At 49.6% G+C, this 143,356-nt stretch overlaps 2 protein-coding genes across 3 annotated transcripts; both read right to left on the bottom strand.

Moving 5' to 3' along the window:
- Positions 1–5,031: 5,031 nt before the first annotated feature.
- On the bottom strand, positions 5,032–83,009 carry REXO1 (RNA exonuclease 1 homolog). Of its 2 annotated transcripts, none has more exons than XM_077805397.1 (16): positions 82,746–83,009; positions 51,959–53,748; positions 47,481–47,582; positions 43,751–43,952; positions 39,242–39,405; positions 36,658–36,795; positions 35,459–35,582; positions 33,662–33,775; positions 30,816–30,953; positions 27,552–27,665; positions 25,285–25,358; positions 15,187–15,297; positions 14,194–14,309; positions 13,031–13,169; positions 10,233–10,353; positions 5,032–8,788 (listed from the first exon to the last, which is right to left on the bottom strand). In XM_077805397.1, exons 1-16 carry the CDS (start codon positions 82,912–82,914, stop codon positions 8,700–8,702), a joined length of 3,705 nt encoding a protein of 1,234 aa, XP_077661523.1. In that variant the 5' UTR covers positions 82,915–83,009; the 3' UTR covers positions 5,032–8,699. The 2 variants fall into 2 exon arrangements, with proteins under 2 accessions (XP_077661523.1, XP_077661525.1); XM_077805399.1 differs by lacking the exon at positions 82,746–83,009 and adding an exon at positions 72,538–72,811.
- A 16,284-nt stretch (positions 83,010–99,293) lies between these two features.
- On the bottom strand, positions 99,294–117,839 carry KLF16 (KLF transcription factor 16). The gene is made up of 2 exons (XM_077841941.1): positions 117,228–117,839; positions 99,294–104,571 (listed from the first exon to the last, which is right to left on the bottom strand). The coding sequence occupies exons 1-2, from the start codon at positions 117,637–117,639 to the stop codon at positions 104,273–104,275; spliced, it is 711 nt and encodes a 236-aa protein (XP_077698067.1). The 5' UTR covers positions 117,640–117,839; the 3' UTR covers positions 99,294–104,272.
- Between the last annotated feature and the right edge of the window lie 25,517 nt (positions 117,840–143,356).

Below are 143,356 nucleotides of genomic sequence, written 5' to 3' on the forward strand. Positions count from 1 at the left end.
GTCTGTTTGTGGTATTGATCTCCCCCCGTCACTGTAATATCCAGCACCTTGGAGCCTTTGATGTGTTTATCCTCACAGCCTCCCCAGGAGGTAGAGCAGGGATGTAACTGAGGCACCAAGAGGCAAAGTGACTTGGCCAAGGTTACCCAGAAATCTGTGGCAGAGCAGGGCCTCGAATCCAGCTCTCCCAAGTTCCTTGCTTTCCAGGGACACAAACAGCAGCTCGGCCACCACGGAAGTCAGTGGCCTGTGGGCTCCTGGCTTCATCCATGCTTTGGAAACTCTCCTCCCAGATGCACTTTAAAAAGATATTAATTCTCTATGCCCGGTGATTAACCAGGCAGTACATTGCAGTGAAAGCCCGGCAGACAGCACTCTGGCACCAGCGTTCCAAGGGAAAGGAGGGTTAATGACAACCCCAGATCAGATTTCCTTTGAGCAAGGGACATTGCCCCCTTGGATCATGTGCCAGCCCCCCCTCGCCCACCCGCACACACTTCACGCTGCAGAGACGAGCCCTGACAGCCCGATCAATCCCCCAGCAGGTCGCTGCATCCGTGACAACCCCGCAGACAGAGGGATCCCAGTGGCACGAATTGGCCAGTAAAGAGCTTACACTGAGAAATTAACTAAAGACAGGCTTTAAGACAGGCTCAGCCTCCCTGATCGATACTCTGCACACGGCGAGGCTCTGGGCCGCAGTGCCCCAGGGAGCACCAGCACGACAGGACAAAGGGGTGGGAGGTTAATGCCGGGGCTTCCTGATCGGCTGGATCGATCAGCTCCATCACCTCTGACCTCGAAGGGAGCCCGGATGCCACTATCAACGGGCACAGACACAGGGGACAAGTGGCATCGCCGCATCTAGGTTTGTTTCACCGCCTCTTGTCTGAAGAGGAGGACTTGTGGCACCTTAGAGACTAACCAATTTAAGGTGCTCTAATAAATTGGTTAGTCTCTAAGGTGCCACAAGTCCTCCTTTTCTTTTTGAGGATACAGACTAACACGGCTGCTACTCTGAAATCTTGTCTGAAGATGACACAAATTCTTTCTCCGAGACCCTGTGCTGTGTCTTCATCCTGGCAGGTGCTGTTTGGCCATGAGTTTAAAGCAAGGCAGGTTGCTCCTGTGGTTAAGCCGCAGAGCCAGGACTCAGGAGATGTGGGTCCAATTCCCAGCTCTGACACAAACTCACTGCGTGACCTTGTATACGTCTTTTAATCTCTGCAGCTCAGCTGCCCACCACCAAAATGGGAAGAAGACGCCTTCCTTTCTTTATTCAGACAGCCAGTTCTTTGGGGCAGGGCCTGGCTGCTGCTGCAAGACACGTAATAAATTATTATAAAGGAGACTTGGGAAAGGGTGGGTAAAGAACTGCAGGGTTTAGGTGTTTTTGTCGGTTCCTTATGAAGAATACAGAACCCTGAATATTTCTGCTCCTGCTTTTTGAACTTAAGAACAGCAGGGAGGTCAGGCCTTCCCTTCCCTGGATCTGCTGGAGGACTCAGAGATATGCATCTTGGGAGCTGTCTCTGTCCTTCGCTGAGCGAGGAGGTTCTGGATGTGTAACAGAGACCCTTGTTCCCAACCCTTACTCAGGTGTTTGAGTTAGAGGGGTTCGGGTAAAAACAAACGAAAAACGACACAGGGTTTTCGACAGCGTGAGTGAGCTTCCCTCCCCCGCCCACTTAACTGGGTCTCACTTTGCTAACAATCCAATGAGGTCTGCAGCTGATCCAGTGTTCAGTGCGAGACAGGGTGAACCAGGTGTGTGTTTCCAACCCATATCGAGAACAAGAGCCTACTGACCCTTTGTAAAGCAGGATAGGCTGTTTTTCTAGCAGATCCGCTCTAGGAGTTACGGTGGGGGCTGGGCAATGCAGGAGATCAAACTAGGTGATCCCAGGGGTCCCTTCTGGCCTTAGAATTTATCAACCTAGCAGCAAACGGAGCAACTCCAGAGGCCTGGGCAGAAGGTCCCAATCCCCGCTGATGAGCCCTGCTGACAGGACCAGGGACCTTCAGCATCTAAAGCACCAGCCTCTGCCTTTGAGCTAACAGCAATAGAAGGCTGTTATCCTCTATGTGGATCAGCCACAAGAGGGTGACCGGCCGCATTTGCCCAACGTCATATATAAAGCAGCAAAAAAGGGCAGAGACTGTAACCCTGACCTACCCACCCTCACCCCAGGGACATGTTTTTGGTCTCACACTTCCGTACAATCGGCTTCCTGAAGAGTCAGCCAAGAGCGACGTGCAGACCTGGCCTGGGGCTTGAAAAGCTTCTCCTTAGGGGCTAGGGGAGCTGGAGGGCTTAATGCCAGTCCATAAAGGCTAAGAAGAAGGGGTGAGATGCAGACACAGGGGAGGGCCGAGCTCGAGGTGAGCCATGGCTTTTATGGCCCCCTAAGTAACCAGTGGTATTACCAAAGCCTTAACGAGCGTGTTGAATAACCCGCATTGCCGTGAGGTCATCTAATGGCCTATCATTTTTAATTTGAACTTTTCGCCTTAACCTTTTCTCAGTGCTGAATCAGCCTCCCCCACCAGCACTTTAATTCCTCCCCCATTTGGGAGATTGATGGGGCAGGAGTAAGGGAGCGTGGTCGAGGGGCTGGAACAGAAGCAGGGGCTCTGGGGTGAAGACTCCTGGGCACTCAGCCCAGCTCTGGGGCTGGGTGGGAGCTCGTGGTGAGCACAGGGGAACTGGGAGGAGGGTGTGGACTGGCAGGCCGGACTCCTGGGTTCTATTCCCCGCACTGGGAAAGAGTGGGGCCCATAGTTTAGGGGAAGAGGCAGTGAGGCCGGACTCCTGGCTTCTGCCCCGAGATCCGGGAGAGAGACGCAGGGGGCTGGGAGGCAGAGCGCTGCATAGCGCCGCTGGCCTGGCAACCCACGCTGGTTTAATGGCCCAGCAAGTGCGTTGAGATCTTTGGCTGACGGAGGCAATTGCTTTGGCCTTGATGCTGCAGGGCCTGGTGCGGGGCACACGCTGGCTGTGTTACACAGGCGCCTGGTGGGTGAGTCTCAAGGCCCTGGCACGCCAGTCTCCCTATGGCCCAGAGTAAAATCAGGGCAGGGCCTAGGTGCAGGAACCTTAGGCTACGGCTGCACTGAGCTCCACTCTCCCTTTGTCCCTGCCGGAGGACAGCAGCACTCCCACTAATACCGGATTGGGGCCCCCAGCACAGCACCCCACCCCGTGCTGCCCAGGATGGCGCCCTGGTGCACAGCCCCGCCTTTCCCTAATGCTGGAGTGTGTCCTTAGGTCGTGGTCTCCCCTGAGGAAACAGGAGTTGGATGGTGAGGTCAAGGGCCCCCCACTGCCGAGCTCCACTGGGCCAATCACACCCTTGGTTTTCAGAGCATTGATCACCACCAATTGCAGCTCAGTCCCTCCCCTTCCCCCTTGCTCTCCTCCCCCCAACCCAAAAAATAGCAAATCCCTGCCCCTTACCGCAGAGCCAGGGCCCTTTCCAAACACTCGTCTTCCTACCAGCCCTCTGTCATCACCACCTCCATTGTACAGAGCAATGGAGAGTGAAGGGGCTACCCACGGGCACACAGCCAGGTTGGGGCAGGGCTGGGAGTGGAACCCAGGAGTCCTGACTGCCAGGGCGAGGCTGGGACCAAAAGGCCCAGCGTCTCTGCAGGTGTAAGAAAGCCGCCACACTCTTCGTAATGCAGCCATGGCTGCGGCGCAGGGAAGGCAGAAGTTCCTGTTGAAACCAGCCCCCTTGCCCGTTAGGCTGGCGGCTCCCCAGAGCCTGCTGCCGCATTTCCCCTCTCGCAGTCCCACCAGCTCCAGCTGGGCTCAGAAGGTAGCAGCACTGGCCCCGAGTCAGACTTTGATATGCGATGTAGCAGTAAAATCAAGCTGTTGGGAGAGTTAATGACTGAATGTAGCCCAGTGGCCTCAGTTACGAACTGACAGGGGTAGGGGGCGCCAGGCTGGATGGGACGAGACATGCTGACCATGCACCATGTTTAAACAGCCTACAGGGGGGTTAGGGGAATTGTCTGCTGTTCACTAAACGTCATGCCTGGAGTTTCGAATGGCCTTGGTGCTCTTCACTTCCTAGCCAAACCTGTTGTGTGCTGTGCTGAGAATGGAAGTTCCACCCCAGAGTTGGCTGCATTTCAGTCACGGGTGAAACAATCCTTCACTCCATACCATTTGCCTAGTGCATTGAGGGTGTTTGATGAAAGCGAATGTCACCTTTTATCCTCCAGGCAGTTTATGGGGTGGACAGTCTCTCTCAAAGGACCCTTGACAGCAAGTGCTCGGTACAGATACCGAGAGCCCTAGACGTACTTAGCCTCATGGTCTTGATCAAAATTTACCCTCTTGTCCACAACAATGCATTCTAGTTACCTGCCCTCCACCCACTGCTTTGCATGGGGCTGAAAGGACACTGTTTGCAATGTACTTTGCAACCACTGTAAGATGACAGGTGCCGGGCGTGGTGTGTAAAATGCTGCACTGGTGCACTATTACAGATGCAGTGCACAGGGATAGCAATAGGTGAGCCCTGGTCTAGCGGATAAAGCAGGGCACGGGTACAAGGAGATCCTTGTTCTCATCCAGCTGGTGACCTGGGGCAAGTCTCTCTGTACTTCTGCTTTAGCTCTAAGCTCTTTGGGGCAGAGGAAGTTGATGACTTGGGGGGAGGGATAGCTCGGTGGCTTGAGCATTAGCTTCCTAAACCCATGGTTGTGAGTTCAATCCTTGAGGGGGCCATGTAGGGACCTGGGCCACAAATTGGGGATTGGTCCTGCTTTGAGCAGGGGGTTGGACTAGATGACCTCCTGAGGTCCCTTCCAACCCTGATATTCTATGAATATACAGTGGTGCCAACCATCTGATCTGGATCGACTCCAGGGATGCTCCACAGGAAAAGCTCTGTGAGCAATGGGTTGGGCATCTCCCACCCATGGCACTGAACTGACACAAGAACACAGCAACGCCAGAGGAACAGTTCCGTTTCGGGAGCACATACCATCCATGAGCCCCAGAGCTAGCAGCCCACATGTTTATTCAACACCTTTTTATTAAAAATTATTACAAAAAAGGAACAGGTTACCATGTTTATATACAGTCCAAAAATCTACCCACTTTGCTGTTACAGTGTCCGATGCGCTTCAAAGAAAGCATTACTGAAAGGGGGCAGCCCCCCCATGCCAGCTGGTTACCTGCAGCAGCATCTAGAGTATGCCACGTTTCTGGGCTGGGGGGGGCGGGGGGGAAGAGTAGAAAAAACAGGTGGTGAGGAGGAGATAGAATTAGTAAGAATACAGTTAACAAGAGGCCTGATTTTAATCAGCACAGTGATGACTGGCACCCCATAGCTGCTTCCTGAAATGGGACAGAGTGGGAGGAAGGAAAGAGGGACTGCAAAATATATAAAGCAACGTGGAATATTCCAAGCCCCTTTAACTAACACAGCCAGAAACCTCATTTTAGACTGTTGTCCAGTATAGGCTACTTTACAACTGAAGCCCATCATGGTGGATTGAAAATTGAAGGGGGAATGGAAGGACAGCCATCATTTCCGCTGCTGGAAACCTGGCATTAAATGCCTCTTGCAACAGACAAGAGGAATCCATCCTCTAGCCCTTAACGAGGGCAGCTCATCCAAGTAGATGTGCCTCCTACCCCTCCTCTCACCCCCCACCCCACCCCCCTTTGCTACATAGGCCCACACAAACATTGTGCAGCAGGCCCGCTGGAGCAGAATAGCTGGGGAATCACCCCTTGTGCCATTCGCCCTCACGGGATGGCATCCACTGAGGGGTGGTGATATCCTCTACCCAGGCCACTTCTGCTCTGGAACAACGGCACTTGGGCCTTTCTGGGGGAAAGCAGCCAGGGTGGGCGCGAACAAAAAGCAGAGGTGTGCCAGCCTAAAGGAAAAGCTGACTAGAAAGACGTCCTGAAGGCAAGAACCTGCCTTGAATACCGCACTGCTCTGAGCTTTATTGCTAAACAATGCGGTTCCTGGCAGTAACAGGGGGGCTGGGATGCTCGCCTCTTTCTATAGCCAGAGGAACAGAACCAGACTGGTAACAGTCCGCAGTGGCAATCCAGCAGAGACGCTCATTAGCAGTAAAGATGGTGTAACCTCTAAGCTGTAGCTCCTACCTCTGGTGGGGAGAGGGGAGGAGCAGAGAAACCCATTTCTCCCCAGTAAACTTCCTCCACATCCCCACTCACAGCGCAAAAGACAGTAATAATGGGGGATCTTAATTGAGTTTTCTATTTTTATAGCCACTCATTTCCTGGAGCATTTCCTGTGCTGAGGGAGGGGCTGGGACACAGCGTGTTAGACAGAGGGGAGATGGGCAAAGTGGACTGGCTGAGCCACTTGGGGATGGATCTTCAGAGAAAGTGGCTCAAGACCCATTAACCCTGCTTCCAACCACAAACAGCCAGGAAGGGCAGGAAAGTGATGGAGCCTCTGGCTGATGGCTTTGCTCGTGATTGCAGGTTTCTAAGGGCAATGCTGCAAATGAAGAACCATCGTCCCCGCAACCAACCCCCAAATCCAAGCAAGCACATGGGGAAGATATGGTGAATATGGTGGTGGAGGCTGTAGTTCCAGGGAAGCAGCAAGGTTATATAGTCTGTAGTGAGGTTATAATCTATGAACGGTAACTGAAGCTAAAATAGACAGAGAGAGACTTTACGTGGGGGGAAAATACATCTCCCAATGGAACACAATGTATTGGTGGCAAGTTACTCCTTCAGGCAGAGTTCATCTGTCGTATTCAGCCAGCCACTTTATAAAGGGAACAATGCAGCAGGATGTACTGTAGTAATGCCAGTCCCACACATCAGCCTGAGCACCCTCCCGCCCCATGCACAAGGTGCTACGGACTCCAGGGAGCAGACAATCTGCCGGGGAAGGCCCAGTATGGTCAGCACTAGGGGAAGAGGGTGTGAATTATTCACTTTAGAACATAGCGCCTGGCGCCGCAGAGGCCTGAAACAAATGGACAGCAGCTAGTGGAAGCAATTTTCATTTCTGGTCGCTGTGTGTTTGCCGATGGAGGCGGCGTTAGCAAGGCAGCGTTCTGCCCTTCTAAAGGCCAGAGACGGCTGGGCTCAGCTGCTGCGCCGATCTCAGCTCAGACAAGATTCTGAGCCAATGACCACTTCTCTCTCTCGGAGCCCTGAATGCAAAGGGACTAGGAAAAGGGGTGCCATGAATATGGTACATTTCATGTCAAGTCATCAAAGCCCTTGCTATTCCTGTGCACTACTGGTTTAGAGTTACTATTCATAAATAAACATTTATACTGAGAGAGTATAGAAACAGATGGGATGGGGGAGTTCTGTAAAGGAGGAGAGAGAGGAAGAGAGTGAACTGGGGGATTTTTTTTTTTTTAAAAAAAAACCCAATTTCCATGAAAACCAGTTTAAAAAGTCCTATTTTCACCTATTGCTTTGATCTTGCTAAGTCAGTCCCCCACTAAAGGGATCAGTCTGCAGGGACCCCTGAACATTTTCCTGTGCAGTAACAGCCAGTGCTACCACCACCCAGCTCCTGTTGACAATCCTTGAGCCTTGCTTCTGACAAACACAATGGAGATGCTCTGGCAGCTGAAGGCGTGACCCTAGAGGGAGCCAGCTCCTGCCACCCTGCTGTCACCCAGAGGATGCAATGAGGAGCACTTGCTGGATGCCACAACCTAGCCAGCCAGAGTGTAAATCAGGCCCTTTAACACCACCTGTCCCCTCAACAAGTTAGTAAATCTAAGTTCCTCCTGTCCTTGACAGCTGTAAGTTGCTCTATGGCTTCAGAGCCTTCCTCACAGTCCTGGCTACCTTCCTGCCCTATCACTGAAACTGACTGCAGCAGCAGGTGGTTATGGCTTCCTAGCTGTCCATGGAGCATAAGACACTTCTGGCTTCTTCACCTGTTGCCACCCAGGATCTACAGAGCCCTGCACTTGTTCAGAAGGATCTGGGCACAGCAACTGTGCGAGTCTGCTGAAAGTCATCATCATTCCTCCTCCTCCTCTTCTGCCCAGTGTGGCTGTTTCTATTCGCTGCCTTTCAGGGGCATGCCATACTCCCTTGCAGTGGGTTCTTGCTACAATCCCTTCTTGGCGACCCAATTCTCGACCCACCAGCCTTTCTGCAATTCACATGCCAGCTACCAAACGTTTCCCATTTCACACCCTTCTTACCCAACTTTTCTGTCTGTTTCTCACTGTCCAGCCACTGGGGACAGCTGTTTGCTTCAGAAGACAGAGGCAGATGCTGTGCAACCCTTCAAATCTAAATCAGAAATAAAAAAGAGTTGTCTACCTTTAGCTTCACAGAAAAGATCATTTCAGATGTATCCAATGTGCCTCTGAACACTTCTCCTAGAGAATAAAGAGCCTCTCTCTGGCTTTACTACTCAAAGCAGCCTTGCCATGCCTACAAGGCAACTACTGCATCCCAGAGCATCTCTCTGGTGGAGCCGAGAGGATCTCAGAGCCACGACCCGGCCACGTGACCATTGCCAGCTGAGAGCCTGTACCCTGTAGCTGCGCCAGCAGCAGACTCTACGTTCCATAGATACCAGCGAGTGCATAGGGGGATCTGGAATATGGCATGCTGCTGGGTACAGGTGAGCAGTGTTACTCGGAGTATTTATTACACTGCTTCAAAGAGGCGGAGGAGGAACAGGAGAGAGAACGAGCGCAAGTCATCGTTTCACTTTAGCATCTTCTTTGATCTTCCAGATCATCAGCTCCATGCAAGCGCTGGCGTCCTCGCTGGAGTCATGACCTTCCACTGGGGACAAGAGACACAAGTGCCACAGTTAGCCACAGCCTGACAGAAGGGACAGGCATCCTAGGCCCGGCTTCTGGGCACAGATTCTAGAGAACATGAGAGTTCCAGGTTCTGTTGGAAGGTGGGGGGACTAACTCAGACACTTAATTGGGAGCTAGTGGCCTCGAAAGCCCCTGCAGTAACATCAGGATCAGCGCTCTAGTTGCACAGGGGGTGGCCAGATTCCATGGTTCAAACAGAGAAACAATGTTGTCGAGTGACAGCTGTTCTGCACAGAGCAGAGAGGAGCGACTCTGCACTGCATGCCGTGCTGGGCACCTCATTTCAGAGGGAGACCTCAGAACAATCTCCTGGGGGAGTCTAGAGCAAAATGCAGCAGACACAGTTACGCTCTTCAGGGGAAACTCTGAGCTGACAGATGCCAGTGGGAGTTTCACATACCCGAGAGCAGGGCAGAAGTACTGGGGTATGTTATGTGGCTCACGCAGCTGAATTCCCCTTACATCTCAGCACCACCATCAGCTCACTAGACCCCTCTGCACAAGGAGAAGGCAACCGCTGACGCTTGCCTTACAGAAACAGACACCTCAGAGAAGGAGAGCGCCCTGGAGCCTGCGCCCTCCCCATTAGAATGACCTGACTTTGGCATCAGAACTAGGCTCAGATTAAGGCATTCTGAGCCTGACAAAAATGGAGGAGTGGGAAGGGTAGTTTAGGACCACATCTCACTCCTGGCTCCTCAATTCTCCCCTGCCTGAAAGATCAAAAGAGAACTCTGAAAAACTTCCTGCTGCTCCGCCCTGCAAGGTTATTTATGTAGAGCTGAAAATATACAGAGTGCTTAACAACAGCCAGGCCAGAGAGCAAGATCCCTGCCCAAAGGAATTTGCAGTCTAGAGGCCCAGGTGGTTCCCGTGCAGTTAGACAGAGACACGTGAACATGACTCACTAGCAGGCTTGCAACGTGGGTTTTCAGAAGCGGTTTGGAGGAGAGGCGCTGCTGTGCTTTAGTCAGTAGGCTGTCTCAGTGTGAATGGGGACATGACTTGCAGCTTCGAGACACAGGGAACAAAGAGGAAGGGTGGCTCAGGAGACGTGGGATTGAGTCCCAGCCCTGCTATAGACTGCCACGGGCCGTGGGCAGGTCACTTACTCTCTCTCTGCCTTGGTTCCCATCTGTAATGAGGGGACAATAACGCTTCCTTTCTCCCACCCTTTATATTACCTTGTAAGAGTGAAAGGTGGCTGGGGCAAGGGCTGTCTGACTAGGAGTTTGCACAGCACCTAGTACAGTGAGGCCCCAATCTGAGCTATGCAGAGGCAGCTTGGTGGTGCACACGTGGTGGTACGGGCAGACGGTGAGACAGGAGTGGAGGACCTCACACTGTAGGTGGAATTAGATGGGAAAGCAGCGTTCCCGTTTTCCCCGTCTCTGAAGTCTCACCGTTGTCCTGGATGATGCGCTTGAGGTAGTCGGCCATCAGCGTCCGGAGTGCTCGTTTGTAAGGCAAACCCAGCCGGTGGGGAAAAACGACTGCAGTATCCACCACGGTGCCATGGATAAGCTGCGGAGGGGGGGGGGGGGGAAAAAGAGGGTGGTTTCTTTTCCCCTCCTCAGAACAGTCAGTGCATTAACTGAGATTAACCGCACACCCCAGGTAAGACCTTGATCACCCTCCGATGCCACCTCCACAGCGCTCCCACCAAACCGGTTCCGTGGGCGGCTCTGGCTGAGCTGAACCGAAGCGTCCTGAGCAGCACCTTCTGCCAGCCAGAACGCCTGCCGGCCAACGCACCAGCTCCCCTCCGCAGGCAAAGCTGCTTATATCCACCTCTCAACTCCGCCACTAAAACGCCTCCAAGCCTTTTCACAGCTCGTTACACAGTCAGAGCAGCTCCTTGAGATGGGCCCCTTTAAACAGAATGAGCTGTGCTTTGGAACATACTTGGATTTAAGCCATTACCCGCCACACCTCTGCACAAGCAGACTCTTGCCTCTTTTAGAGACAGGTCCATTGGTTTCTAAGCTCTGGCTGGGGCTTTGGAAGGGAATCACTTATGAGAGTTTCAAATTAGCCTGAATGGTTCTGTTCCTGCTCTATCTGCAGATGGATTTAAAGAGGGCTGGATAATCTGATCGCGTGTGTTGTTTGTAGTTAATGTAGGATGAGACAGGGCGAGCAGATCTTATGGGCAGGGCACAAGCAAATCACTGCAAAGGCCAGGAAGGAACTTCCTGCCACTCACATACATAACAGGGGCAAAGAGTTCACTTGTCTCTAGTATCAAGCATTGATCAGAGCTGGAGTCAGGATAATGGCTAGACAGTGGGTGAGTGGTTCAATCCAGCATGACAGAGCCCATGTGCTTTTGAAACAGTACGTGCTCAAGTTTGCTCTGCACTAGAGAGCTCATACATTAATTCTCTGTGCTGGCCAGAGGAGTGTTTAACAGGGGCTATGAAGAAGCCAGGGTGAGAGAGAGGTTAAGTATCATAAGGACTGGATTTAAGAATGGGGTGCTTGAAGTACAGCCCTGAGACAGAGGTAAATTTGTACATCTGGCCAGCGAGGGCAATTCCGGGAGGGCTCTCTTCTTTAGGTTTATGATTCATGACACAGGATGACTTGAACAGCACTTTGACTCTTCAGCCGCCCATCTGCCCCTTACTTTGTCTAGGCACTTGCTAATGTTGCGTGACAACTTGCAACTTACTCGTTAATCGTTTCATAGCTGAGCTATGGAAATGCTTTAGAACAGCTGCAGTTTAATGGAAACAACCTGCCGCGCTCTTTGAAGTGTAAAACTGCCAAACATTATGGATAATCTCCTCCATAGCACAGTCAAGTTTGGCATCAGCCCAAGCAGAATAATTACTTATGTAGATCAGAGAGACTGAGGAAACGGGATAAGACAGCTTTAAATATAAAACTGAAATGCTATTGCTATTTGAAGCTTGCTGTGGCCATTATTGGGATGTCTTCTTTACTGCCAGAGCCTTTAGAGATTATGACTTTGCACTGCACTGCCTGTAAAGCTTTGCTAGATTGCTTTTGGGTTCATTCTCTTGGCAGTTTCTGTGATGCTAAGAGAAAATAATGACTTTAAGAAGCCAACACAGTCATCTTGTGCTGATGAGACTGTAAATGATTTTTTATTGTGATTACTGATACTTTGAGATCCTGGAAAGGAGGGTGCTATAGAAAGGCATGAGTGCAGGAAACTTCCCAACACCCCCATGAGTTAGTGACTATTACCCCTTTATCAAATAGGGCTACATGGATAAAGGATGGTCTTGTGATTTGTGGGCTTGAACCAAGAGTCGATCTGCCAGACTTCCCTTGACCTTGGGGGAGTCACTTAGTTTCTCTGTGTTTCCATTTCTGTACAGTGGGGCAATGGCCCTGCCCTGCCCCACAAGAGAGTGGTGAGGATAAAAGACTGAGGAGCTCAGATGCTATGGTGATGAAGACCAGAGAAGCACCTCAGGGTTTGTCTATACACGAAATGCTACAGCAGCACTGCCTATCCGTCAGCATAGGTAACCCACCTCCCCGAGAGGCAGCAGCTCGGTCAACAGGAGAATTCTTCCGTCGACCTAGCCCTGTCTACACTGAGGGTTAGGGCAGTTTAACTACACCGCTCAGGATGTGGATTTTTCACACCCCTGAGCGACACAGTTAAGACAACTTAATTTGCTAGCACAGACCTGGCCCCAGATAGACAGAACGGTTAAAATGATTTGATCAAGGTTACACATCAAGTCAGTGGCAAACCTGGGGCTAGAATCCAGGAGTCCTAGTAGCCATCCTCTCCCTCCCACCCAAAACTCTTAAAAAATTCATGTGAACACAGTCTTGGTTTCAGGAGACAGTTTGACAGGCCAGCCCATCTCTGGGGTAGGGTCCTTTACAGGCCTCCAGGGGTAAGAGAGGGGTTCTCTTTCCACAGCTCACTCAATCCCTGACCGCACTGCTGAGCGCATCAACAAGGGAACCGTCTAGGCCGCTGGGGATGGTGTTTCTCCTAGGTACAGATCACTAGTGACTTGAAACATGGCTTGTGCCCCTGCGCAACCGATTGAGCGGCAGCCTCCAACGGCTCAGGGAAGGATCTACAGTGATCTTTCGCTCTCACGAAGGCGAACTCTTACTGCATTACAAAAGGAACAGACCAGGCATGTAACAGGGACGCAGTAAACACAGATTAAAGAACAGGAAGGGAGGAGACAGGGTTTGTTACCTTTAGTGCAAATAAATCACTTTCCAAGCTGTGTCCTATCAAAATCGTGTCTGTGCTGAACATGTTTAATAGAACAGCTTGCACGTCTCGCAGGGTGATGCTCGCGTTCGCCAGGTCCTCCTCCGTCACACCTGAAAACCTGCAGTGCAACAGCAACAGGGGACTTCTTAGTGGGGCTGAACCATCCACGTCCTAGCAACCCCCACACATCTGGGGCAACAAAAACTTCCCAATCTCAAAGTTCTCAAGAATAAGCTTTCAGCCAAGTGATCCAGACCATTGAGACTTGGCGCACGACATGGTGACAGAGGCACGTTTTGGCACCCGCCCCCATTACTGTTTAAGGCTGCAGTTCTGGTGCGGAGGTCCTGGTCTTCGTGGTAATTGTGAATCACATCTGTGAAGCTCACAGTGGCAGCTCCTTTGCCCTCGGGGCCTTGCGACTTGGCCCACGTGATCACTGGGCCACTTGGGTTTGGTGTATCCACCCCTCCATAAAAGGAGATGGGCAGGCGGATGCACCAAACCTGAGTGACGTTGCGACCTCATGGGTCAGGTGCTGCTCCACAGGAGAGCAGCCACTGCAGCAGGGTGAGCCCACTCTCCACACCCTTTCAGGACCCCTGCTCCTCCGCTTTCCATGACACACCCTTGGTTTTCCCACACCTCTGCCATGAAATGCAGTAAAAATTTTGTGGATAAAATCACAGCTTTACTCATGTTTTCTGGGCCATTTCAGCACAGCTGCTGGTCTGTTACAACAACGTGATCCACTGAAATCAGGGCTTCACCTGAGTGGCAGCCACAATACTCAGCATAGCAGGTAAGTGGCTGGGCTTGAGGGGAAGTCCCCATGCCCTCTGTACGAGAGGAAAAGCAGCCACGAATGAGCTTTGCAATTCCAAATTCTAATCATAAGCCACATGCTGCAGAAGCAGCAAACTCAGCTGCTGGGGAGGAACGGCTGGAGGGGACTTGAGAAATGCCTTGTCATCACTTCTCGAGCCAGCTAAAGAGTGGTGCTGCTGACAGGCTAAGGGAGGGGAGCTATGCCAAGATATCGGTGTTGGGCTGCTGAAGTCATTTATTATTAAAAACTCTCTCTCTCCAGAAAGCAGAGTTGGCTCTGGCCATACTCCAGCCAGGGGAGGGGCTGCTCTTACCTGGTGTTGTAGTCCACCACTTTGTTGTCAGGTTTGACAAAGGTGTCATAGACCACTTTCAGGTCAGAGTTGATCACCGTTACTCTTGTCAGCTCCAGTCCTTGCTTGGTGTAACACTGTCAACCGCAAACAAGCAAAGAGAGCTGGTCTTAGCATGGTGTTTGCAGTCCAGATCTCAGTATTTACGTGCCACCCCATTCACATTAGCACCAGCGTCTCCTGCATTACGATGCTGCGCGGCCGGCTAGCATACATTGGCTAACACTGCTATTTTTCAAGAGAAATTTATCGTCTTAAGTATGAACAGCAGCTGATCAATTAAAAAATACATCTCCCACTAACCCCCAGAATGTGCTATGACATCATATAGCCAGATAATCACGTGGTCTGCCAAAGGAAAAAAAGAAGAGTCTTATTTGATGCTAAATATGGCAGGTGAAGGAGAAGAATCTAGGAGTTGTATATGTACACCACAGCATGGCCTATAGACAGGCAGGTCTACAGTACATGGATCTCTGGAGCACAGCATGGGGGGGGAGAATCAGTTATTCAGACAGCAAGGTAACCTTCTGGTATAAATATTAATAAGAGTTCCACAAAGAGGCTATCTACAATTTATAATCCACTTTTTAAAATAACTTGATACGCAGTGATCCTGAACAGGCTTGCTCTTAATAAACCGTATCAAAAGGATGCTCATAAGCACTGGATTAGATCGTCCTGATCAGTTACATCCTGAGCCCTGGCTCCTCTTGCAAATGGATGAGAATGTACCGTTCCCATTGCTGACGGATAAGACTCCCACTCAGAGAGTAACTGTTGAAGAGCATGCTGCATCTCAAGTGCGGCTTTTCTTCTTCTGGGAGACTGACAGGAGGAAAGAGATCTCTACAGGAGAGCGCTGCAGAGAGCTGCCCTGTTCCACCCCAAGCACTAGCCCTATTTCATGTATATGTTCCCCTTTCAGTTAGGATTCTGGTCCCGGATACTCACCATTTCACAGTCTAAAGCATAGATTCCTGGATAGCCATCGGTAGTAGGCAGTTTCTCAAAAGTTTTCACAAAACCCTCAAGGTTCTCCTTCCGACCATCTTGGACATGTTGCTTTAAAAAGAAAACCACACGAACTTGTAAGAGAAGAGCAAGTCCCTGAAATCCCATCACAAGCCAGACAAGACTCAGAACTAACTTTCCAACAGATCAAATCTCAGACTGAAATAAGAACATTTCTTTACGTTTCCAACAATTACAAATGAAAAATACGATTGGCTGGCAAAAGGTTCCAACCGAGCAGGTACCTTGTAGAAAGGCAACAATTACACTGCAGCCAGCGATTATATAAGTGTACAGGAAAACATTTTATAAAGCAACAATTAGTGCTGTTATACTGCAATACACAAGGCTGAAGGCTTGTGGGCAGCAACAGATCGGAAAAATGCAGGTATTCTGCAGTCTCACGCCACATGGTGATCCACTGCTTCCGATAACTTTACCATGGATAGCAAACCTGGCCACATACAACCAGAATCTCACCTCCACATGTTTCAGAGTAACAGCCGTGTTAGTCTGTATTCGCAAAAAGAAAAGGAGTACTTGTGGCACCTTAGAGACTAACCAATTTATTTGAGCATAAGCTTTCGTGAGCTACAGCTCACTTCATCAGACGCATACTGTGGAAAGTGTAGAAGATCTTTTTATATACACACAAAGCATGAAAAAATACCTCCTCCCACCCCACTCTCCTGCTGGTAATAGCTTATCTAAAGTGACCACTCTCCTTACAATGTGTATGATAATCAAGGTGGGCCATTTCCAGCACAAATCCAGGGTTTAACAAGAACGTCGGGGGGGGGGGGGGGGGGGAGGAAAAAACAAGGGGAAATAGGTTACCTTGCATAATGACTTAGCCCAGTCTCTATTCAAGTCTAAGTTAATTGTATCCAATTTGCAAATGAATTCCAATTCAACAGTTTCTCGCTGGAGTCTGGATTTGAAGTTTTTTTGCTGTAATATAGCAACTTTCATGTCTGTAATCGTGTGACCAGAGAGATTGAAGTGTTCTCCAACTGGTTTATGAATGTTATAATTCTTGACATCTGATTTGTGTCCATTTATTCTTTTACGTAGAGACTGTCCAGTTTGACCAATGTACATGGCAGAGGGGCATTGCTGGCACATGATGGCATATATCACATTGGTGGATGTGCAGGTGAACGAGCCTCTGATAGTGTGGCTGATGTTATTAGGCCCTGTGATGGTGTCCCCTGAATAGATATGTGGGCACAGTTGGCAACGGGCTTTGTTGCAAGGATAGGTTCCTGGGTTAGTGGTTCTGTTGTGTGGTATGTGGTTGCTGGTGAGTATTTGCTTCAGGTTGGGGGGCTGTCTGTAGGCAAGGACTGGCCTGTCTCCCAAGATTTGTGAGAGTGTTGGGTCATCCTTCAGGATAGGTTGTAGGTCCTTAATAATGCGTTGGAGGGGTTTTAGTTGGGGCTGAAGGTGACGGCTAGTGGCGTTCTGTTATTTTCTTTGTTAGGCCTGTCCTGTAGTAGGTAACTTCTGGGAACTCTTCTGGCTCTATCAATCTGTTTCTTCACTTCCGCAGGTGGGTATTGTAGTTGTAAGAATGCTTGATAGAGATCTTGTAGGTGTTTGTCTCTGTCTGAGGGGTTGGAGCAAATGCGGTTGTATCGCAGAGCTTGGTGGTAGACGATGGATCGTGTGGTGTGGTCAGGGTGAAAGCTGGAGGCATGTAGGTAGGAATAGCGGTCAGTAGGTTTCCGGTATAGGGTGCTGTTTATGTGACCATCGTTTATTAGCACTGTAGTGTCCAGGAAGTGGATCTCTTGTGTGGACTGGTCCAGGCTGAGGTTGATGGTGGGATGGAAATTGTTGAAATCATGGTGGAATTCCTCAAGGGCTTCTTTTCCATGGGTCCAGATGTTGATGAAGATGTCATCAATATAGCGCAAGTAGAGTAGGGGTGTTAGGGGACGAGAGCTGAGGAAGCGTTGTTCTAAGTCAGCCATAAAAATGTTGGCATACTGTGGGGCCCATTAGGGTTATCCATAGCAGTGCTGCTGATCTGAAGGTATACATTGTCCCCAAATGTAAAACAGCTATGGGTAAGGACAAAGTCACAAAGTTCAGCCACCAGGTTAGCCGTGACATTATCGGGGATAGTGTTCCTGACGGCTTGTAGTCCATCTTTGTGTGGAATGTTGGTGTAGAGGGCTTCTACATCCATAGTGGCCAGGATGGTGTTATCAGGAATATGACCGATGGATTGTAGTTTCCTCAGGAAGTCAGTGGTGTCTCGAAGGTAGCTGGGAGCGCTGGGAGCGTAGGGCCTGAGGAGGGAGTCTACAAAGCCAGACAATCCTGCTGTCAGGGTGCCAATGCCTGAGATGATGGGGCACCCAGGGTTTCCAGGTTTATGGATCTTGGGTAGTAGATAGAATATCCAGGTCGGGGTTCCAGAGGTGTGTCTGTGCGGATTTGATCTTGTGCTTTTTCAGGGGAGTTTCTTGAGCAAATGCTGTAGTTTCTTTTGGTAACTCTCAGTGGGATCAGAGGGTAATGGCTTGTAGAAAGTGGTGTTGGAGAGCTGCCGAGCAGCCTCTTGTTCATATTGCGACCTATTCATGACAACAGCACCTCCTTTGTCAGCCTTTTTGATTATGATGTCAGAGTTGTTTCTGAGGCTGTGGATGGCATTGTGTTCTGCACAGCTGAGGTTATGGGGCAAGTGATGCTGCTTTTCCACAATTTCAGCCCGTGCATGTCGGCAGAAGCACTCTATGTAGAAGTCCAGTCTGCTGTTTCGACCTTCAGGAGGAGTCCACCTAGAATCCTTCTTTTTGGCAGTATTGGTAGGGAGGTCTCTGTGGATTAGTATGTTGTTCAGAGGTATGTTGGAAATATTCCTTGAGTCGGAGACGTCGAAAATGGGATTCTAGGTCACCACAGAACTGTATCATGTTCGTGGGGTGGAGGGGGCAGAAGGAGAGGCCACGAGATAGGACAGCTGCTTCTGCTGGGCTGAGAGTATAGTTGGATAGGTTAACAATATTGCTGGGTGGGCTGAGGGAACCATTGCTGTGGCCCCTTGTGGCATGTAGTAGTGCCTTGCATAATGACAGGTTTCAGAGTAACAGCCGTGTTAGTCTGTATCGCAAAAAGAAAAGGAGTACTTGGGGCACTTTAGAGACTAACCAATTTATTTGAGCATAAGCTTTCGTGAGCTACAGCTTGCTTCATCGGATGCATACTGTGGAAAGTGTAGAAGATCTTTTTATATACACACAAAGCATGAAAAAATACCTCCTCCCACCCCACTCTCCGGCTGATAATAGCTTATCTAAAGTGATCACTCTCCTTACAATGTGTATGATAATCAAGGTGGGCCATTTCCAGCACAAATCTAGGGTTTAACAAGAACGTCGGGGGGGGGGGGGGGGGGGGTTGAGAAAACCTGGATTTGTGCTGGAAATGGCCCAACTTGATTATCATACACATTGTAAGGAGAAAAGAAAAGGAGTACTTGTGGCACCTTAGAGACTACCAATTTATTTGAGCATGAGCTTTCGTGAGCTACAGCTCACTTCATCAGATGCATACCGTGGAAACTGCAGCAGACTTCTATATATACACAGAGAATATGAAACAGTACCTCCTCCCACCCCACTGTCCTGCTGGTAATAGCTTATCTAAAGTAATCGTCAGGTTAGGCCATTTCCAGCACAAATCCAGGTTTTCTCACCCTCCACCCCCCCCACACAAATTCACTCATAAGCTATTACCAGCAGGAGAGGTATTTTTTCATGTTTTGTGTGTATATAAAAAGATCTTCTACACTTTCCACAGTATGCATCCGATGAAGTGAGCTGTAGCTCACGAAAGCTTATGCTCAAATAAATTGGTTAGTCTCTAAGGTGCCGCAAGTACTCCTTTTCTTTTCACCTCCACATGGATCCAGAAGTTCTGGCATCACATCTGTAGCTCATGTTTGAGAGACAACTTACACATTCTGGAACAGGTATTAAATGAGGAGGAAATGCTAATAAATAACATTCGCTCTTTCTACTTAAAGAAAAAACGTTATGCCGGGAAATTCCATAGTGAGCTTCTCATACTGAACCACTCCAGCTTCAGGCTCTTAGATCATCCCTAGAATCTGTTCTATGGCATCATATCCCTATCTTGTATGGCTACCTATTCTCTATCTTCTCGATTTAAAGCTATACATAACATATAAAGAGCCAATGAGAGCAGCATTCCAGGTATAAGGGAGTGCAAAGAAATCAAGATATTGCACTCAGTCAGTGCAAAGAAGTTACCTTACTTCAAAACCAGGCCATTGCAGACAAACAGACAAAAACACTGACCACATGAAAAGCTAGGAGCTACTACCTTCCATTTATATTCTGGGCCTTATAAGTAAATTTCCAAAGTGTTAAATTATTGTCCCATTATGAAGCAATAACATTATTCTGAACTAAAGCTCTAAGATCAAGGAGTTTTAGCCCAGAATACAGTTATTACTGAGGCTAGCAGGAAACACCCTCAAATTATATTGACATGAACATAAGAATGGCCATACTGAGTCAGACCAACTGTCCATCTAGCCCAGTATCCTGTTCTTTACTATAGTTTCAGCTGGTTTGCCTGGTACTGAAGTCAAGCTTACTGGCCTGTAATTGCCGAGATCACCTCTGGAGCCCTTTTTAAAAACTGGCGTCACATTAGCTATCCTCCAGTCATTTGGTACGGAAGAGGATTTAAATGACAGGTTACACAAAGTTACACACTCTGCAATTTCACATTTGAGTTCCTTCAGAACTCTTGGGGGAATCCCATCTGGTCCTGGTGACTTCTTACTGTTTAGTTTATCAATTTGTTCCCAAACCTCCTCTCATCACACCTCAATCTGCAACAGTTCCTCTGATTTGTCACCTAAAAAGAATGACTCAGGTTTGGGAATCTCCCTCACATCCTCAGCCGTGAAGACTGATGCAAAGAATTCATTTAGTTTCTCCGCAACGGCCTTATCGTCCTTGAGCGCTCCTTTAGCATCTCGACCATCCAGTGACCCCGCGGGTTGTGTAGCAACTTCCTGCTTCCGATGGACTTACAAAAAATGTTGCTACTACTTTGAGTCTTTGGCCGGCCTCTCTTCAAATTCTTTTTTGGTCTCCTCATTACATTTTAACACTTTGTTTGCCAGAGTTTATGCTCCTTTCTATTTTCCTCACTGGGATTTAACTTCCACTTTTTAAAGGATGCCTTTTTGTCTCTCGCTGCTTCTTTTACTTTGTTGTTTAGCCACAGTGGCACTTTTTTAGTTCTCTTACCATGTGTTTTAATTTGGGGTCTACATTTAAGTTGAGCCTCTATTATGGCGTCTTTAAAAAGTTTCCATGCAGCTTACAGGGATTTCACTTTTGGCGCTGTACCTTTTAATTTCTGTTTAACTGACTTCCTCATTTTTGTACTGTCCCCCTTTCTAAAATTAAATGCTACAGTGTTGGGCTGCTGTGGTGTTTTCCCAGCCACAGAAATGTTAACTTTAATTATATTATGGTCACTATTACCAAGTCGTCCAGCTATATTCACCTCTTGGACCAGATCCTGTGCTGTACTTAGGACTAAATCAAGAATTGCCTTTCCTCGTATGCATTCCAGGACTAGCTGCTCCAAGAAGCAGTCATTTAAGGTGTCAAGAAACCATCTCTGCATCCTGTCCTGAGGTGATCAGAAATATCAGATATGTACCCAATCAATATGGGGACAGATGAAATCCCCCATTATTATGGAGTGTTTTATTTTTATAGCCTCTCTAATCTCCCTGAGCATTTCACAGTCACTATCACCATCCTGGTCAGGTGGTCTGTAATATACCCCTATTGCTATATTCTTATTATTAGAGCATGGAATTACTATCCATAGGGATTCAATGGTACCGTTTGGTTCATTTAAGATTTTCACTTCATTTGATTCTAAGCTTTCTTTCACATATAGTGCCACTCCCCCACCAGTACGACCTGTTCTGTCCTTCCGATATATTTTGTGCCCTGGTATTACTGTGTCCCATTGATTATCCTCTTTCCACCAAGTTTCTGTGATGCCTATCATATCAATATCCTCATTTAATATGAGGCACTCTAGTTTACTCATCTTATTTAGACTTCTAGCATTTGTATATAAGCACTTTAAAAACTTGTCACGTTTTAGCTGTCTGCCATTACATGATGCAATTGAATGGGCCTCTTTCATTTGACTGTTTCTCATCAGATCCTACCTATATTTTATCATCTTCCATCCTCTCCTCCTTACTAGGACATACACAATCACCAATAGATCCTCCCCTAAGGGATGTCTCTGTCCAAGCCATGTGCTTTTCCTGTTGGCTTTCCCCCAGCCCTTAGCTTAAAAACTGCTCTATGACCTTTTTCAATTTTAAGTGCCAGCAATCTGGTTCCATTTTGGGTTAGGTGGAGCCCAGCCTTCCTGTAGAGGCTCCCCCTTTCCCAAAAGTTTCCCCAGTTCCTAATCAATCTAAACCCCTCCTCCCTACACCGTTGTCTCATCCACACACTGAGACCCTGCAGTTCTGCCTGTCTAAGTGGCCCTGCGCGTGGAACTGGAAGCATTTCAGAAAATGCTACCATGGAAGTCCTGGACTTCAAACTCTGACCTAGCAGCCTAAATTTGGCCTCCAGGACCTCTCTCCTATCCTTCCCTATGTCATTAGTACCTACATGTACCCCGACCACTGGCTCCGCCCCAGCAGTACACACAAATCTAGATGTTTCGAAAGATCTGCAACCTTTGCCCCAGGCAGGCAAGTCACCGAGCAGTTCTCCCGATCATTGCAAACCCAGCTATTTATGTTTCTAATGATCAAATCCACATAACTATTACCTGTCTCTTCCTAATAACTGGAGTTCCCTCCCCAGGAGAGGTATACTCCGTGCGAAAGGATACCATGACATCATCTGGAAGCATGGTCCCAACTATGGGATCGTTTCCCTCTGCTCCAGTTGGATGTTCTCTTTCCCTTTCATCCTCTTCAACAGCACAGAGGCTGTCAGACTAGGGGTAGGACCTTTCTACTGCGTCCCGGAAAATCTAATCTATGTTCTTTCTATTCTCAGTTGGCTTCTATAGTTCACTAGGCTCTGCCTGGCTACCACCCTCAACTCTCCAGCTACATGCCCACAACCAACATGGCTGCCTCAGTACCTCATCTCCTCCATACACCAACACACCTCACTTGTCTCCAGCTCCTCGTTGTCCCATGAGGAATTAAATTACATCTGGCACTAGGTTTGGTGACTGTGCACAGAGAGATTAGAAGTCAAGGTGGCTGCATAGATGAAGAGATCCAAAGGCAGTAGGTTAATCAAAGCAGATGTTTAAGAGGTACCCAATAAAAGCAGAGAGAGTTACATGTTTGCATAAACAGGTGATTACTGCAAATCAGATGTGCTCACATGTAGGAAACTGCACAAATGGGAATGAACTATGCAGCTGTGCATCAGTGACTGTACAGCAGCCCCACATTGCCAAAATTTCTCCTCTATATCGGTTTCTTCAAAGCCAACACTATTCCTGTGTAGCTTGACCATTTCCATGCAGTCAACGGCCAGACCTGCCACCACTGCATCTGTGCACACATATCAGGTTTATTTTGCTAAGAAATGGGAGGATGCAGATAATTACAAAGACTAGTCATTGGATATCAAGTGGGTTTTCTCTCCCTCAACTATGGCTGTAATATAACTGGGGTCAGTAAAATAACCTAACAGATTTGCTGGGACCACTGATAGCTAATGGCTGTCTAACTGTCTTTTCCCCACACCATCTGGGAGTTTACTGACCCATGCTCTCTTACCTGCAGTTTTTAGATGGTGAGGAGAACCAGCCCTCAGCAGTTACTGTGAAGTACAGCAGTTCCAGATGCACATTTATAGGAAAGCTAAAGTCATCTGTGCAGCTACAATCTGCCATCTGCTGTTAGGTTTGCTAATTGCAATGCAGCTCAAGGCCTGTGCATCTCAAGTATGTTTGGCAGGAAAAGATGTAGAAATTTCACTGGGAGAAGAACAGCCAAATATCCCATTCACTTATATAGCGCCTTGGCCACAGCTATTTGTTGCTTACAATGCCTGCCTTCGGAGCTGCTGAGAAGAGCTCACTTCCCTCTCCTTCCAAACACGCACATTCTACTTTCCCTCATCACACACATGCTTGGGGTTACTGATATTGGCTCTGTCGTCAAGGGATGCTGTGAAAACTCACCCACTTTGATTGGAAAACAGAAAAGAGAGGATTGTTGTGTAGCAATAGAACAGCAGCAACCAGGAGATGGCGGTTGCAGGAGGATGCCTCAACCCCAGAAAGCCCTGCAGCAGGCTTCATGGAATAAGAGGCTACTAAGGTGATTGAATATTTCTTGAAAGGCTGTGAAGTTTTATGGCTTCAGGTGGCCTCAAACAGCAGTACAGAAGCCTTCAGAGAAGTCACGTTTCTATAACGTCTTCTATAATGTCTTCTGACTTCCCCCCACTGTATTTTTCCTTAGATCACTGTCAGATATAACTGACTATTAAAAACCATTGTTTCTTTTCTACTATTTGAGTAATAAAAAATGAGAGAGAACAAAAGCCTAGTAAATTTAGTCTGTGCCCTGAGGGCCGGGGCAGGATAATTCTGTACAGTACACACCCCTGAAGCCTTTTCTGTTTTGCAAAACCTTGAGTTTTACAGCTGCCCTCGTACTTCATGGCATCAACTATGGCTGCCTTTTGTTTGTTTCTCCTTTGCAAGCACTAGTATCAGGTTAACAGGATGCACAGAGCTCTCCAGTCACTACTTTATCATTGCTACAGGGCCAGCCAAGGGCCTCAAAAACAGGGTGGGAGAAAATGAGGTCTATTGCTACAGATTTTTAAAGACATGGGGCATATCAGACATTTTGAAGTTGATTAAATTTGGGGCCCAACAAAACCCGATAAGGCCCTTCTGTGTTCCCTCTTGCTTTGTTCTAGACCACGTTTCTTTGTCTGGAAAGAAAATATCTAGCAACAAGAGAGTACAGAGAAGCCAGTGAAGCATATGATTGAGAAACAGCTCAGCAGACCCAACAGGAGGAGCTGATGGGACAGGGGTGCTCGCTTTAGACAGTCATTCATTCCCAAGACTTGTCCTATGCCAGGGGTAGGATTCCAGTTGCACATAGAAAGAGAGGCACCTTTTACAAACTAAGCATTTGGGAACAATGCTCTGCTCTCTGGAGCAAGAGACCAGAGCTTGATTCCTGAGCTAGTTTCTTACCCACTTGGATTTCAGGTGCTAGAATCACTTTCAGTTATTGTGCCCCCAAGATTTGAGCAGCATTTATGGGTTCCAAAAGCACTCTCCCATCCAGTATTTTCCCAGAGAGGGGGAAAGTGTTGAGCACTGGTATAGAGGAGGACAGAACAAGCCAGGGTAACGAAGGTGCCCTGTAGAGGGCAGAAACCCCATACTCCCCACGCAGAAAACAAGAGTGGCTTTTATAAGCGTGGGAGGAAGGGAACGCCAAGCGAAAAGCTGTGTGAGAGACATTAGTTCTGTCTAGGCTGCTTTGTGCCACCTAGTTGTTTCCAAGCATCAGTAATAGCAGTGACTGTACTTGTAGTTCGAGGGCACCAACCTTCTCAGCCTCCCTTTCACTAGAGCTCTAACACACCCTAAAAGCAGACCAGGTCTGGACTCCCTGAGGATGTCATGCCTGGGGGTTTGCCTGGAATCATTCAGTCAAATTCCAGGCAGAAAGCCCTCCCTTGCCACATGATTCTCTTAAAGAACATTTCCAACCTCTTAATCGCGGAGAACGTGGAATACATAATCGCGGAGAACGTGGAATACATAATCGCGGAGAACGTGGAATACATAATCGCGGAGAACGTGGAATACATAATCGCGGAGAACGTGGAATACATAATCGCTTTCCACAAAGAAGCCGGTGAGTCTTTTGAAAGCACACATAAGACAGTAAGCGACAAATCATCAGGGTCATGGAGAGGAAAAAAAAGCACAACTTACTTTGGCCACCTGGCATCCCGGTGAACCCACAGCTCCTGAACAGCAGCTGTAGTGTGTTTCCCAGCCCCCCGGCACTGAAATGGCAAGAGACAAGGGTCAGACATCAGAGACAGCAAGGAACCTTGTCTGCTAAAGGGTACATCTACTTGGCAGACATGTGCTAGATCTGCTTGAGCTAGTGCCTAAAAAGAAAGGTGTGGCCACAGTGGCATGGACGGCAGTTAAGGGTAGCCACCTAAGTACAATCCCACCTAAGTCCCTGGCCATGTGCTGGGATGTCTACCGCGAGACGCTGCCGTGGCCACGCTGCTACTTTGAGGCATGACTGGAGCCGAACTAGAGTGTTCATGTCTACCTGAGCTGGGCATTAGGCCTCCCAGCTGCTGTGTAGACACAACGCAATGCTTTCAGGATCACTTGCTAAAATTTCTAGAGCAGTGAAAGGAAAAGATTGAGGAGTAAAGTCCCCAAACCTAGAGGGTTCAAATCTTCCCCTCCCAGTCAATCCGAACCAAGTTCAGCAGGAGGGTGCCAGCTTTGTTGTGGATCTGGTTAGAAAACAGGCTTGCGAAACAGAGGTATGAATGATGAAGATTCTGTGTGCAAAGGTATATTTTGAAAGCTACGGCAAAGATTCAAATTAGGAAGGCCTCTCTCTGGGAAAGAAGTCAATTGAAAACACTGTGCTCTTTGGGGCAGTGACCACTACTCTGTATTGTTCACATAGTGCCTTATAAACAAGGACCGTGACTGGGGCCTCAGGAAGCTACTGTAACAATAATAAGACTAAAAGAAAAGGAGTACTTGTGGCACCTTAGAGACTAACCAATTTATTTGAGTATAAGCTTTCGTGAGCTACAGCTCACTTCATCCGATGCAGCCGATGAAGTGAGCTGTAGCTCACGAAAGCTTATGTTCAAATAAATTGGTTAGTCTCTAAGGTGCCACAAGTACTCCTTTTCTTTTTGTAAATACAGACTAACACGGCTGTTACTCTGAAACCTAACAATAAGACTGGTTCAATAGATACAATTAATCCATCGGGGACCAGCATTATTTCTTAATAGGTCTTACTTCCACCCATCGGTTCTCCTTCCGACAGTTACTCATTCTGGAGATAGTTTTATCTCTAGACCTAGCTAGTGCATCTTTCTGCCATACACTGCCCCTCACCTGCCTTCTAGAAAGGAAACTAGTTTAAAGGCAGTACCCCATGCACAATAATGATCAGCTTGTTGATAGAGCGAGTCAGCTCTGCCCCCACCAGTAGAGTACATGCCTTTGCACTGACTCCAAATAAATTATAATCATGTTTAGAGTTGGCCTGACCTATTTTGAAAGCCCACAAGACATTATCCTAAAAGGACAATGGGTTTAATAAAGGAAGATATAAGATCTAGGGAGGTGGGGGAGGGGAGAGAATTATCATAGGGCAATACAAAATCATAGAAATGTAGGACTGGAAAGGACCTCGAGAGGTCATCAAGTCCAGTCCCCTGCACTGAGCCATGATTAAGTATTATCTACACCTTTCCGAACAGATGTTTGTCAAACTGGTTCTTAAAAACCTCCAATGATACCTCGGGAGTTTGTGGAAATTTGTTCTGGTGTTTAACTACCCTGACAGTTAAGAAGTTTTTCCTAATGTCCAACCTAAATCTTCCTTGCTGCAATTTAACCACATTGGTGGCGAAGAAAAATAATTCATCACCCTCCTCTTTATAACAACCTTTTACATACTTGAAGACTGTTAATCAAGTCCCTCCATAGGTTTCTCTTCTCCGGACTAATCAAACCCAATTTTTTCAATCTTTCCTCATAGGTCATGATTTCTAGACCTTTAATCACTGTTCTTGGTCTCCTCTGGACTTCCTCTAATTTGTTCACATCTTTGCCAAAGTGTGGTGCCCAGAACTGGACGCAGTACTCCAGCTGAAGCCCTATCAGTGCTGAGTGGAAGTAGTAGTTATTTAAATTAAATATTTGCTACAGCTGCAACGTTACATTTCATGGATCACACCACCACCTGCTAACATCGTGCTTTGCCAAGTCCACTCTTTTGTAAAGTGTCACGCCACCAAGTGGCAAAATTACATACTGACAATTTCCAGCTACAGTGCACAACTTTGGTGAAACCCACAGGAAACAAAAAAATGACAAAGCACAAAAACAAATTGGCTTTTGGATTCAAGTTTAACAACAGGTCAGATGTTAAATGGCAAAGTACAGCTAATGTTTTGCTGACACCTTCATCAAAGAGACCTTACCTCGCTGCTTGCGTAGCCTTCCCCAGTGATGGAGACACTCCTCTTTGCGAATGCAGTTTCCAGATGTGGAGACCATGTATTCAGTACCACAGCGGCAGCAAACCCTGCATGAAGCTTTAAAACAAGGGCAGTTAGCTCACTGGAAAGTCTACATTTCAGCCAGTTTAAACAGGGCAATCAGTAAGTTAAACTTGTTACTATTTCCAATGTCAAAAAGAAACAGGAGACAGTTTTGCCTAGTGTTTAGAGCAGGGACAACTGGGAATGAGGCTGCCAGAATTCATATGCCCCATCAAAGACTCAGGAGGTGACCTTGTGAAATTCAGTCTCTAGAGCTCAGTTTGCCCATTTATAAAATGGGTATAGTGCCACTTACGTACCAACTTAGAGATGTTAATGCGGCTTAATGTTTGTTAATTGTTTTGCACTCTCAGTTCTGGCCTAGTACACACACATCCTGTGTATTCGGAGATAGCTATACAACCACAATAACTTAGAAAATATCCTGAACACGGAAATACAGGGTTAGAGGGAAAATATATTTTATATATATATACACACACACACGTACAACATGGCTAAGCCAACTTTGCCATTGAAACGTTAGCTGATTTTCCTGAATCTTGCATGCTGGAATTTTCAACCTTAATGCTGCATTAATGTTTAGGTTTTGCATTTAATTTCCCTGATTTCACAAAAAAGAAAAAATGTAAACATGAAAAATGTCGTTTTAGTACCATGGCCTGTGTTCAGATGACCATAAGCATTTATGGGCACTCAAAACCAAAGCATGTGCCAAACACTCCAAGCCACTTTAGAAACTGCATAGCACAAAGATGGAGAAAGGTATTAACAGCACATGTGAACATCATGATTCTGAAGTTCCTAAAACTTTATAAATATTGAACCAATTTTCTTCAAACTCAGCTTGCATTCTTTCCTCATCGCAAACTGTAAAACAAGCCTTGTTTGAATCTTCTAAGTAACAGGTGTTTGAAAGCACAAAGTCTCCAATTAGAATATACAGGGAAAAATGAGTAATTCTCCCACCCTGGTCTCATCAGTCCAGAGGGGGTCAAACTTATAAAAAAAGAAATTAATCTTGGGCTGAGACTAAGTATTGTAAATTTCAGCTCAAGAGGAACTTGAAAAAGTTAACAACTAAAAAGGGTGCAGAGGAGAGAAAAGGTTTAGAATCGAAACTGGAACACAGTCTTAACTGTTGCATTTCCTACTAAAAATGCGGTAACACTTTTGCAGGCATAGGGAAATGCAGCTCCCTCTGGGGTCAAACATGACACTAACAGCACACCACAAACGAACACCAGAATAGAACTTTTCAAGGTATTTAGGATAAGTACAACGTGAATTTTACCATTTGGAACTCGGCCCAAATCCCTGGAATACTACCCCTGCTCGTTCCAAAAATGTACCATAGGATCGTTAATGACCACAAGTGATAAAAAAATCAGTTTTGTGCATCACCTGAAAGGAAGAAAGCCCCAAAACAAAGTGCTGGGTGATTTTCTGTTGTGCTTTCTACATTGTTCACTATTAAAAGACTACAAGGGAGATTCCAAAACCAAAAAGTTGATAGCAGGACCTCTAACCTCAATACAACAATTCCTTGCACTCTAGTCTGAACAATTTTCCCAAAAGCACCATATCATTTTAGCTAACAGGTCTGTACAGCCTTTGTGTCCTTCTTATCTACTTTATATTTTCACTCAATAGGTTGTAACAACATAATGATGTATGTTTCCAATGGCTTAAGTTACTGACAGCATCAAAACCAAAGTTCCCAATACACCTGCAAGAAGCTGCAGAGACACACTAGGTACTATGAACTCTGGACTATGTGAGGGTAGGTGATCGGTTAGCTCAGAAGATAAAGCATTTAACAAATACAGTTCCTGATAGCATTAAAGCCAGATAACTTCAATGCAGGATGCAACAGTATTCACAGCACAAAAGTGGATGCAAGGTGTTAAATGGATGAACACTTAACATGCTTTAGCCAGCTATCCCTCCATAACCAAATGACTGACTCCACTGAACAAGATTCCTCAAGTCCCTTTTTTGCACTTATAAATTCTGATAATGCATTTATATTTTTCACTTTGGCCTGACATTTTACTCAATCTATAGGACTCTGGTCTCCTCTTAGTTTAAAAAGAGGAAGTTTAATTCCTCTGAATGAACACCATTTTTCAGAAAATCAGATCCACTGCTTATTAAAGGGCCTTTAAAATTATGTGTAGTGGCACCCCCAAGTGGCAGAATTGGCACTATTCTCAATCATGCTGCAGTGTTACTGGGGACCCAATCAGGCACCTCCTGCTGTTTATTAAACCACCATAGCAGTTCATGGGAGCTTCAGTCCTAGGTCTCCCTCAATTCCCTTGGACATGAACTTAGTTTTTAGTGCCCGCATGGAAACCCGTAAGGCAGCTCCATGAAAGGCTCTTTGTGAAACAATTTTGTCATTTGCCTTCCTCAGGGACGGCCTGCTAGCCCTGGGATAGTCTGAATTCCAAGCAGAGATGCCCACTATTTCTGGAGAGCGTGAAGTAGATAGGCAGTTCAGGGGACTTGCGGGACGAGAGGAAGGACAAGTGGGAACTCAGTTACAATGTGCTCCACCCTAATGCGGAGGTCTAGATACTTGTTCCCAAAAGCACAGAGCCTTTGCTGCCCTGAGGATTGACAGAACACCAGCCAAAGCTGGATGTCGAATCAGACACCTACATACGCTCTCCTCTGAGGAGCTAACACTTTTTTTTTTTTTTTTTTGAGGTTTATAACCCAGTCGTGCTCCACGACGCAGCAGGGAACAAGTGACTGCAATCCTGGCCATTTCCTCTGCGTACGTGAGAGTCAGCTGGCTTAGGAAGGGATACCAAAAGATTCTCGCCGCTGACAGCAGCTAGAACCACCATACAAGGCATAGGAGGCTGCGATGAGGCCAAAAGACATATGCCCTGCAGTGAAAATAGTTCTCGAGGCCATGAAACCTTAGGAACCTCTGGTTCATCAGAAAGATTGTCATTTGCAGGCAGCCTCATCTTCAGTATGAAGGGGCAGCCTGCAAAAACACTGGGTCCCAGCATTCAAAACTCTATCCTGATGGAAGTGAATGACCACATGCTGGGATCTGCAGTGACCTCAGGCTGCACCTGCGAGGGTGGCTGCAGGCGGCATGGGGCGTACAGGCGGTACTTTGGCTAACAAGCCTTGCTGGCCACAATAGCTAGCGGAGCTTACAGTCAGTTGTTTTCTTCTCTTCCACAGTGAAAACGACAGCACGGCCGGCTTTCTCTGGATGTGGCATTGGGTAACCATTTTCCTTCAACTGCTCTTCCGTCAGGAGATACTCCTTCAGTCTTCTGTGCAAAGCAGCTCCTAGGTACCAAAGGAAATGCTGATGTCGCAACACGGAAGCAACAGGAATACCAATCGTCTTCTACGCAGCCACTGTGCTACTCACCACATCTCACACAGAGAGTCCCACTGTCTCAAACTTGCTTCTACATCTTCTGTTCAGTATTTAAGCAATTCTAAGTCAAGGAAAATAGACTCCAAGGCAACACTAGGCACATACATACAGGACCTGATTTGTAGAGTTGTTCAGCAACTAATTTTAGGCACCTATGTCTCAAAATTTTGACTCAGAACTGTTAAGGCATTCCAAAATGGAATTCCTCTGAAAGGTCAGACTTCAGAACATCTCAGTGGCTAGAGAAGAGGTGGGCAAACTACGGCCCGCGGGACCGTCCTGCCTGGCCCCGGAGCTCCTGGCTGGGGAGGCTAGCCCCCAGCCCCTCCCATGCTGTTCCCCCTCCCCAGCAGCCTCAGCGCACAGCGTCACCAGCGCAGAAGGGGGCTGCACTGCGGGGCCAGGGGAGAGCAGGAAAGGAGGCTCACCTGCAGGCTCAAGGAGCAGGCGGGCAGTGCAGGTGGCGGGAGCGCAGCGAATGCAGGCGGAGGACTCAGGAGGAGTACCAGTCAGCCGCACAGCCGGCCAGAGAGAAGCGGCGCTTTGAAGGGGAAACCGCCACTTCTCTCTGGCTGCCCCTGCTCCTCTTGAGTCCTCCACCCATGTTCCCAGGGCCGCATTCTGAAAAGGGCTTTAGAGAGGGGGATTGGATAGGGGGTGGGGTCCGGGGGGGCAGTCAGGAGCAGGGGGTCCCAGGAGGGGGCAGTCAGGGGACAAGGAGTAGAGGGGGTTGGATGGGTCGGGGGTTCTGAGTGGGGCAGTCAGGGGGTGGGAAGTGGGAGGGGGCGGATAGGGTTAGGGTTTGGGGAGGCACAGTCTTCCCTACTCAGCCCTCCATACAGTTTTGGAACCCCAATGTGGCCCTCAAGCCAAAAAGTTTGCCCACCCCTGGGCTAGACTGTACACTTGGGAGCTTGATACATTATTTCAATCTTTAAAATGTTTTCACCATTATATGGTTAAGTGTGCCAAGCAACATGCCTTCTACCACATCCCTTGGGAGACTACCCACAGCCATCTAAGATCTTGCTCTCAGGATTTTTTCCCTTATATTCAGCTTAGGTTTTCTTTTTGTTAATTTCATTCCATTTTGCCTAGTTATAATTCCTTGTACCACACTCAGTAACTCCTCTCTAGGCTTTGTGTTCATACTCTTCAAATACTTGAAGACTGGTGGGTTTCCTTTTGATGTTCATAGGATCATAGAAGATTATGGTTGGAAGAGACCTCAGGAGGTCATCTAGTCCAACCCCCTGCTCAGAGCAGGACCAACCACAATTAGTCACCCCAGCCAGGGCTTTGTGAAGCCAGGCCTTAAAAACCTCTAAGGATGGAGATTCTACCACCTCCCTAGGTAACCCATTCCAGTGCTTCACCACCCTCCTAGTGAAATAGTGTTTCCTAATAGCCAACCTAGACCTCCCCCACTGCAACTTGAGACCACCGCTCCTTGTTCTGTCATCTGCCACCACTGAGAACAGCCGAGCTCCAGTCTCTTTGGAACCCCCTTTCAGGTAGTTGAAGGCTGCTATCAAATCTCCCCTCACTCTTTTCTTCTGCAGACTAAATAATCCCAGTTCCCTCAGCCTCTCCTCATAAGTCATGTGCCCCAGCCCCCTGATCATTTTTGTTGCCCTCTGCTGGACTCTCTCCAATTTGTCCACGTCCCTTCTGTAGTGTGGGGCCCAAAACTGGACACAGTACTCCAGATGTGGCCTCACCAGTGCCAAACAGAGGGGAATAATCACTTCCCTCGATCTGCTGGCAATGCTCCTGCTAATGCAGCCCAGTATGCTGTTATCCTCCTTGGCAACAAGGAGACACTGTTGCTTACCTGAGCTACACAGATCCATTTAAGCTTTCCTCATATGTCAATCCCTCCAGCCCCTTAGTAGTTTTTGTGGCTCTTCTCTGATCTCCCCAACAGCCTGTCTACTGCACATCTCTGTGCACAGCCAATGCGACCCAACAATGATAATGCTGGTGGCACAATCCTTTGTATACAATTGAATCTTTTAGTACAATGTTGACAAACCATTGGAAAGAGAGTCCCTACAGAACATATGGAGACATATTAACACTGAACACAGACAATCTCCCCTTACGGTGATGGACCCAAAATAACCACACGCAAAGCACACCTTCTGGGGCAGGAAGGCAAAAGCAACCCCCAGTGCTGAAAATGGCAAGTCAGTGATATGGAGCATCCAAAAGGCATCTGCAAATCCAAACACATCAGGCAAGTTTTCTGACCGCCTGTTAATGTTAAAATCAAAGCCCTATGGGCAGGATCAATGAACTCGCCACAAAGGTACGGCCCAGAAGAGGGAGGGCAGCTTGAGTGCACATCAGCCAGAGGTCAACTCCTTTTTCCTCAAGGGCCAGGGTGGATGCCAAACAGGCCACTGGAGTGAATGAGCCTGCAGCTCTTATATAGACTTCAGCACCCAGTATAGGTTTTGCACCGTTCAGTGAGTGATAACATGCAAAGCTTTGACCCGACGATGATCACGTTGCCTCATGGATCAGCAAGATGCTGCTCTCCCCTATTCCAGCTCTGTGATACTCACACCTCTGACTTGCAAGATATGGAGCTAGACAAAAAGGGACTTACCTGTCAAGTCCTCCGCCCGCAAGTTCCCTGACTGGTTTAGCGTAAAGCTCGTCTTAGCTGCAAGTTTCCCTCCTAGCACAGCTTCGTGGGACACCACCTTCCTGTTACTGGTCTCTGCCGTGAGAGGGGAGAAGAGAAACAGGAACAATAAAGGATCAAATCCACAGCTGCCACCTTTCGACAGTAGAATCTTCATTCCGGGGGTTTGGGGCATGACACACAGTGGGAAGCTTGGGCACTGACAGGCTGGGTTGCTGGAAAAAGGATGGTTCGATTTACTCTCTTGGAATTTCTCTCTACTTCAGGAGCTAGAATTTGTTTGGTGCTTTCAGGGCTGGCCGGTTGGTTGGAGTGTCTGTCACAGGAAACCTGCTGCCTGTACTGTCAGCCTACTGTGGGTTTCCCAGGGGCAGCCAGGATGTCTGTACAATTCTATAGTATAATCCCAGCAGCCGCACGCTCGCCTCTCTATACCACTCAATCCTGTGCGATAGGAGAGCACAATCTTGTTCGCATTCCGGGGACATTGCGGCCATGCTGCAGGCTTTATTTCAGCCATGGGAACCATGGCCTCTTCTGCTGCACAGCAGTCCCATTTGGCGGAAACAAGCAGTGAGTAAAAGTGGGCAATGCGGAGAAGAGAACCCACTACAGCAGCTGTGTAACTAGGAAAGCAAGGCTGTTTACTGGAAAAGCTCCCGAGCAGGGAGGAGGGGAAAAATTCATCTCTGCAGCATTTCTGCCAAAGACACCCCGCACCTCCTTTACTGACAAACGGCATCGCCAAGCCCCATCAAGAGGCCCAAGACACATCCCATGCCACAGCTTGCAGCTCCAACACCAAGTTCCTGCTGACCAGGCTTCCACACTGAGGGCTTGTCTACACTTACCCAGGGATCCACGAGCAGTGATCGATAGATCGACCACAGATCACTCTCCTGTCGACTCCCGTACTCCACCAGACCGAGAAGAGTAGGGGGAGTTGATGGGAGAGTGTCTCCTGTCAACATTGCATAGTGTGGACCCCACGGTAAGTAGATCTAAATGACGTCGATCTGAGTTACGCTATTCATGCAACTCAAATTGCGTAGCTTAGATCGAATTTCCCCTGTAGCGTAGACAAGACCTGAACCTTTCACCCATCTTAAAAAAGAACTCGATCGCTTGGGAATATGTGCAACACATTAGATAATGGTTCACAGGTGCTTTTTACTAATCATTAACTGGCAGCTCTCCAAAAGGACAGCCTCCCAAAGTTCAGCCTGGCTGACTAATGGCTGTGAAAGGAATGTGTGTGGGGGAGGGGGCTGGGGGGGGGAGAAGAGAAGTGAAGGGAGGGGGCTGAGATCAGAAATTTTTTTCACAAGAAAAGCACAAATTGATTGTTTAATGTACCCTCTCGAGAGCCAATAATGAAATGTCTTAACCCTCTTCTTTTCTCTCTTGAAGCTTAATGTGTGTTACAGATTTCTGCAGTGATGGACAAGTCTCACACTTTGAAGGCACCATGTGAAAGTTACTCCATTAGCAGGATTTTTCATTTTAAGGAACTTGTGCTAAAAAACCCCATCCTTGCAGCATTATCTCCATTTAGGTATAGACAGCCAGCAAAGCATTGCAGGATTTTCCTCTTGAGGAGGTCTATTAAAGCTTGCAAGGCTATAAAGCTAACTCGAGTTGCTTGCCTTTCAAGCCTAATGTATCTGAGAAATGGCTCTGTCTTTTCAATGCGTTTCACTCCGCTGCCTCTAATCCCATCATGGTTTTGGATTTGAAAATCCACAGTGCAGTACGTACTGTTTACACAAGGCGGGGAATTGGGCACTAGACTTCTTAGCTTCTTTAACGTATTCACTGCCACGTTCAGGTAGATGTTCCGGCTGGTACTGCGTTCGTAAGCCACCTTCTCCTCTGACAGAGCCTGCAAATAATGTAGTTTGTTACCACCTGCTCCTTTATCACATTGGATTTTAGTTGTGTGAGAGAGCGTGATTCTTCTTGGACACAGCGCCCTCTTGTGATAATACAGTGATTGTCCATACAACTGGCACCAACAAAGGGTTTCAGAAGCAATGTGCCAAGATACAAGACAAGAGACACTAGTTCAGAAACGGTCTTGTGGGGTAACAGTGTTAACAGCAGGTCATGGAGTGGATTCATTTAAACTCTAGACATGGACAGCTAGATTCACAGCGCAGCCCTGGACGCTGTCTTAGTAAAAATTGATCACTAGTCCTCCTGCAGCAACATGAAAGCACAGAGGTCTGAAGCAGGCAAAAAAAAGGAAGGTTATCCAGAATGGCTGATAAGAACCCACTCACCCTCAGAACCATCCCTTGGTTGCAATAGGAACATATCCTACTGGGAGTGGGAAAGGGGAGATGTCACAGGAAAAACCCTCACAGAGTTTGTTGTGCACCAGACACGTGTGGCATATGTTATTCTGAATTTACCCAACTGACCTCAGTGGTCAGGGTTTCCGAAAGTAAAGCACATGCTTTTCTCAACTCTGCCTCAGGAAATACTAATGATCCGTTAGCAGGTTACTGTGAGGCTCCTTAAAATCAAGGCACCAAGACTCAATAGCGAGGTAACATGAATTATGAGCTTTACAGATCATGTCTGCACCATATGCATGTCTGTACAGACTGAATCGCCAGAAGGCCTTTACCAGCATACTCTGGGTTCAGAATAAAACTTGGGAAGGATTTTATAGAGTCTAACTCTGGTTGTTTCAAAGTCTCATTCAGGAACCTGGAAGAGATTTCCCTGGGACTGTGCACGGATCTCCCAGCGGGGAGCAAGGTGAAATTCCACTGGAATTGTAATCTTTGCCATTTTTCTAAGGATCACATGTATTTTTCACCTACTTCACTCCTGAATAAGTAGCATTGGCTGGAGCACAGCTAGAAAACAAAACCCAAAATGATCATGACAAACAGAAAAAAAATCCCCCACTCCAAACTTCATACTTAAAAGCGAATGCCAACACAGACCTTGTCAAACGCTTCCTGTGAGGAAGAGCAGAACTTCAGGCACTCGTCAATGAAGAGATTGAGATACCTTTGGCGAATGTTAGTTGGGACCTTGGCACCAAACTCAGTGGGAATAACGGGCCTCTTTAAGCTAGCGCTCTAAAGAGAAAAAGAAAGGAATGAAAGGCTGTGCAGGGCTTGAAAAAACAAATTGCTTTGGGTATCTCATGTTTCCCAGGTGTTATTAATAGTGCTGTGACTTCCTTTCTGAAAACCTTCTCAAACCCCGGTACAATGTGTGTCGTTTGCAGTCGCAAAAATAACATTTGCAACTGCTCAGGTCCCCCATGATATTTTTATTATAAAGAGGAATTGACATTTTTAGGGTGTTTTGTTACAGCCAAGTGGAATCGGGCCTTAAGATTCCACAAGGCAGCCAAGTAGCCTCAGTGGCGTTAGACACAAAGCTAGTACGTCTACATAGAAAAGCTTCCCAGACCATTAAAATTGTAGCACTTACATTAAAAGAGTCAAGGTTAGTGTGGTGACAAAGCATCACACTTCGTATCGGAGACATGACTGTATGAAACCAAACATAAAACCAATGGTCTGTGGTGCACATTTCCGATACTCCACCTGCAAAGAAGGGAAAATGGGAGGCTGGCAACACGCTAAGGGGCTGAGGTAAGATAGTTTGGCAACCTAACTGAATTTCCATACTCGCAATTTGGGGTTCTCATAAGTTTAATTACGCTACTGAATTTCCTGACTTCGTACACTTTTGTGTGTGCCAACTACAAAGTGCTTGTAAGGACTTTTACCCTGAAGTAACTGATATGCACTTTCTCTGCCCTAATGATTTTTGTCTTGGAATGCGGACTACAAATACTCTTTGTATTTGACTAGGATACAACCAACCACTGCCGTTTTCCTAAGAAGGTCTGTCTGCACTGCGGTCAGAGGTGTGACTGAAGCACCGGCAGACAGACCCAAGCCAGTTGTGATCTAGTTATCTTGAACAACAACAACAACAGAGAAGCCACAGCAGCATGAGTAGAGACACAGCCTAGCTGCCTGGGTACAACCCCCCCCAGGATCCTGCAAGCAGCTAGTCTGTGCGGCCATTGCTTCCCTGCTATTGTTGTTCAAGCTAGCTAGATCAAAGCTAGCTTGGGTATGCCTACCTGTGCTGCAATCACACCTAATGACTGCTGTGTAGACATATTCTAAATGCCAGCTTATATCACAAGGGATATGCTTTTAGTTTCTTCCTACAAACGGTATGCCCACATCATAAAGCCACCCAACAGAAACCCAGGAACATAATAGCCCACATGCGGCAAGTTAAGACCAAGGTGCACCAGGAGAGACTGGGGAGGTGAAAGGAACCTGCAGCAACAATTGCTCCAATGAGGATGAAAGTTTGTTTTATATAGTGCCATTGGCCCTGTCTTGACAGGCAGAAAGGGTGCTTCTGTCAGTCATGGTTGTTCAATGAAGTTAACTTAACACCACTGAAAATCACTCATATTGCTAGTTAAGTGACAGCCTTATCTACGTAGGAAAGTTTTTCCAACATAACCTAAGGTGTAACTTACAACGGATGTAGTTATACAGGTATAACTTCCTGTGTGGACACTTTTTCAACATGCCTTTTCCCAATTTAGTTTGTGTCACTTGGGAAGAGTCTGAGGGTATGTCTACACAGCGCTGTGACATGGGCAGTGGAATTACGCTTTATCGCCAGGAGAGAGCTCTCCCAACGATAAAAAAATAACCACCCTGAACGAGGAGCTCTCAGCAATAAAGCGCTGTCTATACCGGCACTTTTCAGCACTAAAACTTTAGTTGCTCGGGGGTGTGTTTTTTCACACCCCTGAATGTCTAAAATGTTAGCGCTGAAAGTGGCAGTGTAGACACAGCCTGAGCTAAACTGAAAAAAGCCACTTTTATTCTGGAATAAGAGTGTCCACAACGAGGGCTATACTGGTATAACTAGACCAGTTTAAACCCACACCTTATGTAAAACTAAAAAAAAAAAAACCAAACAAAAAAAACACCAAAGCATTTCTATGTAGACCTCACTCCAGTGAGTTAACGAGATGGAAATGCACCCTTTTTGCCCAACAACAGAGTAGCACTTTTCAAACACACAGGATGACAAGGTCCGTGCCCCAAACAGCTACAAATCTACACAGACAATAAAAACAGGGTACAGCCACAAGATCAGAATTGGTATAAGGTTACAGTATATTTAAACATTAGAATTCAGTTGCAGATACATCCAGGTGGCTTTCAAAGGGTTATTTTTAGGACAGAAACCACTTCTGCCCTCAATGTCACTCTGAGTCGAATGATCAGAGAAGCATTTGATCAAGGATTTGTATGTTTATATGTTGCAGCCCCACTAAATGTTACAGTTATGTAATCCTAGGTAGGGCAAACACAATAAGAGTGGGAAACTCAGAACATGGCAGCAGCTAGCTGAATCTCACTGCTCCCAGAGCCTGCTGCAGCACACAGTTACATACAATCAAACCAGTGTGGAATGAAGGGAAAAAACATACGATGGAGATGGGTTTGATATGCCAAGAGTTTGTTTTACCTGTAGACTGGGAGCATGTGCTATTCTTTTCTGTAAAGCAGTAGTAGTGGTCTTAGATGTCATGCCAGTTAGCGTACGGGCCTTCAGGGTAAGAGCAGGTGCCTCAGAGCCATTGGGGGCTGTAACGCTGCTGACTGGAATGGTTTTCTTAATGCCCACAGTGACTACAAGGTACAGAAAATAAGATTTTAGACCGAAATTCCATCCACATTTTCATTTGTCAGACTGGGTACACAGAGCTCAAGGACTGCACTGCACATTGGGATTCAGGAATGGTAGCAAGCTTAATTCCTTGTGCTTATCTGCCATGTCAATGGAGAAACAACTCAGTGGGTCTGTTAAATTAGGTGATGTGTCCAACCCGTGTAGTGATGACAGTAGAAGTTTCTGCTGCAATGTGCTACACAGTTAGTCTTTGACTTGAGTGTCAGAATTACAGACGTCTTGGTTCCAATGCAAAGAGCACTGGCAGAAGTTAAATCCTGCCACGCTCCTACTCACTGTGATCCATGTAAATGCTCTTGGATTTTTCTTCTTCCACACAACCTGATGTGATAAAATAGTCACTTTTATTGAATGCATGAATGTGATGTCCTCAAATGGTGTGGGAAGAGCAGTTACGAATATCACAGTGAATATGCCCTAACAGCATCAGAAGGTGTTCTGAAGAGTCTCAGGTGGACTCATTCATCACCTGATCAGAAGAGTTCTTGGTTGCTATTGGAAGTACCTGTCCCCCTCCTGAAATAATGGCTTCTATGATTCAGCAAGAGGGAAGGGCTCAGAGAGGCTAAGCTAAGGACTCAGTCACTACCATGGACACTCAGATACCAGAAAAGTCATTACAAAAAGATCTCAGTGATGCCACAAATGCAGGAGAGGAAGGAGACGGAATACCCTGACATCTGCAACATGAAAGCAAGGTAGCAGAAACCACCTCAGGATGAGTCAATATTATGATAACAGAAAAGCAAAAGGGTGAACACACTGGGGGTGAAATCCCTGCCCCCACTGAAATCAATGGCAAAACCCCCATTTACTTCAGTGGTGCCCGAATTTCACCTTCTGTAGTCTCTTAAATACAGTTAGCAACATTCAGTTGAATATATTTCATCTGATGTCTCACTTGTGCAGTGACTTGAGTCTTGAAAAAAATATATGCCAACATCCCTCTTAACCCAAAGTTTATTCATATCCTTAGTGGACTAAGGAGATTGTCTTGTAGATCCTCTTCCCCAAAAACAGCCTTTCTAAAACACATCTGCAAGAAGAGCGTCTTGCCACTAATATATTGGGGCAATTTTTCCCCCTTTAAAATTCTGTTAGAGGATGTTGCTTTCACACTACACATGGAGAAGTGGCTGGCTCTCTTTTCACACATGGCAGGGCAGATTTTGTAAGCAGAAGGAAATACAGATGTCAGAGTTTCTGTTTCCAAGAAACAACCCAATAATTTTTAAAACATCTTTTCTCATCCAAAAAATCCTAAATAGAGGATTCTAGATTATAATCTCCAGACCTTCTTTGCCGTCAGCATGGGCTAAGGGTATCTGTAGTGCTGACAGTACCCAGGATAGGAACGGAATGCTTATAGTGCTGTGAAAGCTTTTACCCAGAAAAAAAGTCAACCCAGATTTTTCTACTTTTTGAACTTGTGTCATTCTGAAGTATTTTTATGAACACGGAATGGACAAAGTCATTTGTGACTGGAGAGAGAAGAGTATCTAGCGGGAGGATTCAACGGTCACTGAATGTTGAAGAGAAGGTAGTAGGTGGAGTTATGAGTTGTTTGAAAGCTTGGTTTGCTAACTAGCTTTAGAAAGAGTCACAGTGACAGATGCCCTGTCTAGAGGAACTCTATACACCAGCATGCAATTAGAACTAGTATGTTGACATTTCCAACGAGCATGAAAACTTAACACCACATAACACACATTTTATGCAGACGAGGGACCCAAAAGAAAGGCACTACATTTTAAAAAGTAGACATTTCAGGGGGACTTGGGAGACTACATACCACTGTCAGAGCCTCAGTGAAAATCTGACTTGAAGAAATTAAAAAAAATGGAACTACATAGAAATAAAATCAAAAAGCCATTCAGAGAAGTTACAGAACCTTTTCATTATTTTGCCAACGTTACTGATCTCAAATACAAAGGTTATAGGTTGAACCACTGAAGCACTTAGAGGAGAGGAAAGTGATCAGGAACAGTCAGCATGGATTCACCAAAGATTAGTCAGGCCTGACTTGCCCAATTGCCTTCTATGACGAGATAACTGGCTCTGTGGATGAGGGGAAAGCGGTGGACATGGTGTTCCTTGACTTTAGCAAAGCTTTTGACAAGGTCTCCCACAGTATTCTTGCCAGCAAGTTAAAGAAGTATGGGCTGGATGAATGGACTATAAGGTGAATAGAAAGTTGGCTAGATTGTCGGGCTTAACGGGTAGTGATCAATGGCTCCATGTCTCGTTGGCAGCCGGGATCAAGTGGAGTGCCCCAAGGGTCGGTCCTCGGGCCAGTTTTGTTCAATATCTTCATTAATGATCTGGAGGATGGTGTGGATTGCACCCTCAGAAAGTTTGCAGATGACACCAAACTGGGAGGAGAGGTAGATACACTGATGGGTAGGGATAGGATACCAGAGGGCCCTAGACATATAAGAGGATTGGGCCAAAAGAAATCTGATGAGGTTCAACAAAGACGAGTGCAGAGTCCTGCACTTAGGATGGAAGAATCCCATGCACCGCTACAGACTAGGGACCGAATGGCTAGGCAGCAGTTCTGCAGAAAAGGACCTAGGGGTTACAGTGGACGAGAAGCTGCATATGAGTCAACAGTGTGCCCTTGTTGCCAAGAAGGCCAATGGCATTTTGGGATGTATACGTAGGGGCATAACCAGCAGATCAAGGAACGTGATCATTCCCCTCTATTCGACATTGGAGAGGCCTCATCTGGAGTACTGTGTCCAGTTTTGGGCCCCACACTACAAGAAGGTTGTGGAAAAATTGGAAAATGTCCAGTGGAGGACAAAAAAATGATTAGGAGATTGGAACACAAGACTTATGAGGAGAGACTGAGGGAACTGGGATTGTTTAGTCTGCGGAAGAGAAGAATGGGGGGGGGGGGGGTTGGTAGCTGCTTTCAGCTACCTGAAAGGGGGTTCCAAAGAGGATGGATCTAGACTGTTCTCAGTGATAGCCAATGACAGAACAAGGAGTAATGGTCTCAAGTTGCAGTGGGGGAAGTTTAGGTTGGATATTAGGAAAAACTTTTTCACCAGGAGGGTGGTGAAACACTGGAATGCGTTACCTAGGGAGGTGGTGGAATCTCCTTCCTTAGAAGTTTTTAAGGTCAGGTATGACAAAGCCTTGGCTGGGATGATTTAGTTGGGGATTGGTCCTGCTTTGAGCAGGGGGTTGGACTAGATGACTTCCTGAGGTCCCTTCCAACCCCGATACTCTATGATTCTATGAAACCCTGAACAGGAGAAGTGGCCAAATCACGGCTGGTGGAACATAAGTTCATTCTTTCTCTTCCAGCATTTAAAACTGAAGATCCAGATTTCTACCCTGTACCTATGTTTGTGAAGGCAGTAGTGCCTCAGGTCATTGTATTAAAATGATGGAAAACTGAGGAAGTAAAGTCACAGAAGACAGGACCAGCTGCATTCAGAATTTTGTCAATTTTAGAAGACCTGAACCCCTATCCAGCCAGCTTAGCATGAGTCCAGCATGCTTTTAGAATACTCAAATTCTCCTGAACTTTGTAATATGTTAGATATTGAAAAAGCAAATAAATTGGTAAAAATGTATCTATATCTAAGGGCAGATACAAAAGTGCATTAGGTCTAACTTGTCAAGGGAGAGGAAATTTGACGGCATTCTTGTTTTGCTAAGACAATGGCAATAAATACACTTATGACATGGATTATGCAGCATACATTTTGTGTTTCATTTCATAGAACTTGTGTGCGCTTCCTAGAGTTTCTTACTTTTCAGAAAACAAACAATGAACATAAGAACGGCCACAGTGGGTCAGACCAAAGGTCCATCTAGCCCAGTATCCTGTCTTCCCACAGTGGCCAATGTCAGGTGCCCCAGAGGGAATGAACAGAACAGGGAATCATCAAGTGATCCATCCCCTGTCGCTCATTCCCAGCTTCTGGCAAACAGAGGCTAGTGAACCATCCCTGCCCATCCTGGTGAACAGCCATTGATGGACCTAGCCTCCACGAACTTCTTTTTTGAACCATGTTATATGGGATTTTTCAGTTTGGAGGAGAAGGGAAAGAAAGGGGAAAAAATCACAACATCCCTGACTTCTGGCCCAGCACACAAAGATTTGAACTTGGCTAATGCTACCTCAAACGGAGGAATGTTTGTTTTCCCGTATTCCCGCTGCAAAACACCTCGAGCTTTTATTATCTTGAAAACATTCTTAAGGAGACAATGTCATTTTAACGGGAGAAAGTGAGCGGACAGCGGTTAGTGGAGCCAGCGGTGACTTACTCTGCTTTGCTGCTGTGGAAAGAGCTACACTTGGCACGTGAGCAATCCTTTTCTTTTCTCCTGGCGAGGCAAGAGAGGCCCTTTGGACTGCCACAGCCAGCTGGGCTGCCTGCTGCTGTGCCAGCTGAATCCTCCGGTAACAGACCTCCTGGGCAGTCGGTGGGCGGTACGGCCGGATTACTGGTTTGTTCGGGACATCTGCCTGCACAGATATAAAGGATTCTATAATCAACCTGTTTGCTCGCTGAAGTCCAGACCCCTGGCCTTCATTCAGAATAGAAAAGGGCAGAGGCTCTTTTACAACTCTAGGTCCCTGGATTTAGGCTGTGGCTACTCTATGGAGCTTACACCAGCGCAGCTGCATTGCTGTAGGGCTGCTAGTGCAGACACTCTAAGCCAACAGGACAGAGCTCTTCCTGAAGAAGAAGAATGAGGGGGGATTTCATAGCTGCTTTCAACTACCTGAAAGGGGGTTCCAAAGAGGATGGCTCTAGACTGTTCTCAATGGTAGCAGATGACAGAACGAGGAGTAATAGTCTCAAGTTGCAGTGGGGGAGGTTTAGGTTGGATATTAGGAAAAACTTTTTCACTAGGAGGGTGGTGAAACACTGGAATGTGTTACCTAGGGAGGTGGTAGAATCTCCTTCCTTAGAGGTTTTTAAGGTCAGGCTTGACAAAGCCCTGGCTGGGATGATTTAATTGGGGATGGGTCCTGCTTTTGAGCAGGGGGTTGGACTAGATGACCTTCAGGGGTCCCTTCCAACCCTGATATTCTATGATTCTATGACTTAATTATTCCAGCCCCCACGAACGGCAGTGGCTATGTCAGCAGGAGAGATTCTCCCACCGACACAGTGCTGTCCACACCAGCGCTTAGATCGTTGTAACTTACGTTGCTCAGAGGGGTGGCTTATTTACACCTCTGAGCAACATAAATTATACCGACCTAAGCTGTAGCGTGTACATAGGCTTATTTTGTTTATAAAGATTTCTATGTGTCAGCTGATGGAAGGGGAGGTCATGCTAGTCTTCCAGAATAGTTATCATTACAGGCAGCTCCCTTCAGTTTTAGTTTGTTTAAAAACCCAATTCACTTGCGTTTACAGCATCGGAACGGAACAACTAGAATTCAGCAGTCTGTTCACACATAGGAACAGAACCCTTCTGTCAAGGTTCCTTCCCCACCCTGAACTCTAGGGTACAGATGTGGGGACCTGCATGAAAACCTCCTAAGCTTACTTTCACCAGCTTAGGTTAAAACTTCTCCAAGGTACAAATTAATTTTATCCTTTGACCCTGGATCTCCACTGCCACCACCAAACTTTAACTGGGTTTACTGGGAAACGTAGTTTGGACACGCCTTTCCCCCCAAAATCATCCCAACCCTTGCACCCCACTTCCTGGGAAAGGTTTGGTAAAAATCCTCACCAATTTGTATAGGTGACCACAGACCCAAACCCTTGGATCTGAGAACAATGAAAAAGCATTCAGTTTTCTTACAAGAAGACTTTTAATAGAAGTAAAGGAATCACCTCTGTAAAATCAGGATGGTAGATACCTTACAGGGTAATTAGATTCAAAACATAGAGAATCCCTCTAGGCAAAACCTTAAGTTACAAAAAAGACACACACAGACAGGAATGGTCATTCTATTCAGCACAGTTCCTTTCTCAGCCATTTAAAGAAATCATAATCTAACACATACCTAGCTAGATTACTTACTAAAAGTTCTAAGACTCCATTCCTGGTCTATCCCCGGCAAAAGCAGCATACAGACAGACACAGACCCTTTGTTTCTCTCCCTCCTCCCAGCTTTTGAAAGTATCTTGTCTCCTCATTGGTCATTTTGGTCAGGTGCCAGCGAGGTTACCTTTAGCTTCTTAACCCTTTACAGGTGAGAGGATTTTTCCTCTGGCCAGGAGGGATTTTAAAGGGGTTTACCCTTCCCTTTATATTTATGACACCTTCTGAGAAACAATACTCATGTGCAACAAAGCTGTGTATGCATTTTCTTTGATGCGGGAATTCAGTATGCAGGAAAGGTGCCAGAATGGACAGCAGTAAAGACTGAAACCTTCTAGCAAGAGAACAAATACCAAAGAGGGAGCAGCAGTGCAAACTTCCCCACATTTCCCAGTCGATGTACCTCACACCTGACTCTTGGTGTCCACATCTAGTGTCTTTCAGAGGGGAGGGCAGTCTCTACAACCCATTAAGTATCTGTCCTTTTTGCTGAGACTGAAACTAGGGAGCAAATTAGTGTCTACTGGAAACTGGTGTCAGAGTAAACAGAGAATAGAGGGGAACTTTAGATTACTACAGAACTGGATGTGAATGGCTTTCTATCTGCTCACCAGTCCCTTCACTCAAAACCTCAACTAAGAGACACCACCTTTTTCTTCTGTTTCTACCGAAGTTCTTGAGATGTAAGCAGCAAGGAACACAACGCATACCATACCATTTGGATGCATGCAGCAATATCGTGAATCTAACTCTACATGCATACACACAGTAAATGTTTTCTGACACTAACGGAAGAAGTGAAGGATCCCATGGCATGACATGAAAGCAAGAGGCATAATACCACCTCCGAGGCAACATTCTCTTCATAGATCAGGTTCCGATGTCTAAGTCTGGGTGCAAGCCGTTGCTGAGCACACCAAGACTGCTGTTTGTATGGACAGTGACTGCACTACGGTTACCTCACGGTTTTGAAAAGTGCTTTGGGGTCAGAAACTGCATTAAGAAAATTTATCTAAAGACACATAAACGCCTAACGTGTACACATTTACAATGAATATCTGAGTTAATGAATTCCAACTCATTTACTTCAATCTCTTATCTCCTTAGTTTATAAAAAAAGAGCCTTATCAAACAAACGAACTGGCTGAAGATATGTAATTACCTAAAATGCATTGCACTGACCTTAAGACTTAAAGGTTAAAAACACCCTTTTCCAGACTGTGTGGAAAGGAAGAACAATTCATTTTGGAACTCCTGGTTAGATCAATGCTTAAACCTTCATTCTTCTCCTGCTGCAATATAAAACTGAATAATCTGTCTTCAGCAGCTGGAGGGAAAAACTATGGCAAACAAATGAAAAAACCTGAATGAAAGAAAATGAGGATGGCCTATTTTCTTGTTTTCTGAAGATACTTTAAATTCAGATGCGTAGAAAAAAGTTGAAAAACGAGATACTCAGCTGGTTAAAATGGAGCAAATACAAACAAGGAAAACAACCCCTCAGATTTGCAGTGCTGCAAACTCAGGCAAATATGCTATGTTAACCTTTTTGCTTTCGCAAGACAAACTTAATAAGCTTTCTTAAATACCCAGGGTAACCTGTGTACAGTTAACTTTGATCTAATGAAGCTACAGTTATACTGATGGAACATGAAAATCCTAGACTGTGTCAGTGCATCACAACATGCAGAAAGCAATTCCAGTTACAGGGCTGGTACCTGTTTTTGCTGAAGGCCAATGGGAGTTTTGCCATTAACTTTACTGGAAGTCAAACTGTATTTCAGAGTGAAGTTATTCAGTGGGGAAAAGAAAGACCTTCCATGTAACTGGGTTCCACTGCAAATATATCACAGTCAACTTCCCTATGTTTTGGTTGTTTCATCTACAGCCTGTGTGGTTTCCTAGTACATTGTGGTCATATGATGGGAAAGAAATCTCATTAACACTTTCTCCAAATTGTATGCTCATTAATGAGGTTTACACTTACGTTTCCTTGCTTGGCAAGGTGAGAGATCCTCCTCTTTTGGCCAGGAAATAGAGTGGTTAACGCGTCATCCATCTTTTCTTCACTTGCCTCTTCTTTCAGTGGCTACAAAACAAAAGAGCAAACTTCCAAAATTGAATCGACTCAAGTGTCTGCTCCATGGGGATGTTTGGAATGCCTCCCTCTGAGATAACGGAATCGTAAAGGGAAATTACTTCCAGACAGCAGGTGAGGACAAACTACTACCAGCTGCTAAACTACTGAAAGAGAACCAGCTTTCAAAATAAGAGGCACCAGTGAAGCAAATGAATAACGGTATTACTGTTCCCACCCATGCAGCCCATTCACGGACCTTACGATAGGATGCCTTGGTTTAATCTATTACCAACACTACTCTCTTGGTCGTCCTTACAGACTGAATGCTTCAGCAGTGCTGTTTACCTGCCAACCACTTACATACCTCCATGTGTTAGCAACGCTTTTAAAACCAAAGAATTTAATTAAACTCTAGATGAGTTAATTTCTTGGTCCCACATAATTATCTCTCACAGAGCAGGCCTTGAAAAGCTGCAGGTCACTGAGCCTCCAGTGTCACTATTCTGCATTTAAGAAACAATGCACCCCTGCAGCTATATACAAGACTAATCCATCGAGGGACTGTGGTGCCAAACGCAGAGATGCTTTGTTCACAAGGCAGAAACCCCAGAATAGAACAACAGCTTTGCAGTAGAGAAGATGCTTATTAAAGCTCCTGTTTCCAGACATTTGATTTGCCAGATAAAAAGCCACTTTGGGGCTGACACCTCAGGCTTGTTCCTAGCAAACAAACAAACCTGTTTAGAAATGTTGACAAAATTCTATTTAGCTATTTGAGTTATACGGGCATGTACAGTAAGTGTTGCACATATTAACTTTTTTAGAGCCATAGCCACTAGCAGAATTCTCAATGGAGCGAAATTTGACATTCGCAAAGAAATTGAGTTTAGACAAAACTACAGAAGTGATCTTAGGAAAAGCTCAGTTCTCACTTAAGCAAGGGCCAGATTTTCAAAAGCGCTCCGCCCCAGCAGTTCCCATTGTGACATTTATGACCAGGTTTTCAAAATTGGTCCGCTCCTAATTATTTAGGGACTGCAACAGGAGATTAATTTTTTTTTAAATGTGACCACTTAGAGTTCCGCAGCATTTAAGGCCAGAAAGTACCTTTAAATCATCTAGTCTGACCTCCTGCATATCACAAGCCATTACATTTCACCCAGATACCCCTATATTAAGCCCAAATACTTGAGTTAGACCAAAGCATTTCAGTCCTCGAGAGACTAAACTGTATGCCACAGGCAGAGAACAGGAAAGACCTATGTCCGAGGCCCCTGCAATGGCAGGGAACGGATTAGATGAGATATATGCAGATAATCCCAGCAGGATGATCCTGTTAGACCCCTAAATAGGAGCTGGTGAGTGCTGAGCTCTTTTAAAAATCTGGCCCTATAAATACCTTCAAAATTAACAACTCACTGAGATCTGGGGCTCCAGGCTGCTTTTAGAAATGAAAATAGGTGTCATTTCAGTGTGCAATCTTACATACATACTACGTATAGATAGAATGTGTATGTATTTTTTTTTTAAAGCAGAACACACCTAAATAAGCACCTACTCAGAGGGATCTCACCCTCTTAAAAGACAAATTTCTCCATGACAACTCTCTCCTCTTAATCTTCAATAGATATGGGGTGCAAGGGAAGGAATCCTTCTCCAAAAAGGGAAAATTAAAGCCTTGATGAAGGAATATAAAATGCTGTGCCTGCAAAGTCCAGTTAGTGGCTGTGAGAATGTTGCCCTATGAACATTTCCATTCTGCGCCAGAACACTGCATTTGCACAGTTTCAATTAAGTGAATTAGAGCCCTCATTTCTGTACTTTTTCAGGGGAAGAAGAGTTATAAGAACTCCACCATTTTTGAACTATGCAACATTTGGAAAGCTCAAAGAAGATGATAAACATTTCCTGCTATAAGCAACTCGGCATGTTGTTAAACTCTTTTCTTTTAAAATTGGCAAGGTAGAGTTTATTGCTATTGTTGGGACTTTCTTATTAAAGCGCGAGGCTTTTGACAATGGAAGCACAGACAATTAAACAACTCTTACGTACCCTTTCCTAAATACCATAAAAAGAACGCATGTGTTTAAGCAGTAATTATTTTCTTCTGAACTATTAAACCAGCAGAATCAAGTAACAGGGAAACCTCCTTTATAATTTCTTCCACCAAGGTTCTAACACCAGTGTCACAAATGTAATTTTACCTGTCAGCAAGAGAGAACGTTAGGCTCTGATCAGTGCCATTACAGCAAGTAATATCTGGAATCAGAAGCTTTATTAGCCGATCATTCTTTCATGGGACAAAATTCTTTTCTCCATACAGCAGTTGTGGTTTCAGTCAATGACAATCAGTGAATTCTCAGTTGCTTAGGAGCATTTGTCTTTTAATATCATGCTTTGTTCAACACATGCCGAATGCATCTAGTTATCTCAACTTCATCTATGAAGCCTTACTCTGGACATAGTGAGCCCATACAATACACCTGTCTCAGATAAATGTAACTCTTTGGTACCCTTCATTGCAATCAGATGTGCCTAAAAGATAATATTGGCAATAAAGGTTTTCAGGGTTTCTTTGAATAAAGGAAGTCAGGTTTTTTCTAGAGTCTATTCCCAGTTTGATTTCCAGAAACACCTGCTATGGTGAAAATGAAGTGATCCCCAATAGAAAACTTAACAGCATTATGTCTGACATGAAATCAAGTGCTTCTGTTCATTTACAGCCAGACATGCATTTAGCTGAGGGTTTCTCCTCATTGTCTCGTTAACTTGGATGTCAAAAAGATGGAGGATAAGATTAGTTTGTTTCTACCCTATCATCCCAGAGACCACTAAAGGATTATTACTGACAGTGTGTTTTCTAGTTCTTTGCCCTACTTAGTTTTAAATGTCTCCATGGATGGAGCTTTCTACACTTAATTTGGAGACTATGCCACAACCACAGGGATCTCACTGTTAGGCAGCTTTTAAGATAAATGTTCTTTTTCTTTATTTTATCCCATTCCTCCAAATACCTTTTGTATCATGCTGAGTAATTCTTCCCTCCACTTTAAGAGTTTACACTATTCACGTATGGATGGATGGGAATCCTTATTCAGGAACTGAACTATGAGAGTTTAAAATGGCATACATGTAGGCTTTTAGAGGTTCCCTTTAAAAGTATCAACTAGATCAGCGGTTCTCAAACTGTGGATCCGGACCCCAATGTGGGTTGCAACTTTGTTTTAATGGGGTTGCCAGGGCTGGCATTAGACTTGCTGGGGCCCAGGGCTGAAGCCCAAGCCCCACCGCCCAGAGCCAAACCAGAAGCCCGACAGCTTCAGCCCTGCGTGGCAGGGCTCAGGTTACAGGCCCCCAACCCAAGGCTGAAGCCCTTGGGTTTCGACTTTGGCCCATCTGCACAGAGTGGTGGGGCTCAGGCTTTGTCCCCATTCCTGAGGTGGCAGGACTCGGGTGGGCTCAGGCTTTGGTCCCACCTCCTGGGGTCATGTAGTAATTTTTGTTGTCAGAAGGGGGTCACGGTACAATGAAGTTTGAGAACCCCTGAACTAGATAATATCCCAATATCCAACTAAATATTGGTTATGGGCTAGGAAATGCTATGGGAGAGAGCAGGCTAGCTGGCTGAATTGTCTAGGTCCTGGGTTTCCTACACACCCAATCCCTACCTTCCCAGTTGCCTCCCCATTAAGGAGGGCTCTTTCTTCATTCAGTCCTCCAGGCAATTCAGTAAGCGTCAGCCATACTAGCTTACTTTCACCATCAACTTATTGCCTTAGAGGTTGCCCTGCTGTTTCTGGTCACACTGCACTCAGTGGAACCTGTTGCATGAAGGAGTGGGGGTCCCCAGGCTATCAGCAATGATGCTGGCCTGGGTTACCTCTGAAAGGCTAGGAAATTCTCTCTTAAGCTTTTGATGTATCCAGCTAGACAGCTGGGGTTGTCATTACACCTGCTGGAGACATAAACAACTGCCAATTCTGCTAGGGCGAAACTTCAAAACTGATGGATGTCAAAACTCAGATTCCAGTGCTGTGTCCATCATGTGGCAGGGAGGAACCATCCCCCAAAATTCTGATTTGGTATAGCAAAACACACAGTAATAGTAACTAGATAATACTTCCGATACCCAATTAACTACTGGTGGGATGGGAATGGAAATAGCACACTCAAGCCACAACTACTTTCAAGCATTGGTCAAAATTATAAATGGAATAGCAATTTAAACTTTGTAGGGGAATCCCCACCCTGTCCCCACCCCCACCCCCCAACTCCTTGGGAGAGGCAACAAAAATAGAATAATGACACTAAAGGCAGTTGGTTTAACATCTAAATTTGGAGGCAGGGGAATGATTGACTAGTGCTGTATTCAGAATGAACATTACCTGCTTCCCTAGCCTTCCCTTGTCTTCTGTTTTCACATCCGTGGATTCGTTAAAAATTCTGAGGCACTCTTCCATGGGGTCAGAGTCATAATCCAAATCTTTCTCCAGGACGGAATAATCAATGTCATCAGAGGATGAGGAGGATGAAGATGACTTGGACAGCTTGGAGCGTTGAATGCTCTTTGTCCCTTCATTATCACTCTGAAAACCATAGGAGCCATCATCTCCATCAGAGTCTGAGCTCATGTTTGGAAATGTAGAAGGAGGTTGGCCCACCTTCTCCTCCTCCCCGCTCTCATCTCCAAATAGGTCAATGTGGCTCAACGTCCGTTGTTTCGGCTTACACTTGCCTTTTGAGTTCCCCACTTTCGCAGGGCTTGCCTTCCTTTTTGGACGATCAGAGGCAGAAGTCTTGCCCCCTTTATCTTTGTGTTTATCCCTTGAGGCTTGTTTGCCATTTTTCAGATCAGCTGCCTTTAGTATGGAGTCCTTCTTGCTACCTTCCAGCTTCTCTGTGCTAGCTCCCTTCCAGAGCCCCTCATTCTTGCTTTTCCCTGAGCTGGCTGCACAGCTGGTGGACTTCGACTTTTCTTTCTTAGCCACTTTTTCCAATTTCTCTTTTTCAGATTTCTTCAAATTCCCATCAGGTTTTGCTTTGATACTTTTCTCTTTACAGTTTTTTTCTCCATTTTTAATTTTCAATTTTTCTTCTTTCTTAACTGTTCTCTCTTTCTTTGTGTTTTTACTTTTCTCCTTGCCCATCTCTTTGTGGCAAGGGGGCTTATTGCCATCTGTTTTTTTCTTTTTCATTTTGTCTTTTGCAATCTCTTTGCTGTCTTTGTCTTCAACATCCTGTTCATTCTTGCCAGAATATGCCTTTGCCAATTTCGTATTCTTCTCTGACAAGTCTTTGACAAGATTTTTCCGTGGACTTTCAATATCTTCCATGTCATACTGCACTGCCATTTCTTTCATCTCCCGGGAATTTAGGTCTTCCAGTTTGGTGCTCTTTTCTTTGACGGACAACCCATCACTTGATTCATTTTCAGAACTGACTTTAGATTGTAAACGGCTAACAGAGGTTGGCTGGTATTCCAAGTCAACATCCTCTTCAGAGTCAGAGAATTTGGCATACGTTCCATAGTTATTGGATACATTACAGTGCTTTTTCCGTGAAGGAGAATAAGATTCTCCATAACTGGAGACCTTTCTCCTTTTGGTCCCCTTCTGCTCCTTTGTGCTGGCTTTGCTCAAAAGCCTTGCTGAGTAATTTGAAAGAGGGTCATATTCCAAGTCCGTAGAAGGCTTGGAGTCATCAATCACATACTTATTGTTAGGGACAACGCTACTGTATTTTTTAGGCTGAGCTACGACCTTGGGAACGTATTCCAATGAACTACCTTTGGATTTGGCATTGTCAAATGTATCCAAGGTGTATTTACTTGAACTAGCAGCAGCCAAAGGCGTAGGGTTGTAGTCTGTGTTATTATTCAAATTATAGCTACCTGGGTTATATTCTAAAGAGTCTGTTTTTGTCACAGCAGCTGACACAGATGTTTTGGAAATAAGTGAAGAAGCCTCAGATGTGCTGTATTCCTTTGTTGTCTCCAATAACTCCTCATACTTTTTCTGCTCTCTCTCAACTTCATATCTGACCTCTTCGATGGCCTTGTTGACCAGCTCCAGCTGTAGAATGCTAGGGGCTGACACTGCAATGTCACCCAAAGCACCATTAGCTATTTGGGTTGAAGGCTTGGGAAGCTCAGGGTTATATGGATCATAACCAAGCTCTGTAAGGGGAGGAAAAAAAAAAAAAGTACCTTAGATCTAGCAATTTTTCTAAAGTAAGATTATCCTTGATTTTGTATGAAATGTCTATTAAAGTCTAAAAGCGAAGCTCCACTGTCATCAGATCCCAGCATTGGAAAGACATGTAACAAGCAAACAAAAAAACAACCAAAACCATGCTCTTGCACGTGGAATGGGACACGCTAGCTGATCAACATTCTCCGGCTTGTGTGAAGCTGGAGGTCAAACTAGGTGATCACAATGGTCCCTCCTGGTCTTAAAGCCTACGAATAATACACCATTGTGAATCCAATGCCTTTATTACTTACTACAGTTTTGAAAAGCTCTCCAGGTAAAATTTTCATTTGGGAATGTAAAGTTCAATTTTCATCAAAATGTAAACTAAAACTCCATCTTTTTACTGCATATATCTGCTTCTTATATTTCTCTGTGTCCTATCTACTTAATGAGTTTTTAAATTATTTTTATTACTGTAAGCACTGCAGAGCTAACATGGTTGCACAAGAACAAACTGTATTTTATTTTGACAAAAACTGCCAGCCAAGTTCTAGTTATTTTTTACTGTTGATGCCAGTGTCTGAAGCACCAAACATCTCCAATTTCACTTGCAGTCCACTGAGGTTTGTGACTGTGAGGGAGAAAACCTTACCCTGGCTGATAAACTGAGCAAATGTGACACAGAAGTCACAGAAATGGAAGTACCACCATTACCGGGTCTTTTAGAAAGGTAAAACTACACTTCAATTTCATAGAGCAAGGAGATTAAGACACGTGTATTAAGTACTCTCACAAAATTTAAAAGATAACCAGAAATGTCTGACATTTGTCTCTCCACAAATCTCTTTTCAGATGTTGCAACTTCCTCAGATAATTATAACATTAGAACTGTCTGAGAATCTTGGTGAGCGCAGACTCTGAACAATCCACCTTGGCATTTAGACTAATTGTAGTGATATCCTACCACTCCATTTTATCTTTTACATAGAAATAGAGAAGAAAGATTTGCTGGGGAGATTTTTTTTGTGAATGCAATTTTACTCTTGCTGTATAAGTAGTCTGCATATCACTTGAAAATTATACATCTATTTATCCAAGTAGGAGATAGCAACTTTCAATTGAGACATTAAAGTCAAAGAAAATCAGTAAAGCACAGCCTGGTATCTAATCTGCTCACAAGGCACCCGTATTCTAACTAGTGCACACAGTTCTGTGGTAATTATGTAGTCAGCAAGCAACTTGCTCCCTCTCTAAGTACCAGGCACAGAGAAAGATAATTTTCTCCTCTGTTATTAACAGAAGTTCATGACAACAATCATGATGCAGGGCCACTAAGTGCTACTAAACTGGCCTGTTCATCCCCATACATTTCTAAAAAATGAACCAAGATCTCAATCAAAACGATTCTGCTGAACCCACGACATTAACTTAAGAAAAACTTACTACTTTATACTGAAAGCAGGATGTATTTTAAAAGTAAATCAATAAAAATAATGAGTTTGGTCTATTGTTAAGAAACCAATGGCTAAGCTTTTGTGCAAAACCTGGCTAGAGCTCAGGGCTCCGCAGAGATGAAAAACAAGATGGTTTTTCATGTTGCTTCCTGAACAAGGGCTACTCAAGGCAATACATTAAAACAAACTGCAAAAACTGAAAATGAATGAATGTGAAGACTCAGTTTAGGTTTTACTCTTGTAAACTGACTCAAAACTAGAAGAGACAGAATATTCTTTCATGGGATTTATTGTTTATGGCCAATTATAAGAATATAAAAGAGTTCCCATACTTGGTCAGACCATGATCCATGTTGCCCAGTATCCTGTCCCCGATACCATACCATACCAGAGTTTCAGGGGAGTGTACAGAACAGGGCAATTATGTTTTCCACTCTCGGGATAAATGATTTTTTTTAATTCCTATCATAGGATGGAGGCAAATCCTACGTAATGAACTCTTTGAAACATAGAATCATAGAATATCAGGGTTGGAAGGGACCTCACAAGGTCATCTAGTCCAACCCCCTGCTCAAAGCAGGACCAATCCCCAACTAAATCATCCCAGCCAGAGCTCTGTCAAGCCTGACCTTAAAAACCTCTAAGGAAGGAGATTCTACCACCTCCCTAGGTAACGCATTCCAGTGTTTCACCACCCTCCTTGTGAAAAAGTTTTTCCTAATATCCAACCTAAACCTCCCCCACTGCAACTTGAGACCATTATTCCTTGTCCTGTCCTCTTCTACCACTGAGAATAGTCTAGAACCATCCTCTTTGGAACCACCTCTCAGGTAGTTGAAAGCAGCTATCAAATCCCCCCTCATTCTTCTCTTCCGCAGACTAAACAATCCCAGTTCCCTCAGCCTCTCCTCATAAGTCATGTGTTCCAGACCCCTAATCAGTTTTGTTGCCCTTCGCTGGACTCTCTCCAATTTTTCCACATCCTTCTTGTAGTGCGGGGCCCAAAACTGGACACAGTACTCCAGATGAGGCCTCACCAATGTTGAATAGAGGGGAACGATCACATCCCTCGATCTGCTGGTTATGCCCCTACTTATACTTCCCAAAATGCCATTGGCCTTCTTGGCAACAAGGGCACACTGTTGACTCATATCCAGCTTCTCGCCCACTGTCACCCATAGGTCCTTTTCCGCAGAACTGCTGCCGAGCCATTCGGTCCCTCGTCTGTAGCGGTGCATTGGGTTCTTCCGTCCTAAGTGCAGGACCCTGCATTTATCCTTGTTGAACCTCATCAGATTTCTTTTGGCCCAATCCTCCAATTTGTCTAGGTCCCTCTGTAGCCTATCCCTGCCCTCCAGCGTATCTACCACTCCTCCTAGTTTAGTATCATCCACAAATTTGCTGAGAGTGCAATCCACACCATCCTCCAGATCATTAATGAAGATATTGAACAAAACCGGCCCCAGGACCGACCCTTGGGGCACTCCACTTGATACCGGCTGCCAACTAGACATGGAGCCATTGTTGAGCCCGACAATCCAACCAACTTTCTACCCACCTTATAGTGCATTCATCCAGCCCATACTTCTTTAACTTGCTGACAAGAATACTGTGGGAGACCGTGTCAAAAACTTTGCTAAAGTCAAGAAACAATACATCCACTGCTTTCCCTTCATCCACAGAACCAGTAATCTCATCATAGAAGGCGATTAGATGAGTCAGGCATGACCTTCCCTTGATGAATCCATGCTGACTGTTCCTGATCACTTTCCTCTCATGTAAGTGCTTCAGGATTGATTCCTTGAGGACCTGCTCCATGATTTTTCTGGGGACTGAGGTGAGACTGACTGGCCTGTAGTTCCCAGGATCCTCCTTCGTCCCTTTTTTAAAGATTGGCACTACATTAGCCTTTTTCCAGTCATCCGGGACTTCCCCCGTTCGCCACGAGTTTTCAAAGATAATGGCCAATGGCTCTGCAATCACAGCCGCCAATTCCTTTAGCGCTCTCGGATGCAACGCGTCCGGCCCCATGGACTTGCGCACGTCCAGCTTTTCTAAATAGTCCCTAACCACTTCTTTCTCCACAGAGGGCTGGCCACCTACTCCCCATGCTGTGATACCCAGCGCAGCAGTCTGGGAGCTGACCTTGTTCATGAAGACAGAGGCAAAAAAAGCATTGAGTACATTAGCTTTTTCCACATCCTCTGTCACTAAGTTGCCTCCCTCATTCAGTAAGGGGCCCACACTTTCCTTGGCTTTCTTCTTGTTGCCAACATACCTGAAGAAACCCTTCTTGTTACTCTTAACATCTCTTGCTAGCTGCAGCTCCAGGTGTGATTTGGCCCTCCTGATTTCATTCCTACATGCCCGAGCAATATTTTTATACTCTTCCCTGGTCATTTGTCCAATCTTCCACTTCTTGTAAGCTTCTTTTTTATGTTTACGATCCGCAAGGATTTCACCGTTAAGCCAAGCTGGTCGCCTGCCATATTTACTATTCTTTCGACACATCGGATGGTTTGTCCCTGTAACCACAATAGGGATTGCTTGAAATACAGCCAGCTCTCCTGGACTCCTTTCCCCTTCATGTTATTCCCCCAGGGGATCCTACCCATCAGTTCCCTGAGGGAGTCAAAGTCTGCTTTCCTGAAGTCCAGGGTCCGTATTCTGCTGCTTACCTTTCTTCCCTGTGTCAGGATCCTGAACTCAACCAACTCATGGTCACTGCCTCCCAGGTTCCCATCCACTTTTGCTTCCCCCACTAATTCTTCCCGGTTTGTGAGCAGCAGGTCAAGAAAAGCTCCCCCCCAGTTGGCTCCTCTAGCACTTGCACCAGAAAATTGTCAGCCTACTCTCATTCTATTAATCCAGGGGTGGGCAAACTTTTTGGTCTGAGGGACACATCCGGGTATAGAAATTGTATGGCGGGCCAAGAATGCTCATGAAATTGGAGGCTGGGCTGTGGGAGGGGGTGAGGGCTCTGTGGTGGGGCCAGAAATGAAGAGTTCAGTGTACAGGAGGGGGCTCCAGGCTGGGGCAGGCGGTTGGGGTGCAGGCTCTGGCTGGGGGTGCTGGCTCTGGAGTGGGGCTGGGGATGAGGATTTGGGGTGTTGGATGGTGCTCTGGGCTGGGATCAAGGGGTTCAGAGGGCAGGAGGGGGATATAGGTTGGGGAGTGGGAGGGGGGTCAAGGGTGCAGGCTCCAGGCAGCGCTTACCTCAAGCAGCTCCCAGAAGCAGTGGCATGTCCCCCCTCCAGCTCCTACGCAGTGGTGCATCCAGGCAGCTCTGCACACTGCCGCGTCCGCAGACGCCGCCCCTGCAGCTCCCATTGGCAGTGGTTCCCGGCCAATGGGAGCTGTGGGGGTGGCACTTGGGGCAAGAGCAGAGTGCCAAGCCCCTTGGCTGCCCCTACGTGTAGGGGCCAGAGTGGGGTCGTGCCGCTGCTTCTGGGCTCAATGGGTAGCGATCAATGGCTCGATGTCTAGTTGACAGCTGGTAGCAAGCGGAGTGCCCCGGGGTCGGTCCTGGGGGCGGTTTTGTTTAACATCTTTATTAATTATCTGGATGATGGATTAATTGCACCCTCAGCAAGTTCGCAGATGACACTAAGCTGGAGGGAGAGGTAGATATGATAGAGGGTAGGGATAGGGTCCAGAGTGACCTAGACAAATTGGAGGATTGGGCCAAAAGAAATCTGATGAGGTTCAACAAGGACAAGTGCAGAGTTCTGCACTTAGGAAGGAAGAAACCCATGCGCTGCTACAGGCTGGAGGACCGACTGGCTAAGCAGCAGTTCTGCAGAAAAGGACCTGGGGATTACAGTTGACAAGAAGCTGGATATGAGTCAGCAGTGTGCCCTTGTTGCCAAGAAGGCCAATGGAATACTGAGCTGTATTAGTAGGAGCACTGCCAGCAGATCAAGGGAAGTGATTATTCCCCTCTATTCGGCACTGGTGAGGCCACATCTGGAGTATTGCATCCAGTTTTGGGACCCCAACTACAGAAGGGATGTGGACAAATTGGAGAAAATCCAGCAGAGGGCAATGAAAATGATTAGGGGGCTGGGACACATGACTTATGAGGAGAGGCTGAGGGAACTGCGGTTATTTAATCTGCAGAAGAGAAGAGTGAGGGAGGATTTGATAGCAACCTTCAACTACCTGAAGGGGGGCTTCAAAGAGGATGGAGCTCGGCTGTTCTCAGTGGTGGCAGATGACAGAACAAGGAGCAGTAGTCTCAAGTTACAGTGGGGAAGGTCTAGGGTGGCTATTAGGAAAAACTAGTTCACTAGGTGGGTGGTGAAGCACCAGAGTGGGTTACCTAGGGAGGTGGTGGACTCTCCATCCTTAGAGGATTTTAAGGCCCAGCTTGACAAAGCCCTGGTTGGGATGATTTAGTTGGGGTTGGTCCTGCTTTGAGCAGGGGGTTGGACTAGATGACTTCCTGAGGTCTCTTCCAACCCTAATCTTCTATGATTCTATGACTGGAGCGCCAGAGCAGGGCAAGCCCAAGACCCTGCTCCCCGGCGGAAGCTCGAGGGCCGTATTAAAATCTCTGAAGGGCAGGATGTGGCCCCCGGGCCATAGTTTGCCCACCCATGTATTAATCTGTTTCCAAAGTCCAGTTATAGATGTTTTCTGCTGGCTATTGCCAAGTTAGTCATATTGCGCACAGCGTGTGCAAATGTGACATTGCTTCTCAGGCAGCGTGGAAAAGGGATGGCATTTAGAAGTGGGAGTGTCCACTGTACCTCCTAGAAATGGAATGGATTTTGGGAATGTTGTATTGTTACTTCTGACTGTCCTGCCCAGCAGCATCTTTTGGAAAGTGCAGTCCCACCCTATGAAAATGTGGCAACAGGAGTAACCTTTGCAACATGACACATTTCCAAAATGACAGGTCAGACAGTGGATAGGGCTGCTCTAGCAGAGGAAGGAGGAGCAACCCAGAGGACAGAGGAAGACACAGATAGTTGGTAGTCAAAACACCTACGCCTCTCCGCACTGCCAGATCTTCAACGACAAGAACACACTTGCCTCTCCAGCCACTCCCACAGGCCTATCCCATCCCCTGTGGAAAGATGAGGTTTTATATCTTTCACATATGCAGCACTGGCAAATCCATAGGTGCTCTCCCCCCTTTCAAAACCAGGGTATCCAAATTTGGCACACTTTTCAGTGGCAGGTTTGGAATACTACACTTTGGCACACAGCTTCACAATGTTAGCTGTGATGAACTTGCTACTATAAAGAAAACACAATCCATTTTACAGACTACTTGAAGCTGCAGGTAAGTCATGCAAATCAGGTGCAGCCCTCTGGCTGCTGACAAATCGCCATTATGGCTCTTGTAAAATCTGGATGCTCTTATTCTAAAGCAACCCTGTCCTGTTCTCCTTCTCCAGCAGGACAGTAACAAAGCTGGCTCTCACAGGTGGGTACATAAAGCAGGTGAAAATCAGGGCCCTAATAGTGATGCAAAGGAGTCACAGAATCAAAAAAAAAATCAAACAAGCTGATATGGGCAATTTACATCTCTTCCTCAAATGCTTACAAGCCTAACCATACAAGGTTGCGTGCTTCCTCTGAAAGGTGTTGAGCTCCCCTATCTCCCACTGAAAGTACGAATTGAGGGTGCTTAGCACCTTACAGAATGAGCCCGCAAGTGGGTGGAATAGAGACACTGGTTTTATGAAATGCCTTTCATACTCCAAGTCTCTCAAAGCCTTTTACAAAATAATTAGTCGGAAAGCACAGGAACTGTGTGGGCAAAGGCGGTACGTCACTACGTTCCGAGTGACAGCTCAAACGGTCTTCAACATTAGGAACGCAGGGCATTACTTTGAAAGAATGAATGTTATTTTACATTTACATAGCATATGCCCCCCTGAAAGATCCCAAAGTGCTTTACAAATCAAATATAGACAGCGCTTCTGCAACGCAGCCATCTTTGAGTAAGGGTGGCAATCTACCAGCCGTAAAATCTGTCACATCCACACATGGTGGACAGAACTTCCGTGTTTAATACCTAACTGAAAAGACAGCTACACCACATGAACTGACCTCAATTTATCTTCCCCAGGAGGAGGAAGGGCTGAGTGAGCCCTACGGGGATTTTAAAAGGTGGTTATGGAGAGCCTCAGGCTAAGACTATACTTAAAATGCTACAGCAGCACCACTGTAGCACTTCAGTGTAGACACTCACTACAGCAATGGGAGGGGTTCTCCCCTCCACGAGAAGCCATCGCTAGGTCAGCAAAACAAATCCTCCATTGAATTAGCACTGCGTACACCTGATAGACGCAGCTATGCTGATGTAACTTTTCTGTGTAAATCAGGCCTCAGTGTCCCCTTCTCCAAAGCAGAAGACACCTCAGAGGGAGGTGGTACATAAAACCAAAGGTAGTCAGAGACCACATTCTCACTGTGTCCACATTACAGAGCCTATGCCAGCATAGCTATGTTGGCTTAGCTGTGTCGGTATAGCCCCCTAGTGTAGACGCAGCATACACCAACAGAAGGAGTTTTTCTGCCCTCAGAGAGCAACACTTCCCCAAACAATGTTAGCTGCGTCTACACTGGGGGTTTTGTCAGCATAGCTATGTTGCAGGGGGGCAGGGAGGAGTGGCAGGGTTCATGCCCCTGATGCCAGTATAAATTTTAAGTGTAGACCAGGCCTCAGTCTAACAAGAAGAAACTGGGAAGAGACTTGGGGGGAAAACAGGAATAAAACCAGAAACAAACTGCTTAATTTTCAGGATGAGAATTGTACTGAACTACCTACCACCATTAATGCAACTGGTAACCTCCCCCTCACCCCCACCGTAGCAAAAAAAATGCTTATTCCAACATCACAGAAAGAAAGAATGTGGTGGGGTGACCCGAGATGCTAGCAAAGCTTTTCTTTCCAGTCCTTATACTCTAGAACAAGATGAAGACCCACAGTCCAGTGTACACCATTTTAAGACAACTGGAGGAAAACTGGCAGTTTGCACTAGGGTAATATTAGGTGTCTAACAAGCAGCTGTGAAAGAGGTATGGGGACAGCATCTAAACTTTTGCCAAGGGTCAGTGAAACAAGGCAGTGATGCATGTCCACACGCAGAAGTTATATTGCTTTAATGACACCGCTATTGTCAAAGCGGTACAAGGACATGTTTATACTGCTATAAAAGTGCTAATACCGGTATAGCTTATTCCTGTACGTGACAGGGAATAAGTTACACTGTTAGGGCATGGCTACACTTGCAGATGTAGAACGCTGAGAGTTAAACCAGCCCTTGGAGAGCACAGCAGGGAAAGCGCTGCAGTGTGTTCACACTGTCAGCTGCAAGCGCATTGGCATGGCCACATTTGCAGCACTTGCATTGGGAGCGGTGCATTATGGGCACCTATCCCACAGAGCACCTCTTCCCATTCTGGCACTGTGGCTTGTGGGAAGGGGGCGGGGGAGTGCGGGGCATTCTGGGTCCCGTCCCAATGCCCCAATATGCATCGCTTCGCATCCAAGCAATCCCTGTGCTTCCATCCACACTTGGCGCCATCTTTCAACAGTTTTTGTACTGCACACTCTGTCTTCCCTTTCGGTCTGCAGGAATGGAGCCTGAAATGCTGAGGAATATGCTGATGGGTCTCGCCAGCGCGTCACGAATTGCAGTCGAGTTACTCCTTAAGCTACACGCTGATAGTGAGGAGTCCGACGATGATGTTGACTCACATAACGTATATGAACCAAGATTGCTTGTGGCATTCACGGACATGCTCACCACCGTAGAATGCTGCTTTTGGGCTTGGGAAACAAGCCCTGAGTGGTGGGATCACATCGTCAGGCAAGTCTGGGATGACGAGCAGTGGCTGCAGAACTTTCGGATGAGAAAAGCCACTTTCATGGGACTGTGTGCTGAGCTCGCCCCCACCCTGAGGCGCAAGGACACGAGATTGAGAGCTGCCCTGACGGTGGAGAAGCAGGTGGCTATTGCAATCTGGAAGCTGGCAACTCCAGCGAGCTACCAATCGGTCGCTAGCCAGTTTGGAGTGAGGAAGTCGACCATTGGAATCGTGTTGATGCAGGTTTGCAGGGCCATTAATCGCATCCTGCTCAGAACAACCGTGACTCTGGGTAACGTGCATGACACCGTGGCTGGCTTTGCAAAAATGGGTTTCCCTAACTGCGGCGGGGTGACAGAGGTGATGCATATTCCAATTCTGGCACCAGCCCACCTAGCCTATGAATACATAGATCGGAAGGAGTATTTCTCTATGGTTCTCCAGGCGCTTGTGGATCACTGTGGGCGTTTCATTGACATTAACACAGGCTGGTCCAGAAAGGTGCATGACGCAGGCATCTTTCAGAACACAGGCCTGTTCAGAAAGCTGAAAGCTGGGACTTTCTTCCCAGACCAGATCGCCATAGGGAAAGTCAAAATGCCCATTATAATCCTTGGAGACCCCACTTACCCTTTAATGCCGTGGCTCATGAAACCCTACACAGGGAGCCTTGACAGCAGCAAGGAGCGGTTCAACAACAGGCTGAGTTGGTGCAGAATGACTGTGGAGTGTGCTTTTGGCCGTTTAAAGGGCCGCTGGCGCTGTCTGTATGGGAAGCTGGACCTGGCCAATGACAACATCCCCACGGTTATATCTGCGTGCTGTACCCTCCACAACATTTGTGAAGGGAAAGGTGAAAGATTCACTCAGGCATGGAACTCAGAGGTTCAATACCTGGAGGGGGAATTAGAACAGCCAGAGAGCAGGGCTATTAGAGGGGCCCAGCGCAGGGTTGCAAGGATTAGGGATGCCTTGAGGAAGCAATTTGAGACTGAAAGCCATCAGTAATGTTTGGTGCCCTGCATGGGACTGAAGTGCAGTGGTTCCAATGTTAGTAGGAATCTGCGCTTCGTATGATGCGCTGACCTGCAGTGCCTGTTGCTTTCCTGGACTACGGTATCTTTTACTTAATGCAATATTAAAGACGGTTTTCAAAGCCAAAAGATTCATTTTTTGAAAATAAAATTCATTTATTGAAAAGAAACAACTGCTTGGGAAACAGAAAGGGCATGACATATCTGTGCTGTTTGGGACAAGGGAACAGGGTTGGGTGGGGAACGGTACAATCACAGATTTGCATATGTCCTATCATACTCAGCCTTCCTGTCTGGAGTGCTGTGCAATGAGTGCTGCACTTCAGGATGGCTATACTGCAAGGTGATGGGGATTGAATGCAGTGGGTAAGCGTCGTAGTTTGCAGGGCTGGGTGGTGAAGCTACAGGTGTTGGAACAGCTGGTGGTGATAAGAACCTGGATGTTGGGGAAAGTGGGTTGGCCGTGACATGGAGGCACAAGGGAAAGAGTTTTGTGAAAAGGGCTGCAGAGGGGGACAGGCACAAAAGTGCTCCGCCTGCATTGCTACCAGCACCTGTATCAAGTCTGCTTGGCATTCCATGATGCTTAGCAGCCGCTCCGTACTTTGGTGCTGGCGATCCGCATTCTGCTGGTGGACCCTCCTTTCACTCTCCCACCACTCCTGCACTTATTGATTTTCATTAAGGGAGTGCTGCATTAGTTCATGCAGCATGTCCTCTTTACTTCTACATGTCTGCTTCCTGATTCTTTGGAGTCTTTCGGCCATTGATAACAAGGATGGCTGGGATCTCAAGGTTGCATCTGTAAAGCCATAATACAACACTTAGCAGAGTCAGCATTGTTCACACCAGACAGAGAAATGATTTGGCCGTACTTAAAGTACAGTGTACACAATAGCAGAAAGTGAACGTCCCAAAGCAAGCACACACAACCCACAGGAGCCCGAAAATGGTGAATAAGCACAGGAGCAAGGGGGACTGTTTGGTTCATGGCCGTACTGTCCTCTGGGGTTCTGTACCTTGGGGAGAGCCAACAGCTGCAGGGGGCCCCCATATTGAACACTGTCCCCACATTTTCCACAGGATGAGTTCGTCCCGGAAGATATCTCGCTGCTGAGGGTGACCTGGGAAGCAAGGGAGAATCTTCTACTACTATGTGGCTTCCGTCCTGGCCCACATGCAGCTTGCCTGTGTGCAGCAATGGTCCCCCCGCCCGTCACAGTGACACGGACATGTTAGCCTTACTGGGACAAGGAGCACAGTAGCTCTGCTAAGGAACCTGCACAAGTGGATTGCCCAGCTTCTGCATGAGACCGTTGAAGAGGTCACTCAGGCCGATTACCACGATGCAATAGAGCACATCAACACCCTATTCTGCATCTAGGCGTGCATGCAGCCCTAACCCTGCAACCCTCCTCTCCCCAAGAGCCCGCACCAAACAACTTCCTTCCCAAAATAAAAGCCGCTTACCAGGCACCTCTTCTGGTGTTTGTTCTTCCCCAAGCATCATCTGTTGCGACTGGCTACCTTCCTCCTGGCTTGAAAACAGCTCCTGGCTGCATGTATCTAGGGATGCCGGGCTGTCCCCCTCTTCCTCAGCACCCTCGCTCCCACTTTCCTCCTCCTCCTGCCTTGTTGAACTGGACTCTGAAGTGTCCATAGTGGTCTTCGGAGTGGAGGTGAGGTCGCCCCCAAGTATCGTGTCCAGCTCTTTGGAGAAACGGCAGGTGGCGGGGGCAGCACCGGAGTGGCAGTTTGCCTCGCGAGCTCTGCAGTACGCATTCCACAGCTCCTTCGCTTTAACCCTGCACTGCAGTGCGTCTCGGTCATGGCCCCTTTCCATCATGTCCCTTGATATCTGCCTGAAGGTATTGTAATTCCTTCGGCTGGAGCGCAGCTGGGACCGGACAGCTTCCTCCCCTCAAACACTGATGAGGTCCAGCACCTCACCATTGCTCCATACTAGGGATTATTGCCTGGTGTGTGGCGGCATGGTCACCGGGAAAGATTCACTGAGAGCACTCCATGCCTGGCTAAGCAAACAGGAAGGGGAATTTCAAAATTCCCAGAGAATTTGAAGGGTGGGTCTGATGGTTGGTCACCTCAGGGCAGCGCAGTAGAGTTCAAAGTGATGACCAGAGTGAACAGGCATCGTGGGACACTTCTGATCAGAGTGCATTAATAGACCAGGGCACCCACACTGGCATCGCGGCGCTGCAGCAGGGAGCTTCTAGTGGAGGTGGATTACCAGGAGCACTCCAGCCGCGGAGTCAGAGCGCTTTATGTGCCTTGCCAGTGAGGACGCGTCATGAGTTAGGGCGCCCAGGGCTGCTTTAATGCGCTCTAACTCTCAAGTGTAGCCAAACACTGATGTAAGGCAGCTTTATGTCAGGATAACTCATCCACGCCAGGACTGTATAAGTAAAAGCCACCCCCTTAACTGAAACAGTTACACCAGTACAAAAATCTACGTGTCGACCAGGTTTTAGACTAATGCAGTTTGTATTGTGATACTCTAATGTACAAATCAGTTTATTTTATTTTTTACACATTTTACTTTAGTGGAATGATCAGTTGGTCAGCTACAGAATAAACCCTGAAAATATCAAGGGTCTTGTGAGATTTCTTCTTAAAAGAGCTCTTTGGTGTGTCGGTGGATAGTTTGATTGGATTACACAGAAAATGTGGTATCTGATCAGCTTTATTCCTGTATAAGACACATGCTAAGTGAGCTCCACTATACTACTTAGGACTGTTACCTTCAGTTGTGATGTGTTTGCATAATGCACTAGAAATACAAGCAACGATTTTTTTAAGAGTGAATGTCTAGAGTAAGGCAAACTAAATAAGCTGCCTCAAGTCAGGCCACTTATTTAAGCACCATACTGTAGACTTCATATGGAACCTAACTTTACATGCTTAAAAATCTTGGCCATTATATAAAAAAAAAAAAACCACCCCTATTTGCTTTTTGCATTTGTTACTGTCAGTTCAGTACATAAAACATTTAAGAAAAATCTTTACAGTTAAGGAAGATAGCAGAAACTAGATCACTTATTTTGCAGTTATTTCAGCTATACAATAACCCTATGATAATTCTGTTAAAACAAAATGGGCAGATTAAAGGTATTACTTAATGAAATTTCTCTTTTTTGATGAGAAGTTAAAGAGAGATGTCTCCCAGGAATATCACAGGGCAACCAAACTTGAGATAGCAACTCCCTGTCTGACTGTTAGTTTAATTATGATTAAGACACTTTTTAAAAAAAATTCAAATTATTTTAAGAATAAATACATCTTAGAATGAACATATTAAAATACATCTTCCAATGCATCAAAAAAAATTCCTTTTAAAAAACATGTTATAGCTCTATATAAATGCTTATCACTAAAACCAGAAAATGTACTAAACTCAGATGTATTCCAGAAGAGACCAGTGTGCTTTGAAATGAATCCCACTTAAACAACTTTTCTGGGCAAGAAGAATAGAAAATGTGGAACAGGCTTCCACAGAAAGTTAGGGTTTTTCCCCCCTTAGTTGTAGTTATGCTGGTGGTGTTGGGTTTTTGTTTGTTTGGGTTTTTTGGGGGGAGCGGGGCATGGAGGGGGTGTCAATTCTGCAATGGCAATGTTATTCAAACAGCTTTATTTCGGCCAGGAGCAAAAGGCTGTAGCATCTTCTCCAGTATAATGGTCATTCTAGTTTTTGCAACACAGATGAAGATAGCAAACGAAGACTGACATTATTTATTAAACATGATGCAGCCAGTACAAGGTCGCCTATTTGATTTAAAAACTTATTTTCCAATGAATCATTCTGCATCAATAGATGCTTTGTTTAAAGGCAACCTAGGAGTGTGTATATAACATGCTTTTTATTTGGAATACAGAGCCCTTCTGTTTGATCAATTCCTACCACTGAAGTTTATAATTTGGTAAGAAAACAGGCTGCTTTTTGCATCTGTATTGCTCAAGAGGGAGCAAATATCTTGCTCTCAAAGGCAGCACAAACTAGAGGAGCTAAGAGGTAGCTGCAGGGGAATCAGAAATATTAAAATTTTGGGCAACTGAAGTCTCGCAATGCCAGACTTGTAAGCAAGACATTAATCTTTTGTTACAGTGACTATCAGTCTCGGGCATCTAACTGTTCAAGGTAGCGGTTTGGAAACATTTTCAGAAAAAAACAGCCATTTTTGTGACAGCCAGAGCAACTGTGCTAGATTAACACCATGCTTATGTTCACAATGTTAGTGCTGACCATCCCGACAACCACTGCAATTACCAGAAAAAATTATCCCCACTGGAAGAATATTTTTGAGCTTTAGCTTTAATATTTCTAGAAAGAGAAAAGCAGTTCCCACAAGAAGATGATATTATTTCACAAGAGGCTTTGCTTTTCTGTGAAAATGGCAAGATTTCATCCTAGCAACAAAGGCTTGGCTCAGCAGGTTGAACTTCGTGATAAAATACCACAAGTATGTGCTGGTGGAAATGGTGACTTCTGGCAAAGACCTTATTCGCAAATACCCAAAGCAGAGTTTGACAGCTTTACATAGCTCCAACGGTGAAGCTTAAATCCCATAAAGGGCGGAAAATAATTAATAGTAGAACATTTCAAATAAGTGGTTCAGATTAAGTAGGTTTGGGAGGGGGTACATAAAAGGAACCAAAAGCAAGCTTTTTTTATTTAAAGTACAGTTGCAGTCAGAAAACTCACTGTAACGCTTCTTATTCAATGTACCTGCTCCTCGTGTGTAAGTCTTACCTGCATGTTTATTCATTCATTGATAGTGCATTTGCACCTAACACCATAGCATCCAAGCGCATTACAAAAATATCAATTTATAAACAGAAGAATAAAAGAAGACAATGCCTTAGCAAGAGATTTGACAAAACTGCCTCACTTAAATTGTCTGATTTTTTCAACGTACTATTGCTACAAATAACACCCAATGTGTCTAAGTGAAAGATTAGAGAAATATCGCTGTATTTTTTCAAGTTTGCTTACCTAGCACATCTGACAGCACTTACTGTATTGTAAGTTCCATGCTTTCCCCTGTAGAGACAAGCAGTTTCTCCTGTTTGTGTGGACCTTTCACACAGCAACAGGGAACAGAGAAATGCGATTATTTTTTTGAAAGGCAAAGTGTAATTGTAAAATCACTGGCAGGGGAATCAGAGCAGACACATTATCTAATTAATTTAACTTATGTTTTAAACTGAGTAGATTTCAAAGTGCAGTGCCCACTTTAAACTCAGGCTTCAAGGGGGCATCTGTGACAGGTTCCCCCAGGGTGCCACCTGGAACTGGGGTACCACTGAGCCCCCTGACCCACCAGCCTGGGCTCCCTTCTACACTGTACAGTACTGTTATTGACAAGCTGACAAGCCCTCTGGGCTTCAGCCTGCACTTTCACCAGCACACATACAGGCAGGGACACACCCAGCTGCAGTACATGAAGGCAGGTTCTTTAACAGGCCCCTGCATGGGATGGCTTCAGCCAGTTCCTAAGGAACACACTCCCTCTGGAATATAAACCCAAAATTATACTGTCTTGCGCTGCACAGGGAACTGTACAGAGTAAGCTCATAAAATTCGCCCCCTCCCTCAATGTGGAGAGGAACATGCAACAGCTTTCTCCCCGAGTTATGACTCCTACACACTGGTTTTAGATAAAGCAAAAACAAGTTTATTAACCACAAAAGATAGATTGCAAGTGATTATAAGGGATAGCAAACAGATCAAAACAGATAAACAAAACAGCAAACTAAGCTTAATATATTAAATAGACTGGATATGAAAAGCAGATCCTCATCCTAAGTGATGACACAAGCAGGCTGCAGATTCTTAAGGGGCAAGCTACACATGCTTACAGCTTGGAATCCCCAGGTGTTCCATTCATAGGCTAAAAATCCCTTTAGCCTGGGTCCAGCACTTCCCCCAGTTCAGTCTTTGTTCCTCAGGTGTTTCCAGGAGTCTTCTTGGGTGCGTAGTCAGTGGACAACCAAGATGATGTCACTCCCCTGTCTTATATAGCTTTTGCATATGGCAGAAACCCTTTGTTTCAAAGCTTGGTTCCCACACCAGTCCGTGGAAAAATACTGACATCCCAAGATGGAGTCCAGAACCAGGTGACCTGATCACATGTCCCACAGCCATTCCTCATGGGCTGTTTGGAGCACTCACAGGAAGACTCACCAGGTGGGAGCTAAGCTTCTCCTAAGGCCTATTGTTTCTTCCTAATGGCTCATTAACCTGAATGGGCCCTTCCCAGCCAGCCATCTAGACAGAGAGCATTTTGCCTAGTGGGCATTGCCCAGGAATAGCTACATTTGAAATAGATACATAGTCAATATTCATAACTTCAGATACAAAAATGATACATGCATATAAAAAGGATATATTCATCAAACCATAACCTTTCCAATGACACCTCACGTGCCTTGCCTTGCATAAAATACATAACTATGATATAATTATATCATACTACTATCACTATGAAGAATATGGCGTGCAGTGTCACAGCATCCACACTAGGAAAAAAGGTTAGTTTGCATCTCCTCCTCCCATCTTAGCTAACTTACTGTGGACAAGGCAGGGTTTTAACATGTTAGCAGGTCAAAATGAACACTATATTTTACCACACATTCGCTAACATGTGGTAAAAAGCCACCTTTTTTCCTAATGAAGATCAGGCCTAAGAAGCCACGAGAGGGAGCAAGATCAACAGCCTCTACCAAGAACATCTCCTTTACAGTTCTCTTTTTGCTTCCAGTTCACAAGAGGGCATCTCTACCCAAGTGCTTGCTTTACTCTCGGGGCACTTTCAGAGACAATACTGCTGTGAAAGAGGCTGCAGCGTTCTATTCTGCCTCACACAGACCTCTGCAATGTCAGCTAAATCTTTATTGCTAAAAGATGCAAGAGGCCAAAATAACAGATAAAAAAATAAATGATAGCATCCACTGTTTGTCAGGCATATACAAAAACAATAGTTTATGCGGCTTCCATTGCAACAGTTATTAATGCCTCTGTGCTGTGATAATGTGAATGATACAAAAACCACCAGATTAATGTCAAACTTTATGGCGGGAAAAAATCATTCCAAAGGGGAGACTCTCAGTAAGAAGGAAATTTTCAAAGTTGCGATAGACCACTACAAAGAATTTAAATATAAAACTATATTTAAAGAGTGCTAGTGTACTTAACAGAAAAAGAGTGCACAAAGGGAAAACAAGTAAATACTGGGACTGTTGCCCTTAGATCAAAGTGGCCTTCCTACCGCTAATCTTTCGTACCAGACAGATTAGTAGTTGTCTGGTAACTTTTTTACACCCTGTGACAGGATCTTAAATATGTTTAAATTCTTAAAGAGGAAATCTAAAGACCTCCAATTAGTCTGGCTTAAAATAATTATTTTCCCTCCAGTATTAAAAAAATAAAGTTTAAATTAACTATTTTGAAAAAGCACAAGCTGAGAGTAATTTTCTCTGATTCAGAAAACAAAAGCACCTGTAAAGTTTTCAGAGCCCACTACAAAAATGGCATGTCAACTTAAAGTTGCTACTTCAAATAATTATTAGTAAGTTAAGTCTTGCTTACAGTTAGCGGAACCAAAATAAGGATCTTTTAAATATTCTGATATCCTCTCTTCTCATTCAAGTATCTCCTAGAAGCTCACTTTTGCCATAACGGCCACAAGAAGCAACAATTTTTTCTCTGTTTAATCTTCAAAGTCAGTTCCTCCCTCTGGGTTTCTCATTAGGTCCTTTCTTCTTAGTATCTGCTTTTTATTTCTTTAAACTCTTTAGGGCATAAACAACCTTATTTTCTATGTCTTGTGCTGCACTTAATTAAAAAGACGTAGTACTTCAGTGGAAAGTCAGTTATTCAGACTTCTAGAAGAGCAAAACTGAAGTTAACTGACATATAAAAAGAGCAGTTTTGAAACTTGAGGGTGTTACAGTTTAAAAAAAATCAAGTTATCTGTTGAAAAAGTTTGACTAAAAACAAAACTCAAACTGTATTTTAAAAAAAAAAAACAACATTTCACTGACTCAAAGCCTATATTAGAACAAAGTAACTGATTTACAATTTTCAAACACCTGCAGCTCAATCTTTCCAGATACCACAATTAGTAAGTACAACATTCTTCAGGTGGTTTTTAAGCATGGAACCTATGAGTTAGTTTCTCGGAAAAGGGTCAGATCTTTAAAAATACTGGAAATATTATATATCTATAACTTCCAGAACAGGACTGAGGTTTTGGGTAGTCTATTTATTTAGACAGGATTCTATTCTGAGGGATAGAAGTATGATGTTAATACACAAAAATACTTCAATAGACAAAAGTTTGCTTGTAGAAAGCATTTCTCTGTAACTGCTTCATGTACTGAAATCCACATCAAATCACAAGCCAACTCCAAATATACAATAATGAAAATTTCAAAGAATTACCTGATTTCTCCACGGTTAATAAATAATGAAGATATTTGTTCATGTTTTGCTTGAGGATTTTAATATCTATTTTGTATAGTCAAGGCATTCAAACAAATGCTTATGTCACAATGTGCTGCTGATCAGAACACTGACAGCACCTTCTGGGTCGCAAAGATAATTGTGGCAGGAGGGCAGGACATAGTAACTTGCTGAAGTCCCGCCCTCACCCTCATTTACTCTAATGCAAAATTATCATTTCTACAACAGTTTCTCCATCCTCCTGCCCACCCCCCTGGTTTCCTTATCAGTGTTATTAATATCACCTAGGGAAATTTTTAAAAAATTTATTTTCAATATTTACTCTACTTACTTTTTATACATCATTCAGCTTAGACACTGAAAATTGACTAGTCAATTTCACTTCCTGGCTCTCATGCATTAACCCAATGTTGCAAGGTTTGATCTGTGAAAATTACAGGGGAACCATTTAAATATGAAGCAAAATATTTCTAATTAGAGGGATCTATAAAAGCCTTTTTGTTAAAAAACATGCACAAAATCTAATTACTGAGCCTAAATTACCTGAGAACATGTCCATTTAACATCACACAGGCAGGTCTCAATTGACAACAAAATTACAAAACGTAAATGTAGTTCTGTTGAGTTCAATGCAATTAGTTGCCTAAGTAAAGCTATGTATGTACATACATGTTTGGAGGAATGGAGGCTAAAATACTGGACCTTTCACAATACATAAAATAAATTTAGGGTAACAGCCTCTGATGGTACTGAATAAATGCTTCCAAATGAACACTTGTCAAAGAAGCCTTTAGAACAATCAGAGCTGGATTGTGCCTGGTTTTATGCAAGTGTAAAAGGGAGAGGGTATGGGGGAGAAAAAAACAACACAATGAGCCTTCCTCTCCACCACAGCCCTACAGCCCTGAGAAGAAGCTACACCTAATCTGCTTCTTGCATGAATCTAAGCACAAGGACTTCATGAGGTTAGCTGTGACAGCAGGACAAATCTCTCCCAAGTGGGTGGGAAGAGCCAGGGATCTGCCTCCACCAGTGGAGACTGCCCTGGGGGAGCACATGTTGCACATTTGCAAAAGGTGGCAAAGTAGTAACGCTTCCAGGAACTGCAGAAAGCATCATGTCTGTACCAGGGGAAGAAAATTTGCTTCAAGTAAGTTTCACATTCTAGCAGAGATCAAACATGGAAGATTTCCTCCCCCAAAAATAAACATTTTAGGAAGTTATGAATATGTGAAAACACAAGTTTGAACAGAAATTGTTTTGCATATTTACCAAATGAGGGCATACATGCAGCCACTCTGAAAAGTGAGGTATTTTAAAAGCTCCATATCTTGACATTCTCCATTCACAGGGAAGTGAAAGATGTTACAAAAGAATAAAACATTCCAAGGGGCAAGTAACATGTTGAATTCTCAACTGTTTTGCCATGTAACATTGCTACATAATTTACCATATCTGGCAATTTAATGAAATGACAAGAAATCTCTGACTACTGTAAAACCAATATTAAGATCAGTTTATTAAATGAAAAGACATGCTCTTGACCTTGCTATCAAGTGGTTTTTCCAGTCTTCATTTCACAAATCACAGCTGTAATCATTACCTATCTTAAGTTGACAGTATTTTGTTACTTTCGTCAGTGCTAACAGATACTAGGCCTTTGGAGCTACCAGCCAGCATGACTTCCTAGAGTCTTTAGAGAGCTTTGTCAAAAGATTCTACCCAACCTTGGAATCCACTTAAAATATGGAAATCCACAATAAAAGCCTGCATTTAATTGATCTGAACTCTATTCTACAACTGCATCTATACTACGAGCTAAGGGTGTGATTCCTCTGCTCATGTCCACATGCTAGTGGGAGCACAAACAGTAGTGTAACTGCAGCAGCACGGGCAACAGAACCAAAGCTTAGCTGTGCCAAGTTCAAACCCGCCTAAAACCAGTGCCCAGACCTCTGCTGCTGCTAAACATGCTACTGTGGCTACACTGCTATTTATACTCATTCTAGCTTGATGAGAGCTAGTGCAAGTTTGTGTCCACAAGCAGAGGAATCACACCCCTAGTTTGTAGTGAAAAGACAACCTACATTTGTTGCAAGAGAAGAGTCATAGAATATCCGAGTTGGAAGGGACCTCAGGAGGTCATCTAGTCCAACCCCCTGCTCAAAGCAGGACCAATCCCCAATTTTTGCTCCATTTCCCTAAATGGCCCCCTCAAGGACTGAACTCACAACCCTGGGTTTAGCAGGCCAATGCTCAAACCACTGAGCTATCCCTCCAAAGTTTACCATTTCTGTTAATTCTATTTCCCTTTCCATATAGCATTTAAAAAAAAAAAGTTTCCTAGGAGAAATAAAAAGGGCATTCCCAAAATTCATTACTGAATGTAATAAGCCCACAGAGTATTAATTCAGATGCCATTACAATATGTGATGTATTAAAAACCAGAGAGATCAGACAGATAAAACAGAGGCCTCAGTCCTGCAAACACTTATGCGTGTGCTTGGGACTACTTATACAATTGAAGCTAAGCACCTATGCAAGTGTTTGCAGAATCAGGAAAATATTTTGCATTTCGCAGCATCCTTTTGTGGATTTTCTCACTATTCATGTTTTTTCCTCCACCCAGAATAAAAGTTTTGTTCTTTGTTTTTAAATGTGTGCATTTCACTCATTTCTTTCCTAAAGTTAATAACAGGTTTAAGAAAAGTATTTTATTTAAATTTATAGGAAAGAAATGCAAAACTGTGTGTCATCAAGCTTTTCCATGCAAGCAGCAGCTATTTCTCAGCTCCCTATCCTATCTAAAGATATAAGTAAAGTGTTCTTTAAACTTCTCAGTTGTGTTACTAACATGTCAGTTATTAAAACAAAGAATTTAAATTTATTTCTCCCTTCCCCAATTCTTCATTTCACTGAGCTAGGTCACCAAAACCAGGTTAATTAACTTCTTGGTTTTTACTTTAGCAAAATGGTACAAAGTTTCCAATACACTCACTGCAGGAAACTGTGTAAGTATTTTTACTGACATTCTTTACATTTAGTAATAATATTTCTATTAATAGTTTTATCCCTTAATATTGTGTATATTTTGGTAATATCCTGCTTCTATCACCATAGCAACTGAGAACCTTCTTTGTAAAACTATTGGCAATAGCAGAGTTTCCAGGTGACTTTCTGAATCCCTTTGGGTTTACTAAAATTTCTGCTTGGAGTATGGTTAGGTTTTTGGTTGGTTTATTTATTACCTTTGGGTGTCTCTGCTTGTTTTTGGGAGGAGGTTTTAGGAAGAAGGGGCAGGTGGAAGGAGGGGTTATTGTTGTATCATTCTTGTGATGACTGAAAGACTGTCAAAATGGAAGGTTCTGCAGCATCTCCTAAAAGGAGACTGCCAAGTTGTTTTAATATTTAATTTATCTCCTGTATTTTATTAAGTATTACCCTGCACTTCTACACTCTAACCTTCTAGCGTTTTACAATTAACCCTCAACCTTCCTGTGAGGTAAGTATTTGTTTTATAGATAAGGAAACTGAGGAACAGATATATGAAGTGAAGGGCACACTGCATCAGTGACAAAGTCAAGAAAAGAACTAAACAGTCCCGGTTCCTACTATTCCCAGCTTTAATTACTAGACTATACTCCCTTCTTTAAAGGAATTCTCAAGGATGCATATTTTACCTAAAGAATTTGCAAAATCCTTGGAAGCATTCTAAACATATAACCCACCCAGCACAAAAAACCACGACAGGGTTTTGATCTTTGTTTAGCAAAGACACTTACTCATGGCTTAGCCTGGTCCACTACCATACAGATGTTCTGCACAATGTAACTATCTGTATGTATTGTTCTAATGTAACTGTTTCCAGGCTAGGCGCTAAAACTTCTGCTCTTTCAATCCTACTCTGATAGCAGAATCACATAGGTGATGAGGACCTTAGAAATCCATAGCTGGATTGTAGCTTTGTTTTCAAACCAGGACAGAGAGCACCAGTCTTCTGAGCATGGTCTTTGCTTGATGCTATCAAAAAAGTCAAATAGAAATAAGGTTTGGTTTTCTTTTTTAAATGTTCACAAACAAAATATTTGTTATGCTTTATGTCTTTTCAGCTCACACAAGCTCTAGACTTTCACAAAACAAAAAAACTGAACAAATAGCTGGGGGGGTGTTCCCCCCCCAAACCACAGCTATAGAAAGCAACGCTTTTGGGAAAAAAGACAGTTATTTGCTTCCTACATTTTCAAAGCACTTCACAAACATTCATTAATCTTCACACCCTTCTCGTGTGCCAAGTGGATATTACCGTCATTTTACAGATGAAAAAGTTGGGGCAAGTCATTTCATGTAAGGTCACACAGCTAGTCAGTGGCAAAGTCAGGATTAGAACTCAGGATTTCCTGATTCCCAATCCTGCGCTCAATCCTTCTCACAATGCCTTCTCCCAAAAGGCATATCTGATATACTATTTCAAGTGTACTACACATCACCCCCAGGAATTTACTCACCTTTCAGGAAATATTTTAGAGATACTGCCCTCAAACTGGACACAATTTCTATTACTGCACAAATGGAACCTAATGGTTAATAAATAAAACTTAATATTTCTACTCTAACTATTCATATAGTTCAGTATCCAGTTCAAACTTGCCCTCACTGGGCTAAATCACAGAATCACAGAAGATTAGGGTTGGAAGAGACCTCAAGAGGTCACCTAGTCCAACCCCCTGCTCAAAGCAGGACCAATCCCAACTAATTCACCCCAGCCAGGGCTCTGTCAAGCCAGGCCTCAAAAACCTCTAAGGATGGAGAGTCCACCACCTCCCTAGGTAACCCATTCTGGTGCTTCACCACCCACCTAGTGAAATAGTTTTTCCTAATAGCCAACCTAGACCTCCCCCACTGCAACTTGAGACCATTGCTTCTTGTTCTGCCATCTGCCACCACTGAGAACAGCCAAGCTCCATCCTCTTTGGAGCCCCCCTTCAGGTAGTTGAAGGTTGCTATCAAATCTCCCCTCACTCTTCTCTTCTGCAGACTAAATAACCGCACTTCCCTCAGCCTCTCCTCATAAGTCATGTGTTCCAGTCCCCTAATCATTTCCATTGCCCTCCACTGGACTCTCTCCAACTTGTCCACATCCCTTCTGTAGTGTGGGGCCCAAAACTGGACACAGTACTCCAGATGTGGCCTCACCAGTGCCAAACAGAGGGGAATAATCACTTCCCTCGATCTGCTGGCAATGCTCCTGCTAATGCAGCCCAATATGCCATTAGACTTCTTGGCAACAAGGGCACACTGCTGACTCATATCCAGCTTCTCGTCCACTGTAACCCCCAGGTCCTTTTCTGCAGAACTGCCGCTTAGCCAGTCGGTCCCCAGCCTGTAGCGGTGCCTGGGATTCTTCCATCCTAAGTGCAGAACTCTGCACTCGTCCTTGTTGAACCTCGTCAGATTTTTTTTGGCCCAATCCTCCAATTTGTTTAGGTCACGCTGGACCCCATCCCTACCCTCCAGGGTATCTACCTCTTCCCCTAGCGTAGTGTCATCCACCAACTTGCTTAGGGTACAATCCATCCCATCATCGAGATCATTTATGAAGATGTTGAACAAATCCGGCTCCAGGACCGACACTCTGCTTGATACTGGCTGCCAAACAGACATTGAGCCATTGATCACTACCCATTGAGCCCAACGACACAGCCAGCTTTCTATCCACCTTATAGTCCATTCATCCAATCCATACTTTAACTTGCTGGCAAGAATACTGTGGGAGACCATACCAAAAGCTTTGCTAAAGTCAAAGTATATCATGTCCACCGATTCCACCATTTCCACAGAGCCAGTTATCTCATCATAGAAGACAATCAGGTTGGTCAGGCATGACTTGCCCTTGGTGAATCCATGCTGACCGTTCCTGATCACCTTCCTTTCCTCCAAGTGCTTCAAAATGGATTCCTTGAGGACCTGCTCCATAATTTTTCCAGGGACTGAGGTGAGGCTTTCCAGGGACTGAGGGGAGGATGACTGGTCTGTAGTTCCCTGGATTCTCCTTCTTCCCTTTTTTAACGATGGGCACTATATTTGCCTTTTTCCAATCTTCCAGGACCTCCCCTGAACACCACAAATTTTCAAAGATAATGGCCAATGGCTCTGCAATCACATCAGCCTATTCCCTCAACACCCTCGGATACGTTAGATCCAACCCCATGGACTTGTGCATGTCCAGCTTTTCTAAATAGTCCTCAACCTGTTCTTTCACCCCTGAGGGCTGCTCACCTCCTCCCCATACTGTGCTGCCCAGTGCAGCAGTCTGGGAGCTGACCTTGTCTGTGAAGACTGAGGCAAAAAAAGCATTGAGTACTTCAGCTTTTTCCATATCATGTCACTAGGTTGCCTCCCCCATTCAGTATGGGTCCCACACTTTCCCTGACCACCTTCTTGTTGCTAACATACCTGTAGAAACCCTTCTTGTTACCCTTCACATCCCTTGCTAGCGGCAACTCCAATTGTACTTTGGCCTTCCTGATTTCACCCCTGCATGCTCAAGCAATATTTTTATACTCCTCCCTAGCCATCTGTCCAAGTTCCCACTTCTTGTAAGCTTCCTTTTTTTGTTTAAGCTCACTGAAGATTTCTCTGTGAGAAATCATAGGTGGGTTTTCCCTACGAGTAAGAGGACAGAAAACTCCCCAAGTTTCCATTTGCTGGGGTGCTTTCAGATCAGGGAGGGAACGATTGGCATTTGCAACCTCTGTGCAAGGCTGTAGTGGGTTCACCCTTACAACCTGCAGATATTAGGAGCTCTTCTTCTGGAGGCCAGGGCTCCTCCATTTGTCACCCTTCAGAAGACACAATTTGATGACTTCAATAGCTCAGACATAGGTGAGAGGTTTTTCGCAGGAGTGGTGGGTAAAATTCTGTGGCCTGCGTTGTGCAGGAGGTCAGACTAGATGATCAAAATGGTCCCTTCTGACCTAAATATCTATGAATCTATGACAGGAGTTCGGCCCACTGGGAGCGTGCTATGTAAATTACAGATATTTTAATGCTATCCCCATCAACCATTCGTTCGGGGGGAGGTGGGGGGGGGAATACTACTACCTGTGGTTGGAGAGGGAAGGAGAATGATGCCATGAAGCAGGTATTCCCTCTTATGCCCTCCCTTCACCTAGATCTGCCTGGGGTTCATATCTTCTACTCAGAAATGGAGAAGTAAACGATTTGGCCCCTTCTTTTAAAAGCACCATGAACTGCCTGCAGTCAGTCAATTGGACTCACTCTCCTCCTCCCTCCCCACAGAGATCTGCATTGGATAAACTCCTGAATATTTTTTGGGTGGCATAATAGTAATGGCAGACCCAATGTACTGCTTGGGCATCATGGTTGATGTCCACCTTAGAAACAAACACCTTATATACACTGGATTTGTTAGAGCTTTATTATTCTTTACCCCTGATTGCACCCTTGGGGAAAAATCCTATTTGCTTGCAGGCTGCTTTTTCACTGCTCTGGCCTCATATGTTTTCATGATCTTTTGTAAGGCTCCTTTAGAATACAAGCAATTCAACTGACAGACAGCAACTCATCTTGAATAAGAGAAACTGTCTGATCTCAAAAAGATGGTTGCTTTCTAAAGAAAGTCAGAATACAACAGAGAAAACACTACCCTCTAGTGTAAGCTTTAAATGTAACCTCACAGATCAGGGGAGGTACAATACTGCACATGAAAGGAAATACTAAATCAAAGCATAGTCTCTTTAGTCTAAATCCATCTCAGATCAAATGAGCTAAAACAAAAGGGTTGTTCCCTCCCCCAGATTTTAAAAGTATAGAGTACTTTGTTCTTAAAGACATTACACACGCTAACAGTAGCAGTGCCAGCAGCCTCCTATTAAAGGGAGTGCCTTGGAGTCGATTTATAATTACTCTCCACTTCTCAACCCAAATCCACATATATAAAAGGGTTCTACTGAAAACAATCCCTCACAAGAAGAATGATCAAAAAAACCAAGGTTATCTTTCAGACATCATGCTATATGAATGTATAGATTCTCTATCATCCAAAAGGAACTCTAAGTGCTGTACGTACTACAGAAATTGCTTCACATACCATCACACAAATACCTGAATAAAGTTGGGTTTGGATTTTTTGGGGTTGAAAAAAAGGGTGTGGGGGGAAGAGCATAGAGTTGGTCCCAGGCACCTAAGTCAGTTAGGCTCTTTCGAAAATGCCCACAAACTGATGGAAAAATATTTCCAGCAATAATCATCAAAATGTACAGATCGGCAAAGTAAGAAAAATGCTGCTTGAGAACTTTTAAAGTCTGATTTAAGGATAATTATACTGGATTTTGTTTGCTCATTGTGATGTCGGCAATTAATTTTTTAACTGTTACAAAGCTTTAACCTTTTGAATCCCAACGTTTACAGTCATTAAATAATTACTGTCCCCCATAATTTCCCACAACTGTGAAAATTTAAATGAATAAAAAAATGCTTCAAACCCGTAATTCTGCACAACTGGGAAATTTTAAATTGATAATCAAAGAAGATGCTTAAAAATCAACCTCAAGCGTATCCATTGAAATTATAACAAAATTAAAATTGATTTCTGCGAAAGCCTAGGTATATAAAAAGGTCACATCAGCTGCAAGACGAACAGACTAGGTGACTTAACAGGTTGCCTCTATGCCTATCACCTATATGATGACTAATAAAGGACCCTTGGAGCATAACAGGGTGGGAGCTACCCTGAGGGGGATTGCAGTTAAGAAGTGAAAGGAAACTGTCCCCTCAGCTGACCTGTAATTAAGGACAGGGTGACAGTGAATGAGCGATACATGGAGCTCTCACTGGGGAGTGAGGGCTGGGAAGGGGGAAGAAGGCTTGTCAACAGAGCTGTCACTCTGGGGAGAGCTGCAACCTGTCCCTATGGTGGGAGGAGAGGGGGAAGAAGGAACCAGTCATATTTTGTGGGAGACAAGGAATTTGTCACTATTTGGGGGGATGCAGCAAAAAAGGAACCTGCCACTAAATTTTGAGGGAGGATGGGAGGAGAAGGCACCAGCTGGTACATATCAGTGGAGGAAGGGAAGGCACCTGTCACTATATTGGGGGGGTGGGGAGAGGAAGACACCTGTCGCTACATTTCGGGGGGGGGAGAGAGGGGAAGGCATGGGCCGTATATTTGCGCGTAGAAAGCACCTGTGACTACATTTTAGGGGGCAAAGGGAAGACACCTGTCGCTACATTTTGGGGGAGAAGACATAGGCCGTATATTTTGGGGGAGAAGGCACCTATCACTACAGTTTAGGGGGCAAAGGGAAAACACCTGTAGCTACATTTTGGGGGAGAAGGCACCTATCACTACAGTTTAGGGGGCAAAGGGAAGTCACCTGTCGCTACATTTTGGGGGAGAAGACATAGGCCGTATATTTTGGGGGAGAAGGCACCTATCACTACAGTTTAGGGGGCAAAGGGAAAACACCTGTAGCTACATTTTGGGGGAGAAGGCATAGGCCGTATATTTTGGAGGAGAAGGCACCTATCACTACATTTTAGGGGGCAAAAGGAAGACACCTGTCGCTACATTTTGGGGGAGGGGGGAAGGAAGGCGTGGGCCGTATATTTCGGGGGAGGAAAGGCACCAGTCAGTATATTTTGGGGGGGGAGGGGCAGGCACCTCTCGCTCCATTTCGGGGAGGGGGGAAGGAAGGCGTGGGCCGTATATTTCGGGGGGGGCAAGGCACCGGTCAGTATATTTGGGGGGGGCAGGCGCCTCTCGCTCCATTTCGGGGGAGGGGGGAAGGAAGGCACGGGCCGTATATTTCGGGGGGGGGGGGGCAAGGCACCGGTCAGTATATTTGGGGGGGGGGCAGGCGCCTCTCGCTCCATTTCGGGGGAGGGGGGAAGGAAGGCACGGGCCGTATATTTCGGGGGGGGGGGGCAAGGCACCGGTCAGTATATTTGGTGGGGGGGGGCAGGCGCCTCTCGCTCCATTTCGGGGGAGGGGGGAAGGAAGGCACGGGCCGTATATTTCGGGGGGGGGGACAAGGCACCGGTCAGTATATTTGGGGGGGGGGGCAGGCGCCTCTCGCTCCATTTCCGGGGACGCGGGAGGCCCCGCCGCCCTGTTTCGGGGGGCGAGGCCCGGGCCGGGGGCTCCCGGGGGGCCGGCGGGGCGGTACCTGCGCCGGGCTTGGCCCCGGACTCCGGGGCGGCGGCGGCGCCGCGGGCGGCCGGCGGGTGGCGGAAGTGGCAGTGCGGCCTCCGGCAGGGCGGGCCCCCCGCGCCCCGGCCGCCGGCGCCGAGGAAGGGGCAGTCGATGCCGCGGAAGTAGCCGCTGGGTCGCAGCATCCCGCCGGCTCCGCGGGGCGCCGGGCAGCTCCGTCCCCGCCTCACACGGACAGCCCCGGCCGCGGCCCCGCCAGCGCCGCCATCTTGGGGAGCCGGGCCCGGCCGGCCGAGGACCCCGGCGAGGCCGCTGCCAGGAGAGGGCTGCCCGCGCCGCGCCTGACTGGAAACCCGCCCGGCGGGGAGGGGAGGCTCAGTGATGGGGGGAGGGGCTCGGGTGGCGCGGGGGGAGGGAGATGGGCAGGGTTTTCCCTCCGCCGCCCCCACGCTCAACTCCCCCATCCACCCCCACACCGATCAACTAGCCCCCCCCGCCCCGTAAATTCAATCACCCCCGATTCCTGGGGAAAGCTCAGACAGGGTGCAAGGGGGTGGGGAGAGAGATGGGGGAGCAAGGGGGAGGGGAAGGAAAGGAGCTGGGGTGCAAGGGGGAGGGAGATGGGGGTGCAAGGGGAAGGGAAGGAAGGGAAAGGGGGTGCAAGGGGGAGGGGAGGGAGATGGGGGTGCAAGGGGGAAGGGAAAGGGGGTGCCAGGGGAGGGGACAGAGATGGGGTTCAAGGGGGAAGGGAAGGAAGGAAAAGGAGGTACAAGGGGGAGGGGAGAGAGATGGGGGAGCAAGGGGGAGGAGAAGAAAGGAGATGGGTGCAAGGGGGAAGGGAAGGAAGGGAAAGGGGTGAAAGGGGGAGGGAGATGGGGCAGTGGGGTTGGGAGGGGAAGGGAGACAGGGCCATGGAGGGAGGGACAGGGAGGAAGAGGAGGCAGATAAGAGGGGAGTGGGTCGAAAGGCTAAGGGGCTGGAGTGGGGGAAGGGGAGTCTCCAGCCCATAGGACCAGCAGCAGCCAAAGCAGGAAGAGGGGAAAATGAGCCGCACAGCACCCCTCTGGATCAAGGACTGCAGAGGATTCCACCAACTCTGCGGGCACTAAGAGGCAGGCAGCATCTTCCCCATCCCATCCCACCAGCCATGGGTGTCTGGGGGATAAGCTGCACAAGAACCCACTAAAATCTCCAGCCAGTTGCACAATAATGTCCAAGTTTCACTCCAGATCGTCCGGTCCTGCCACTGGATGGGGAAGGGACATGGCTGCAGCAGCCCCGAGGTCGCTGTATATTTCCTGGTTGGAGCCCTTTACAGGGAAGTCATGCAGGAGAATTATGTGACTGTGGCCTCACTGTGGCCATCCCTAAACCCAACTTGATCTCATGTATGGAGCGAGGGGAAGAGCCATGACTCCCAGATCTCTGGGGGGAGGGAGATCCTCAGAGACACTTGTGCAGCAGGTGACCGGACAGTGAACTCCCCAGCTAGGACATCCAGAGTCAGAAGAACTATCCAGGACAGTCTCGGAAAGGTACAAGGGGAACATCTGCCGGGAAGAAAGCTGCAAAAATCAGGGCAGGTTGGAGGAGCAGCGGGGCACCCACCCAGGAAGAGCGAGGATAAATCCACTCCTGTAGAGGGAAGTTTCAAGGACCTTGAAAAGCTCTTAGTCCTTAAGGAGAAGTATAGCGGAGAGATGGAAAATGCAAGCACTGAATGTGGACGGGGCTCCCAGTGATACGTCAGGGAACCCATAGGGGAGAGAGATCCTATAGATGTGGGGAAATCTTCCAAAAGACTTCAGAGCATCCCCACAGGAGAAAGAAAAGGAGGACTTGTGGCACCTTAGAGACTAACAACTTTATTTGAGCATAAGCTTTCGTGAGCTACAGCTCACTTCATCGGATGCATGTAGTGGAAAATACAGTGGGGAGATTTTATATACACAGAGAACATAAACAATGGGTGTTACCATACAGACTATAACAAGAGTGATCAGGTAAGGTGAGCTATTACCAGCAGGAGAGCGGGGTGGGGCGGAATCTTTTGTAGTGATAATCAAGGTGGGCCATTTCCAACAGTTGACAAGAACCTCTGAGGAACAGTGTGGGGGGGGAATAAATATGGGGAAATAGTTTTACTTTGTGTAAGGACCCATCCACTGCCAGTCTCTATTCAAGCCTAAGTTAATTGTATCCAGTTTGCAAATTAATTCCAATTCAGCAGTCTCTCGTTGGAGTCTGTTTTTGAAGTCTTTTTGTTGAAGAATTGCCACTTTTAGGTCTGTAATTGAGTAACCAAAGAGATTGAAGTGTTCTCCGACTGGTTTTTGAATGTTATAATTCTTGACGTCTGATTTGTGTCCATTTATTCTTTTACATAGAGACTGCCCGGTTTGGCCAATGTACATGGCAGAGGGGCATTGCTGGCACATGGTAGCATATATCACATTGACCAAACTAGACAGTCTCTACCATCAAAAGTACCATCAAATTGTCCACCCAATCAGCACTCTCAAAAAAGTGACATTTTGCTACCATTTAGGGCTGCGTTGAGGAGGGCCTCCCCTATTTCAACTTCTGGGTCTTCACGTCCAAGACTGTGAGATGGGCCCACTCGAGACTGGAGCAGGACAAAACCCACCAATTATTTTTCACAGGAACTTGCAAAAAAAACAAACTGTTTTTCAAAAATAAATCCCTGAAAAATGGTTTTGATGAAACGTTGACTAGCTCTACTCAGCACGCAGGCAAAGTTGCTAGTTCAGTTTGCATCCAACTCAGGAGTGGCCAGACTGGTTGTTCATTAAGTGGCTTGTGTGTCATTAGTTGGCCGCATCAGTTCAGTTTCCCAAGAGTGCATAGCACAAAAACATCCCCAAATGGGGACTAATTTGCAGTCTTGACTCCTGGGAGACAGAGGCATGTAGCTTATATGGTTCTCCATTATTGCAGTGTCTGAGCACCTGACAGTCTGTGATGTATTTATCCTCACAACCCCCTTGTGTGGCAGATCAGGGCTATTGTCCCCATTGTACAGATGGGAAACTGAGGCACAGAGTGAAGCAGTGACTTGCCCAGAATCATACAGGCTTGAGTCAGCAGCACAGCAGGGAATTGAATCTGGGGCTCAGACTAGTGCCCTAACCACTGGACCATCCTTCCTCCCCTTTAGGGCTACTGCCTCCAGCTCAGATTGGAGGCACATGGATGGGGCGGCAGGGATGAACACACCCCAAGCTGCTCTTGTCTCTGGGAATGACCAAAGGACATTAGTCCTCCAGGCAGTTTCGGGGGAATGAATCAACAGATGGGGTCCTGTAGTTGGACTGTTGTATTTTTATATCATGCACCGCCGCCATCGGTGTCTGACCGGGCAGTGTTCCTAAAGCACTGGTCATGGGCCGTCTATGGGCTGGCTACAGGGTTAAAAGATGCCACCCAATGGCCCAAATGTGCCCCCTGTTCTTAGCTCCTCCAACAACAGGGACATGCTTACCAGGCCTCTTTGTCTTCTTCGATCAGGTGAAGTCCAGAAAGGCCATCTCTTATTAATTCTTCTATCTCATCCCCTGCCACCTCACCCCCACCTGTAAAAGAAAATGAATCCTCCTACCCTGGACACAGACAGGATTTTTATCCTTCAGGAGGCTGCCTGGGTTAGGGTTGCCAGGCGTCCGGTTTTCGACCAGAATGCCTAGTTGAAAAGGGACCCCTAGCAGCTCCAGTCAGCACTGCTGACCGGGCCATTAAAAGTCTGGTCAGCCCCAGGCAGGCTGGGGTGTGGGAGGTGGGGTTCGGGGTGTGGGCAGCACTCACCTCAGGCACCTCCTGGGAAGCAACGACATGTCCCTGTGGCTTCTAGGGCAGGGATGGCCAGGGAGACTCTGACTTTCCCCCGGCTCCGTCCCCACAGCTCCCATTGGCCGCAGGTCCCATTGGCTGCGGTTCCGGGCCAATGGGAGCTGCAGAGGCGGCGCTTGGGACTCCACACCCTCCTCCTGGCTCCGTCCCCACAGCTCCCATTGGCCACGGTTCCGGGCCAATGGGAGCTGCGGAGTTGGCACTCGGGACTCCACATCCTCCCCCCAGCTCCACCCCCGCAGCTCCTTTTGGCTGCGGTTCCCTGCCAGTGGGAGCTGCAGAACGGGTGCTCGGGGGCAGCGCACGGAGCCTCTCTAGTCGTCCCTGCACCTATAAGCTAGAGGGACACATCACTGCTTGCGGGAGGTGCCTCAGGTAAGCGCTGACCGGGGCCCGCACCCCTCCCTGCCCCAGTCCTGCGCTCCCTACCGCACCCAAACTCCCTCCCGGAGCCCACACTCAACCCCTTGCCCCTGCCCGTAGCCCCCTCCTTTTCCCCAAACCCCTCATTTCTGGCCCTATCCTGGAGCCTGCACCCCCAGCTGGACCCCTTGCCCGCTCCTGCACCCCAACCCCCTGCCCCAGCCCAGAGCCCCCTCCTGCACCCTGAACCCCTTATTTCTGGCCCCACTCTGGAGCCCACACCCCCAGCCCTCACCCCACACCTCCCCGCACCATAATCCCCAACCCCAGCTCGGCCACCCAGAGCCCACACCCTGAACCTCCTCCAGCATTCCAACCCCCTGCCCCAGCCTGGTGAAAATGCACAAGTGAGTGAGGGTGGGGGACAGCAAGCAACGGGGGGGGGATGGAGTGAGTGGGGGGAGGGGCCTAGGAGAAGGGGAGGGGCCTTGGGAAGGGGCAGGGCAAGGGTGTTCCGTTTTCTGCAAATAAAAAGGTGGCAACCCTAGTTACCGCAGGACATCTTGCTACCAAGCAGTGGAAACCGAGACTCGCCGCTTGGTATTCTTCAGCTGCAGCAGCCGGCCATCCTCCGCGAGGTGGGAGATGTCAAGAAGTAGCTGGAGATTTCAGAGCCGCTCTCTGAAGTGGTGCTGAATACACAGTGCATGTGTAGGTGGACCTGACAGTTCCTTTATCGTCTGGAGCCACCAGATAAAAATAGATACACCCTGCTTGTATAACAGACATTTCCTGCAGACAGTGGAACCGTTATTCATTCTCCTTTGGGCTGTGTGGCACGTACGAAATAGGTAATCTCAATCAATACACTGATTAGAGAGTTCTCTAATGTTTTCTCACTGGCAGGGTGGGTTTTCCCTCTTTGTTTATGTGCCCTCTGATCCAGAGGAAAGTTGGGGATAGTTACTGCTTTTGCAGAGCACATACCTGCAAAAGCACATACAGATCCCAGATATTTAGGTCTTCAAACTGTGGCCAGCCATGCTTCACACCCAGAATAACACAATCATACATCTCTGGGCACCTACTAACTTTCTGGTTGTCGCTGTGCTGTGTACCTGAACCACACAACAGTCGTGGCACTCGAATCCAGATCCCCCTGGCTTGAAAACAGGGGCCTCAAGAGCCGAAGGAGAATCACCATTAGCGTTTAGCAGGGTAGAACCTGTGACACCTCGTTGAGTGGTTCAGACGCTATCCAGTAGGGGGCAGGGCTGTACACTAGGAAGGGGCTGTTACGTATTGCCCTTGGTAGGCAAGGAATGACCGACTGGGGTCCGGAGGAGTTTTTTACATGGCCACCAAGTTGTGTCCATGCTGCCCCCTGTGGCCATTCATGGGAACAGCTTAAATTGTTCTCGCCGGCATTTACAGTTTCGGACGCCCATTACCTCGGTGTCTGGGCAGAATTCACATGGTTTAAAACTGAGTCAATTAATTGGATCCCAAATGAGAGAAACAGAACCCCAGGCTCCCCTGCTGCACCTGGCATTGAATCACAGAACTGGAAGGGACCTCAAGTCCCTCTGATCTAGACCATCCCTGACAGGGGTTTGTCTAACCTGCTCTTAGAAATCCCCAGTAATGGAGATTCCACAACCTCCCTAGGCAATTTATTCCAGTGCTTCACCACCCTGACTGTTAGGAACCTTTTCCTAATGTCCAACCTAAGCCACCCTTGCTGCAACTTAAGCCCATTGCTTCTTGTCTTATCCTCAGAGGTTAACAAGAGCAATTTACCTCTCTCCTCCTTGTAACAACCTTTTGTGTACTTGAAGACTATCATGTCCCTCCCTACCCCCAAGTCTTCTCTTCTCCAGACTAAACAAACCCAATTTTTTCAATCTTCCCTTCACAGGCCATGTTTTCTAGAGCTTTAATCATTTTTGTTGCTCTTCTCTAGACTTTCTCCAGTTTGTCCACATCTTTCCTGAAATGTGGCCCCCAGAACTGGACACAATATTCCAGTTGAGGCCTAATCAGTGCAGAGAATCTGGGAACCTAGCTGGGAGCCTAGATGAACGGTTCGGATACTCCTGCTGCAACGGCCCTGGCCCTAGTCACTCAGGCTGGTGGTAGACACTCCCATAAACGGTGAGTAGCATGGTAACCCATCACACGCAGCCCATCAGTTCTGATTCCATCCAGGAGGGGGCAGTGGTGCTAGGCAGTGCACTGAGAGAGCTTTATTTTGGGGGCAGCTCTGAGGAGCGCTATAGGGCGTTTCTGTTGGATCGTGGACAAAGGAAGCCAGCGGTGAGTGGGATTAAACTGCACTCTTCACTCAAGCAAGCACACACAATAACACAGCTCCCACCTGCCGGTCTGCTCCTGTACCTTTCCATCGACGCCCTCTAGCGTTCTCAGTTCTGTCCTGCATTTTTCCCCGTCCCTGGGCTGTTCTAATGGGAACACAGGCATTGTCAGACTGGATCCAGTCCTGTACGCTGTCCCCAACTGAGACCAGCACCGGATGCACCAGGAAAGGTGCAAAAAACCCTGTAGTGGCACTTATGGGGCAACCTGCCCCCAGAGAAAGAATCTTCCTGACATCCCTTAATTGGAAGTCAGTTTATGCCCTGAGGCAGGAGGGATTAATCTCCCTGCCAAACTCTTATTTTTAATATTTATAATTCTAGCTCTGTTTGTCCTCATTAGCCATATCAACCCCTTTTTTGGCACCCTGGTAGGCTCCTGGCTTCAGTGAGATTTTTTGGCAAGGAGTTCCACAAGCTAACTGGGCATTGTGCTAACCTAAGCCACAACCATTTACCCTACACTGGTTCCAGTTCAGAAAGTTTGTCTGAAATTTAACCATCTAGAATGCCTGATCTTCTATTGCTTCTTTTCCAAGGATCAAAGAAACATGAGGATTTGCCATTCTGGGTTAGATCATTGGACCATTCAGTCCAGTATCCTGCCTCCAGCAGGGGCCTCTAACAGATGTTCTGAAGAAAGGAAAAAACCCTCCCATCTCTGGTGCCCAGATACAGTGACCAGTGCATCAGTTTCTTGATCACATGTGGCCATTTTGTGTCCCTGCCCTTCCAGGCCAGATCAGTTAAGTGTGCAGCATACTCAGGTCCTAGATTTTCAAGAGGGACTAATGCTTTTGGGCGCTGCTCCAGTGCAAATCAGGTCCTTTAAAGTGTCTCTTTGGCCAAGAAAAGCTCTAGAAAGAGCCAAACTACCATTCAATCTTACACTCAAACAGTGGTAAATCAACTTCCTAGCAACAATGCTTAAATTCCTCTTTGGGTTTTCATTTCCCCTTCTTTCCCTTTTCTCTTCCCATTCTCCACTTTTCCTTCTAATCATTTTTCTCAGACCAAAATCCCAGGAAAAGCATAACTTTCTGGCAGACATTTTGGCTTTGACTTAAGTATGGTCTGAACACACTGCCAGGAACCTGTCTCTATCTGTGACCTTGAAAAAGTCATAGGAATGAGTAATTGCCTCGTAGAATTGGACTCAGGGTCCATCTAGCCAGGCGTACTGTCTCTGACCACATGCTTCAGAGGAAGGTGCAAGAACCCCACAGTAGCAGATGTGGAGAATCTGCCTCCCACCCACCTCATCCTGCTCTCTAATGGAGCTTGGGTTAAGCCCTGACGCATGAGGCTCAATATCCCTTCCAAATTGTCTGTTGCCATTAATTATGATATCTTATGATGTTCTTGGCTTCAAAATATTCCTGCAGCAAGGAGTTTCACAGTTTAATCAGGCTGAGTCAAAAAGTCACACATACACACACCTTGCCATGCCTCAGTTTTCCCATCCGTAAATAAGGGGTAATATCACTTACATTAATTAATGTTTGGGAAGTAATTAGGACATACTTCCTAATAGTAATAAAATGAAAACTTGGTGATGAGGCCACTGGTTATATTCATTAATTTTTATCTGTATAGCACCATCTTTGAGCCAGGCATTTTACAGACAGGTTTGAAGCCCTGATTCCTGCCCTGGATAGCTTGCAATGTGTTTAGGGAGAATAGCTCTGAGAGAAGGAGGATGGAATGATTTGTACACAATTAATTTCCACAGAGTCATAGTTAGTAAAAAATATGAATGGTTTATTTTTTGCAGAGAGTCAGACCCATTACACCCATTGTCCAGTTGGGGAAACTGAGACACAATACAGTCTGACTCCAAAAAGTGACTATGGAAAAAATGGCATTGTGAGATTGCATGCTTATTGTCCCTTGGTGACTGACAGAGACAAAGTGACTTGCCTAGGGTCACACAGTGACAGAGTTGGGAATAAAACCCAGACCTCCTGACACCCCCAGTATCACTCTAGCTATGAGGTGGAGAGGCCCAGCCTTTGATTTGGCAGACTTAGGTACTATTCCCAGCTCGACTACTGGCTTACTGGGTGACCTCAGGCAAACCATTCTCTCGGTTTACCCTCTAATCCTGGCTCTGTTTTCTTTGGCTCATAAGCCTTTGTGGCAGGGATTGTCTCTGACTGTGCATATGTACAGCACCTAGCACTATGGGGCTCTAAATGCCCCTGTCATGCAAACACCAGCTCATGTCCCTACATGGTTGGTTTAAACATCTCATGCTAATATCGAAGTAGGGGGAAGTCAGAATGCACCAGCTGTGGAGAAAGATTTAGGTTGCAGGCCCCAAGGAACCCGCTCCTCCTCCAAACCGAATTCCACGCTCGGCTCCAGCTGGCTTTGCCTGGAGACGCACAGGAGCAGAATCTGCCCCCCTGAGTCCTGTCGAGAGGGGAGGGGTCCAGGAGGAAACCCCCTTAAAGCCTCTTCCTTGGAATCCCCTGCAATGGGATGAAATGCAGCAATTCTCTGCTGCCCGTTTCCTGCACACGGTGGCTGGCGTGAACAGGGGTGGGGGGCAACAGTGCTTGCCCTCTGCACAGAGCATTCTGTGAGCCCACCCCCTCCCCCAGCCAGCCCCGTCTCCCCCAATCCCCACTACACTTCAGCCAAACCTTGGTCACTCAGCCTAGCCATCAGTGGTTTAATTGGCACCTGCGAGCTCTGGCCTAGCTCCAGTGTCTGTCTGTATCGCTGTTTCAGGGAGCGGTGGGATTTTCTGCTGCCCCAGTAAAATGGATGCCACCTCCCTAGTACTGCAACAGTTACATCCAGTCCGCTGGAGAGAGGCGCTTTGTAGCAGCATTATTGTCCTTCGCGGAATAACAACACCAGGAGGAGCGCCTGGCCCGAGGCAGAACTGCACCCACGCTCGGGGGGGGGATTGTAATGTGTTAGCTACACTGTCTCCTCAAAGCAGTACCTTTGGGGGTGTAGATCAACTGGCACAAGCTAAATCAGTCTCACCAGAAGAGTCCACACACAAAAGCTGCTCTGGCTGAACTAAACCAATTTTAAAGGTAACAGGTGCAACCTGCGCGTGTCTAGACAAGCCCGAGGAAAGAAACGGGGCAGCGCTCAACCCATCCCACCTCTGCAACAGGCGAAGGCTGCTTTCAGTTGCCTAGCGATCGGCGAGGGAAGCCTGCCCGTTGCCTAGCAGAGAAGCGTGGGTGGCGCTTTCATGCAGGAAGGAGAGACGCTCAGGCTATGTCTACACTACAGTCACCACGGCGGGCCAGCTACCATGCTGCACCTTTGCCGCGGGAGTGCCGCAGAGCAGAGGTTTCCAGCGTGGACGGAAGGGGGGGGGGGGTTTCCGCCGGCACAGGTAATCCCTCTCTGCGAGAGGTGGCAGCTGGGTCCATGGAAGGATGGGTGCTCAGGGCGCACAACCGGTCCCAGCCGCGAGCGCCGTTGCTCGGTCAAGCCAATCTTGAAGCACAGACCAGGCCTCGCTCGTGTGCCGCTGCGCACTCCGGGCTCGCTGGCAGCGGTGGGGTTTTCCTGCTTCTGGCATCACTCAAGGGTGGCACCAGTTTTCAGACCCCACCGGCTGTAACCTGGGGCCGACGCACCCCGGAAAGGTTCAGGAGCAGCAGCGAAGGCCCGCTGCCATGCAGAGCTTTTACAGGGAGCCAGGCAAACCCTGTTACTTGCTAACAGTGTTTTGTGGGGGACTGAAAGACACTGGCCTGCCCGGCTTGCTGAGTGAGGTCCTGTTTCTCCCCAGGACAGGCACACCCCGGCCGCCCACAGCTGTGCTGAGACTTACCTGGGGTGAGGGGGCCATTCTGGGCCATTTGGTCCCTGGCCTCCCTGCACCATCTCCTGGGTGCCAAGTCGTGCCATTGGAGGGGGCAGTTTGCACGTGGTGACACCTCTCAACTGGGAGCTGCCTGAGACCAACAAACTCATTGTATGCAGGGCACTGAAGGCCACTCCTTGCAATTGCTCCTGAATTCGATCTGGTGACCTAGAGTTCTTTATCCAGGAGCCATTCTCCAAAGCAGCCAGGCCCCAAGCTCCCCCTCCGCCCCCCGCAGGTTGCAGTAGGGTGTGGTCCCCTTCTGGAGTCTTTGCTCTGCACTTGGAAGTGCAGCAGACTAGTGTAAACGTGGTCAGCTTTTGAGCTGCATTTGCCAACCTTAACTACGGTCACAAAGTTTTCTGTGGGGCAGTTCCCAAGTTCTCCTTTTTAAATGAAGAGGATTCTTTCACATGCTGCAGGAAATCTTCTTCCACTGCCCCTGGGACACAGCTGGGGCTCAGGTATCTGTGTTTAGATCAGACCCACCCCTAGATACAAATCCCAGCCACCTCGCAGCAGCATGCACGGGGTAACCACAGGGTGGGCTCCGCTGGCGGGTACTAAAGTACTGATATGGCCCCCAGTAACCGTACTGTATTTCTCCTCAATGCCCCAGAAAGGAGCTGCAGGGCTCTGGGGTCTATCCGCCAGCCAAGTTCTACCTTGGCGATTGGTTACTATCATTATCATGTTCTCTGTGTATATAAATCTCCCCACTGTATTTTCCACTGAATGCATCCGATGAAGTGAGCTGTAGCTCACGAAAGCTTATGCTCAAATAAATTGGTTAGTCTCTAAGGTGTCACAAGTCCTCCTTTTCTTTTATCATTAAGAAGGGGTTGCCAATGTCTTAGCTGCTGTAGGCAGAGCTTATTATCCACAGCAGGGCTCCTTACGGTCCTCCATTTACCCCCCTCTATTTCAGGGACTCCCTGCACCTCCCTAATCTTTCCCTGGCTAGGGGTTTGTGTGGTTTTTCTTCATACCTCCTCCCATCCCCTGTGAGCAGCGGTGTGCATCCCCATTCCCCCAATGGCAGGGTCCCCCAGTCCTCCTTCATGGTTCTGTATGGCCCCCATTCCTGCCTGCACCCTACAGCCGCATCCCCCATTTCTCCCTCCATGCCAGGGGCTACATACACTTTCCCCTCTTCTCCTCCCCCCCACTGCGGTGTTCAGAAGTTATTGCATTGCAGACACATGCCATCCCTCTGAGGGTCAGGCCTCATGAGCTCAGTCAATTACAAGCTCCGTCAGCAAGGTGGGCAAGCGCCCAAAAGAGAGCAGGGCTGGGTCTGATCAATATCCTTTGGGTTGGGGCTAGAAGCAGGTTGGGGCACTGCCCAGGGGGAAGGAGGATGTGGGAAGAGGGGACAGATGAGCTCAAAAGAAGCATTCCAAACCCCAGAGGAAGAATTAAATGTGGCCACGAGTCAAAATATTTCACTGACTTATTTAATTAAAAAAAATTTATTTTAAAATACAGCACCAAGACAGTGCAACGCTTTCAACCCATCCTTCCACGCGCAGCTCCCGGGCCAGCGAACTGAAGAACAGACACCTGGTTAAAAAAGGGACCGACTGACCAACCCCACGTTTTGCAAAAGGAAGTTCCCTAAGAGGTCTGCTCCCGCCCAGAACCCCGCTCCCGCCTGAGAAGGCGACACCGGCTTCCACCGGCCCAGGATCGTTGCCATCCGAGAACTGGCAGGCCGGTGACTGACACGTTCCTACAAAGCTTTGGCTGGACCGGCCCGAGTTCCACCCGCCATCCCAGCAACTGCGATTCTCTTCCCAGACCTGTGCCCACAGCAGCAGCCTCGGTTTAAAAGCTGCATTGGTGTGTGTTATTGGGAACACAACACCCGCTATGCCAGGGAGGGGGCGGCCCAGGGTCCACTCCCCCTCCTCCACTCAAACAGCAGAACGGCCAGTCAAGCTGTACGGTTTGACCCACAAACTGTGTATTAGACAAAATCTCGAGCTTCCTGCTGGCAGCGTCCCTTTGCGAGCAGAGAACCCATCTCCTTCCGAAGGGGCAGGGATCCTCCCCGCTCCCAGCTTGATCCTGAACAGGGAACTCGCGGCTCCTGCTGAGAAGAGAATTGGCCACTGGGTGGGGAGCGGGAGGTCTGGCGGCACAGGCAAGAGGCTCCTAGCTCAGCGTCCACCAGCTTCCCCTGCAGCCAGAGACACCGAGAAATAGGAGACATCTTGTGCTAAGGGCAAGCCAGCGCTCCAGGCCCGGGAGAGTGGGACACCTAGCTAAAGCCACGCTGCCATGGGCTGGGATCTGTGCTGGGGGCATCATGGGAACCCAGACGCAGTTAGCACCAGGGAGGAGCAGGGGAACACACCATGCATCACCAATTCTTCCCTTTAACAGGGGGACAGACTGATCGGGAAGGACATCCACATCAACCTTATTACGAGCTGGTGAATTTGGCCTAGCAAGGAGGGAGGAGGGGACCCATCAGTGACAGACAGATAGCCTTTTTGACTTCATTTCTTCCCCCACCTCATTTCAACCCACGATCCCTCACCAGCCCTGACAAGACAGGCAGGCCCGTGTAAAACACAAAGCCTCCAGCATTAGGGATTGAACCACCCCACCTAAGCTGGGTTCAACAAACAGGAGAAAGGCTGCGTTTGCCCTTCCATGAGGATTTCTTTCGGCCTCTAAGCAAACTCAGAGCCAGTCACACTGGAGCGTTAAAGGAACTTCTGAACCTACACTGGTCAAGTGGGCTTGAAATTTGCCAAACCAAGGTCATTCTTCCCTAGCTCGGGCATAGACGTCAGAGATCGCAGCCTCGTGGCAGGGTCGTCTCCAAGGGCTTGGGGAAGCAGCTAGCGAGGCACCCCCAGTGCGTCTTAAAAATAATCAGTTGCTAGAAACGGAGGCGGAAAGGTACTTTTACCCTTTCCTAAAAAGGAAGTGATTTAGCAACAATAAACCACTCCCCAAAAGCTCTATCTGCTAAGATCCAGCATCCGCCCCCACCACGCACGCCCTTGGCTTTGTGGATCTTTAAATAAACACAAACACACAGAGAATGAAGAGACCAATTAACAAGGAGATTTCTCTTTGGGGAAAGTGGCTTCCGTAACATTAAACCTCCTTGACCTCTCCAGCTATTCCTGCTCCCCAAGGAAACGTTCAGACAGGATCCATTTCTCCCCCTGAGCTCCTCGTCCCTCGTGTGCTCCGTCGCTGACCGGAGCTTTGATCGCACAGCGCCTGTCGTTTTGCAGCCTGGGCGAGTGGGGTGCAAACTGAGCTCAGGGATCCCTTCACCCTCCTCCTCTACCGAGGAATGGGGCAGCAGCTCAGCAGCCTTATGCAGCCGATTAGGAAGGGAAGTGAAAACTACCTCTCCCTGACAGTGCTGTCTGGGGAGCTTCAAGGAGGCCGAATGCAATGACTCCAGTGGGAATTGAGCCAGGACGCCAAGATTAAACCTCGGACTCTCGCCAAGCAGTGTGATCCATTCTAATGGGGAGAGTAGCCACTAGGAGGTGGGGTCCCTGGGTTCTATTCCCAGCTCTGACCTTGTACAAGTCACTGGCCCTCTGTGCCTCAGTTTCCCCCCACCCCAGCTATAAAATGGTCATAACGATACTGACCCTCCTTGCTTTGAGATCTATGAGGATAAGAACTAGGGGACTATTCTCACAAGGGCCACAGGCTCTCTGCTGAGCACAAGGCGCCAGGCCTGGGCTTTAAGTCTTGTCCCAAAAGAGGGTTCCTCCTGCAGCATAGTTCTCCTTAACGGCCCTGCAATGCCCACTGCATCGGCACTCCCTAGAGATCTGCTGGCCTCAAATGGCCCCAGGCCAATGCTGCTTAGCTTGTTGGCCGAGCGGCTCATGGGAACGGCTCCCTTAGGTCTGGGCCATTCTAACCCCTCAGTCCTCCAGGCCAGTCGACATTAGTACTCAGCCCCGTTATGGCCCTTTGCATCTGAGGATCCCAAAGCACTTAACCCCAGTTTCCGGGGTAGGGACGACACGTTCATTTGTGGCCTGGGGGTCTGAAATGCTTTTCCTCCTCCACACCCCGCGGCTCGGGGCAGACGGGGAAGGGCCACGTCCTGAAAACAAAGAGGTGCGTCAGGCCAGGAGATTGGGCAGAGGATAGGACGGGACGCAGAGAACCCCTGCGTTCAGGAAGTGGGCCAGGATGTGCTGTGCTGTACGAAGCGGGGTATAAGCTGTATGGCATTTCTGCAGTTAACTAGAGATGGGAGGTCATTTTATCTCAGTCTTTGGCACCGGTGTGACCACTGCTAGAATAGTGCATTCAGGCCTGGGGTGCACACTTCAAGGAGGATGTTGATAAACTGGAGAGGGGTCAGAGAAGAGCCACGAGACTGACCGGAGGATTAGAAAGCCTGTCTTAGAGTGACCGAGCCCTGACTCTGTCAAGCTTAACAAAGGGAAAGCTAAGGGGGGACCTGATCACAGTCTGTATGTATCTCCACAGGGAACAAATATTTAATAACGGGCTCTTCACTGTCGCAGAGGAAAGTCAAACACTGGAAGTTGAAGCGAGGGAAATTCCGACTGGAAATAAGGCACACTTTTTTAACGGTGAGAGTAATTAACTATTCAAACCACTCCCCAAGGGTTGTGGTGGCTTCTCTGCCACTGGCCATTTAAAATCAGGATTGGCTCTTTTTCTATAGGATCTGCTCTAGGAATCATTTTGGAGCAGGTCTGGCCTGTGCAATGCAGGAGCTCAGACCAGATGATGCCAGTGGTTCCTTCTGGCCTTCACATCAGCAGAACATAAGAGCGGCCAGACTGGGTCAGAGCAAAGGGCCATCTAGCCCAGTGGTCCTGTCTTCCGACAGTGGCCCATGCCAGGTGCCCCAGAGGGAATGAACAGAACAGGGAATCATCAAGTGATCCATCCCCTGTCGCCCATTCCCAGTTTCTGGCAAACAGGGGTTAGGGACACCATCCCTGCCCAATCGCCATTGATGGACCTATCCTCAAGGAACTTATCTAGTTCTTTTTTGAACATCGCTATAGTCTTGGCCTTCGCAACATCCTCTGGCAAGGAGTTCCCCAGGTCAACTGTGCATTCGGTGAAAACATACTTCCTTTTGTTTTAAACCTGCTGCCTATTTATTGACTCCTAGTTCTTGTGTGAGAAGGAGTAAACACCACTTCCTTATTTACTTTCTCCACACCAGTCATGATTTTATAGACCTCTATCACATCCCCCCCCTCAGTCACCTCTTTTCCAAGCTGAAAAGTCCCAATCTTATTAATCTCTCCTCATAGGGCAGCCATTCCATACCCCTCATCATTTTTGTTGCCCTTTTCTGAACCTTTTCCAATTCCAATATATCTTTTTTGAGATGGGGCGACCACATCTGCACGCAGTAAGTAGAAGGATTTGAAAGGTCAGGCCCAAGGACACAAGAGGCCACCTGGTGCTTCTCTGCCACCACAGGAGGTCAGGAAACATTGCTTAACCTCATGCCAGGGCTATGAGGTTTCTGTGTTACCCTGCTGCCAGTCTATTGAGGGGAAACTGAGGCACGGAGAGACACTGCTTGCCGGAGATTGCACAGCAAGCCAGCAGTAGAGCTGGGAATTGATCTCAACTACCAGTCATGCACTGCAATAGGCAGAACTGTGCAGGCTGGCAGATGGGGTGAAAACAGAGGAAGCTCCAAATTAAGCGTGGACCGGGCCGGGGGAAGATCTAGCTTTATCAGGGCTCTAGTAATCCTGTGCCTTCGAGCCACTGAAGACTCCGAAGGCCTAGACACCAATTATGTCCTGTTTAAGCCTAAGCCACATGGTTGATCTTCTGCCTAAGGAGTCAGTTTCACATCTAAAATGGTGCCTCCTCTCATTAGATCTGCTTAGCAAGGGCCCCTGGGACAAGCAGATCCGATTTTGGACCTCTCCCACCTGTGATTGGGGGGGGGGGGGGGTTGGTCAGGATAGGAGCTCCCCCTGAGAGCACGGAATGCGAGCTCCCACTCACACGTGCCAGCCGGCTCCTCGTCACCCAGTCAGTCCTGGTTCCAAACCGCTCTATAAAAGTCGCACTAAAAAAGTAAGGGGTCCCCCCGCCCCCCAAAAAAGCAGCAGCATTTGATTTTACTGTATAGAGATCTATTTATATAACTCCAGCTCTGATAGAGGAGACTCTGTAGAAATATCACACGCACACAGAATAAAGTTATTCCCTCTTGTAAGAAAAGAAACCATCTCACCACACTTATTAAAAATCACAAGCCAGAAAAATACCCACTTTGCATGGAATCTGGGGAGCCCAGATATAAACCTGCATCTTTCGATTGCTCTTGGTTGAGACGGATCTTGGTTACACTAGGTGAAGGGACTCAGTCTTTTCCATATGGGAACCACCCTCCAGTTTAACTGGGACCCATCCCCTCTTTCCATTTAGCAGTTCGAGAAGAGAGCAGAACCCCCAGGAGAAGGATCCCCGACACCCCTGTAAATCCAGAGTGACTCCACTGGAACCAGGGGTGTTCTAGATTTACTCCCCATGCAACCAAGATCAGAATCCAACTGCATAGGCAGAGAAATAGCGGGGGGGAAGGAAAGCTGGGGGAGGGAGAAGATCTAGGGCCCAGACCTTAATGGAAGCTTTGCATGAGAAAGGACCGCAGGGGTGGACCCCTAGCGAGGGACGCTCCCAGGAACAGCGACTGCAGGGAGATTATGCCCCCGTGACAACGGAGTTTGCCCCATTCCCCACCCCGATACTGGTGCTCTGAACCTTCAGGGATAAAGGGACCGGATTAATAAAGACACTGAAAGCCAACCAGCCCCTCGCCCCCAAGGAAATGCCAGGGGCGGAGGGCAGAATACAGAGAACCTACATTACCAGAGGGGCAAACACACCGCCACTTGTGGCAACCTACGGCAGCGTCTGGAGGGGGCGACTGCATTGTATTCTTAAAGGGCCTATTCCAGTTCAACTCCTTGGGGGAAAAGGGAGAAATCAGTAATAAATAAGGAGGAAATAAGTGCATGGAGGCTGGGGGAGGACCCCTTTGGAGCTGGAGAGGGGGAGGGGAGGGGAGGGCTGGCATCTCCAGGCTGCCAAGGCGGCCCCGTGCTGCACAAACGGCCTTTAATAACCAGCTGGCAAGTCCCCACAGAGAATCTCCCCACACGCCACAAAGGGAATTTCAGCTGGTGGAGGCAGTGTAGCCCCTCCCCCCACCCCCAGTTCACTGGACCCCCTCCTCCCCCACAACACGGCGTTCTGCCAGTCCCTATCCTTGGAAGGGACCACACACCCACTGCCCAGGTTATAACAGGGCCCTTCCTGATCTAGCTTCGGTGGGGGCCAAGTGGCCCTGCTCAGTGCTATGGCCACCTCTCACCGCGGTGGGGAAACTGAGGCCATGCAGGTCACTGGCTGCGTATGGGTCAGCAGGGACCCAGGGCAGCCCGCAGGCTTCAGCGATGCTTCCTTGGGTCACCAACATCTGCCTTCGCAGGTGCCGTCAACACTAAGCAAAAGCAGCCCAGCCTACGAGGGTCCCCTACCCCTGAGTCCCGTCCCCCACGCCAGCAATGATGCCAAGTGCTACAGGACAGGAACATCGGGGAACCCAGCATGCACTGGTGCAGGACGGCTAAGGCGGGCTGGGTCAGAATCGCTCCAGGTCAGGGCTACGAACTGGGGACACCGCTGGCTGCTGCAGAGGAAAGAGCCAGTGACAGCCCGGTGCCCGGTGCCAGGCTTATCTGGGGAGGGGAGACGCCAGCCTCACCCGCACCAGCTCAGGCCACTAACCACTTCACGCCCCAGCCATGGAGCCCTTCCTGAAAGGTTGTTTCTAGATCACCTGCTTTTGCCCTCTCCTCACTGGTCCATTAAGTGCCCTCCTTTCCTCTCCTCCTCCACCCACTTAGCCATTCATAAGCCACTTCCCCCCCCCCGCCCTATCCCCATCACAGGGGCCCTGGGACCACCCCAGAGAATAGTCACCCAGCGACACCCTTGCATGAGACAGCTGGTGGGAAAGGTTGGGCTCCTTCAACAGTTCTTGCTGGAAACAGATCCCCCCTGAAGCGTCAGCCAAAAGCAGGAGAGAGAGAGACAGGCAGCTCCCAAAAGGCCAGTCAATTTGTGAGCTGCAAAGCCCGGCCTGATGTGCACGGGCAGGAAAGGATGCCACGTCCCATTGCACAACACTGACGTGAGAAGGGACATGCTGGCTAATGCAGTACGTTTCAGTGTATTTTAAAGGTGGCCTTTGGCGAGCCGCCCCGAGAGGCGGCCGCTGCTCCCAGAACCAGGGTCCTCCAGCTGGGCTGGCGTCTCTTCCCGGCAGCCCCAGTTCAGGAGGCCAGAGACAAGGTCCAGCCAGAGGAGCTCCGCACAGTCCTCGAGCTCTGGCGCCGGAATCCTGGCCGCTGCAAGATCGGGCCCCAATCCCAGCAAGCTGCTGGCTTCTTCGAGACAGTCCAACGACCTGGGCCATTTGAGACAGTCCAACGCCACTGGAGATTGGTCCTGCAGAGCTGGGACCCAGGGGCCACACGGAATACGGAGATGGGGCAAAGGGGTCCGACTCCCAGCCGTACCAAGCTTGAGGAACACCCAGGAGACCATCCCAGACACGTCTCTGAAACGTTCCCAGGGGCGAGATTCTCTCCACAGAGCCCAGGGAAAGCACTGGGGGGAGGGGTTTGCTTCTTGATCTAAAGCATGCCTGGATTGTAATGCTTGAGAGAGGCGTGGATACAGAGCAGCCTATGCCCAGAACAAGTGCGGTGTGGGCATTGGTAGGGCCAGTTCCCTCCTTGGTCCAACGCAGGAGGGGAGAGCCATGCCAGCTACACCGATGGCTTTGTTACCCAGGTGGTGGGACCCCGGGAACTGCCTGAGACCCAAAAAAACTCGCTCCACCAAGGCCAATCGGCCTGGGCTCAAGCTGAAGCCCTGGAAGGCTCCAGGCTTCATGGGGATAGCTGATGTTCAACCTTCTGGCCAGTGGCACACGAGCTTCCAGCCTGGTCGATCCCCAGTGCAGGCAGAACACCCGCGTCTACAAAATCACGCGGGGCAGCTCCTTGTCCCCCTCTAGTGGTCAGACCCCAGAGTCCGCTACTGCGACAGAACGAACGGAGCTGGGCGCTTAGCTCAGGCGACAAACTCACTGGTTTTAGAGCCAGAGGTCCCAAGTTCAATCCTCGTAGCTGACTCAACCAGGGGCATTACTGCACCCCACCCTGCAGCCCCGACCTACCTCCGGGCTGGGTCTACACTGGGAACTTACACCAGCACAGCTACGCCTCTGCCGGGCGTGAAAAAATCCACGCCCGAGCGGCGTAGTTAAGCCAACCAAACCCCTGGTGCAGTCAGCACCCGGGCAATGGAAGAATTCATCCGTCGACCTAGCTTCCACCTCTCGGGAAGGTGGACTGCCAAGAACAACGGGAGAAGCCCTCTCCTCGGCCTAGGCGGGGTCTACACCAAGCGTTCCCCCAATGCAGCTGCAGCAGGTTGAGTGTAGACACACTCTTAGGGACTTCAGTGCAGCTACTTGCGGCAGAGTCAAATGGAGCGTCCCACTTGGCTGAGAAAGGCTGCTATGTAACCGCTGTTGGGCCAATAAACTAGTCCACTCTGATCAATACACTTGACCTAGTGCAGTTCTGGGACAGGCCTGCTCTCGATGGACTCCAGGCACTTGGCCCTATATTTCCAGCAGTGACTGACTGACTTTTTGGGGCGCCCCACCTGACCCACCTCAAAGGGGCTCCCTGTGTCTTTAAAGTGCTGAGCACTCTTTGGGGAAAAAATTAAATTACAAGTTTTCAGGTCTCCGGTGGAGCGCGGAAAATCTGTGGCAACCCCCAAATCACCAAGAACCTAAACGCAGGCCCAAGCTCCCCTTAAAACAGCTGCACACGGCCAGGATCCAGCAGCAATATGCTGCGTAGACAAATTCTCAACCCGCACCCCCTTCAAAGAGGCTGGCTGAAGCGCCTGTCACACCCTCCCTCTTTATCCCCGCCCCCTGATTCCACAGCTATAAAAACCGATTCTGTCCATAAATAGATTCCTGCCTAAAAAGCCCAGCCCCACCCCATGGCAAGGACTGGACTGAGAGTCACTCGAAAGGTACATGACCCACCCAGTGCCAGTCACTCAGTCTGTGTCCACTGGCCAGACACCCACAGCTTGCAAAGGCCTCAGAAGGTTGCAGCTGGGGGGCATCAGTCCGTATAAATAAATATTCAGAATTCCCCTTTGGGAGAGGGAGCGGGAGGGAGATATCTATATCTATATAGATATGCTGGGCTTCCCGCAGAGGCAGAGGGGAGAATTTCAGGGGAGCAGGTCCTGGTTTCCAGAAGGGGAGGGGAAGTGGGAGACGCAGGGGACTTCGGCCACTGGCCGTCTCCTCCCTGAGCAGCCTTCTGTCCCAAGAGTGAAGCAGTCACGGCCTCTGCGGACGGGAGGCAGAACTGGCCTGGTTTAAGCTGCCTTTGTCAAGGGGCCCCCAAGGTGTAAGCTGGAACCATCCCGAGGGTGCCCCCTGCTGGGGAAGTGTCATTGCAGAGAGGCGGCAAGGGCCCTGATTTGCCCCTCAGCATCTCCAGGGCGTAACAAGTCAAGCCGGTAGAGTCTGGCACGGTGGTAGCCGGGGGTTCCCGGAGAGGTGCCACGTCCCACGTCCCACCACCATGCAGGAGTCTGCCCCGGGGAGGGGCTGGCGGCAGCCGGGGCGAGGTCGTGGCCACCCCCCACCAGCCCCTTCCACAGCCATCAAGGGGGCACAGCACAGCCCGCGGGACTGGACGCCCGACCGTTGTGCCACGCAGGCCGGGGGTGGGGGACGCTGGACGTCACCACGAAGCCAGGTGGGGAGAGGCCGCTGCTCGAAGACACCCAGAACACGGAGAGGAAGAGCCCCGTAAGCAAGACCCCGTCAGGGAGGAGCGGACGGTTCACTCCCCTGACAGATCCAAGGGCAGCCTTGGCACCGGGCCCTCTCAGTGGCTTCCTGGGCTGGCCTGTGCCAGGCGGCACCTTTTGGGGTCCGTGCCACTTGCTCCCCGCTCGGAGCAGCGCCAGCCCCTACAGGAACTTGGCTGGGCTGGGGGCAGGGCTGGCGACGGGGCTCCCCGCCAGGCTGCCGGGCGCTGAGTCGCTGGGGGAGACGCTGGGGCAGCCCTGCCGCTTGACCATGGAGGGGTGGAAGGCGGGGTGGCGGCGGGCATGCTTGGTGAGGTGGTCACTGCGCATGAAACGTTTCTCGCAGAGCGGGCAGGCGAACTTCTTCTCCCCGGTGTGGGTACGATAGTGGCGGGCCAGCTCGTCCGAGCGCGCGAACTTCTTGGAGCAGTAGGGCCAGGTGCACGGGAACGGCCTCTCACCTGCGGGGAAGGGAGGGAAGGGGGTGAGACACAGCAAGGAACCCATGGGGGACGTCCCTGTGCCCCCTGCCCCGACCCCTTTGGACTCCCCCGGGCAGTCTCTGTGCCCCCCACCCCAACCTCTTTGGACCCCCAGACAGTCCCCAGGCCCACCCTGGCCCCTTTGGACTCCTCCACATAATTCCCATATCCCCCACCCCACCACTAACCCACCCCTTTGGGCTCCCCCAGACGGTCCCTGTGCCCCCCCCACCCCGACCCCTTTGGCCTCCCCCAGTCCTCCTGCTCCAACAGCACAGGCTCTTAACACTTCAGCTCAAGGAGACTCTCCACTAGCCATTCACCCTATAGGGTCTATGACACACAGCTGAGCAGTTTCAATTCCACCCAGCGGAGGGCAGTGTTACACACACCGGTCCAATAACAGTGTTGGACAAACAACCCAGGTGCACTGTGAGTTGCAGGCTCCAAGTTCTGGGCATTTGCTCTAGCCAGGGGCAGCTGGCTTGGCAGGCCAGTGACATGATCTCATGCAGCTCTCATGTGTGAGCTCCGAGTCCCTGGACTGACCTGGGGAAGGGCTCAGAGCAATGCCGCTTGGAGAACGAGGCAAAGAGAAAGGGAAAGTTAATCATTCATTTTGGCTCCTACCCCTCCAAAACAATCTCCCCTGTCCCAGCTAGGTGGCAGCACGCTAATTAAGGACACTTCAATCTCTCTGGTCACTCGATTACAGACCTAAAAGTTGCAATTCTTTGGGGGAGGGATAGCTTAGTGGTTTGAGCATTGGCCTGCTAAACCCAGGGTTGTGAGTTCAATCCTTGAGGGGGCCATTTAGGGACCTGGGGCAAAAATTGGGGATTGGTCCTGCTTTGAGCAGGGGGTTGGACTAGATGACCTCCTGAGGTCCCTTCCAACCCTGATAATCTATGAACAAAAAAACTTCAGAAACAGACTCCAAGGAGAGACTGCTGAATTGGAATTAATTTGCAAACTGGATACAATTAACTTGACTGGGCGTGGATGGGTCATTACACAAAGTAAAACTATTTCCCCGTGTTTATTCCCCTCCCTCCCCCAACTGTTCCTCAGACGATCTTGTGAACTGCTGGAAATAGCCCACCTTGATTATCACTACAAAAGGTCCGTTCCCGCCCGCCTCCTGCTGGTAATAGCTCACCTTAAGTGATCACTCTCCTTACAGTTAAGCTATTACCAGCAGGACAGTGGGGTGGGAGGAGGTATTGTTTCATATTCTCTGTGTATATATAAAGTCTGCTGCAGTTTCCACGGTATGCATCTGATGAAGTGAGCTGTAGCTCAGGAAAGCTCATGCTCAAATAAATTGGTTAGTCTCTAAGGTGCCACAAGTCCTCCTTTTCTTTTTGCGAATACAGACTAACACGGCTGTTACTCTGAAACCTCTCCTTACAGTGTGTATGGTAACACCCATTGTTTCATGGTCTCTGTGTATATAAAATCTCCCCACTGTATTTTCCACTGAATGCATCCGATGAAGTGAGCTGTAGCTCACGAAAGCTTATGCTCAAATAAATTGGTTAGTCTCTAAGGTGCCACAAGTCCTCCTGTTCTAATTAAGGACGGTGACACACACCACATTTCCCTGGGTTTGAGGATACTTCTGCCATGTGAGTCTTTTCCCCCCCGCAGAGTCAGAGAGCGGATCCCAGACAGCTGCGATCAGCATCTCATGTGTTGCGTTACCAGGGAACCGTGAGCGTGCGCTCGCTCTGCTCCCCGTGTCCCCGAACCGCCCTGCAGCAGAACTGGGACGCCGGGAGGCACTGAACTGGAACAGCAGCGGGGGCTGTGGGGCAGGACTGAGGGGCAGCAGCAGAGCTGGGTGCAGGGAGAAATCGGGAATAGCAGCAGGCGCGACAGCCATTCTCTGGTAAACCAGGTCCGGTCAGGCTATCGGGGGGAGTCTCCTTTCTCCCCAGGAAGGGGCAGTTCAGTTCTCCTGCAACAGACCCACCTCCCCGGCTCTGGGCTCTGACCCTGGTGCAGGGCTTGTGCGAAAGAGAGAGGCTAGGGGGCGCTGTGCTGGGACAGGCCCAATGCCCACTCGCCCCGGACAGACAGCCCTGGAAACACAAACCCCGCATGCACCCCCCGCCCACGGGCAGCCCGCTCCGGCGAGCCGAGAGGACAGCTAGGACTACGCCAGGCCCGGGAACTAGAAGTGCCCAGCAGACAGGCTCAGCCAAGGGTTTCAAGCCCACCCAACCCCTGGGGATCGTTTGCTGGTTCTAATCCGCCCCCATCTGCCTAATCCTGACACAAAGCAACTGACCTGAGCAAGAATTAAAAAAAACAGATCCAGAGAGGATGAAGGCAAAATTAAAACCTCAAATTAAGATGCGGTCGGCTCCGGCCTCCCCAGAGACTAATTAGATGCTGGGCACAGGGCTTCCAGCCTAGCCCCCAGTTCATCAATCTCGCTCCACCCGCAGTGACTACTGCCTCTCTTACTAGGGCGCCCCCTGCTGGTCAGCTGTAGGCTATGCCTGGACTCGCAAACACTGTCCGGACTGAAGGTATTTCGAAGAGAGCCGACACCCCATTGAGATCAAGGGGGCCAGGAGCGTCAGTACTAGAGACATAAGGGCCGTGCGTTCCTGGGGGCCTGTACAAGGGGCAGTTGGGCTGACAAAGCCGAGAGCCACTTGCAGCGAGACGCCGAGAGAACCCCAGGGCTTAATCTCACTAGGCTCCGTTCCAGGCTACGGCAGGTTCCTGCAATCACAAGTGTGACAGGATCGTCACTGGATCAACAGTGAGCGAAATTCCAACACAATCTGCCACTTGCGTCCTTTCTTCCGGTTTAACCCACCCAGCCCCTCGCCCCAGCAGAAGGGTCCCAAGGCCCAGGAGGGGAATATCACTGGACCCATGGCTGTTTCAGGTCTGATCCTGACTGACCCCTCCAGGCCACGTATCAGCGGGTTACCACTGTGCAGTTGGACAGTTAATGAAGCACCTGCATCTACAGGTGCAGAGGCAGAGACTAGGGCCAAGTTAAACTTCCTTAAATGTTTTTTTTTTTCCACAACGTATGACACAGGTGGACTGCAGAGGAATTGCCAGACTGGATCAGAGCAGGGGCCCTTCTAGACCAGTCTCCTGTCTCAAACAGTGGTTAGCACCAGCTGCTTCAGCAGGAGGAGCAAGCAGTGATGGGGTAATCTGCCCCCAGCAAAGCTGGCTCCTGACCCCTATGGCCAGAAGCCAATTCATGCCCTGAGTTGGGTTTATCTCCCTGCCAAAATGCTTGTACCTTTAAACCGCACTGTTGAACTCTGGGTGATCTTTTTTTTAATCCTGCAAAACTCTTGACCCTGGTGATCCCTTGTAGCAAGGAGTTCCACGGGCCAGAAAGAAGCTCCTTCACCCATCTGTCAGTCGTCGAATGATGAGGTGGCCAAGTGTCAAGGTTTTAAGGTCAGCATAGATTTGGGGCGACCAGCCTCCCCCACTCACAGCTTTGCCCCTGGTAAGCGACACGACTATGAAACATTTAAACCATATCACTCTGCTCTGTGAATCCCACGCACGAGAGGCTTTCCCCTGACTGCACAATCACCAGTTGGCACGATCTCACACAGCGGTTTTCGACAGGAAAACACAGCCCCCGTCACTGGTGTTACAAATAGCTTCTCCTGACTTGCGTAAGCCCAGGGCAAAGGAGTTGGGCGGCGTCAGAAGCGGCTCCAATTTCAAGAGCTTTTTCCCAGCCCCAGCGTGAGTCACAGCCCAAGCTTGGCAGAGGAGCGTGGGATGTTCAGGGGACCCTTTCAAGGTAAAATGAAATCAAAAGTCTTTGCTTATTCCTCTAGCCCCCAACCCTGCAAACCGCACCTGGCAGGCTTAACCGGGCTCCCTTGGACTTCAGAAGGGCTTCTCAGAGTGTCATGCTAAGCACGTCGTAGCAGCTGTGCCTAGGAGATCTGACAGATCATTGGCCACCATTGACCTGAATTTAACAGGCATGTTTATTAGCGTTACAGTAGCACCTGGCGGCACCGATCAGGGGCCACGGGCTAGGGCGACCCTACCTTCCGGTTTGGCTGGGGCAATCCCCCTTTTTAAGCCCCATCCCAGGTGTCCCGACGTTTTTGGCAAAACTGGGCACTGGTCCGGTTTGCTCTGACCAACTGATCATCAGCTGGACCAATGCCCAGTTTTGCCCAAAGGAGTGGAGCCCACCCTGCTATGGGGGCATGGAGGAACGTTTGCGGGGGGTGGGGGTGGGAGGTGGCAACACCAGGCAGGTCGGGCTGGTCCCACGTGGGCGGGATGGGGCGGGCGGCGAGGATGACTTGGGCCGGCCTCGCACAGAGTCCTGTTTTCACTCAGGGAAATCTGGTCACCCTAGCGAGGCCCCCGTGCAGTAGGCCCCCACCACAGAAAGAGAAGGGCCCTGCCCCGCCTGTGATGCATTATGTGGTTTGGTTTTGCTGCCTGGAGTTTTGTATTAGTAACACCTCCACAGACGATTAATAATGAATGCCTTGAAAGTCTTGTTTGCTTGTCTGTATTCCCAGGCTCGCATCCCCACACGAGCCACTGGCCGCTTTCACGTTGCGCTTCTCAAGGCCCACCTCCTTCGCCCTCTTCATTAAAATACTTCTACTCAGCTCAGATTCTGCACAAACAAGAGGGACGCAGGGCAGCAGCTAGATGGGCGAGGGGCTGTAAGAATTCCTGGCTCTACCACCAACTCACAGCATCACCCAGGGCAAGTCACAGCCCTCCTGTGCCTCAGTTTCCCCATCTGCGAAACAGGGATACCACTACTTCCTCTGTGTTTTGAAAAGCTTTGCTCCCTGACGTCCGGGACGTGCTCTGAAAACCCTGGTAACTCGACGGGAAAGGCGTTCGGCTGCTCTGTGCCCACCCAGATTGCAGCACGCAGTGCGAGTCAATGGTATGCCTACTCTTACACCGTGACAGCAGAGACACTCGCGACAGCAATGGGAGGGGTTCTCCTGTCCCTGTGGTTAACCCCCCGCCCCGAGAGGCAGTAGCGGGGTCAGCAGAATTCTTCCATCGCCCCAGCACGGCCGGGGGCGGGGGGAGAGGGGATTTGTCACACCCGGAGAGACGTAGCTACGCCAATGCAAGTATTCAGTGCAAACCAGCCCTAAGACACTGGTCAGCGTCCCTTTGAGTTCACCCTGCCCCTGGATCCAGCCCTTTGGTAGGGAGGCCAAGCCCTGCCGCCCCTCCCCAGCACACGAAGAGAAATGCCCGCTGCCCATCTATGCCCACTTACGCCTACCGTCAGACCCCAGCTGGCACCTGCTCGAAATGCATCCGCTGCTTCGGTTGTCCTGCCTCGAACCGGAGCGAGCCAGACGCTCCGGGCAGGAGGCAAGAGCGGGGGATGGGAGCGCACACTTCAGGCCCCAGGATTTGCAGCCCAGCCCCCAGCCCTGGAGAACAGCTTGTGTCACACAAGAGGCCAGAGAGCCGCGCGGTGTCGGAGCCGGCCCATCGCTCCGCATAAGTGTCAAAAGCTCCTCAGGTCAGGCATAACCTCCCGCCCCTTCCCTGCCTCCCACGCTGTGCCTGCTGTCTGCACGGAGGGGGAAGCCAGGGGACAGCAAGCAGTGGGGGAAAGCAGCTACAGCTGGGTTTGCCAGCGGGCTGTGATTCGAAGGGGACACAGGCTAGGCTAGCCGCCAACAGAGAGCAGGGTGGGCTGGTCTCCTTGCAGAGGTGCTCCCCGGCGGCACTGGGCCTGGACAGCTTTTAGAACCAGCATCCTGTGCAAGGGGCTAAATCCAGGAAGATCTGCTCTGATCCCTGTTCATTTCACCATCCCTACCCGCATAAAGCCCACGGCCCCTCCCAGCGCATCCAGCCCATACCCACAGCGCTTTCTGGTCACTGCAAGGCACTGAATGGACACTGAACTGCACCCAGGTGGGCAAATGCCACTGACACTTAGCTGGAGGGTGGAGGGGGGGCCCAGAGGTCACCCGCACAAGGTCACAGCGGACACCGGCAGCAGAGCTGCTAATGGGGACCAAGGCATCTTGAGTCGTGGCTCGCTGCCCCGAGCGCACGCCCGGCCTGCCTCTGCTGCCATGTGAGCGAAGCTGCCCACGGCTTGCCAAGCTAAACACTTGGGTTTCCCATTGGCTACGGCCACGGCATCGTTCAATGCCAGGGGGCCCAGGTGAGGGGCAGAGAGGAGGCCCTAACCTTTGAACTTCAGAGGGCGTGAGACCAGGCCCACCCGACTAATTCAATGCAACCCTCCCCGCTAGGAGTAATTGCACGCCCCTTCCTCCCCCGCAGCTCTCAGGGGCTGCTGAGAGGCTGACAGGCAGCATGGGGACTGCCCCATGACTCATCCTGCCAGCCCAGCTCAGCAGGGTTTGGGTGCGGGAGCTGGGAAACCCTTTTGTCTTGGAGCAAAAACAAACATTAAAGCCAGGAACAAAAAACCTCACCCAAGCCACCAAAGGACCGAGCCCCAGGCCAGACATTACAGCTCAGGCTGATCCTCTCTAGAAGGGGAGGAGAGGGGAGGCCCAAACACCGGCAGGGCAAGAATTCAGCACAGGAAGGGCAGCGAGGACAAGGCCCTGGCTCCGGGTCGCTGCTCTGGGGGTGGGAGCCAGTGACGGAGGTCCCAGCCCTGGCTCTGGGTTCACAGAGGCACGGTTACTTCCTGGCAGGGGATTTGTGGGCAGGGGCGGGGGGCAGCGCCAGGAGCTGCTTTGGGAACTCCATGGGTTAACGCCACATGCAAGCGACTCCCTCTCCCGCCCGTGCTCCAGAAGACACAGGCACATGGGCTCCCGACGCCGCGTGCAGCCAGGGAATCTCACACACCATCTGTGTCACCAGCCCTGAGCCAGCTCCGTCGCAGCAGCGGGGTGAGACGAGGACAGAGGCTCCGTCGGCGCGGGATCATCCGGCTCTGCGGCACCACAAGCCCTCCCGGAGCATGGAGGCTGCCCCCTCCTCCACGTCCTGTGCTTTCGTTCAGCGGTTCAAGCCCTGCTCCAGAACCAGGGCGTCCGGGACTGTGCCCACGGGATGGTCCAAAGGCAGAGGAGAAGGAGTAGGGGCGGGGGGTCTGTCAGGGCCCAACCCAGGCATCTTAAGGCAGCTCCAGCCCCTGCAGTTCAGCCCAGTGCAGAGATAATCTCGCCACTCAGGGGGTTTCCTAACAGCCGGGATTTAAAGGGGACGGCGTCAAGCAGTTTAGACCCCAGGGTCCGCACCCCTCGGACCCTGCGATTGGGCACTCTCCATGCTCGGTACCAACCGTGCCACCTCCAGGCAAGCACACACCAATTGCCGCACGCTTCCAACACACACACACACACACCCCCCCTCCCCCAGGCCATGGAAGAACCAGCTGCCCCCCTGCTGCGGCCGGGGCGTGCACAGGAGCTGCAGGAGTCAGGCGTCCACATCGCCCTGACGGTCGGGGGGAGTCGAGAGTAACTCCCTCGGGGGCTCTGAAAATCCCAGGCAGCTCCCGTGCAGCTCTCTTTACCTGCAGGACCTACAGTCAACAAGGCAGGGGGCTGGGAGCGAGAATGCTGCTGTTCGATTCCCGGCTCTGCCACTGACTCACAGCACGAGCTTCGGTGAGTCACCCAACCACGCTGTGCTTCTGGGGAGAGGGGGTGCAGCGGTGGAGACCCCAAGAGAGAAACGAGGTGTTCAAAACAGGGGGCAGGGTGGCCTAGTGGACTGGGACTCTGGAGACACCGTGGCATCCAGGGACCAAATGTAAGGACTTCCCGCTGGACGGTCTCTGTCCCCCTCCACACTGGGGACGGCTGTTCTGTAGGTTCTCGCCTGTCTCTGGGCATCTCCCACTCACTAGGGTGCTACCAGAGGAGAGGCCTTAGCAAAGGGCTGGCTCCGACACTGATCCACGTAAGGGCCTCAGCCTTCCCCTCCTCCGCTCCCTCCTGCCACCAAGGCTCTGCACCTAGGCTGCCCCATCCCTCTCTGTTCGCCCTCTGGGTCCAGCCCTCTGCAAAGGCCGAACTCGCTCCCCCAGCAGCCACTTTCCTTGGAAAGGGAGGACGGAGCCACTGAGGAAATCAGGTTTCTCTCCTGGGGCTTCCTCGGTTGTTTTGCCAGCAGCCTGGCTCCAACCCCCCACCACCCCCAGGGGACCTGGCTTTTCCCCACCTCCCTCCCACCAGAGGCTCAGGTTACAAGAACCCTCTAGCCCAGCCACACTCTAGCTGCTCCTTTGTAGGGGGGGGGGGAGGCTCCGCTGACGTCCTGAGCGACACCCCCTCGCCCCCCCCCGCAGCGCCCCAGCTCCTAGTGCCTCTATTTCAAACCACGCTGCCTCTTCAAGTTCAAACCGTCCCGAGTCCAGCCATCACACCACAATGGGGCCTTTTGTCCCCAACGAGGCGACAGCAGACCCCGCAGCTCAGTGCCCAGCACACAATGCCACGGGCCAGAGTCCGGCTGCCTCTCTGCGGGCACACCAGAGCCAATCTGCGGGGGAGCAAAGCCCCCCGGGATGCCAGCTTGGGGTAAGCGAGACACACACAGTCCGCCCCGACACAGGACCCCGTGAGGCGTAACCGGCCAGCAGAGGCGGGGGGCGGCCCTCCCAGCGGGAAACTGGAGCGGCCCCACCTAAGCACAAAAGGGAAAGCAACACACGTCATGGGAGGCATCCGGGAAGCGCTTCAGGCAAGGCCATTTTGGATCAGGTCTGGAACCCGAAGCGCTCGACCGGAAGGGTACCCAGAACAAAGCCTGGTTTCCAGAGCACCCACAACGCCCATTGACCTCAACCAGAGTCACGAGCAGTCAGCATCTCGACATGGCAGGCCCCTTCCTCAGCCCTCTCATAGGATCTAGGTGACCAGCTTCCTTGGGTCGTAAAAGACCAGTCGGGTGCCTAATTGCTACAATTTTAGCAAGAGTGGGCCAAGCACTGAGCAGGCCCCGGGGACACTGGCTCTACACAGGAGAGATGAAGGACAAGCCAAGGATACTTCTTGCTCCTCTCCCCCCATCTTACAACCCCAACAGGAGGAAGAAACTGGCAGATAGCTAGGCCAAAAACATTGTGGCAGGCATCTGGGGCAGAGACCCTGGAGCAACCCACACACAGCGTGGAAATGGTACAGTGGGGATGTTGAGACTGCTCTGGGCATTCGGTGAGCGTGCAAAAGGAGTGGGTGTGCATGCACGTGTGCAAGGGGAGCAAGCCACACCCCGAGGACACATGAGGGAAGGAGTAGGGAAAACCAGGCAGAACCTGCCCACCATGGGGATTTCAAAGGGCTTCAGAGGAATTTTAGTAAAACTGCTCAATCTTCTGTCCGCTCCTCGGGTCCGTACAGCTCCTAGCACCACGGGACCCCAATTTGGGGCCTGTTCTACACCTAAAATCTAGCTCGATATAGCTACGTCTCTCGAGGTGTGCAAAATCCACAGCCCTGAGCGACACAGCCCTATCTCCCAGAGTAGACACAGCTAGGTGAAGGGAGAAAGCTGCTGTCACTCGGAGAGGTGGGGTCCCTGCACTGACGGAAGAACCCCGTTCTGTACAGCTGTGTCTACACTACGGGGTTATGCTGGCACAGCTATGCCAATATAGTCCCCATAGTACAGACATACCCATAGTTATACCAGGGCAAAAACCGTATAGTCCAGCCCTCGAATACTGCACGGACCAATGGCTTCACATCCCCACTCCAGACGCCGCAGGGCAAGTTTCCTATTCACTGTGGGCTGGGGCATTTTTCAAGCCGCACCTGTAGATCTCTTCCAGGCTCTAATTTGGGAGAGACTTTATCACACTGGGGATGAGTATTACGCCCCAGGAGGGCCCCCTTTACATATGCACATTACCATTAACCAGCTACTACCCTGCCTAAATTAATCCAGCATATGGTCAGCCCTCAGAACTCACTGCTGTTGTGGCCTTATCTGAAGCCAGAGGATGGTGAACCCAGGCAGGTCACCGTACATCAGTGCATCCGCACTTCTACAGTAGGGCTCTGCACTGGTGCACATCATCAGTGTAACTACCCCAGTCAGGGTGAGGCCCGTTGACCAGGTCTCTCTCCACGCAGACCAGGAGAGGTCACTCCCAAGATCCAGCCCCCGTCCTCCCTGGTAACAGGGAGCCAGCGAACCAGCATGGCAGTTCCACACTGAAATCAAAGGACAACAATGTGCTCTCAGCGAAGCTAAACCAACGCCCCCACCAACACAACTGATTATACACACCATTGATCAAGGCAGGGCTCATGGGTCATGTTGGACAGCAGATAATTGCAGCCAGTTGCTCCCAACTGGTGCCACCATCGTTATGGTGCCTAGGAGCACTTGGAGTGAAGAAGCCAGCCATGGCTTTCAATGCATCCTCACTGGGACGCCAGGTTTCACGCCTCGGCATCTTGCTGACTGATAACTATGGTGGCAACTATGGGAAGAAGCTGCCGACTCCATGAGACCCTCTGCTCCTCCTGAGGTTGGGCAGAGACACTGCAGGCCCACTCCCAATCTCCCACAAACACACCTGACCCCACCGATTCCCTGGGGAGAGACAGGAGAGTTGGGCCCAATTGCTTTGGGTCTCTGTATAACCCCAAACTTTCACGGCCTCTGGGTTGGCGGCAGTCCAGATCTGAACTCTGCCAATGATGCCTGCCAAGACCAAAAAGAAGTCCTGGATCCAAACGCTTCCTAACGCTGGATTGCAAGACTCCCCACAATGGGCCAGTAAAGATCATCCTAACAATAAGCCACTCCCTACCATATATTTCCGTGCAGTTTACATTAAGTGTGAGTTTAACACTGCAAAAGAGGCCAGTGACATGACCAGCATGACCAGCTCACGGCTCGGGGCCAGGCAGGCCTGATCGACACAACAGACTTCCGCCAGCATCCCCACGTCCGTCAGGGGCACGATCTCTGACCGACTCAGAGGGCCCCTCATATAGGCACAGTTATCGCCGCAAAGAAGTGCAGTTTTATCGGGCCAGCTTATTTCACTTGAGGGAGCACACAGCGTTGAGGATATAAGCTGCATCCGCACGAAGAGCGCATCCCTGGGGTGGTCTCCAGTACCTGGCCTCCGTCTCCCCAAGAATCCGCAGGTAAGGCCCACTGAACCCACGCTTAAGAACAGTAACCCAGACACTCATTCAGCCCCTGCCCTGTTCGCCCTGTGGCTAGAACCAAGGCTTACTAATAAAGGGCCTCTTATCTTTCCTCCCCCATGCTGCCACCCTGCCCAATTAGAAAGAACGGGGGGGGGGGAAATTAATCACACTCCCTCCCTGATCTCCTCTGCTCTGTTCGGTGCCAATGCTCCACCCTCCTTGCCTGGCACCAATGCACGTGCAGCAGCCTCCCCAGTGCAGGGCGAGACAGAGAAGCAGGAAACCAGGAAGCTTCCGCCCTGTGCTGGGATTTTGCCCCCTCCCCCTTCACTTCCATTTCTGCCTCCTGCCTCTCACCAGCCCCACCCACCACCTTAGGCAGAGAGGCACCAGGCGACCTCGTGCCCAGGGGAGAGCTGCCCTAGGGATTCCTGTGACCTACCCTGTGCCTCCCCGAGAGCCGGCTGCACCCCACAGACTCAGTGCGCAGGAAGCGCCAGCCCCGGGATTCGGGGGCAGGCCAGGCCCCCTGCCCCCCACTACAAGCCACACAGGGCCACTTTCAAAAGTCGAAGGGCTTCGGCCACGTCCAGAGGTCAGCGGGGATGGGCGCTACTCCCGGAAACCAGGGCCATGGAGGAGATCCGTGGGGAGCAGGTCACACAGGGCAGCGGGCACCAGGACCTGGTGTGCACACACTTCAGTACCAGTCCCCCACCACGCACACAGAAAGAAAGCTGCACAGTGTTGCATGGCAGAGAAGGAAGGGAAGCGTGTCACAGGCCAGGGCCACGCCTCCCTGACAGCCCAAGCCCCGCCCTTCCCACAGAAGGGTGGGGGGAGGGGCAATAGACTGGGGCCCTGGGCAAGCCCCATGACCCTTTGGGGTTGCAACTCTTGGATTTGAGGCCAATGGAAATTAAGTGGCGTTGTTCCACGCAGCGGGGCGGGGGTTGGACACAACTTCAGACGGCTTAACCCCCCCCGTTCCCCGCCCCAGCAAAAAGAAGTGACATCACCGTGGCCCCCCCCCCCCCGCCCACCAGCCACAGGGAGGCCTCCGGGGTAGGTCACGGGGGCGGGTGCCTGGGAAGCGGGGTCACAGCCCCCGGGGCGAAGGAGGGAGATCGGTGCAGGATAAAGCCACCATCTGATAAAGCGACGGGGGGGGGGGTCCTACCTATGGCCATGAGGGGGGCCATGGGGTACTGGGGAGATGCGAAAGGACTGGAGCGGTGGAGTGGGGTGGCGGGTCCCCAGGAGGGAAAGGGGGGTGCAGGAAGAGCAAGGGGAGGTGGGTAAAGGCGGGGCCCCTCGTGGGTGGGGGAGGAGGGAGAACACGCGCGCAGGAGCGGGGGGGAGGAAAGTGGGGCCGGGGGAGGAGCGTGAGAGCGGAGGCGGCGGAGAGCGGCGAAGGCAGGATGGGGGGGGGGCCGCGCAAGGAGGGCGCAGAGTCGGGGGCAGGTGGGGGTCCCCACGCGGGGAGAAGGGGCAGAGTGGGGGAGGCGGCCTCACCTGTGTGCGTCCTCAGATGCGCCTTCAGGTGGGACGATTTGCCATAAACTTTGCAGCAGCCCTGGAAGTGACAGCGGTGCCGCTTGCCCGGGGAGGAGAGGCTGGGGCTGTGGCCGGGCAGCGGGGCGCGCTGGGGTCCGCCGCCCCCGTCGGACAGGGTGGTGTAGCCGCTCTCCAGGTCCCCCCCTCCGGCCGACGAGGACGAGTTGCTGCTCTCCGAGTGCGCCGAACCGGGGCGCGCCCTGCAGCCGGCCGCCGCCTGGGCTGCGCCCCGGAGCGTGTCCCGCACCTCCCGGTCCTCGCTGCTAGCGGGATCGGGGCTGGGGAGGCTGGAGGCGGCGGCGGGGTGGATCAGAGCCCCGCTGGAGATGGACACCAGGCACTCGGCAGCTAGGTAATCCAGGCAGGACATGGCTCTCCAAGGGGGGCCCCGGCGGGACTGAACAGGGGGGGCCCGGAGCTGCTCCACTCGCCTCGCCCGGCTCCGGGGAGAGATCCGCAGCCTTTGTGTCTCCAGGCGGCCGAGAAAGCGGCGGCTGCTAAGGCTCGGGTGGCCCCTGCTCCGCCTCCGAGCGCCCCGAGTGGCTGCGCCGCGCCCTGGCGCACGGAGAGAGACCGGGACACCCTTCCCCGCCCCGCCGGGAGCGCACGCACCGCACCGCCCGCCCCAGGGCGTGGGCTGCAAGGGGGGGCGGGCCCCGCCCCCAGCCCAAGGCTCCCCCCACTCGCCGCCAGGCTCCGCCTCTTGGCACATCGGCCCGCACGCCGGCGGGAGGAGCGCATGGGGGGTGTAATGGCCCCCGGTGAGGAGAGGGGCCGGCGGCGGCTGCTGGCCCGCCCCCATCTCCGCGCGTCTCAGCACAGGGCGGGCGGCAGCCCCCTCCCCCAGGCACAAGCGGCAGCAGGGTGCGACCCCTTCCCACCAGTGCCATGCTGCTTCTGGCCTCCCAGCCCGCCCCTAAAGCCGGCACAGCCTGTGATCTCCTCTCGGACCAGCCAAGCTCCGGGGACCCTGGAGCCTCCCCTCGCCCCCCACGCGTGGACATGGGTCTCCTCTGATCACCATGATGTGGAGTGTGTCCCCAGTTCTCCATCCCTGTGGCCTCTGGACTAGGCCCACGGGGCACATGCCCTTCCTCTTTCCCCTTGGCTGCCCAGATCAAAGGGGCCCACGACCTCTCCCCCAGCTCCTGTCACAAATTCACAATCCCGCCCCCGGGTTATCCAGGATACCCTGCACACAGTGGGAGATCCCAGCGTTTCCCCCATCCACCCTTGGTCTAGTTATATGTGCCAGGCCAGCTCACCCAGCACCCAGTTCAGCACCTGCTAAGGCCCTGTGTTTGCAGCACCCTCACTGGGCATGGACAGACACAAACGGCCACAGGCAGAGTGGAGAAACAGCCCTGGGGCCCAACTCACCGTTCTGACCAAACCAGGATTGTTCTCCTGCTCCGTGGGGGATGCCCCTGAGCTCTTCAGGGTGTGTTGCCCCTCTGGTGAGGCTCATGCCCAGTCCCCACGTTGGCCTTGTGGCTCCCAGGGTCGAAGTGGGGGAAGCATCAGGGTATCTCCTAAATGCCACCAGCTCATGGCATCAAAATGAAACCGCACTCAGGGCAGATCTGTGACTGTGACCCTCCTTTTTCGTGTGCTTTCATCAGTGAAGCAGTTAAAAACATTAAGGTGCAAAGATTCATTACTTGGGCAGCTGAGTAACAGGAACGGGGCACATCACACTCTCAGAGGCCCTGTTTCGGGCTGGTGGGCCGCAGGCTCTCAGACCTCACTGCATTCGTTACTCACACGTTTATGCCTTTCTCTGTGACCCTTATGATTAGAGGGCTTTTTCCCCGCTAATGAAAGCTGAGATTCTAACCCTCCTACTCCTGGGCTGAAGCCAACCTCTGCCTTTTGCGGGGCAGGCGGCTGGAGATAGGCAGGATGGTCTGATCGGTCTGGCCATGCCTCCGGAGGACACGATGGCAGCCTCCAAAGAGGGCCACTCACTCAGCCCAATACAAGTCCTGGGTTAAGAGATCCTTCAGACTTCCTTCAGGGTTTGACAGGAGCATTCATGCGCATGGGGTGAAGGAACAGGTCCTATCGCATTCAAGCTGCCTCCTTAAGATTTTTAGTTCCCTTTAGAGACACAGGGCGTGGGGCAGTTATTAAGCCATCCTGGAGAGGGCTGTTCATAACTAACTGCTGGGCCTGGCCCTTTGGTGGCTGCTTGTTAGAGCCGGCGTCCCGATCTCATATCCAGAGGTGGGACCGTCCTGTGGGTGAGAGTCTCAGAGATTCGTTGCCATCTGGAGAGGGACTCTGAGTTGGAATTCCCCTGCTCTGGCCAATAGGATGCAGGCCAAGCTTGCCCCAGCTGGGCGTCACCTTTGGCATCTCATCAGGGTGCTGTATTCAGGAACCATGGCATCCTGTCCCTTGCTGCTCACCTGTCCTCTTAGCAGTTACTCAGTGTCTCCAATAGCCCATACACACGACCCCTCCATTTTGTGGGTCACTGGTTACAACGGAGCCAGACAGAAAACCTAGCGATAGGCATTAGGCAGAGTAGCTAAAGGGCAGCAGAATGCCAGCCATGCTCTGCAGGGATCTGTAGAATGAGGCCCCCAATTCTTATAGGGGCATTTGGGTGCTTCCATAACCCAAGGTTAACAAGGTCACCGCCAAGCTGTTCTCAGCTCATTGCACTTTAGCACCCGCTACTGGTTTAGTGAAGGCAGCCCGTGGGTTCTGGGGTGAGAGAGCAGCGATTCCGAGGCAGATTTGCAGTAAACTGCAGCAGCCAGCATGGAACAGTCTATGCAGGGTGTCTCAGACAGCAGGTGTTTTGCTGCCAAGTGAGATTGTCTGGCATGTGCGTATTAGACAGGGGAGGGGAATAGAACCGAGCACACAAGAACAATAGAACACAAGGTGATAAGGCACTTTCCTCTACTTCCTGTCCTCGCTCCTGGCTGGTAGTGTTGGGGGTTGTTAAATAGCCGCAGTTAAAACCCAGTGTCAGCTGCATTCCAGAAGCAGGTAGGATCCCTACATACTTGCTCAAGAGGTTTGTGCAAACCACAGAGGCCTTGCAAAACTTACCAGACACTTACTGACCAGATTTGGGGATGCAAGACTCAGAACAATTAACAATTCAGCTCCTGTTTATCCCTGAATATTGGAGATAGGGTTGTCTAGCCCTCCCCAAGTCTAGTTTTCCTGGGTCTTTCTCCACTGTGACCAGCTCAGTGCCTGCACCATGATTATCAGCTTCATGGCTGACCATAGAATTGGAGTCTTGTGGTCATTCCACCACTGCTGCGTGGGAAAAGCAGCAGCAGAAGAGGCGGCACGCTGCCCGTCTGCAGACTCAGGAAGACAGACAGCACTGCACCAGGCCAAATGGCATCTCTGCTAAAGACCTTTAACTTGGCCTCAGACATTTAAAGCTGGTGTAAGTGAGCTTTTACAAACCCCAAGTTCGGACTTTTTTTCCACATCTTTGTAATAAACGAAAATAGTTTTTTTTAAAAAATGCTCTATACCTCGGGGGGACACCCTACACCCCCATGTTCATCTTTATAAAATGATTGTGTGCTATCCAATGCAAAGTTTGTCATGTTGGGTGTCTTCGGAAGGCTCATAATGCACTGAGCATTGTTATAGTGATTGATTGTTACCGTAAAGTTATAGTAAGGTCATAGGTTATAATTTCATGTATATAGTTATGAGGCTGAAAATGTGTCCTCAGGGCTTAAAGCAAGCCCATGCAAAAACTCTCCAAGAGCAGAGAGGCAGTTCACACCTCCTCAGGGCATGGATGGGACAAACCCAGGCCAGCCTCACAGGAACTATGGACACTGGCTTAGGCAACAACAAAAGAATCTGTTAGACCCTCGCGGGAGTCACCCCCTTCCTTTGGGCAGTTTGGGAGTGCGATGAGGTAATGCTCACCTGACTCTGAAGGGGGGGGGGGCAAAGCCAAGAGGAAAGAAAGGACATGATAAAAGGGAGAGACATTTTGCCATGGTCTCTCTCTTCCACCTCCATCTACAGACACCACCACCACCAAGCCACTGAAACGCTGATCAGAGGGGAGAGCCTGGCTGAAGAGCCAGCCTGTGGTGAGAAGCGTCTAAGTTTGTAAGGACATTGAAAGTGTTAAGATCAGCTTAGAATGCGTTTTGCTTTTATTTCATTTGACCAAATCCGACTTGTTATGCTTTGACTTATAATCACTTAAAATTGATCTTTATAGTTAACAGATCTGTTTCTTTATTCTACCTAAAGCCATGCGTTTGATTTGCAGTGTGTCAGAGACTCCCCTTGAGATAACAAGACTGGTACATATCAATTTCTTTGTTAAATTGATGAATTTATATAAGCTTGCACCGTCCAGTGGGCATAACTGGACACTGCAAGACAGAGGTTCCTCGGGTTGTTTCTAAGACTGGAGATATTGGCTAGTGTCATTCACCTGCAAGTAGCTGGGAGCAGCTGACATGCCAGAGGCCGTCTGTGAACTGCCCCGGAGTGGGGGTTCTCACAGCAGAGCAGGGTCAGGCTGGCTCCCAGAGTCAAGGACTGGAGTAGCCTAGCAGATCACCGGTCCAGACAACTCCAGAGGGGAACGTCACAATCCCCCAGCAGCATTTGCGGCCCAAACAAGCACCTGAAAGTGAAACAGATTTTGCCAATTCTCATTGTCTAAGGCCAGAGAAATGCAACGCCAAATTAGTGACAAGCAAACAGCTAAGTTTAAAGGGCCGCTGTCAACTGAAGAGGCATGACAAACGCCCCCTTTTCTCAGCACTCGAGAACAGCAGCTTCGTGCTCACGCTGGCAAGGCCTGGTTCTCCAGAAGCTCAGCTTTCATTTGAATATCTCAAGCAAGGCTGTAGCTGTTACGGCTGTGGAGAAACACTCAGGTCCCGTGGGTGAGGCTAACTGCTGCGGAGATGAGGCTGCACAGAGCCTGGAACACTGGCTCTGAGAGGTGTGAGCTGCCCCCTTCATCTCACTGGGTGGCTGACTCAGATGCCCAGTGATCATTTAAATGTCATCACTGTTACCTGTTGTGTTTCTCACGCAAGAAAGAAGCTAGAGGCATCCCGGATCGACACAATTTTCTGTGCGTGACAGCTCATTTTACATCCACCCGCTCCCTAGCACACCAGCTCACAAGCACTGCTCGCACTACCAGAAGGACGGGCCCGAGTCGAAAAGCTGGGATCCAGAACCAAACCCGGGGGTGTTCAGATCTGGGCTTAAGGGATGGGCTGCTACGTTCCAACCCCCCCCCCCCCCCCCCCGTCTGGGTTTGGCTCTGAGGCTTTCCCAGGTGTTTTACTTTCTGTGGCAAGGGAACCGGGGACTCAGCCCAGGTATTCTCAACTTGGGGAGCACAATCAGATGTCAGGGGGTCCCGACCACCCTCCCTTGGTTTATAACGCGATCGGAGGGGGCTCTCAGGTCGTTTTCCTGTTGTAACCTGGTACGGGATGGCCCTGGTATGGAAAGGTTGAAAGCCACTGACTCAGGCAGTCGTGCCCTAGAAAGCCGGCACGTTTGTTACACGCCTTGTACAAACTCCCCGAGGCAGAGCCCGGCAGTGGCAGCAGCTGGCTGCTCCCCTCCTGTGGGGTGACTAGCGCTCCCCTAAGACGAGCCAGGGCCAGTAACAGCTGCCATGGAAACAGGTGAAAGTGACAATTTCTGTTCCCTGAGCGGAAGGGTGGGCTGCATTTTAACCTTTCTTCCCAGGGCAGTCACCCATGGCCCCACGGCTGGACCAGGATTGTGTACAGCCTCTCAGGCAGTAACATAACCTCACCCAGACACTGGGAAACTCAATCTGTAGGGCAGGCCTTGGCATCACATGGGAAAACAGGGGCAATATTCTGGATGAGCATCCGGAGTGCCGGGCTCCAGCCACTCCCCGATAACCATCTCCCCAGGCTGCAGCCACACAGCCCAGCCCCAGCTTTCCAGCACCCTAGACAGCATGGGGCAAGGGGCTGGTGCATCCAGGAAAAGCCTCTCCCCGCCGCTACGCTTGTTGAGCTGACCAAATTTAGTTCCAACTTAATCCATGTGTAAGCGGACAACAGTCCCCATATGGACAGGTTCCAGAGTAGCAGCCGTGTTAGTCTGTAGCCACCAAAAGAACAGGACTTGTGGCACCTTAGAGACTAACCAATTTATTAGAGCACAAGCTTTCGTGGGCTACAGCTCACTTCATCGGATGCATAGAATGGAACATATAGTAAGAAGATATATAGATATACACACATACAGAGAAGGTGGAAGTTGCCATACAAACTGTAAGAGGCTAATTAGTTAAGATGAGCTATTATGAGCAGGAGAAAAAAACTTTTGTAGTGATCATCAAGAGGGCCCATTTAGACAGTTGACAAGAAGGCGGGGAGGATACTTAACATGGGGAAATAGATTCAATACGTGTAATGACCCAGCCACTCCCAGTCTCTATTCAAACCCAATGGGGGTGTTTTGGTTGCTAGCTCCCAGTACCAACAGAAAGGGGAAGGGTCAATGGGAAATCAGGACCCTGAGATAGGTGCACTTAGACACTGCTTCCAAGTCAGGTCCTGTTCCAAACAGAAGAGGAGGAGACCCTAGTGCCTGCCTTCTAACTATAAGCCCAGGGGTTGGGGCATGTGGGTGACCCAGGTTCAACTCCCCCCTCTCCATTAGAGGGCTCCCCCCTCACCACAGCATGTGCCAACCCACTGGGTGATGGGACACCCTCAGGTGAGGTTCCCTCAGACGCTCCTGTTGAAGCTGTTCCATGGTGGGTAAAGAGTGATTGGAGCAAGGGAAGTGGACCTGGGGTCTCCCACTTGCCAAGTGGGGTCCCTAATCGCTGGGCTAGAGTCAGTCCCATGCTCTGGCCCGATGATGGTTCCACTGTGGATAAATATTTTGATCCTCAGGGGTTGGAGCACCCTGCTGAGCCAGGGCAGATCCCTGCTCTAATCTTTTTTCTCTCTCTCTCTGGCAGAGGGGAAAATGGAATCTGGGTCTCCCCCATCCCCGGTGAGTGCACTAACCACTGGGCTAAAGGTGGGTACCACCTTCTCCAGGCCCATGCTTAGGATTTATGGGGCCCTACGCAGTATTATTAAACTGGTGCCCCTACGCTGGCGCATTCAGCTCTTTGAATACGGCCCCTGCCTTCTGCCTAGTAAGGAGCCGACTGCTCTTACCTGCTGTCCTGGTCATAGGCGCAGACTCTGTGGGTGGATGCTCCGGGGCTGGAGCACCCACGGGGAAAATTTAATGGGTGCAGAGCACCCACCGGCGCTAGGCTCCCTCCCTCTGCCTCCCTCCCCCCACGCCTCTTGTGCACTGATGGCCCCATGCTTACCAACCCCTCCCGCTCCCTCCCAGCGCTTCCAGAGCGCCGCGAACAGCTGATTCGCAGCTTTCAAGCTCCATGAGGGAGGGGGAGGAGCGGGGATGGGGGAAGAGGTGGGGCGGGAGTGGAGCTGGGGCGGGAAGAGGTGGGGCGGGGACTTGGAGGAAGGGGTGGAGTGGGGGTGGGGCCTGGAGCGGAGCAGGGGTGTCGAGCAACCCCCCCAGCCGGATGAGAAGTCGGTGCTTATGGTCCCGGTGGTGCCCTAATTTTTCGGGTGCCCTAATTTTTCGGGTGCCCTACGCAGCCACCTATGCCTAAGGACAGCCCCGGCCTTCTCTGTGTGGCACGAGCCAGGTGCCACAAGAAATACCTGAGGCACCTACTCCATTAGAGGCCAGGAGAGGAGGGTCCCGTTTGTGGATTGCTAACAGATCTAGGCACCTCCTTGCTGCTCAGACTTAGGCACCAATCTCCAAGAGCGGGGCGGGCAGGGCTTATCACACATGCCCCTCATCGGCGTCTGCCCCAGGCTAGCTTAGGCTTCCCACCGAGCACCCTGGTTTTGTGGGCACCTGTCTCTCCCCATCCATAGGATAGGGAGCCTCGGTGTCTAACTCGGCTTTGCGAATCCCAGAGCATTGCTGTGGTTGTCTAGGCGCTGTGACGTCCAGCATTGCAATGCCTAAGTTCATTTGTGGGTCCCACCCTGACTAGCCCCAGGTGACAGGGAAAGTCCTCAGCAGAGCAAGGAATTGAGGACTCCAGCCACTGGACCAGCCTTCCTCTCCTTCTGCTTCCTGTGTCCCTCCCTTAGTCCTCCACTGCTTGCCAAAGTCCTGCAAGAGAAAGTTCAGCTGGACCTGACGCTTCAAACCCCAAATAAACTTTAGTGCTCAACCCGCCCATTAAAGGAAACCAAACCAAACTTTGAAGCCTCTTCGTGGCTCCTAACGCAGCCGGGAAGGGGACAGACAACCAAGGGGCTTGCCTTGCCCCTCATCTTTATAGACAAAAGAGCCGTAAGGGGGGAGCTGCTGGTGCACAGCACCTCTCACAACCAGGCTTTGAATGGGGTGAAAAAATCTTGTCACACTCGGGGGGGGGGGAGGGGGGGGACGCTGTGAGAGTCCACGGATGAAACAATGTGTCACTGTATGCAAGGGGCGGGAAGGAGGTTGCTAGGCAGCGAGGGAGGCAGGGCAGACGTGGGCGTGTGGCTGCCATGGGAAAGGATTGGCAATGGGGCAAGCCAGTGGTGGAGGAGGGGCCCAGAATCGACTGAATGCAGCAAGTCAGATCCCTGGATATGGAATTTCCTGGGGCATCAGCCTTACTAGGAATCCTTCCTGGCCATCCACACCTGACGGCGACCAGCTCCCGGTGTGGATACTCCCATTCCAGAATAAGAGTGCCCTTCTCTGGCTTTGCTCAGTCCTCTTCCATTTATCCTACAATAGCTCTTCTGGTCAATTTCCCCATGTTAGACAAGCCCCAGTATCATTCTACTGGTATAATCTCTAGTGTGGACACAGTTATATTGCTATAAAGGGGCCTTGTTCCTCCTCCTGTATGGGAGTGCTTATACCAGCAGACACTGTGTCCACACAACATGGGTTGTGCTGCTTAATGCTACTGCTCTAATTAAAGTGGGACTGATTCTGTATGCGGGCAAGGCCTCAGGATCTGATCTTGTGCCACTGACGTCAAAGGGTTCACTTGAATGGGTGCAGGACCGACCCTTAGAGTCAGGCACTGCGGGGCTTAGCTCCTGCACAACGAGCGATCCCCTCGGAGTCAGGGAGCCTCCTGGCTTGTGCGGAGTTTGCCCACATGTCGGTCGGAGGACGTGGCCAGACAAGGAGTCAGCACACAGCCAGCTGGGGTGTGAGTCTCCCGCACACTAGCCTGCCGTGCAATAACTTCCATGCGGACCCAGCAGCCGGTTCCTCGTGCTCTTGGACGTAGTGCGCTTTGAAACGGGAACCGGTCTTCTGTCAACCGACCTGCGTCTTCACTGGGGGTTGGGTCAGCCTGGCCACAGCGCGCCGGGGTGGAGATTTTCCACATCCCTGGGACATAACTATGGCAACTTACATTTTAAGTGCAGACCAGGCATAAGAGCATCCACACCAGGATGTAATGTGGTTTAAAAGACTCAGATAATACTGAGTCCTGCCATTTTAAAAGTTAATTCGAATTGACTTGCCTGAGTGCCCCATGTAGACAAGGCCAGGCCAGCGAGAAGGGGACAGAGAGCCTTGCTGTGGAAGCTGATAGCAAGCTCCCCACCCCCGAGCTGGGGGACATCAGTAAAAGGTGTTGAGAGACTGTAGCCTGATTGCCCACCTCCTCTGGGGATGGGTGTTAGCCAGACAATATAGAGCCTGACAGAAGGATCAAGGTTCGAATGGTCCTCTCCTTTTCTGAGGCTGCTGGCTCAGACCCAGGGCAAGTTAGAGCAACCCTGAGGTTCCTCCTAACTTGTGCCCTGCCTCAGTGGTTCCTCGCAGCATGGACAAACAGCCGAAGTGTCACATGCTGGCCATGCGTCCTCAGGCCTCCAGGACATGTTGCTCAGAGCCGCCCCTAACCCTGAGGGTGTTCCCAAGGTGGGGGCTTAGGGCTGCAAAGGGAGCACTGACGAATCCCGCAAGCCTGGATAGCTGCTACAGAGGAGCGCTCGTTCAGCATGAGCCCTGCCGGCTGTGGCTCTGGGATCCCCCATCAATAGTTTCCAGCCAGGCCTAGGCACTGGGGGAGAAGGTTTGGTAGAGGCAGTAGTGGAACAACGCCCCCTAGTGGACATGCAACCCATCAAAACAGTCCTTTAGCTTGTGTGGAGCGTACACCAGCTTCCCAATAACTAGCGCTGGTTGAAAATTTTTCGACAGACCGTTCTGCCATTGGAAAATGGAGTTTGGTCAAAAGTACATAAAAGGTTGTTACACGGAGGAGGGAGAAAAATTGTTCTTCTTAACCTCTGAGGCTAGGACAAGAAGCAATGGGCTTAAATTGCAGAAAGGGCGGTTTAGGTCGGACATTGGGAAAAACTTCCTAACGGTCAGGGTGGTGAAGCACTGGAATAAATTGCCTAGGGAGGTTGTGGAATCTCTGCCATTGGGGATTTTTAAGAACAGGTTGGACAAACACCTGTCAGGGATGGTCTAGATAATACTGAGTCCTGCCTTGAGTGCAGGGGACTGCATTAGATGACTAGTTCTATGGTTCTATGAAAATCTAAACGTTTTGCGGGAATTTTGAAGACATTTTCCAGATGAAAAGGACTAAACAAACCCTTTCGAGTGGCTCATTTTGATAATGTCAAAATGTTTTGTTTCTATGCAGCAAAAACGTTTTATTTCAACTTTATTGTCTGGCTTCATTTTGTTTCAGTTTTGATATGAACTGTTAATATTAATGACAGGTTTCAGAGTAGCAGCCGTGTTAGTCTGTATTCGCAAAAAGAAGAGGAGGACTTGTGGCACCTTAGAGACTAACCAATTTATTTGAGCATGAGCTTTCGTGAGCTACAGCTCACTTCATCGGATAAATTGGTTAGTCTCTAAGGTGCCATAAGTCCTCCTCTTCTTTTTGTTAATATTAATGTTCACCATCTCGACACTGACACAATGACTTACTAATGACGATATGGTGTTGTCTTTTGTGCCCTCGACATGCTGTTTAATATTTTCTCTTACGGTGTTTGTAGTCACTTTATCGAAAGGAAATGCTTTTATCCTCATTGAAACGAAACGTTTCAACGGATCGAAATGGGTCAGAATTGACATTTTTTGGAATTTTCATCCCATGGAAAATTTTGGCTTTTTTTTTCCAATTCAGAATGAAAACAAATTTGGAAACAGCATTTTCTGCAGCTGGGAGATTGTGTTTGCCAGCCAGCTGTAGAAATTAGCTGTACTAGTAAAAGGACTATTTTGCTGGCATAAATTGTGTCTACACTTGGGCTTTTGCTGGTATAAATATGTCATTAAAAATCCCCCTCTCCCGCAACCGGCATTGCTTTGCTGGCAAAAGTTTTAGTGTAGCCCCAGCCTGCCTCAGTTTCCATGTTGCTGTCTGCAGACAAGTCCCTGTTTGTAGCTTGGGTGCAATTGCCATGAGCTAAGAAGCGACAGGGCCCCCCGCAGCATGATCCCACACAGGGGTGTCCTGCCAGCCCACACACTCCCGGCGCTTCACCATCCCACAGGCAGGAAAGGCTGCAGCTGGGAGGGGAAATCACTCGCTCTGCTTTCATCAGGGCTGGCTGCCTCCGGAAGCAGAGTTCAGGCAGGTCCCAGGGCCCAAGATGTGAACGTCTCCGAGACGTCACTAACTCCCTCGAAAGATAAGGAGCCAGGAAAAGAGAGCGGGACTCTGCTTCTATGGAGCAGCAGTTTGACAACACCCGAGCAGTCAGTAAATATCATTGCCCACCACTTTCCAGATGGATAAACTGAGGCACATGGATTTTCTCAAGGTCCCACAATGGCTCAAAGTCAGAAATAGAACCCAGGAGTCCTGACACCCAGCCCACTCCTCTAACTGCTAGCCCCCCATCTCCACCCATAGCCAGAACCCAGGACTCCTGACTCCCAAGCCACTGCTCTAACCACTAGACTTGCATCTTCTCTTTGTCCAGAAAGCATAGAGAACGAGGGGCTGTATACCAAGGGCACAAGAAGGCAAAGCGGAGAGCTGGGATGGGGCTGGTTTCCTAAACAGGCTCTGATGCATCCATTGGAGCTTTGTGGCTGTCCAGGGACGGGACCAGAGCAGAGCAGTCGATCCAAGCCCTGCGTATCGAGCACTAGGACAGGGTGTTGGGCTTAGCTGCTGCAGGTTCTGGCCATAGTGTTGGCTCTCCCCTGCAGCAGGACCTATGAGGTTACTGACAGGTGCCCACCAACAAAGCCCCAGGCCATGAAGGAGAACATGGGTCTTCCTTGCCCATGGCTGTGGGGATCTGGAGTAAACCCGCACCATGGTTCCAGTTTTGGACAGCGTGGGAAAGAGCCAGGACAGTTCTTTAATCCAAACCAGATTTGAGTGGCTAGTTTCACCTTGTTAGCCATTGACCCCAGGGCAAAGCGAGTGTCAAACACCTTTAGATCAGAACTGTTGCCTTGGGCACTCACGTTGCCCTGGCATCACTGACTGCACAGGGGACAAGGCAACAGTGGTATCACCAACCCTTGTGATTCTACCACCAACCCTCATGATATGTGGGGGTTTTCTTAAAGCCCCAGCTCCTGGAGTCATGAGAATTTCGGCTTTCATTTGGGAAGATCCTCAGCTGGGGCAAGTTGTCCCAGCCCCGCTTCAGTGGCACTGTAATAGTTTACACCGGATGAGGATCTGCCCCTAGGTTTCTAGCCGTCCTGGCTGTGGACAATGGGATCAGGATGCAGCCTGAAGGAAAATAAAATGAACCCCAAATGGCTTTTAAAAAGAAACAAAAAATCTCAGGGGCTTAAGAACCTGCATGCACCCCAGCTGCTGTGTTGGAAACTTGCAGGGAACCTGAGGCTTGTACCCTAATTTACATATACATTTGCATTAAAACTAAACTCCCACCGCCCTGCCCTTGTCTCTTCCCTGATGGATGAGCAGAGATCCTCGATCTGAGAGCCAGGAACGTCTGTGTATGTGGAGCCCACTGTCTGTGTTATAGCTGCTGCTCTGTGCCGGGACCTTGGAGGATCCGAGTCTGGTCTAGGCCCGCCTGCTTTTGGCGCTAGACGCCCTCAGTTCAATCCCTGGGGTGTCAGCCACCCACACGGACCTGGGGAGAGGCTGCAGCGATCACCAGCTTGGAAGGCAGAGCTGCCGGGGAATTGCAAACCGCAGCAGGCTCTGGTTGCGGGGTTCCGGCCTGGCTGAGTGAAGAAATGGTGTCACCGGGAAATCCAGGCACTCCTGGCCTTCGTGCAAAGAAGATCACCACAAACCCTGCAGCTGGTCACCTTTGTTCTCCCCCTGCAGCGACAGAGATAGGGAATCCTACAGGCCGGGTCTGCCAGTGTTATTCATCAGCACTATCCAAGACAGTGTGGCCCAGTGGCTAGAGCACCCCACTTGGACTCAGGACACCTGGGCTCTTCCCCTGGCCTGCTGGGTGATCTTGAGCAAGGCACGTCCCCTCCCTTTGCCTCAGTTTCTCCATCTGTAAAATAGGCACCAGCTGTGTAAAACACCTTGAGATCTCTGAGTGAAAGGTGCCAGGTAAGGAGAACTTGAGAGTGAATTCAGCAAGGGGCTAAAAGCAGGGGTGGTAGCCAGCCGGGAGTGGTACCAGCTTCTCCCTAGTCACCTCTGTCCTGACCTGTAGCACTCACTTCTTATTCGCTCCTCAACCTTTCTTGATCAAAGGCTCAATGGGTGTGTGGAGCAGCGAGCCCGGATCACTGAGGCAGGATTTGAACTCAGCCCCCTAGAGGTGAAGCAGGAATGCATAGACACATGCTGCTTAGCTCCTCATAGTCCAGCCTAATGAGGATATACTATATATGTAATGGTGAAACAGTGTGCTGTTAGATTGATAACTCTGTCTCTCAGTAAGGTAGCAAGAGTGCCCATGAAAGGTCGTAATGACTGCCATCCACTGGATGGAATCAGTACTGCTCAGGTATGTGTCATAGGCCCTGCAGGGACAGCAGCAAATGGAGATTTTCCTTTAATTCAAGCAGCAGAGGCTTGTGCATTTGGGGCCTCATTGAAGTCAATGGGAGCTGGAGTGGTCCTTTAGAGCAGAAGTATCCTGGGTTCTTTCCCCAGTGTTGCTGGGACATGCTTAGGTGGTTATGGATTTATTACAATATATACTTTGACCAAACAATCTTGACCACTGTAGCCCTCCCAGGCTATGTACTTAAAGATGTTTAAAGGGCCATTCTCACACTGACATTACATTTTAGAATACTTATTGCCATTACTTATCCTACTTTAGAGTATTAATATCACAATTGCAAAAAAACCTCATGAACTTGTTGGGGGTGAGGACTTTTTAAATTTACAGTGCCTGATACACTGATGTCCTGATCTCTGATATGTGCTACCAGAGTACAAATGGTAATTGTAACAAGTCAATGTTATTTTCACCAGCAATGCAGTTTGTTTGCTTTCTGCATTTCAGCCAAAGCAGCCTGGTCAGTTTCCCTGTCTGTTTATCATCAGTTTCACTCCCTGATTCTCTGGCACTTCAGCAAAGCTGTCCCCTTCTGCAGGGAAAGTGGGGCCAGGATATCACCACAAACATTCAAAACCATGAGACTGACTTAAAAAGATCATGATTTAAAAAAAGTGTTATGGGGAGAGGGTATTTGCTTTGGGGTTTTGAGAGTTAGGGATCAAGTGGTCAAGCTTTTCTCTGCAGCAATGATGACTAGTAATTTACTTTGTTTTTAAACAAAATCTGAGATTCTCACATAATCCCATGACTCCAGGAGCTGGGACTCTAAGACAAAAACACCAAATAGTGCAAGAGACAGTTATTTTTTTTAATGCACAGAAGTTTTCTAGTCATAGTTACTTGTTACAAAATGCCCCTTTAACACAAAGTCTGAAGGCCAGATCCCACCATCTTTACTCACCCTGAGTAGTCTCTTTCTCTGAGCATTGCTCCATTGAATGAACAGGACTACTTTCAAGGTGCTATCCAATGGGCATTAGGCCTGGTCTCTATTCAAAATACTATCAGTTTAATTTTAAATCAGGTTAAACAACAGATTAGTTAACGAGGTGTCAGCCACTGAGTGGACACACTTCATTGGCTTCAGGCCGGGCGTATGCATTTTTTTGTTTCATTGATAAAGGCTCAAATTAGGCTGAATTGATATAAGGCTGGTTTAATTCAGATCTAACATGTTCACACTGTGGCTGGCACTTGTTGAACTAAATCAGTTTTTAAAAAAATCAAACCTTACCTTGGCTTAAACTGATGCAATTTGGAACACAGATGAGGTCTAAGACCAGCAGTAGGATCTACCTCAGGCATGCTGAGGATGACACCCTGAATGGCTCATAAGGTTAAAAATTACTCTGAAAGCAGCTGGCTTTTGTAAACCATTTATTGGTCTGGCACCACTGGGGATCAGTATTTAACCTCCCTTCCCTCCAGTTTTGCCCCAAATACTGGAAAACTCACCTTCCTTCCCTTCTCATAAGGGCTCCTCCCAGCATCGGCTCTAAAGCCCTGGACCTCAGAGTATGCCCGGCAATCGGGGCAGGGAGCAGGCCCGCTCTGCATGGGGCTCGCTGTGGCCTGCCTGGCTCAGGGGCCCAGCTGTCTCCTTGGTTCTATGTCTTCCCCTGTCCCCCCAGTCCCCTCGCTGCAGCTCTGGAGTCCAGTGGGGAGACAGGGTGGGCTGGGCAGTGGCTTGAGGCTTTATCTCCAGGCAGCCCTCACCTTCCAGGCAGCCTGGGGCAGCCACAGCAGGGGTGTTCCTGGCAGCTCAGCTTACGAGCAGGACCAGGGCACAGCCCGGGTGGGTGAGCCTGGAGCATTGCTGGTGCCCAGGATCTGCACAGATCCTTGGGGAAAGGCCTCACTGCCTCTCGCATGGGGTCAAATCCCCCTGATGCAGTGGAGGGGGGAAATCCTCCCAGAGACTTCCTCTCCCAGAGCAGCAGATCACATCATCCCCCCTGCCCAGTCAGCAGAAGGCTGCTCTCTGCGCTCTCCCCAGGTGGGTACTGAGGGAAGAGCCCCGAGAGATGCCATTTCCTGGCAGCAGCTGTGTGATCGGGCAGCCTCCCCCACATCAAACGGTGCCCAGTGATTCACCCATTTCCTGGGCAGGGCGGTGCTAACACAGGCTGGGATCTTCAAAGGGAGCATCTGGTTCCCATTGAGTTCCAAGAGGAGCTGGACAAATAACTCCCCATCGCGCCTTTGAAACTCCCAGCAGAAGCGGTATCACCCCAGCTCCTTCCCGAGCTGGCTGGGGTGTCACCCAGCAGGACCCTCTGCCCCTTCTTCTGTCTCTCCGGGTACGTCTAGACTGCAAAGAAAAACCCATGGGGCTGAGTCTCAGCACCCGGGTCAGTTTGCAGTGCAGACGTGCCCTCTCTCACCTCAGGGAAACTCTCAGGCTTCTCTGCACCTGAGTGGCCCCAGTGGGACCCACCTGATCTGGCCTCCAGGGTGAGTCAGCAGAACAGCGCTGCGCCCCCTGAAGCCTGATGCCGTCACAGGCTGGCTCGAATGCTCCCCCTACCCCATCTCTCTGTGGTAGCCCCCTTGGGTAGGACAAACCCTCCAGTGGCCAGGATGGAGGCGAGGCCCCTAATGCTGCCCTTCGCGAGAGGGCTGGTCTTGGCTCTCAGGGAGGCTCACGTGTGCTTCATGCCAGGTCCTTTCTGGCGAGAGCTGTGGGCAGCCACGTGGGCTTCCCTTCACCGTCCCAGCCTCCAGGCATCTCTCAGGCATAGGATGACAAAGGGAAGCTCACAGGGCGCACCGGAGAGGCCCTTGGTGGAGGGAACTCGGTGCCCTTCCTCAAATCGCCCTCGCTTGCTCCACGGATCCGGGGCAGGGATGGGGGGCGAGGCAGTGAAGGGATTCAGAGTCCCAAGCCAGGGGAAGGCAAAAGTCAGGATGGGAGCGAGGGAGGGAGAAGCGGGAGGAGAGAGGTGGGAAGACAGTGGGGGAAGGGGAGAAGAAAAGGACCCAAGGGAGGGGGGAGGGGAGGCAAGGGGGAAAGGGAGAGAAGTCCCTTCAGCATCACAGCTGCAAAAGAAAATAAACAAAGGACAATAAATCTCTTATTTCCTAGAAATGACCCACTTTAAAAAACACCCGAGCGAGGTGGTTAGAATGACAGGTCGTGTGCGTGAGTATACGTGTACGTGCAAAGAGGCGTGTGCGTGCAAAGATGGTGTGTCTGTTCAAAGGGGGGGCATGCAGGCGTTCAAAGCTGCATGTCTCTGCAAAGGGCTGGGGGGGCATGGGGGTGAGCGTTAAGGGCGGAGGGGAGCCCTGTGCCAACGTAAAGGGCAGCAGGACCAGTCTTTGTCCCACTGGCAGGAACCTGCCCCTGGCAAAGCACTGGCTGAAGAAGTCTCCCGCAGAGGGCCCTCATCTATCCCGGCACGGGCCTGGTGTGTCCAGCCCCGCCCCCCCTTCCTAGTGCTCTCGAGGGCCCCCCAAGCCACGTGGGTTGGGGGGGCTACCCCCAAGGCTGAGCGGGGCTGCAAACCGGAGGGCTTTGTTTGTAACGACAAACCTTGCCTTTTCCAAACTGAAACGCAGGTGAATTTCCACCAGCCACTGGGCATCGCGTGGCTTGGTGCAGCATGGGCAGGGGCACGGCCCTGCCTACCTGGACGCCAGGATCGAGCGACCCCCGACTCCAGGCCCTTGGCTCTGTGACTGGGGTGTAGCTCAGTTGCTTGGAGGCCTCAAGCTTGGCTACTACCAAACCCCCTGCCCCGCGCCAAGCCCAGAGACACTGAGCGGGCACGGTGTCCAGCAGGCACGTTCCTGTACTAAGTAATACTGTGATTAGAGCCAACACTAGCGGGTGCCCCAGACCCCACACATCTAGGGTGACCAGAGAGCGTGTGAGAAAAGTCTGGACACGTTTTTTTCGGAAGGGGGGTATAGTTGTGTAATAAACCGAAGTCGCTAATATCGGGACATCAGGTCACCCTATCAGTGATGCCTGTTAGTCCTTACTGCTCTGTCGGTGCTTCGTGACAGGCAGGGGGGTCTCTGGCCACCGTCCGGACACAGATCCAAACTGTCGGAGCTCCCGGGGGCGGGGGGGAGTGCTGTCTCTGCAAAGATTGGGCTTGGGTGTGAGAGTCCCAAGGCTGCCGACTTGCGAGACCGACCCAGAGCCGTCCCTGTCCTGGCAGTGGGGCTGGGGGAGCAAAGGAGGGGATGGAAATTGTCCAGACTCATTGGAATTCCCCCAGGCCCACCGTGCTCCCATCACAGATCAGGAGTTTATCTGGTTTCTATGGTGACCAACCAGTTCACACCCACTCCAGATTGTGCAGATCCACCACCTTGTATGGTGAGCAAGGGGGTAAGGCCCAGAGGCAGAGCTGGGCTTCAGTAATCATCCCCCACCCCATCCAAATCCTGGCATTTCCTGTGCGGCCTTTTCTCTCCAGCCCCTCCCACTGCAACCCTGCTCTGCTCCCCACTCTTCTCTTGTCTGGCTCCCCTCAGTGCTCCCCTGCACCCTTCAAGCGTAACTAACTGCCCATCTCTAGCTCTTAACACGTTTCATCCATAGATCTCAAAGCACTTTACGAAGGCCAGGTTCATTGCACAACTGAGGAAACTGAGGCACAGGCAGGCAAAGCAACTTGCCCCAGCTCACCCAGCAAAGCTGTGGCAGAATCAGGAATCGAACCCGGGTCTGCCTAGGGGTACCTAGAAGGAACCACGGAGCAGCAGAGTTTTGTCTATTCACTTTTTTAACCCATGGAGTGAATTTAGTGCTGGCAACATGTGCCAGGCTGGGATTGAGGACCCTGAGTCCGGTTTGCAGAGAGAAACAGCAAGAGAAGGGCTGTCGTTGCATCCAGAGCTCTGAGCCGCTACGGCGGCACCAGGCAAAATTCTGTCACAGAAGAGTTATTTTGATGTTAAAAGAAAACGTTTTGAGAAGGAAACAAAATGACTGCAGTTTTTTTGGTTTCCTTGTCAATTTTCCATTGTTTGGCTAAAATACATTGCATTGTTTCGTCTCAGTGCAAACTGGAAATGTTCATTTCTTTTTTGGTTTTTGAAAGGCAAAAGAAACTTTTCCTTTTCCTAGTTTTCTCTTTTTGTATTTTTTGGGAGTTCCCCCCTTTCTCTCCCCCCCCCCCACAAAAAATCAACCTGTGTTTGGTTGTCAAAATAAAATAAAACAAAATAAAAATGTTCATTTCATTTCGTGTCATTTCGGTTTGTCAAAAAAGCGGGAAATTCCACAAAGCGTTTCAAATGGAAACAATGGTTCACCTCTTTCAGAACTGTCCATGGAATAATATGTACCTGGCTTTGGCCAGCCCTGATCTCCATCTTGAGCTGAAGAATTAAATCCCCCTCCCCAGCAGGCCGCCCCATAACCTCAGGGGCAGAGGGACTGCACCGGGGTATGCAGGCTTCCCAGCCCTGCCAGGCCCCCCCTCCAAGAGTGAGACAAAGGAATTTGGCCTCTATGACTCATTTATTCCTTGGCCAACGCTGCCAGGAAAGGAAAGGTTGAGATATGAACAGCAGCTCCCTAACAGAGGGACTGGAACGCTTCCCACTGCCTTTCACACGGCAATAGCCAGCAGCTGGCAACAACAGCATCTCACCTGAGCTGGATTTGAACCCGGGACCTACACGGAAGGTGCTACAGAGCCTCTTATCAGCCTTATTACCGATCTGGGGAATGTAACCACACCGTTCCCTTCTAGCCTATGTGACTAGCTGGCCCTTCCAGAGGGTCTTTCCTCTCTGGACCTCACAGTGCCAGTGAGGTACCATTAAAGATCACTAACTCTGTTCCAGATGGGGGAAACTGAGGCATGGAGCAGGGAGCTGCTTCACAGCAAGTCAGCGGCAGAGCTGGGACTGGCTCCCTGCTCTCCTGGCGAGGCCGTCTGCCGGGACCTGAGCAGCGTGTCCGCCTCGGTGCTACGCCAGGATCCTGGGGTACAGGAGCCAGTGGCAGCGGGGCGGGGAGCTGGGGCTCTTGCTGCCTGGCTCAGCAGTGGGGAAAGGGCGCGGCCTGGTCTCTTGCCCTCAGTCACCCCTTCCATGCAGCACACGTCTGCCTGGAGCCTCCCGCAGGCGGCGGGGCTGTGTGGGGGCCGTGTCCCTGAGACACGCCATGAGCTGGGCTGGGGGGATTCCAGCAGCTCCCTTTGCCCTAGTCTCCAGGCCTTGGTGGGGAGGCAGAGGGCGGGTACCTGCTGAGGAGGGGGCAGATGTCGAGTTATTTCCAGTCTCAGCCCCATCTCACAGGCTTCACGGGCAGCCAGCTGCTGCTGCGTGTCCAGAGAGCCCCGGGGGACCCTCCGCCTGCCTTCACAGGACCACCCCATCCCCCACACGGGGATGGGCAGAGCTCGTGGGCCCCAGGGTAGGTGATCCCCTCCCGGCTGAGCCGGCGAGCACAGAGACAGCTTGTGGCAGTGAGTCCCACAGATTATGTGTAAAAGCCTTTCCTTTGATCTTTCAGTTTGCCACCTTGTCATGTCATTGAGCTCCCCCTTGTTCTTGGACCCGATGCGCTCTCTCCTCCAAGCTGGGCCCCTGCACCCTGGTGAGCCACGGGCCGTCCCTGGAGACCACTTCCGCCGGGGTGGAGTGTGGCCGCTACCCCTGCTCAGTGGAACGGGTTGGAGGGGGAGCTTCCTCCAAGGCCAAGCTCCACGCACTGCTGGCTTCTCATCTTCTCCCGTGTGCCACCAACCTCTAAACCTTTATGGGCTGCCTCTGCCCCCTCTCTACAACCTCTAAACCTTTATGGGCTGCCTCTGCCCCCTCCCCCTTTCCCCACATGCCCTCAGCCCGTTGGGAGATAACTCCCACCCCAATGGGCCAGGCGACAGTAGTGACCCGGCTGGAGCATCTCTGCAGCATATACAGGGCTTCCTCTTCGTAGCCGAGGGCCAGCTGGCTGCTCCACTCTCCGCCCCGGGTCAGTCAGCTGCTGCCCTCTTCCACCCGCTGCTCTCCCTGGCCGTGTGGCTGCAGAGCCAGGAGTCAGCTCTGGGCTACTAGCCATTGCTTGGTTCAATCCCAGACAGCCCCGCCCTCAGCCAGTGGCTTCTCTCCTGGGACAGGCCCCCCCCGTACATCAGCGGGGAGGGCGGCGGTGGGATGGCGGCTGGTGGCAGAGGGATGCTGGGGCCGGTAGGGCTGGGGGAATTCCCATTGGCTGGGTGGCTCCTCCACTTCGTGCCCTTTGGGTTCCCATTCGCTCGGGGAAGTGCCAATCAGGGGATGAAAACGCTGCCGTGTGCCTTGGGCGCCCAGGTGCATGCCCAGGAGGACGAACAGACGAGCCGTTTACGAAAGCCCCGACGCCAACATTGCTTCTCTTGGCCCATCTGTGTGACACAATCAGAGAGCGTCGCACTGGGGCTGGGGAGGAATGGGGGGGCTGCACTCACCCTGAATTATATTCCACCCAGCCCTGGCCTTCCCACGCCGACCCCCCTGCCATCTAGCTTGGGAAACCCAACCAACGCCGCGGCCCTGTTCACTGTCCGCCCAGTGCGGCCAGCGCTCCCAGGACTTACTGAGCCACGTGCAAACCTGGACTCCACGGCCTCAACCACAGCCCAGGGGTGGGCCAGACTCACGCCAGCTTCATCCGCCAGCATGCCCGGTGGATTTTCTCTTTTCTCTCCATCTTCCCTTGGCACTTTGCAGAGCCCAGCACCTTGGTGTCCCCCTCCTCCCCTTGGCTGGGTCTCCTCTCCGCAGCCTGAGTCCCTGCTGGAATCCCTCCCCACCCCGGCCCTTTTATACCTTCTTTGTTCATATGACAAGCACGTGAAAACCAAGTGGGGAAAGAAAGAAAGCTCCTTAAGAGGCCGTAATTCATTTTCCTGGGTCCCATGACCAGGCTCGGCCTGTGAACGGGGTCTCATGACTGTGACATGCAGACCCAAGCCATCAAAGGGCTCATTTATGCCCTGTGCTAACCTAACCGGGAATTAAACCCCCATTGCTGGATCATTTACTGGCCATGGCGAAGCACACTGCACGCCTCCAGAACCTCCACCCCAGCCGACACCAGTCCATTTGCCTCCTGGGGAGCATTCCGTGTGGCTAGGAGATGATTGCTGCCCATCATCTGGCCAGGCCTATGCCATGCATGTCCACACTCTGAGCTGTGAATGGCCCGCACATAAACCATACGCGCCAGCAGTAGGCAGAGGCAGGGTAAATGGGACCCTGGTCTGGATGGGGAAACTGAGTCAGGCTGGGGGAGCGAGGCGCCCAGGGGGTGGCAGTGGCAGGGAGAATGAGATGTATTCAGCCTCCACTGGCCTGCTGCACAAGCAAAGCAAGTAGCCACTTGGGATCACCGCCAGGCGCCCCAGACCCCTAACCACAAGGAGAGAATACCAGAGTCAGGGCCCTGGATGGAAAAGGCCCATCTCCCCCAGCTCAGGACTCTAAGTTGGGGTGATCAGCATGCCTGGTCCTGCTGCTCTCAGTAGCTATGATGGCACATGAGGCAGCTGGCTGGTCAGCTCTCATCTTGTGTGGGGCTAACTGAGAGCTTGCGGCTTTTCCTAATTGCTGCAGATCTCAGCACAGCCATCCAGAGGAATCTGGATTGGACCAAGGGCCCATCTATCCCCGTATCCCACCTCCAACACTGGCCCACACCAGCGCTTCCAAGGCAGCTGGAAGAAACCCTGGAGTGGATGGGTTAAGAAGCCCACAGGGAATGTTTCCTCCTGACCCAATAGTTACAGGTCCGCCCAAGCCCTGAAGCATCTCGATTTATCTCCCTGCCAAAGCTTCTGCTTATTTTTTAATATTTACTCTTCTGGCTCCGGATGGTCTCGTTCTCCCCAGAAATGTCCCATCCCTTTTTGAATCCTGCTAAATTCTTGGCCCCAACGACAGCTTGTGGCAGTAAATCCCACAGATTATGTGTAAAAGCCTTTCCTTTGATCTGTTTCAGTTTGCCACCTTGTCATGTCATTGAGCTCCCCCTTGTTCTTGGACCAGATGTTCTCTCTCCTCCAGGCTGGGCCCCTGCACCCTGCTGAGCTACAGGCCGTCCCTGGAGACCACTTCCGCCGGGGTGGAGTGTGGCCGCTACCCCTGCTCAATGGAACGGGTTGGAGGGGGAGCTTCCAGGCCAAGCTCCATTCACCGCTGGCTTCCCATCTTCTCCCATGTGCCACCAACCTCTAAACCTTTATGGGCTGGCATTTCAGAGGTGCTGAGCGCCCTCCAGTGGGAGCTGAGGCTGCTTAACCTGTCTGAAACCAGGCCCTTGATGGCTTAGGCCTGGCTGCTTTCCAGAGAGACAGCTCCTCCCAGCCATGTGGGGGATGAGCGGAGCACCAGGAGGCTGGGGGAGCTGGGTGCGAGATTCCCGACTGCCTGCAGGCAGCGGCTCTGGCTTCCTTGGGCCTGCAACATCAGGTGGTTGGTGGAAGGGCCGTGCTACGGCGATCCCAAATCCTGCCTCTGCGCTCCCCAACGCATGCACTGGGGCCGTCACTGCTCACCATGAGAAGACATGAGCCAGGCCATGCAAGTTACAACCCCCTCGTGCTAGCTGAGTTAAGGCAGAGCAGAGGCTGGATGGGACCACAGGGGACTGAGATGGGGGAGGAAGCACCCGTGTCCAGACCTAACCAGAAGACTCCATCTCTTTACCAATAAACACCGTGTGGAGTTGGAGGCAGGCTGGTAAGGTCCAGTTCCTCACCGGTATCGACTCCCCTTGAAATTCCACTGCAATGGGAGTTAGGCGCCTAAATACGGTGCAGAACCTGGCCCAAAAGGTCCCAGACTCTAGGCAGGATCCTGATTAAAAGTCCCCCTGGGCTTTTCAGCTGTAGAGGGAAGTGTGGGTGCCTGTTACCTCCCAGGTTTCAGAGATACCAGAGAGAGGGGCATGGACCATGGGTCCCATTCACCGCTGCCAGCTTGTGTCACCATGTACCGCAGGGCAGAGCGTTCCTGCATCACCATCATCTGGGGCAGTGGCATTTGACACTCACTTTGCACTGGTGTCAGGGGCTGCCCAGGCTGGAGAATCAGGCCCACTGAGCTCCACCAATCCCAGCTGAGCTGCGTGTAGAACCCAGCAAAGCCTGCTCCCACCATGCACCGGGCTCGGCATGGAACAAAACCCTGGGGGGGAGTTGTGTGCTAGGGACCCGCCTTCTCCGCAGCGGTTCCAAAGGCTGCTCAGGAATCTGGACGGGACGAGCCCGCCTGAGGTGCTGAACTCTGGAAATCTGGCTCCCAAGGTGGGTGCTGAGTGCTCACTGCTCGGGCCTGGGCCTCCTTCGGGAGCGGCACTGCAGGGTCATGGCACAACGTCACCTCGTCATGACGCGGCGGGACAACAGGGGGCCTAAACCCTATAACCTCGGGGCCAGGCAGAGAAGACACAGAAGCACGGAGCTCCTGCTCTCAGCTTGCTGGACCACTTTCTCTTTCGCTGGTGATATTTTGCTTGTATGTTGCCCGTCTAGTATTATTTCTGCCTCGTCTGGAAACTCACAGCCCACGGCTGTGTCTACACTAGGAGCACTTCACCGATCCAGCGATCCCGGTACAATGTCCCAGTTAACTGTTCCCCTTGCTGCTGCATCGTCTACAGGCAAAGCTGTGTAGTTTATTCCAGCCTCCATCCCGCAAACAAACCAAGCCCCCCCTGTAACGTTTTGTGCTAGTTGAACCCGTCCCTCGATTAGGGGCTCCTGCCAGCACAACTTTTCGGTCAGGGATCACAGCAGCCATGTCAGAAATGTCTAAAGATAATAATCTAATTGAATCTATCATCTGATATCATTGTCTCTCAGTCATCTAATTTAGCACTGTATTGAATCTGTTTATGTATCATCTAATATATTAAATATTACTTTCATCTATCAATAATTTAGTTGAATCTACGAATTACAGTACTGTACTATAGCCCGGGGTGGCCAAACATACTGACCCGCCGAGCCACATACGACAATCGCCAGAAGTTTGAGAGCCGGGGCACGCCTGCCGGGAGTCAGGGCTTCAGCACCTGGGGAGGTGTCTGCCAGGGCTTGGGGCTCCAGCCCTGCTCCTGCTCTAGCAGGCCCACCTTGTGGGGCTGAAGCCCCAAGACTCCCCTCCCTTCTGGGCAGAAGCCCCTAGCCCCACCAACCCACTGCAAGGCAGAGGTCCTGAGCTCCCCCCACCCCAGTCTGGTAGGTGGAGAAGAGGGGAGGGCATGGGGGGGCACTTTAACTGTAAAAGAGCCGCATGTGGCTTGCAAGCCACAGTTTGGCCACCTCTGCTATAGCCAATATCCTTCTAATCTATCTCTCTGCCATCTACTCTAATATAATCTCTCTTCTATCTAATCTATCAATCTGCCTTTCATCTATCAGTCATCTAATCTGCAGCTCTGATCTATTCTACTGTCATCCATCAGCCGCTTTATCTAATCTAGCTAATCTAATCTGTCCCTCTTCTGTCTGTCATTCAGTCTAAACTCTCATCTAGCTAGCTATCACTTAATCTCGCATTTCATCTAATTCATTCATCTAATCCCTATATTCACAGCTAATGTATTCTAATCTAGCTATAGAATTGAAATATCAATCATCTCATATAAACCATTTGTCATAGTCCAGCAATCAGCTCAGCTCAAATACCCAATTCATCAATCACCTTAATGCCCCCATCCCAGGGTTACGCACAGAAAGGCTCATGGGTTAGTGGACAGGGTACTAGGATGGGAATCAGGAGATGCTAATCCCAGTTTCACCATTAATCCGTAGTGGGGCTTTGGGCAAGTGGCTTCACCTCTCTGTTTCTCTGTGTGCCCTGGGTCTCCATAGGTCATTAACCCTTCAGGGCAGGGATTGTCCTTCACTGTGCCACACCCAGACCCTGGGGGTCCCCAGTAACGTGTATGAAGTGCCAAGCACTCGATTACTAAACAGTAGCTCCTTCGCTGTAGGGTTAGACCACCTCCTTTCTTTCTATTTTGGGGATCAGTTTTGGTGGGCTGGACCATCCCTCTCCTGAGACACAGTAAGTAAAACCTCCAAGCCTCGGCCCTGC

Source organism: Eretmochelys imbricata, chromosome 25, assembly GCF_965152235.1.
Source record: "Eretmochelys imbricata isolate rEreImb1 chromosome 25, rEreImb1.hap1, whole genome shotgun sequence".
NCBI classification, from domain to species: Eukaryota; Metazoa; Chordata; order Testudines; family Cheloniidae; genus Eretmochelys; species Eretmochelys imbricata.

Bases quoted from the DNA above. Each gene is read 5' to 3' on its own strand.
- KLF16 (XM_077841941.1), bottom strand. From the start codon at position 117,639: ATGTCCTGCCTGGATTACCTAGCTGCCGAGTGCCTGGTGTCCATCTCC. The intron at 104,572-117,227 runs GTGAGGCCGCCT...CCTTCCCCGCAG, and splicing joins GCATCTGAGGACGCACACAG to GTGAGAGGCCGTTCCCGTGC.
- REXO1 (XM_077805397.1), bottom strand. From the start codon at position 82,914: ATGCTGCGACCCAGCGGCTACTTCCGCGGCATCGACTGCCCCTTCCTC. The intron at 13,170-14,193 runs GTAAGAGCAGCC...GTTGCACTGCAG, and splicing joins GTGGTGGACTACAACACCAG to GTTTTCAGGTGTGACGGAGG. The intron at 10,354-13,030 runs GTAACAAACCCT...CCCCCTCCGCAG, and splicing joins GTGATTTATTTGCACTAAAG to CTTATCCATGGCACCGTGGT.